Raw genomic sequence first — 144,179 nt, 5'->3', positions numbered from 1 at the left:
GTATATCATCTCCCAGAGATGTCTATCTAATCTTCTAGTTCAGACTCTTATCTTACCCTGGTGTTGTTCTACATCATCCTGTTACTTCTGGACTAAACTTTTGAACTGTGGTGTTGGATAAGACTCTTGAGAGTCCTTGGACTGCAAGGAAATCCAATCAGTCAATCCTAAAGGAAATCAGTCCTGAATATTCATTGGAAGGACTGATGCTGAAGCTGAAACTCCAATACTTTGGCCACTTGATGTGAAGAACCGACTCATTGGAAAAGACCCTGATGCTGGGAAAGATTGAAGGTGGGAGGAGAAGGGGACGGCAGAGGATGAGATGGTTAGATGGCATCCCTGATGCCATGGACATGAGTTGAGCAATCTCCGGGAGTTGGTGATGTACAGGGAAGCCTGGTGTGCTGCAGTCCATGGGGTTGCAAAGAATTGAACATGACTGAGCAACTGAACTGAACTGATGGACTAAACAGTAGATAGAGCCCCACCTATCTCACTTGTGCTTCCTTCACATGCATCAAAGTTGTCAGATGGTGCAAGGATAAGAACAGATTCATGAACACTTGGTTCATTTATGCAGGTGCAGGGCCAAGACCTTTTTTGAGCCCTAGGTTGATTGCATTCCATTTTGTCCATAATGTAGACCTTCAGTCTAAGGATCTCAATCATTATCTTTGCACAAAGTTCTTCCAATTTCCAGCCCAATGCTTCCCTCTCTCTTATGATTAAAAAAAAAGTCAAATGGTACAATCTACTTTTAAAATCAGTTTTGAATTTCCCAGCATTTTGCTGACCAAGACATGCTCATCTAACTTTATTTAATTTTTTTCTAACACAAACAATCCCTAAACATCTGCACTCATGTTGTTTTTGTTCAGTCACTCAGTCATGTCAGACTCTTTGTGACCCCGTGGACTGCAGCACGCCAGGCTTCCCTGTCCGTCACCATGTCCAAGAGTTTGCTCAAACTCATGTCCATTGAGTCGGTGATGTCATTCAATCATCTTAGGTTAGCATCAATTATAAGGTACATTTCCTTACATATTACTGACCATAATAAAATCCCAATCTTAGTTCTGATTAGTAGTATCTGCCAATAACCACTACTCATATGCAATAGTGGGAAAGAAAAAAAAAAAAGGTCGGTCACATTAGTTACTCTTAAGAAAAGGGTTTGGTGGTTCAGGACCTGTGCTGTACCTTGCTGGTCAGGTCTGTATAGGTAAGTGATGAAACAGCCAATCTCAGGGGCATTGTCATATAACTCACTTCCTGAGCAGTGGAGTGAGTTCGCCTCTCCCTGTGATCTACTTGCTTGGAAGACTTTCCTTATATAACCAGCATCCTTCAGGTCTGCATCAGAGAAGACCAGAGGGTAGGATCTTCTCTAGGGAGTCATTTGCTTCCTATTTTTGGTAACTTTTTTTTCGGCTGGTATCTTTGTTATGTGATTAAGGACTGAGTCTTCCTATAATATTGTTTTATGAAAATCTCAGGTCTATGTTTGCCAGCACCACTTTTTTTTTTTGTTTCTGGTGCTACAATTCCCATAAAATTTTGGTGACCTGGGCATTTCATTTGGGAAGTCTCTGCTAAAAAATCCAAACTAGAAATCTTGTCTTTCTTTGGTAATATCCAGACCTGATTAAGATGCAGAGCTAGACCTGCCTAGGGGGTCTGCTCAGCTATACCAGTTCTCCAATTAAGGCTTTAGCTTCAAGGTATGTATGGTGAATATTGGGGGTGGTGACTAACTTCCTCCTCTAATCTGCCTTGGAAGGTCATTTCTGCAACCTTGCATTCCACAACCATCAGGAAGTTCTTTTCTTAAAAATTAATTAATTTACTTTAATTGGAGGATAATTTCTTTACAATATTGTGGTGTTTTTTTGCCATACATCGACATGAATCACCCACAGGTACACACGTGTCTCCCCATCCTGAATTCCCCTGCCAATTCCCTCCCCTCCCCATCCCTCTGGGTTGTCTCAGAGCAGCAAGTTGGTCTTTTAAAGTGGGAGGCAATTTCACATTTGCCCAGCAGAGGGGGCTCAATAGGAGATAGTTTGGAGAAATCAGGTTTCTTTTTTTTTAAAAAAAACAAAGCTGTTTTCTCTTAGACCCTTCATTCAATCCCAGGAAGCCATGCTGGTTCTGCTTTCAAAATTCATGCAGGATATGACCATTTTAATCACATCTCCAGTGCTACCGCTCTAGCCTGAGTCTCCTTCATTCTCTCACCTGGGTTACTGCAGGGATCTCCTAACACTTGTCCTGCTTTTACTTGCTTCCTTGTCATCTATTCTCATCTGACCCAGCAGCCAGAGAGATTATTTCAAGATATAAGTATACTGTATTATTCCTCTGCTCAAAATCCTGCAATGGCTTCTCATTCCTCCCAGAGTCAAAGCCAAAGTCCTTACTTAAACTCCATCCCACTTAGTCCCCCATTACTTGTCTGACCTGTCCAGCAACCCTCCCCACCCATCCCCTGCTCCAGCCCCACTAGCCCTTTGGTTATTGCATGAACACCCAGGCACATTCTTGATCTTTCCCTTTTACGTTCATGTAAGTCACTTGGCTTGCAAGGTGGTGCAGTGGTAAAGAATCTGTCTGCCAATGGCAGGAGATGCAAGAGATGTGAATTTGAGCCCTGGGTTGGGAAGATCCCCTGGAGGAGGGCATGGCAACCCACTCCAGTATTCTTGCCTGGAGAATCTCATGGACAGAGGAGCCTGGCAGGCTACAGTCCACGGGTGGCAAAGAGTCAGACACGACTGAGTGGCTGAGCACAAAGCAAAAACAACTCCCTCCCTCATTTCTTCCATGTCTTCACTCAATTCTTGCCTTTCCAATGAGGTTCCCCCGACCACCCTATTTAAAATTGCAACCAATATGTCCCTACTCTATCCAATTTCTTACCCTGCTCCATTATTTTCTCCACAGTACTTAGCACGTTAAAAGAAATTATTTGGCTGCATTAGATCTTAGTTGCCTCATGTAGGATCTTTTGTTGCAGTGCACAGCCTCTCTGGTAGTGATGTACAGGCTTAGTTGCCCTGTGGCAAGTGGGTCTTAGTTCCCTAACCAGCAATCGAACCCAGGTCCCTTGTTGGAAGGTGGATTCTTAACCACTGACCCACCAATGAAATCCCCAACACCTTCTGTCATACTGTTCTATACTGAAAGTTACAAACAAATATAATTGCTTTGTTTACTATTTACCATCTTCCTGCTCTTCCTACAACACAAGAGATGATTCTACACATGTACATCACCAGATGGTCAACACTGAAATCAGATTGATTATATTTTTTGCAGCTAAAAAGAAGAGAAGCTCTATACAGTCAGCAAAAACAAGACTGGGAGCTGACTGTGGCTCAGATCATGAGCTCCTTATTGCAAAGTTCAGGCTTAAATTGAAGAAGGTAGGGAAAATCGCTAGACCATTCAAGTATGACCTAAATCAAATCCCTTATGATTATACAGTAGAGGTGACAAATAGATTCAAGAGAATCTATACTTGAATTTAGAATCAAGAATATTCTAAATCTAATCTAATATTCTGAATCTAAGATCAGAATAGATCTTAGATCTGGTAGACAGAGTGCCTAAAGAACTATGGATGGAGGTTCTCAAGATTGTATAGGAAGTGGTGACCAAAACCATCCCCAAGAAAAAGAAATGCAGGAAGGCAAAGTGGTTGTCTGAGGAGGCCTTACAGAAAGCTGAGAGAAGAAGAGAAGTGAAAGGCAAAGGAGAAAGGGAAAGACATACCCAACTGAATACAGAGTTCCAGGGAACAGCAAGGAGAGATAAGAAAGCCTTCTTAAGTGAACAATGCAAAAAAATAGAGGAAAACAATAGAATGGGAAAAGACTAGAGATCTCTTCAAGAAAATTGGAGATACCAAGGGAACATTTCATGCAAAGATGGGCTCAATAAAGGACAGAAACAGCAAGGACCTAATAGAAGCAGAAGAGATTAAGAAGAGGTGACAAGAATACACAGTAAAACTATACAAAAACCATCTTAATGACCCGGATAACCAAGATGGTGTGGTCACACCTAGAGCCAGACATCCTGGAGTGTGAAGTCAAGTGGGTCTTAGGAAGCATTACTACAAACAAAGCTAGTGGAGGTGATGGAATTCCAGCTGAGCTATTTCAAATCCTAAACGATGATGTTGTTAAAGTGTTGCACTTCATATGCCAGCAAATTTGGAAAACTCAGCAGTGGCCACAGGACTGGAAAAGGTCAGTTTCCATTCTAATCCCAAAGAAAGGCAATGCCAAAGAATGTTCAAACTACCCAGTTGCTCTTATTTCACATGCCAGCAAGGTTATACTCAAATCCTTCAAGCTAGGCTTTAGCAGTCTGTGAACCGAGAACTTCCAGATGTTCAAGCTGGATTTAAAAAAGGTAGAGGAATATTCCATTCTGTATATGTACCACAGCTTCCTTATCCATTCGTCTGCTGATGGACATCTAGGTTGCTTCCATGTCCTGGCTATTGTAAACAGTGTTGCGATGAACATTGTGGTACATGCATCTCTTTCAATTCTGGTTTCCTCAGTGTGCATCAGCAGATGAATGGATAAGGAAGCTGTGGTACATATACACAATGGAATATTACTAAGCCATTAAAAAGAATACATTTGAATCAGTTCTATTGAGATGGATGAAACTGGAGCCCATTATACAGAGTGAAGTAAGCCAGAAAGAAAAACACCAATACAGTATACTAGTGCATATATATGGAATTTGAAAGATGGTAACGATAACCCTATATGCGAGACAGAATAAGAGACACAGATGCATAGAACAGTCTTATGGACTCTGAGGGAGAAGGTGAGGGTGGGACGTTCTGGGAGAATAGCATTGAAACATGTATATTATCATATATGAAACAGAACATCATTCCAGGTTCAATGCATGAGACACATGCTCATGGCTGGGACAATGGGATGACCCAGAGGGGTGGGATGGGGAGGGAGGTGGGAGGGGGGTTCAGAATGGAGAACACATGTAAACCCATGGCTGATTCATGTCAATGTATGGCAAAAACCACTACAATATTGTAAAGTAATTAGCCCCCAACTAAAATAAATAAATTTATTAAAAAAAAAAAAGAAATTAAAAAAAAAAAAGGTAGAGGAACCAGAGATCAAATTGCCGATATCCACTGGATCATAGAAAAAGCAAGGGAATTAAAAAAAAATCTACTTACGCTTCACTGACTACACTAAAGCCTTTGACAGTGCAGATCACAGCAAACTGGAATTCTTTAAGAGATGGGACTATCAGACCACCTTACCTGTCTCTTGAGAAATCTGTATGCAGTCCAAGAAGCAACAGTTAAAACCGTACATGAAATAACAGACTGGTTCAGAATTGAGAAAGGGGTGCGTCAAGGCTGCTTATTTCATTTGTATGCAGAGTATATCATGCAAAATGCTGGGCTGGATGAAGCACAATCTGGAATTAAGATTACCGGGAGAAATATCAATAACCTCAGATATGCAGATGATATCACTCTAATGGCAGAAAGCAAAGAGGAACTAAAGAGCATCTTGATAAGGGTGAAAGAGGAGAGTGAAAAAGCTGGCTTAAAACTCAGCATTCAAAGAACTAAGATCTGGTCCCATCACTTCATGGCAAATAGAGGGAGAAAACTGGAAACAGTGACAAGTTTTATTTTCTTGGGCTCCAAAATCACTGTGGAGAGTGACTGCAGCCATGAAATTAAAAGATGCTCTCTCCTTGGAAGAAAAGCTACGACAAACCTAGGCAGCATACTAAAAAGCAGAGACATCTCTTTGCCAACAACATTAGTATAGTCAAAGCTATGGTTTTTCCACTAGGCACGTATGGATGTGAGAGTTGGAACATGAAGAAGGCTGAATGCTAAAGAATTACTTTCAAATTGTGGTGCTGGAGAAGACTCTTGAGCATTCCTTGGACAGCAAGGAGATCGAACCAATCAATCCTAAAGGAAATCAACCCTGAATATTCATTGGAAGGAGTGATACTGAAACTCCAATACTTTGACTACCTGATGAGAAGAGCTGATTCACTGAAAAAGACCCTGATGCTGGGGAAAATTGAGGGCAGAATGAGAAGGGGGCGAGAGAGGATGAGATGGTTGGATGGCATCATCAACTCAATGGACGTGAAAAAGTTTGAGCAAACTCTGGGAGATAGTGAAGGGCGGGGAAGCCTGGTGTGCTGCATTTCATGGGGTCACAAATAGTCAGACACGGCTTAGCAACAGCAGCAACAACAACCACAACAAATCTTTCTCTTTCCTGCATGAGTTCTTTGAGGGCAGGGATGTTCATTCACTGTGCTTAGAACAGTACCTGGCCAGAGTAGGTGCTCAAAAAGTATATATTGAATGAATGAATCAATACTTTCATTCCAACAGCTAAGATACAATTCTTCTAATCAGTGCTCTAACTTCATGCCTGGGTGTTGGGGAGGTATAGAGAATCAGAAAATCTGACACAACAATTCAGGAAGATTTGAGACTCTTAAAAAAAATTTTTTTTATTGAAGTATAGTTGATTTACAATGTTGTGTTAATTTCTTATGTACAGCAAAACAGCTCAGTTATACATATGTATGTATATTCTTTTTCATATTCTTTACCATTATGGTTTGTCATAAAATACTATATTAAATATATTTCCCAGTTCTGTATAATATGACCTTGTTTTTTCATCCTGTATGTCAGTGTATAATAGTTTGCTTCTGCTAGTCCCAAACTCCCAGTCCAAGGCTAGCATATTTTATCATGTGCCATTTGGCTTATGGGATCTTAGTTCCCCAACCAAGGATCAAGCCAGGGCCTTCATCAGTGAAACAGCAGAGTACTAACCACTGGGCCCCCAGAGAATCCCCCCAAGGCTAATTCTTGATCGTGACCACAACAACCTCAGGTCCCCCTGGATTTTACCATTTTTTGTCAATTGGACCATTGCTGGATAACAGCTTATCTCTGGCTGCACCTTGCCTGCGTGCTAAGTCACTTCAGTCGTGTCCGACTCTTTGCGATGCTATGGACCGGCTCCTCTGTCCAGGAAATTCGCAAGAATACTGGAGTGGGTTACCATGCCCTTCTCCAGGGGGTCTTCCCAACCCAGGGACTGAACCCTAGACTCTTAAGTCTCCGGCATTAGTAGGCAGGTTCTTTACCACTATCACCACCTGGGATGCCCACAAACAATGGCCACCACACTCTGTTTTGCTATAAGCTTATCTGAAGCCTTGGTCTCAGTTAACATTTGGATTGAGCACCAAAAGATACCAGGGAAGATGGGGGAGATAAATTAGGAGTTTGGGATTAATATATATAAAATAGGTAAACAACAAGGACCTACTGGATAGCACAGGGAATGATACTCAATATCTTGTGAGAAGTTATAATGGAAAAGAATCTGAAAAAGAATATATGAATCACTTAGCTATATACTTGAAACTAAAACAACATTGTAAATCAATTATGCTTTAATTAAAAAAAGAAACTACCAAAAAAAAGAAAAGAGACACCAGGGAAGAGTTTAACTAATCATTTTGTTACTGCATTGCAAAGGCCGTCAGCTTCCTTTGCTGTGGTCACATATCCTCCTTGCACCCCTCTGCCCAGCTCAGCCAAGTTTAGATTATCTCTCAAGGTCTGAGATCTGAACCCTACTCTGGATGCTCCTTTCTGTGTCATCTAGGACTCCGATTGCAAATAACAGAATACAAATCAAGTTAATTTTTAAAATCAGTTCAGTTCAGTTACTCAGTCGTTTCCAACTCTTTGCGACCCCATGGACTGTAGCATGCCAGGCCTCCCTGTCCATCACCAACTCCCTGAGCTTTCTCAAACTCATGCCCATTGAGTCGGTGATGCTATCCAACCATCTCATCCTCTGTTGTCCCCTTCTCCTCCTGCCTTCAATCTTTCACAGCATCAGGGTCTTTTCCAATGAGTCAGTTCTTCACATCAGGTGGCCAAAGTATTGGAGTTTCAGCTTCAGCATCAGTCCTTCCAATGAATATTCAAGACTGATTTCCTGTAGGATGGACTGGTTGGATCTCCTTGCAGTCCAAGGGATTCTCAAGAGTCTTCTCCAACACCACAGTTCAAAAGCATCAATTCTTCAGCGCTCAGCTTTCTTTATAGTCCAGCTCTCACATCCATACATGACTACTGGAAAAATCATATCTTTGACTAGATGGACCTTTGTTGGCAAAGTAATGTCTCTGCTTTTTAATATGCTATCTAGATTGGTCATAGCTTTTCTTCCAAGGAACAAGTGTCTTTTAATTTCATGGCTTCAGTCACCATCTGCAGTGATTTTGGAGCCCAGGTAAATAAAGTCTCTCACTATTCCCACTGTTTCCCCATCTATTTGCCACGAAGTGATGGGACCAGATGCCATGATCTTAGTTTTCTGAATGTTGAGTTTTAAGCCAACTTTTTCACTCTCCTCTTTCACTTTCACCAGCAGACTCTTTTGTTCTTCTTCACTTTCTGCCATAAGGGTGGTATCATCTGCATATCTGAGGTTGTTGATATTTCGTCAATCTTGATTTCAGCTTGTGCTTCATCCAGCCCAGTGTTTCCCACGATGTACTCTGCATATAAGTTAAATAAGCAGGGTGACAATACAAAGCCTTGACGTACTCCTTTTCCTATTTGGAACCAGTCTGTTGTTCCATGTCCAGTTCTAACTGTTGCTTCCTGACCTGCATATAGATTTCCCAAGAAGCAGGTCAGGTGGTCTGGTATTCCCATCTCTTTAAGAATTTTCCACAGTTTGCTGTGGTCCACACAATCAGAGGCTTTGGCATAGTCAATAAAGCAGAAGTAGATGTTTTTCTGGAACTCTCTTTCTTTTTCCATGATCCAACAGATGTTGGTAATTTGGTCTCTGGTTCCTCTGCCCTTTCTAAATCCAGCTTGAACATCTGGAAGTTCACAGTTCATGTATTATTGAAGCCTGACTTGGAGAATTTTGAGCATTACTTTACAAGTGTGTAAGATGAGTGCAATTGTGCAGCAGTTTGAGCATTCTTTGGCATTGTCTTTCTTTGGGATTGGAATGAAAACTGACCTTTTCCAGTCCTGTGGCCACTACTGAGTTTTCCAAATTTGCTGGCATATTGAGTGCAGCACTTTCACAGCATCATCTTTTAGGATTTGAAATAGCTCAACTGGAATTCCATCACCTCCACTAGCTTTGTGTGTAGTGATGCTTCCTAAGGCCCACTTGACTTCGCATTCCAGAATGTCTGGCTCTAGGTTGGTGATCACACCATCGTGATTATCTGGGTCATGAAGATCTTTTTTGTACAGTTCTTCAGTGTATTCTTGCCACCTCTTCTTAATATCTTCTGCTTCTGTTAGGTCCATACCATTTCTGTCCTTTATTGTGCCCATCTTTGCATGAAATGTTCCCTTGGTATCTCTAATTTTGCATTTGGAATGCAAAATAGGGAGTCAAGAAATACCTGGAGTAACAGGCAAATTTGGCCTTGGAGTACAGAATGAAGCAGGGCAAAGGCTAATAGAGTTTTGCCAAGAGAACGCACTGGTCATAGCAAACACCCTCTTCCAACAACATAAGAGAAGACTCTACACATGGACCTCACCAGATTTCAATACTGAAATCAGATTGATTATATTCTTTGCAACCAAAGATGGAGAAGCTCTATACAGTCAGCAAAAACAAGACCGGGAGCTGATTGTGGCTCAGATCATGAAATCCTTATTGCCAAATTCAGACTTAAATTGAAGAAAGTAGGGAAAACCACTAGACCATTCAGATATGACCTAAATTAAAGCCCTTACAATTATACAGTGGAAGTGACAAATAGATTCAAGGGATTAGATCTGACAGAGTGCCTGAAGAACTATGGATGGAGGTTCATGACATTATACAGGAGGCAGGGATCAAGACCATCCCCAAGAAAAAGAAATGCAAAAAGGCAGAATGGTTGTCTGAGGAGGCCTTACAAATAGCTGTGAATAGAAGAGATGTGAAAGGCAAAGGAAGAAAGGAAAGATATACCCATTTGAATGCAGAATTCCAAAGAACAGCAAGGAGAGATAAGAAAGCCTTCCTCAGCAATCAAAATTTTTAAAATAGGAGGACTTACTATAAAGATACAGAGGGGTTTCACAGGAAGTAAAATCTGAGGCTTATATTTCATAAAATTCCAAAGTTGCTCTTATGTTAATACAGTGTGTAGCCCAGTTCTACGGGGATTACTTCCTTTCTTCCCTCAACAGTTTTACTTGCTAGAGTCCCTCTGTTGGATTGATTGCCTAATAACCACGTCTTCATTTTCTTCCTTCTGAAGGGCAGTTTGGGCTGGTGTTTTCTCTCCATAGTGGTATATATGTCAGCAGAAAGGGACTCCATCCCAACTTGAGTGGCAGAACCTGAAGTGAATCAGGCCAGTTCCATTGCTTTTGTCGTTGACTGGTTTAGCACTAGTCATGGGTCTTCAGTTGGGTTTGCTAGAGTACAGTCTAAGACAGGGATGCTCACACAAGTGACTGATGAATGGACTGCCCTCAGGAGAAGGGAAATGAGGGAAGCAGGGAAAGGGAATCAAGGACACGGTCTCATTTGGAGATTAGCTTCAATGTGAGTCCATGCGGAGCTCTGGAGTGTAAATTGCACCACACATTTCCTTCCATCTTGGAACCAAGGGCTAACCTTTTGTACTTGCTTCTCTGTTAATCACTGGCTACAGGTTCCCCTGAGGAGAGGCTGTGATGATGATGATAGCAAGGTGATTCTGGTTCAGCTGAAGGCAATTCTTAGGAGTTGGAGACAAGCTGTGGGTCATCAGTGGTCAACCCTCAGGGGAACGCCCGGCTCAGTAGAGGGGATTTGTGCACGGGGCACCAAAACCATGTACTATAGCATGGAATTAGGTTGACTACTGTCCCAGTTTGTATGGGACTGACTTGGTTTTATCTATTTGTTTTTCGTTTTAAAAAAATATATAGCTGACATACAATATTATGCTAGTTTCAGGTGTACTACATAGTTATTTGATATTTGGATATGTTATGAAATGATCACTGTGGTTAGTCTAGTAACCATCTGTTCCCATACGAAGTTATTAGAATATTGTCGACTATATTCCTTATACTGCACATTACATTCTTGTGGCTTATTTATTTCATAACTGGGGGTTTGTACCTCTTAATCTCCAGTACTTATTTCACTCCACCTCACTCCTCCCCTCCAGCAACTACCCATTTGTTCTTTTTTATATATACGAAAATTCTTTTTAAACGTTATTTGTTTATTTTTGACCGCTGTGTTGGGTGCTTGTTGCTGCATACGGGCTTTCTCTAGTTCCGGAGAGCAGGGGCTACTCTCCGGTCGCAGTGCGCGGGCATCGTGCAGTGCACAGGCATTGCGGTGGTTTCTCTTGTTGTGGAAGACAGGCTCTAGGCACTTGGGCTGCAGTAATTTCAGCACGGGGCTCATCAGTTTTGACTCTTGGGGCTTAGAGCGTGCAGGCTTCTGTAGTCGTGGTGCATGGGCTTAGTTGCTCTGCCGTGTATGGACTCTTCCCAGACCAGGGATCCAACCGTCTCCCCCGCATTGGCAGGTGGATTCCTGTCCATTGTGCCACCAGGGAAGTCCTACCTGTTTGTTCTTTGTGTCTATGAGTCAGTTCTCATTTTGTTTTATTTTTAGTTTCCACATATAAGTGAGATCAAACATTATTTATCTTTGTCTGGTTTATTTCACTTAGCATAGTAGCCTCTAGATCCATCCATGTTGTCACAAACGGCAATATTTCATTTTTATGGCTGAGTAATATTCCATTATATATATGTATATATATCTTTTTTATCCATTCATTTATCAACGGACACTCAGGTTGAACATAGGTGTGCATATCTTTTTAAATTAGAGGTTTTGTTTTCTTCAGGTAAATGCCTGGAAGTGAAATTTCTGGGTCATATAGTGGTTTCTATTTTTAATTTTTTGAGGAATTGTCATACCTTTTTTCCATAATGGTTGCACCGATTTACATTCTCATTAATAGCACATGAGGGTTCCCTTTTCTCCACATCCTCGCCAACCCTTGTTATTTGATGGCTTTTTAATGATAGCAGGGGTGAGGTGATCTCTCATTGTGGTTTTAATTTTCATTTCCTTGATGGTTAGCGATGCTGAACATCTTTTCATGTATCTATCAGTAATCTGTATTATCTTTTTCTGAAAAATGTCTCTGTCCGTTAACAAAATTTTAATATATTTTAATTAATTAATGAATTAATTTTTGGCTGCACTAGGTCTTTGCTGTTGTGCTTGAGTTTTCTCTAGTTTCAGTGGGGTGTGCCCATTTTTAAATTGGACTATTTGTGTGTGTGTGTTAAGGGCACTCTCTTGGTTTTAGCATAAAAATCCCACATCCCAGAAAAACCTCAGTCCCAGGCAAACTAGGATGGTTGGCCCCTCTATATCAAACCCATTTGGCCAATGATATATGGAGGAAAGTCTGCCAGTGGATTCCTAAGAGAGAGACACAAGAAGGATGTGGGTGTGCCTGCTCAGTCACTCAGTTGTGTCCGACTTTTTGTGACCCCACAGACCCCACAGACCCCACAGACTGTAGCCCACCAGGCTCCTCTGTCCATGAGGTTCTCCAGGTCTAGAGCGGGTTGCCATCTCCTCCTCCAGGGGATTTTCCCCACCCTGGGATTGAAAGGATAAAGAATCCTTTTTCTTACTCTGGACGTTGTCATCTGGATTTATGCCTGGAACTGCTGTACTTGCCTGGCGGCCATGACAGAAGAGAGTCTTCAGGCAAAGCTAACACCATCAGGGGGTAACTAGCAGGTATTCCACCTAGAAATTTGGTTATCTCAATAGAAGTCCCCTTTTAAATGGTGGTCCTATCTTCCCTTCACGAAACACACACCAGGCAACAATGAAGGAGCTCGGAAGAGCAGCAGAGTGTGGGAAAAAACAAGCAGTAATTCTAGTGTGTTCCTTCGTACCACACAAGGGCAGGGTGTTCCCCTCCTAGGCCTTAGAAGGGAGGGTGTTTAATGTGGATGGTCCCTCTCACTCAGCTTCCTCTGTCCCCTCAATTCTCTCCCCTTTTCCCTCTTAGGGGACACACAGGTCAGGGCATCCCTGCCCCTTCTTGAGAAACTTCAGCCCTGGACAAAGGAAGAGCAGGTTCCGCTCCTTTCAGTCCTGAGGCAGACAGCGTCAGCACTCCCCCTGGACCCCCTACACATCCGCTCTGCCCTCATGGACCTTCCCTTCCACACCAACAGGTCTTTACCTCAAACACCTGCAACCTCCCACCTGAGACCCGCTCTGCTGGGGAAGCATGCTGGCCTCCTCGGGGCGGGCCACAAACGGGGCAGCGGTTGGGAATGAACAGCTCTGGGGGTGGCCCTCTGTTGATGGTGGGTAGGAGTTAGTGGATAAATACCCCAGCTTTCTCATCCGTGGTTAGGAGAACTCTGAGATGGGTTCTGTTCAGGCCTGAGCCCAACTGCCCACAGCAGCCCCATCGGCTCATAACTCACCCTTGTTGGCTTCCTCCCTTCACTCCTCCACCCCTGTCTGCCCGTGCTTCCTGGGATTGTCACCCAATAACACTCTTTGTCCTCAAAAATTGCTTGGGGTCTGCCTCCGGGCAAACCCAACTGAAGTCCTTTGTTCTGCTTTATTTATTTTTATTTTATTTTTAATATTTTTATTTATTTATTTGGCTGCGTGGAGTCTTAGTTGCCATATACAGGATATATTTTTTTCTTTTAGCTGTAGCATGTGGAATCTAGTTCCCTGACCAGGGATCAAACCCAGGCCCCCTTGCACTGAGAGTGAGGAGTCTTAGCCACTGGACCACCAGAGAAGTCCCTGTTCTGTTTTAAATACCCAAATATCTCAGGATTTGGTCCAATAATTGCAAGTAACATTCCCCTCTGTGCAGTCTTTGCTGAAATTAGGGGGATAGAATGTGGTTTGACAAAGTGAGAATGGAAGTGGGTTCCCCTACTTCTTTTCACACTCTACTAGCTTTTACTGCTAGTATGGAGTCTCCTGTTCTTAACTTTTCATTTATTTTTTTTTCAAAGTAAAAACCATTTTTTAAAAGTCAACATAATTGGTATATACTGTTTAAAGGCACATGACACTAAAAGACCTGACCCCCCTTCCTACTTCCCAGTCCTACTCCCCAGAGGCCACTATTCTCGTCTAATATTTCAAGCTGTTTCCTCTAGTGTTACCACCATATTTCTAAGTAATGTTTATACTGTTAACTCCTAATTTCTTAACATTAGACATTATCCGTTTTATTTCTTATTATGGTAGATGAACATTCAGCCCCCTTCAGTTCCTGATTTCTCCTTTGGTACACCTCCACACTCCACATATTATAATTTTTGGTTATGACTGAATAACTATGATTCCCAGCTAAGCCATATGGTATATTATAATTACATTTCCTTTCGTACACAATGTTTTGGTTTGCCTGGGATTAATTGTCTCGTTCTTTCATTTGTTTAGTTTTCTTTGTAGCTACTACTACAAATTCTTCCCTCCTCACTTCTCAATCCCATTTGTGGTTGAGAATATTTCCTTTATACAAAAGGTAGCCGTCTATATGGGTTTCCCTGGTGGCTCAGAAGTAAAGAATCTGCCTACAATGCAGGAGACTCGAGTTTGATTCCTGGGTCAGGAAGATCCCCTGGAGAAGGAAATGGCAGCCCACTCCAGTCTTCTTGCCTGGGAAATTCCATGGACAGGGGATCCTGGTGGGCTACAGTCCATCAGGTTGCAAAAGAGTCTGACATGACTTTGTGACTAAGCAACAACAGCCTTCTATGTATATGCAAGTTTCTCTTGCTGTCTGAAAGTAGAGAGTTCCTATGAAATTTTTAATAAAATGAAATGGTGTAAAAGAAAGAAGCAGTTACCTCCGGACACATCTGGCTAATGGAATGAACAAAATAAACTGAGATAAAGCACAGATGCTCACAGACACAATTCAAAGCTACAGTAGCTTGATGAGGTGCTGTGTGTAGTTTCCAGGCAAGGAGCCTGGTGGCGCCACTCTTATTGGGATGCATGCTGTCTCAGTAACAGCTAACTGCAAACTCTGAGCACTGTCATTACTATTATTATGATGCTGTGCTTGGTGGCTTGTGGTATTTGCCCCAACCAGGGATTGAACCTGGACCCTTGGCAGTGAGAGTGCTAACCACTGGACCTCCAGACAATTCCCTTTCACCTTTTTTTTTTTTTAATTTCACTTTTGGTTGTGCTGGGTCTTCATTGCTGCATGGGCTTATCTCTAGTTGTGGAGCACAGGCTTCTCATTGCGGTGGATTCTCTTGTTGAAGAGCATGGGCTCTAGGGAACGAGGGCTTCGCTAGTTGTGGCATGTGGGCTCAGTACTTGCAGTTCCCGGGCTCTAGAGCACAGGCTAAATTGTTGTAGCATACAGGCTTAGTTTCTTTGTGGATCAGGGATTAAACCCATGTCTCCTGCATTGGCAGGTAGATTCTTATTCACTGGACCACCAAGGAAGTCCCACCATTTTTCTTAAAGCAAAAATTCTCTTCAGATCTTTCAGTTAGCAAAAACAGGTACTAATGTAGGTCTTCTGTAAAAGCAAAGGGGCATAAAGTAAACTTTTGAGAAGTAGGGGATATCCGCACACTCTTCTGTATCTTGCTTTTTTCACTTAAGGATACATCCTGACTCTGTATCAGTTCAAAACAAACTTTCTTGCTCCTTTTTTTTGTAGCTGCATAGTACTCCACTGCATGGATGTACCAGGATTTCTTTAGCCAGTCTCCTATGTTTGGGCATCTGCTTCTCATACTTTGCTATTACAAATAATGCTGAAAAACCTTGCATGGATGTGTTTGAAATACATTTATTTATATATTTAAAATACACTTAGGATAAGTATAATATTATATAAATATATACTAATTATATAATAATATAATATATTTAGGATTATATCTAGGGTAAATTCTAGAAGTGTAATTGCCAGGTCAAAGGGTCAAAGCCTATTTTGTTGGGTATTGCCACATCCTCCTCCATAGGGGTTACACCACTTTACACTTCCAAAAGGAAAGCTAAAGGAAAACTCTTTCTTCTACTCATACCAACAATATTTCTGATATCAGTTCTCCAATTCCCTGCAGACACCAACAGGGTGTCCTACAATTCAGTTCAATTTAGGCATTAATTACCCAGAGTTAGAGCAGATTCCACAGGTTAGGGCTCAGGCACACCTCAGACACCAGTCATAGGTCCAGGCCTCACAGACTGCTGACTAACAAGCTGCAAATCAGGGCTTCCCACAGCTCAGCCCACAAGTTCAATAATTTCCTAGAATGGCTTGCAAAACAAAGGGAAACACTTTATATACTCTTACTGGCTTATTGTAAAGGATGTAACTCAGGAATATCTGGATGGAAGAGATTCACAAAGCAAAGTATGTGGGGAAGTATGTGCAGAGCTCCCCTGCCCTCTCCAGGTACACTACACACTCAACACCTGTGTGAGACACACCCTCAATCCATTCATTTGGGAGTTTAGTGGAGGTTCCATTACATAGGCCATTGGTAATTAATTTGATCCCCAGACCTTCTCCCCTCCCCAGAGGTGGGGCTGGGATGGAGCTGAAAGTTCTGACCCTCTGATCTTGTGGTTGATTCCTCTGGCAATCAGCCCGTGTCCTCCAAGAGTCACCTCTTTAGCATAAATTCAGGTAAGCTTGAAAGGAGCTTACCACTCCTACAGTCAAGGTTATAGGGGCTCAGTGTCAGGAACTGGTGGCAGAGACCAAATATACATTTCTTTTTTAAAAAATTAATTAATTGATTCATTATTGGGCTTTCTCTAGTTGTGGCGAGAGGGGGCTACTCTCCAGTTTTGGTGCTTGGGCTTCTCATTATGGTAGCCTCTCTTGTGAAGCTCAGGCCATAGGCGTGTGGGTTCAGTAGTTGTGGTGTGAAGGGTTAGTTACTCTGAGGCATGTGGAATCTTCCTGGACTAGGGATCGAACTCGTGTCCTCTCCATTGGCAAGTGGATTCTCAACCACTGGACCAAGGGAAGTTCCAGATATATATTTCTTATGTCATTGCAGCAAAGTATGAAAATGTGTGTTTCCCACACAGCCTCGCCAGCAGAGTGTGTGGCCAAGCTTTCGAATTTCTACCAATCTGATAAATAAGAAATAGGGTTATGGTGTACTTTTAACTTACACTTCTCTTCTTCATGAGCAAAATAAAGCGTATTTTCATATATTTAAAGGCCATTTTTAGATCTTCGTGTGTGTATGTAAGTAAATGATTTCCTCTTGTCCACTTTTCTAGCAGGGAAAGATTATTTTAGAGAAAGATACAGCATTCAATAAAGGTACACAGTAAACTGCTGTAACAAAGAGGCCCTGCAATGCCGTGGCTTGAGGAAGACAGGTGGTTGATGCTTTCTCATGTAGCAGTAAGAGGTGAGCAGCCTGGGGCTTTTGGAGTGCCTCTGCTATCCTCAACATGTGCTTCCTTCTCTGTCTAGACCACTTGCATCAGCAGGAAGGGGAGAAATGTGAAGGGCAAGCACCGGTTTTCCTTCTAAGGACTGGGATCCAGAAGTTGGGCACCTCCCTACTGCTCACCTCCTATTGGTCAGAACTCGGTCACGTGGCCACATGGCTGCAAGGAGGGTGATGAAATCTGGTCTCTGGCTGGACTACCACTTATCCTTGAGGGTGGGGCTTCCATTACTAACCGGAAGAAAGGGAGTATAGGCAGTGGAGAGTACTTCAAGGGGTAGTTGGTACTCTCTGCCCCAAGGCCTTCATGAATCAGAGCGTTTATTGATTGGTTTCTATGTGTACACTCTGTTTCAGACACGGGAGGTGTGTGAAACCTGTAACATGTACAAGAATGGATGGAATGCACCTAGTATAGGAAGGAAACTAGAGCAGTCGTTAATCTGCCCAGAATCTCATAGGCAATCAGTGACGCAGCCAGGACGGTCTGGTCCCAGGACCAATACTCTTCATCACTGTTTTATTCTGCTTCTGGGCCTTATTTAGTTTTTTTTTTTGAGCTATTTTTTGCTCTCTGGGGTCAGAACTTTCTTTCCTCTAACACATACCTCTATTGTTCGACTTTCAGGCATGTCACTCTCATACTCTTCTGTAGGAATGTGTCATGTCATGTTTGCCAGTAAAAGACTGCTTTCCCTACAGCTTCCCTTGCACTGCTGCCTTCAGGCCACTCAGTCACCTTCCAGTCACTGCACGGCCTGGCTGTCTGGTGGCTGAGACTCCTGTCCCCTGCTTTCCCTGTGTGGCCTCATGATAAACCCCCACTATATAAAGATCTTCTGTGTGACCGGGGTCTTTGCTACTTGAAACAGTCTGCAGTTCACCCCCTTATATGTGAGGCCTTTGCCTTGTGCATGTTAATGTACCAGTGGAGAGGTTTAAGCAGGTGGAATTCAGGAGCAGCCGTGCAATTAGAAGCATCCTTAAGTAGTGATGTGGGGATTGGGGGAGTAACAAGGAGGCCAGTGCAAGATCTTAACCAAACTGGGGGGAATGGAGAGAGACGTTCTTCTCTCTTGTTGGGCACAGGGTCCTGGCCAGGGCAGCATACAGCATGTCGCTGTTTTTCGAGTGGGAGCTTCCTCACCACCTGGCTGCACTGCCTTTCCAGGTGGATCCTGCAGCGTTCCAAGCTCTGCATACTCCAGCTGCACGGTACTCTTACTGTCCCACAAGAAGCCCGCACTTCTGCAGTACATCGCCTTTCTCACGCGGTTATGCCTTTCCTCTCTAGCACTGCCAGGAAAACGCTTACTCATCCTTCAGAGTCCAAGCTAAATGTCACCTCCCCTGTGGTGACACTTTCCCTACTGCCCAGACTTAGTCACATTCCCCCTGTGATCCCATGGAACTTGGTACACACATGTGTTACAGCAGTCATTGCACTTAACTGTAATTGTGTTTGTGTTTGTAGTTGCCACTACAAAAATGGTGACCTCTCAAACGGCAGGGATAAGCTTATTCCTCTCTATTACCCTTTGTTCTCAGGGAACCTACAGGAGGCCTGGTATAGGTGGGCGCTCAATAAATGTCAGTGAGTGAATGATGGGGTTGATTGCAGCCTGATAGAAGAGGAGCTCCCCACCTGCACCTTCCTGGAGCAACCTCTAGAGGGCAGTCGCACACCACATGCAGCTTCTCTAGCCTCTGCCCAGTTGCTTTTATTACCTTAGGCAGCTTGCATGATGATGGGCAGATAGATAGGTATGCCCATCATCATACAAGCTGTCTAAGGTAATAAAAGCAACTGGACAGAGGCTAGAGAAGCTGCCTAAGATAGGTGGGTGGATAGATATGGTGGCTCTGGACGAGCTCTGGAGTTGACAAGCCCTGGGATCTTAGACTCTAACCAGGCAGATTTAGGTACTGGAAGCACTGTTGGCTTATCCCTTAGATACGAGCTTAGGGCTGAGGAACTACGGTTGAAAGATGGCAAAAAGTTATTGGTTTTAAAATGAGCAAAGAAAATTGCAAAAATGAAAATTCACAAATATTAAATAAATGGCCACAAGATAAAAACATCACCCAGTTAACTGTAGCTCCACTTGTACATGATTTATGTATAAATTATATTTCATATGAGATGGGAGTGCATCTTCCTGTTTTTGTCAGGATGTGGCCAGTCCCAAAGCATCAAGGGCTCCTGATGCTCTTGAAAATACCCTGGGAAGGAGTAAGCAGAATGGAGTGTTATTGGAAGCCCAGACTCCCCACCAGAGGGCACAGGGCCCTGCTGCTGTTTAGCTCAGCTTCCCACTGAGTCTGAGGCTGGAGGTCTGCACACCCACCTGCCTTCCCCTTTCCTGCTGAGGGCTCTGGGGCCACGCCCACCAAGGTCTGGTCAGTAACAAAGGTTGACCTTGGCTACCGTCTTTCTTGATCTCAAGTTAAGATAACAAGGGGTTGGTTTGAGCTCTTCCACTGGAAAAATATCGAATAGGAAGAAGCTGTTTCCCCTGGGACTTCTAGATCAGCAACAGAATGGGCAGGAGATGAGCATGTGACCAAGTGACTCTGAATTCGAGTCAAAACTAGTCAAGGAAAAAAAAAAAAAAACTAGTCAAGGGCTCTAAAGCACTGGGTGGGGACCCAGGAAGGCTTCTGGGAAGAGGCAGCATTTTGAGTTGGCTTTGACAGGTGAGTGAGTGTCACACAGGCAGTAGGTGGAACATCCTAAAAGAGCAGGAGAGAGGGGAGGGGAAATTAAATGGCACAACCTTCAGGCTTCACAGATTTCCTGGGGCAGTGGTGTCTCCAATTCACACACGAAGGGGCTGAAGTTCAAGGAGTTAATTATAATAGTTTAAAAAAAGGGTCATTTATTGAGTGCTTATTCCAGTCAGATCCTGTGCTAAGTCCCTTACGTATACTGTCTCATTTAATCCTCTCAATAACCCTAATGATAAGTAGATGTTATTAGGTTCATTTTACAGTTAGGGAAACTGAAGTTCAGAGATGTTATATAAGTTATTGAAAGTCAGGATTCAAGGGCAAGGCTGTCTGACTTCAAAACCGCATGCTCTTAATCACTACATCATGCCCTCTTTCAAAGCGGCCTGCCCAGTTTCGCAGGGCTATGAATTAAGTGGTAGAGTGGAACATTTATTGAGTGCTTACAATCAGTGTGTCAGGCCTGTTCTAAAGGCTTTGCACATTTTAACTCATTTAGCTGAAGTAAAGGAGGTAATGGTCATTCACAAATGGGGAAAACCAAGGCCAAGAGAGGCTAATTAACTTGCTTAACTTGCCTACAGTTGCTTCCAAGCTGTCTGGTTCCCGAGTCTGGGCCCTTTACCACAAGCCTGCCTGTTCTATAAGGTCACAAGGTATGGGGCCGGGGCAGCGATAGGTCCAGTGGGGTAGAGAACATGAGGGTGGGGTGTAGTGGTCTGTGAGGTGTGTGAGGGAGAACCCAGCCACAGGAGCTGGTCGCAGTGTTTTTCTCTGCTGTTTCCTCAATAGGAATTCAATGCTGAGTTCCTATCAAAACTACAGAGAACATAATGCCTCCCCAGGTATCTTTCCCTTAAGGCAATTTGTTGAAGTGGTTTTTAATTAGCAAATACAGCTGCTTTGCAAATAGGGGTTCCTTTTTTCCTTGTGATCAGGGCCATTGGTCTGCTGAAGCTTTCCTGAATGGCTCACACAGTCTTCCAGTTAAGGTCAGGAGCCACTTGATTGAGGATATTAGCAAGACGGGTCTGCATGGGGGAAAGGCTGGTGTGAATGAGGTCAGAGATTGAATTAGGTGTTGGAAAAGGAAACGTCCATGGCTCTGGTCCCTAATATGACTCTATTCAGGGTCTCTGGGACCAGTTCTAGGTTTCATGACTCAAATGGAAATAATAAGCACAGGTTTATGTAGGTGGAAGGATCACATTTGGAGAAAGGGAAACTGTAGGGAGACGGACTATTACTATTTAAGCAAGTGGGCCCTGAAGTTGGACTAACTGAATTCAAATCCCTACTCTGTTACCGTATGATGTTGGGTAATTTTCTCAACCTAAGTCTTATTGTCCCATCTTTAAAATGGGTATTTTAATGATCAGTTCAGTTCAGTTGCTCAGTCGTGTCCGACTCTTTGCGACCCCAGGGACTGCAGCACACCAGGCCTCCCTGTCCATCACCAACTCCTGGAGTTTACTATTTTAATGATAACTTCACTCATTAACTGTTCATATAGTAATGATTAATGGCTTGTTGTGGGAATTAAACTGACCATGTAGAAAGTGCTTAACACAATGCTTAACATATTAATACAAACAATCAATGCCTACTATCTTATTCAAATTAAATGGGGAGACAACAACAAAAGCAATTCTATTGTTCAAGTTAGCTATAGAAAGAATTTCCTCACAACAAAAAGTGTGAAGCTTGAGCAAGTTGTAAAAGCTCCTCCTCGGTTTCTTTCCAAGAGTGGATTTCAACTCAGGGGTGGTCATTTCTGGACGTCGGGCCTGGGGATGCCCTGGTGATGGGTAGGTACGTGTGGCTTCCTGAATCTATGACAGTTGATAAACAGATACTCTCTATGGCATTGCCTGAAGTTTACAACCAGGAGATGGAGCACCTGCATTGCCAAGGTGCGCATTTATAACTATTTCCTGGACCTGAGTAAATTTCTGTTTTAAAAATACTTTCTGGATCCCTACCTAAGTCTCCTTACTGCTTGGCATTAGTATTTGCTGCTCTTTGGCTGAGTGAGAACTGAGCTGCAAAAACTTCCGGAACGAAGGAAAGATAGAAGGAAAGAAGAGGGGGATAAGATAAGTGGGTTGGATGGATTGGCAGGAATGGGTCCCCCCATAACGGGGGATGGGCTTGGATCCAGGTCTGGATATCACTGTGCTGTGCTTAGTCGCTCAGTCGTGTCCGACTCTTTGCGACCCCATGGACTGTAGCCCACCAGGCTCCTCAGTCCATGGGGATTCTCCAGGCAAGAATACTGGAGTGGGTTGCCATATCCTCCTCTAGGGGATCTACCCAACCCAGGGATTGAACCCAGGTCTCCTGCATTGCAGGCGGATTCTTCACTGTCTGAGCCACCAGGGAAGCCCCTGGATATCATTAGGGCCTCTTTAAGATTTCTCCTGACTTGAAGGCAGCCAGAAAGCCTCCTGGCTACTGGCAAAGAATGAGTTATCGAACATCAGTTGAAGGGGTGGCAAGTGGTGAGGGGGCCCTGGTCAAGTAGTGCTTATCTTTGGGGAAGTTTCAGAGTCATTGTCACTTGTAGGGAATTTCCTGAACTATGGACGTTATTGCAGACAGGATAGAATGGCTGGTGAGAGGAAGTTGGCCTCAGTCTTCCCCCACTCACCACCCCTGCAGCAGGATTCAGTATTACAAACCTAAACCCTGGTCCGGCTTGACCTCCTGTGACTGTGCCTCCCTTGTCAAGTCCTCACCCTCACTAAACCTTGGCTCCCTCCTCTGTAAAAGAGAATGGCAATAGCACTTACTGACAGTAAACCTTGTATGTTGGATATAAATAATATAATAAGTGATGACTCCTGAGGTCAGAGATTTGCACTGAGGGGAAGGAACAGAGAAGAGAGTCTGTCCCATTTCTTGGTATCTGATTAGAGGAACAAGCCAGGCATAAATCAAAAGAAAGGCAATTGGAAAATACCTTTTCCAGCCTGTGGTGGGGAGCAAAACACAAATATTGGAGAGAACTTCTAGTTGCTCTTTGCAGTAAATTGTGTCACAGTTTTGCATTGGTTTTCTCTTCCCTGTCTATGCTGAGATGCTATTCAAATAAAAGTGTGTCCCCAGGACTCCCATAGGCTGGCAGCAGGAAGCACAAGTGGGAAGCTGGACATTTGATCAGAATGTGTTCTGGGCCCCCTGGCAGATTCTGGGGAACTGACTTAGGGCATCGGCCATTCCACCACAAAAGCACTGAGGGCATTGGCAGGGGCTAGACGGTGCTGCCTGCAGACTAGGCAGGGACCCCTGAATTCAACCCAAGGTAACAAGCGTCTACCAGGCACCTGTGTGTTCAGTAATCGGGGAAGGTTTTCAGATTGAGGGGGCTTCTTCCTGTCATTTGCGGGAGATTATCGACTCAGGGAAAGGCTAGTGGATTAAAAAAGGTGAAAAAGATAAACAGCAAGAAGCAGTGAGGTGGAGAAAGCCCCTCTGCTGTTGGGGCTCATAGAGAGACCAGGAGGGGGTCAGAGGTGTGTGTGTGTGTGTGTGTGTGTGTGTATTGCGGGCAGGCAGAGAACAACATCCCAGGGAGCAGATGTTGAGGAGGGACTAGCCTCTGACAACGGATGTGAAATATTGACCCAGGGGAAAGTGCCTGGTGTTTTTCCAGGCCAAACCAGCGCATCAATTTCCATGGGAGGAGGTACAGGAAGATGCCCTGGGTCAGGAGGCCCACACTCTGTAGCTCACCCTGCGGAAACCTCACCAAGGTCCAGAACTCAGTCTCCCTACTTGGGGACAGATCCTCCAGGAGGATTTAGAAAAGGATGCCTATGTTTGAAATCAAGGCAGGCAGCTGTACACACACATGTGCACACAGATAAATAATTAAATGGTCTTTTTTTTTTAAAGCTCATTTATGCATAGAAAGAACTAGATGGAAATGTTAACAGTGATTGTTTGTTTTATGGAACTATAATTTTCTTTCTATTTTGTGTATTTCAAATGCTCTTTAATGAGAAAATATTGGTTTTTAAAAAGAGAGGAAAGACGCACATCTGCCTGTCAATGTTTAGTTCCTGAAGTCAAAGGTTTGTTTCTAGCCCAGCTGATGTAGCTAAAACTGACTACATTAGTTAGGCATTCTTCACCTTATACTTCACTTGTACATCTTTCCATATGTTCTTCTTTTCCTTTGCTAATGATTCTTTTGCACCTGATTTACCTGCTAGTATTTGACTCTATTGAACTCATTTTCTGAAGCTGTTTTCCTGCTTGGCTTTCAGGCAGCAGCTTTCCTTTCCTTCTTGGATGGCTGCCTAACTCCTAAAATTGATATTATTCAGGGTCTGTCTTCAACTGACCCTCCATGTTGGAGCACTCCCTCCCATGGCTGCAGTCACACCACCTTGTGTCAATAACAACTTGCAGCTCCAACCCATCTCCTTGCAGAAACATTTCTCCAAATGCCTACTGCCTATCCCTACAAGTCTCTCAGATTCAACATGCTTAAAACTTAAATTCCCTCCCTGAGGGCAACTCTTCCTTTTGTGTCATCTATATTGATGGCCTGGGTCAGAACCCTAATCATTGTCTATTCTTCCCTACCTCTCTGTAGCAGGTTGAAAAGAGAATGTCCATGGCTTATAGTCATTACCTTATATGGATAAAGAATATTGCCTTATAAAATGAAAGGTGTGATTAAGGATCTTGAGAGGAGCTTATCTTGGATTATCTAGGTGGGTCCTAAATCCAATGAGGAGTGTCCTTAAGAGGCACATGGAAGAGAAGACATACTGAGAAGAGGTGGCATTGTGACCGAGGAGGCAGAACGGCACGCTGCTGCAAGTCAAGGGATACCAACTCAAAGAACAGACTGTTCCCTACAGCCTTGGGAGGGAGTGTGATCCTGCCAACACCTTGGTTTTGAACTTCTAAGAGCTCCCAGAATCTGCCACTGTGAAGCAATAACCTTCTGTTGTTTTAAGGCAGCCAGTTAGTGTTAAGTTGTTATGGAAATTAATGTAACCTCACTCTTTGGCATCTAATTGATCACAAAAGTCCTGTTGATTTCCACTTCTAAGTAGTTCTAGTTTCTCTCCCTTGTGTATCTCCACTTTCTGGTGCATGTCCCTTTGTGCTCTCTTGAACCACTAAAATGGTCTTCTGTTTTCCCTTTCTCTAGGCTTCCCTTGATTACTATCCCTACACCCAATCCATTTTCCACAGTGGTTCCACTGCCTAGAACCACAGGGAGCATTCTAGAATATAAGTTTGACTATATCACTCTGCTGGAGAAGGCAATGGCAACCCACTCCAGTACTCTTGCCTGGAAAATACCATGGATGCAGGAGCCTGGTAGGCTACAGTCCATGGGGTCACTAAGAGTCGGACACAACTGAGCGACCTCACTTTCACTTTTCACTTTCATGCATTGGAGAAGGAAATGGCAACCCACTCCAGTGTTCTTGCCTGGAGAATCCCAGAGACGGGGGAGCCTGGTGGGCTGCTGTCTCTGGGGTTGCACAGAGTCGGACACGACTGAAGTGACTTAGCAGCAGCAGCAGCATATCACTCCCCTATTAAAAGATCTCAAAAGCTCTCTATTGCCTTTAATAGGACCAAGCTCAGATTATTCCTCAGGATAGTCTGCAAGGCCCTTCCCAGATGGGATGTAACCTTCTTTCCAGCCTCCTTTCTCACTCTGCCCTACTAGGAACACTGTGCTCTCATCACATGGATCATTGCAATTCCTTTTTCATAACCTGTTCTTTGAAGCTCCTGTTCTTTTTTTAGATAATAAATCTTGAATTTTGTGGTAATTGTAGATTCATATACAGTTTGTAAGAAATAATAGAGATCCCATGCAGTTTTCACTTCAATCCCAAAGAAGGGCAATGCCAAAGAATGTTCAAACTACTGTACAGTTGTGCTCATTTCATGTGCTAGTAAAGTTATGCTCAAAATCCTTCCAGCTGGGCTTCAGCAGTACCTGAACCATGAACTTACAGATATATAAGCTGGGTTAAACCAGAGGAACCAGAGATCAAATTGCCATCGTTTGATCATAGAGAAAGCAAGGGAATCCCAGAAAAACAACTACTTCTGCTTCCTTGACTATGCTAAAGCCTTTGACTGTGTGGATCGCAACAAACTGTGGAATTCTCAAAGAGATGGGAATACCAGACCACGTTACCTGTCTCCTGAGAAACCTGTATGCAGGTCAAGAAGCAACAGTTAGAATCTGACATGAAACAACTGACTGGTTGAAAATTGGGAAAGGAGTACATCAAGGCTGTATATTGTCACCCTGCTTATTTAACTCATATGCAGAGTACATCATGTGAAATCCCAGGCTGAATAAAACACAAGCTAGAATCAAGACTGCTGGGTGAAATATCAACAACCTCAGGTATACAGATGATACCACTCTAATGGCAGAAAGCAAAGAACTAAAGAGCCTCTTGGTGAAAGTGAAAGAGGAGAGTGAAAAAGTTGGCTTAAAACTCAACATTAAAAAAATCCTAAGATCATGGTATTCAGTCACATCACTTCAGGGCAAATAGAAAGAGATAAAGTGGAAGCAGGAACAGATTTTTACTTTCTTGGGCTCCAAAATCACTGTGGACGCTGACTGCAGCCATGAAATTAAAAGATGCTTGCTCCTTGGAAGGAAAGCTATGACAAATCTAGCAAGCATATTAAAAAGTAGATACATCAATTTGCTGATAAAGGCCCATATAGTCAAAACTGTGGTTTTTCCAGTAGTCATATATGGCTGTGAAAGTTGGACCATAAAGAAGGCTGAACAACAAAGAAATGATGCTTTCGAATTGTGGAGATGGAGAAGACTCTTGAGAGACCTTGCACTGTGAGGTCAAACCAGTCTATCCTAAAGGAAATCAACCCTGAATATTCATCAGAAGGACTGATGCTGAAGCTGAAGCTCCAATACTTTGGCCACCTGATCTTTTCATTGGAGAAGATCCTGATGCTGGGAAAGATTGAGGGCAAAAGAAGGGAGCGGCAGAGGAGGAGACGGTTTGATAGCATCACTGACTCAATGGATATGAATTTAAGCAAACTCCAGGAGATAGTCAAGGACAGGGGGCCTGGTGTGCTGCAGTCCATGGGGTCGCAAAGAGTTGGACATGACTTAGTGACTGAATGACAACTACAACGCACCTTCTAATGTTGCTTTCCTCAGTGGTAACATCCTGCAAAACTTTAGTAAAATAACACAAGTGGAGTGGGATATCGACACCATGAAATTTGCTATGCTTATTCAATTTTCTGGCTTTTTGGTGCTCATTATGTAGTTGGTTCAATGCATTTTTATCGCATGTAGGGTAGTGGATCCACCACAATAGTCAAGACACAGCACAAGGACCCCTTCCTTGTACAGCCCTCATACATATCCCTACCTTCCTTCTCCCTCCTCTTACCTCTACTTAACCCTTAGCATCACTAGTTTAGTCTTCATGTCTATAATTTTGAATTTTAAAGGCTTTTTTTTTGGCTGTGCAAGGTCTTTGTTGTGGCACATGGACTTTCTCTAGTTGCAGCCTATGGGTTTAGTTGGGATCTTAGTTCTCCAACAAGGAATCAAACCTATGTCCTCTGCATTGGAAGGCAGATTCTTCACCACCAGACCACCAGGGAAGTCCCTCAAGAGGTTAAATGAACAGAATATACAGTATGTAATTAAAATGCTTTCAAGTTTAGCATAATTCCCTGGTGATTTCTGTAAAATTATTACATGTGCCAGGTTCGTCCCTTTTTATTGCTGTAGCATTCCATCTTGTGCCTTTTTTACAGCATCCTCCACCGTTTTCTCCACCTAAGGGTCACTCATCTTTTAATGTCAGATTTGAATCCCATCCTTCCACCTGCTGCTGCTGCTGCTGCTAAGTCGCTTCAGTCGTGTCCGACTCTGTGCGACCCCATAGACGGCAGCCACCGGGCTCCGACGTCCCTGGGATTCTCCAGGCAAGAATACTGGAGTGGGTTGCCATTTCCTTCTCCAGTGCATGAAAGGGCTTTCACCTGCAGGACTTGTTAAATATTATCACAGTTACTTGTTGTACACTCAGCTCACATCATCTTCTCTGGTATCTTCCTCTCCCTATGCTCAGCCCTCCTTATCCTCCCAGTGACTTAGAGCAGACAGGTTGGTGCAGGGTGACTGCACCCTCTAGTCACAGTGAGCACTGGTTCACCCTAGCAGAGCAACAAATCCTCCCTCAGGGAATCTAGAATTGGACTGAGATTCCCATCCTTTCCTTTCAAATCTTTTTTTTTAGAGCAGAGTAGCTTAAAAACTCAGATAGGCGGCAACCATTTTATATCATGCAATCTGGGAGGCAGAGAGTGAGACTGGAGCAAAAGAGAAGCTTTGACTTAGAGGCAGAGAAACAAGCGAGGAGACAGCAGGATGATGTTCCTGTGTCACTGAGAGCTCCAGTCCCGAGGGCTGGGAGTCTTGCAGTCTGGGGCTCTGAAACATTCCTATACCCTTATACCCTCCCTCTCCTGTCCCTTCTGAGCTCAAATAAGCTTGTTGGATGAATTCAACTAGATTGTAGTCTTTCAGGACAGAAACTTGTTTCTTTTTATATGCTAGTACTTCTGCTTTAAAGTTCTTTGCATTCTGGGGCTGCTTCTCTCTGCCCCTTTATAGAAACCTTCAGGATACCCTCCCTGTTTTGGTCTGCCATTTTTGTCCCTCACCTCTTCCAAGGAACCCTCCTATAAGACATCATTAACTTGGGCTTTGCTCACATCTTAATTAACACTCAGGTCCCACAGCCCTTCTGTCTTCAGTTTGGAAGGTGATGTCCTTATATTTATGTCCTTACATTGGTTTTGGGAGTGTTTATCCCGTTTCCCCAACAGATTAGGAGACCCCTGCAACCAGAGGCTCTCTCCCCCAGCAGGGCAGAAGAAGGAATGTCTTCATTAATCTTGCAGATCCCTGAGGGAAGAACTTATCTTTTGTTTTTTAAAAGGAAATCCTGGCCCTATATTAGCTCTGCACACTGTGGGTGCTCAATAAATGTCGACTGACTGGGTAAATGATAGACTTAGTCCCCTGGAGTGTCATATTCTTTCTTTCCACAGGGAGAAAGTAATAACATTCAGCAGAACAGGCTGGATCCCTTAATATGATTACCTGGGATTTGTGGGCTAGTGACTCTTTCTCCCAACTTTATTGGGTACATTCATCTCCACAGACAGAGAAGGCAATGGCACCCCACTCCAGTACTCTCGCCTGGAAAATCCCATGGACGCAGGAGCCTGGTAGCCTGCAGTCCATGGGGTTGCTAGGAGTCGAACACGACTGAGCGACTTCACTTTTCACTTTCATGCACTGGAGAAGGAAATGGCAACCCACTCCAGTATTCTTGCCTGTAGAATCCCAGGGATGGGGGAGCCTGGTTGGCTGCCGTCTATGGGGTCGCACAAAGTCGGACACGACTGAAGCGACTTAGCAGCAGCATCTCCACAGAATAGACATTCCCGGAGACCACTAATGCTACTGGCCAAACAATGGGCTACCATTAATTGGTCTAACCCTGCTCATCACAGGCTTCCTCTGTGGCTTGGCGGTAAAGAATCTGGATGCAATGCAGGAGCCACAGGAGACTCAGGTTCAATCCCTGCGTCGGGAAGATCCCCTGGAAGAGGGCATGGTAACCCACTCTAGTATTCTTGCCTGGAGAATCCCCATGGACAGAGAAGCCTGGTGAGCTACAGCCCATAGTGGTTGCAAAGAGTCGGACATGACTGAAGCGTTTTAGCACACATGCACATACGCACTGCTCATCACATATGAGCCACTGCTTCCAGCCCAAAAGAACGGAACACTGCTGAAGCAGGGATTGTACTGACAAGTGTGCTTTAACCAAGGTCAACCGTTTTGAACTTGTTGTGTAACTGTATTTAAGACATCCTAGAGACTTCCCTGGCAGTCTAGTGGTTAAGACTGTGCTCCCAATGCAGGAGGCATGGGTTCTAGCTCTGGTCAGGGAACTAAGACCCTATATGCTACATGGTGTGGCAAAAAAAAAAAAAAGACATACTACTATGAACCTTATACGGTATATATGATCCTACCATTTCTTAACCTTTTAAAAACATACCAACTTGAGATATAAACAACATGGAATACGTATCACCTATTTTGAGTGTGTAATTCAGTGGTTTTAGTATATTCACAGAATTGTACAACCACCTCCATAATAAATTTTAGAACATTTTCTTTACTCTCAAGAGAAGCTCCATACCAATCAGCAGTCACTCTCCATTTCCCCCAACACCCAACCCTATGAAACTGGCTGTTGTTTTTGTTTTAGTTGCTGAGTCATGTTCTGTGACCCTGTGGACTGTAGCCTGCCAGCCTCCCTCTGTCCTTGGAATTCTCCAGGCAAGAACTCTAGAGTGGGTTGCCATTTCCTTCTCCAGGGGATCTTTCTGACCCAAGGATTGAACCTGTGTCTCCTGCATTAGCAGGGGGATTCTTGATCACAGAGCCACCAGGGAAGCTCTAGGAAAAGGGCTAATCTATTTTGTTTCCCTAGAATATTTTCCTATTTTGGATATTTCATATAAATGGAATCTTGCAATATGTGGTCTTTTGTGACTAGCTCCTTTCAATTAGCAAGTTTTCAAGATATTGTGACATATCAGTATTTCATTCCTATTTATGCCAAATAATACCCTGTTTTATGGCTATGCCATATTTACCCATTCATAAATTGATGGACATTTGGGTTGTTTTCACTTTTAGCAGGTTATTTCTCCACGTTTCATCTTATTAATCTATAAAAATGGGAGTTAACAGCTGTTTCAAAGGATTACTGAAAGTACACATGGAAAATATGAAATACATTCTAAACTATAAAGCACTACATACATGTAAATACATCATTTTAATATTTATATGAGATCAATTAAGGAGTGTTGGGGCAGTGTAATTTCCCTGAGCTTGTGGCCTATTGTTGGTTAACTCAGGGGAATTAGGTGCTATCTCTTCGGATTTGATGTCTATGTTATGTTGAGTCCATTTTGCTTTTTTCCCTAGGTAATGGACTGTTATCTTTTAGCCACAGCCTATCATCTCATTAGCATTTGTTGCTAGGAGACCAGGTTAGAGAATGCTTAGCTCAGTGCAATCCACAGCCAGTGTAGAAAATCACCCAAATCATAGGATGATATTTAAACATCAAGGCAGTTCCATTTCATCCCAATTTTTAGCAAGTCAAAGGAAAACGGCTGAAGCTACAGGTGTTCTTAGGGACCTTGTTTTACCAAATATTTTGCCAACTCCCCCTTCTCTGATTTTAGGTTTGCTTTCTTTTACTACTCACACTCATGTATGCCAGGGTGACTTTTTTTTTTTCCAACTGCTTAGCAAGTACATGTGCTAAGGTAATGCAAAAACATTTTAATATTAAAAAAGAGAAAATGAACTAAGAAAACTTGTTGCTATAAGTACAAAGATTCCAAAACCCAATTTAGATGTAGACACTATTTTACTCCTACCACCTGCTATTTTTCAGAGGCATTTTACAGCTTTAAAGTCTGTGGGTGCAAGAACTCTAGAGGGGAAAGGCTGGGGTGATCTTCTAGTTTTCATCTTCATTTTATCAAAGGAGTGATGACTGGATTATATAAGAATGACTGTTTCCTTTACCACTAGTAACTGCCTGGAGCATAATTTCCCCTTCAAAGCCTTGGTAAGAGCAGCTGGGGATAATGAACAGTGGTTAAAAGATGCTTTGTTTTACATCCAGCAAAAAGGATCATTAACACCTCAACTGTTTTTTTACCAAGCCTGTGGAAGGCTCCTGCTGCTGTTGATAATCACAGTAACCCTCAGGGTAGCAGGGGCAAAGGGGTGGGTAATTCACCAGAAAATGGTATTCACTGATTTGGATTATGTGCACCACTGCTCCTCTCCATTCATGTGCTTAATTAAGAGCTGACTAGTACAAAATAAATGAAACCGCAATTCTTCACTGGAACTATCTGGGGAGTAACAGAAATTTTGCAGGGAGGAGGGGTATACGCCAGAAAAACCGCATTACTCTCCATTTCTCCTCTAGACTTTGTCTAAATGTCACATCTGATTCTGAAGGGGCAAAGACTTATGAGTCCAAGAGACATCCTATTGAAATGGTGATACAGGAGAAGGAGGGGGGAGTATAGTTTCATCTTCTTTTTATCAAAGGAGAAATAAAGGCCAGGAGCTGTGACCAAGATAATACAGCTAGTCTAAGGTGCAACTCCAGTCATGCCAGGGAAAACCTCAGAAGGATTGCAGCTATATCTGGCTCAACCTGATTCACAACATTATTTCATATCATTCAAAAGTTCCTGTAAAAGTCTTTCTAGTGACCAGCTGGTTGATTGCCTGGGTGTTATCTCCATTTGTTCAGTCCCTCTGGTAGAGAAAATGGAATTGCTTTCTTTTGGTTCAAGTAGGCAGGTAGGTCTGGATGGAGGGAATTGAACTTAGTTCACAAAAGGTGCCAGAATCTACACTCTTTAAAACATACATATAAAGTTAGAGTAATGAGTCAAGGTTCCAGGTTTCTCAAGCTCATGCTTCCTCAACTCCGTCTCCACCTCAAGGTAATGGCCAGGATACTCTTGTTGACTAGTTAAGACAGGTGAAGAGAAATGCTTGGTGGGGTCTATAATTCCCACAATCCTTTTGATTACACCTTCCCCAAAAGCTTAAAAATAAAAAAACATGAACTCAAGGTTTAGTTTAAATTACCAAAGTCCCTGAAGTAGAGGACTAGTTTATTTTTAGTATTAAAGTGACTAACAATAGTTCTCCTTATTTTGACTTATCCTTTTTCAAACTCACCTGCTCAGAAAGTTGCAAACCCCTACAGTTTCTAACAAGTCCCACTAACCATTAAGAAAGGACTTATAAGAATAAAAGTTATGTGCACAAGAAAAACCAGAGTAGAAAAATGCCAGTCAGAGGTAAATACAAAGAGAAAGAAGACTTTCTGTGATTTAAATAATATTTCATGTCCATTATTCAGGAATGCTTCTGTTAGGAGCTGCAAAATCAAGGTGAGAAAACTCTGGTATCCAAATTGGGTGTTTGGTTTCTCTGCCATGCCATTTTGGGCTAGGCCTGAGGAGGAAGAAATTCTCAATTCCAGATGAGTCGCCAGTCCCAGGGTCAGGAGTGAGGACTAAGTACAAACATACTCAAGGTCTGACCTTGAACGGCAGCGGGACAACCTGGGAAACTACTCACTTGAGTCAAGCTGGCTGTGAAGAGCCAGGTCAGCTCTATCACAGTCAGGGCCTTTATGCTAGAGACCCTCAGAAGAATAGGCATTTTAAGTGAGAGGCTGACGTAGCTGGAGTTATGTGACTTAAAAGGCTGTAATCCACAAGGATGGAAGTAACAGCCCTTAACACTATGCTTCAGATAATTGACATGACTCCACCTATAGGGCAGCAGGACTAAGTAAATTCCTAATAACTGAGGTTAGGCAGGATCTTAGGTCGTAACTCATAGAAGAAGCTATAGGTTCTACTGTATAAAATCCATGTACAGTATAGATCCAAGGGGCTGGGACACTTAGAGAGTGTGGCAGAACACATGGTCTTCAAAGATCTGCTTCTCTTTTGCTGGGAAGGTCTTGTCACATATTGGACAATACAAACTAAGGGTCTGCAGGTGCTGCTCCAAGGCCAAGTTGTAATCAAAATCATCATCAGGAAAGCCTGATTTGCAGGTGGGGCATTTCTTGATGGAGAGCTGGGAGGAAGAACAAAGAGGTCAGTCTGAATGCCATGTATACATGGCAGAGACCATGCCTGACTTTCTACTGTATCCTTAGCACCTAGCATACTGCTCGGCAGATGGTAGATGATCAAGAAATAGAAGATGAACCAGCAAATTCACATTTGGAGATACTCACTAGGGCTTTCTCTAACCCCAGGATTGAAAGGAAGCACTGGATATACCTTGTTTGGCTACCTGCCTGGTTCATCTTTCCTCCCCAGTCCTGCTACCAGACTCAGCTCGCAGGTAGAGATTTTGAACAGAACAATGATGGATAAACTGTGCTTTTTTCTCTCCACCCAAACAGGCTCTCTTTAGCTCTTGGCACTGACCAAACTGATCTTGCTGACTTAGGAGTTATCACAATGAAACAGTCTCCCTATAGTTCTCCCCTAAACTGGATGGAGCAGGAAGGGAAATTTTCTCAAAGCTTTGATGTGGGCAAATTCATTAATCAAATACTTACCAGGCTTGGGGCAGAACTTTCTTGGATACCTGAGGGTAATAAAAAAGATTTCATTCAATGAAAAAGTATCTATGCCCTAGAATGCATTCTCCAGCTGTGTTCTAGCAGCTATTTTCTTTAACCCTCATCATTCCTCTTCTGATTCTTTAGCTCTCATATATGTCATCTATTTTGATAGAGGGGATTTTGGTCAATGAGGGAAAAGAGGAAAAAATAATGAATTGGCATTTTTGGTAGCCATTATATAATCAGAAAAAACAATAAGCCTATTTTCAGTGTGGAGAAAATGAGATTTTAATGAAAACAGTAACAATTTAACAAGAAAATAGTCTGAGAATAGATTTTAAGACCAAATGCACATGAAGTCATTTTTTAAATGAAATGCTTAAAAATAGTCTTAAGGAAAAATAAACTCATACCACTATCTACTGCAAAGATGTGATTGTAACTGTTAAAAAATATGAATGCTTTAAACTGTCCCTAAAAAGCAAATAAGGTCTCATGTTGCTTTTGGAGACAAAAAAGCAGGAAAGTTCCCTGTGTGGCAAGGACATCTGACCCCACGTCCATAAATGACAAGACTGGCTGTCACCCCCCCCATTTCCTGTCCTCCAAACCACCCAGGGGTCTCTGTGGAGCACACCCCTGCTACCCCTGGTCAGGCCATGGGGGTGGCTGCCTCACTGCCCATCCTGGGCAGCAGAGCCCGCCTCTCGTGCTTCCATTTCCAAATCTTAATTAGCTTCCTTGGCTCTGTGTATATCTTCTACACAGAGACATTTCTCTGATTTATATATTTGGAATATAGCCACGGGACTCAATTTGTGTCTGCTGCCTCTAGGCGAATGATCTGATTTGCGACTTCTAGATTCAGATTTATTTCTCAATTAACACTTCTTGCCTGGCAATCTTTCTGTTGGGTACTCAGCTTCTGCCCAGCAAGTCTTAACAATGTGGCTGGTCTTAATTAGCATCTCAGATAAAAAAAAATTTAGTAGGGGAACGGGATGCAGGCAGGGGCTTCCCAGCTCGAATGGCAAAGTTCTTACCAGAATATGGGTTTCCGAAGACAAGTCCTGGGTCTTGTCTTGTACCTCCTTGATTCGAAGTGGGCACTTGACACGACAAAGAGTCACAGTCCAGACCCATGTAACTCAGCAGTCTCTTGTTCTCTCTCTTCAAAAACTAAGGAGAGAGTATTCACAGAGACATGTTGAAAGACAACAACAAAGAATGGCCAAGAGGAACTGGCCACGGATGCTCATTACAGGTAGCTGTCAATTAACAATATGGCACCAGAGAAGTCCAAGAAGTGATAAACCGTTATTCTTCAAAAAGGGAAACAGCAGCCTCAATATTCCAAAGATCTGAGGTCTTTTTTTTTTGTAAGATTTTTTGATGTGGACAATTTTTTCAAAGTCTTTATTGAATTTGTTACAACACTGCTTCTGTTTTGTTTTTCTGGCCACGAGGCATGTAGGATCTTAGCTCCCCAACCAGGGATTGAACCCGAAACCCTTGCATTGGAAGGCAAGGTCTTAACCACTGGACCACCAGGGAAGTCCCAAAATCTAAGTGTTAATATCTGAATTTAAATATATACTAGATTTTGTTTAGAATCAATGCAAAAAGGAATTCACAATCTTTAAACACATACCAACTGAAGCAGGTATAGAAGCTGTGTGGATATGTGAGGGTGGCAGGAGCTATATTAAGACTGAAACTGTTGTACATTATTGAGAGCAGAATGCTTCTTTTAGTCTCTTTCCTAGAACAATTTTCTTACACATTGTGAATGTTCTTCTGATATAATTTTCCCCTCTTCATGTTTTATCCCATCAAATGGATATGCTAACAGAGTGAGAGGGAGGAAGGAAGAGAGGGAGGGAATGCAAGGAAGAATGTAAGAAATCAAGCTACAAGGGAGACATTTAAAGTTCTCAGAAGAAAGAAAATTAGTAAACTTCTTAACATCTTGAGGGGGCTTTACTATAGTTCTTAACAAAGCTTCCAAATATCAGATGTTTTTCTTGTTGTAAGTTGTGTGCATTCTTCCTTTCCCATCTTCTGCACACCCCTCCCAAAGGCCCACCCATGTTATCCACTATTTCCAAGTCAAGGTACTTAACTAAATTAAGAGGATGAGAATGACAGGACCAGAAATAGACGCCAAAGTCCTTACTTTGGCATAAATGATATAATCAAAGGTAGAAAGGATGACTGAAGGCACAGCCCAGAAGCGTTATGGAGAGGGAGGGAATGCGAGATGAAGAAAGGCTGGAGGTATAGATCAGAGGAGGAGCCAGAATGCATGGACACCTGCTTTTAGATGCTAGCATGTATGTGAGAATGACTTCAAGTTCAATCTTTTTATTTGTTGTCATCATCGTCAATCAATTAATAATAATGTGTTTAGCATAGAGCAGAAAATAAATACTGGTTGGATTAATGAATGAACTGATGAATGAATGAATGCACAGTATTTCGGGGGGGCCTACCATGGGTCCAGCACTGGTAGAGATCACCACTTCTGTTCCTAGTTTGGCAGCAGAGAAAAAGAAAAATGTTGTGTGGAAAGAAAGGGGTCCCTTGGCTAAATAGCATAAAAATGACGCAGGATATTATTCCCCAAATACAATACTTACAATAGCTGTGGTGTTAAAAGCAAAAACAGTAACTTAGATCTTCATCAAGGCTGTTCTTTTCAAGTTGGCTACTGCCATGCTAAACACGTTTCAGTTCAGAACAAAGAGTAGGTTTTACGGTAGATTAGGAAACCAGATGAAATGTACTCTTTGTTTAGGGAAACTGTTTCATCCAATGTCCCAGAAAGAGCTCTTGTAACTTTTTATGTTATCACCACATCTCTGGGTCATCCTGCTCCTTCCCTTTAAAACTCTTTTACACACTTACATCATTTTCTTTTTCCATTATCTGTTTCTCTCTCTGTAGAACATCATATATTATCTTGTTCTCACTCAGTCTTTTTGACAGGTCCATGTTCTGGTCCTATCAAAAAAAAAAATTAGGATTAGGATCACATATTGTAGACTGGATCTGAGGTGGGATACAACAAGGAGATAGTAGAGGAACTGGCTTCCAAAGTGGTGGGACTGAGGTGGCAGGGAAGGGACCAGGGATGGGGATGAGTGGTGCCATGGAGGGGATGCAGACTTACAGAAAAGTGACTTAACAAAATGCCTGAAGGCTTGGGCTGGCATCAAGATGCTAGTTTCTTTTGGTTTAGCTGGGAGTAAGTGACCAAAGAAAGAGTTATCTTGGGGGAAACCTCAAGCCTGACTTACCAGAATAAGGGATAGAAACCCCACCCAACTATGGAAACAATCATCTTTGTCTTGAATGAACACCTCACTGAATGCACAGTGAAGCACTGAGTTAGGCTGGTGTGACTCCCAGTGTGAGGACAGGCATGTGGACTCAAGTTACAAGGAGGAACAAGGAACCCTGGATGGCATTTATCCAAGGCTACAAGGAACCCAGACTGGGGTCTTGGGCTTTCCAGTACGATGGGTTCACCTGACTAGTTTCACGCACCCAAAAGTCATAGGCATGCTTCAGTGCTTCCTGTCTCCTACCTACATACGTACACATGCGCATACCTCACAGAAACACTTAAGCTAATCTTACTAGTTGTGGGGTTTTTTTTTTTTTTCAAGATGTTTTATTTGAATGCTGGTGCCCAAAATGCTGTGCGCTTCTAGCCGACCCTGAGGAAGTAATGCCAGAGGGGGCTACCCGATGACAGTGCTGACTGGAGGCTCCTGGCTCCCCATCCCCATTGGCTCCTGCTGGCTCTTCTGGTCCTGCTTCACTTCCTCAAAAGGCAGAAATAAGAAAGGACTATCTGAGTCCACACAGCAACCCACTCAATGGTTACAAAAAACTTCCCTGAGACCCATGGCTAAGCTGAGGCTTCTATTTCCAGGGATCCCCAGGCTGGTTTCTGGCCGCATACTCCATCCTTCCTCTTTTTAGCAGAAGGATAAATCTCTCTCCCTAACAAGGGTGTAAAATCCTAGTCCCGGAACCACAAACCTTCATACCCCTTCCTTCCTGGGCCCCACATCTCTGTCACCTACCCGTGTGGCAGCCCTGAGTTGCCTGATCTGTTTGTGGAGACGTTGACACTCTTTGTACTTCTCTAAGAAACAGGCTTTCCCGGCCTCTACTTTTGCCTTTAGGCGTTCCACCTCTTGTACTAACTGCTCCTCCATTGCTGTTTTCTTGTTCCTAGGCTCCTGAAGCATAAGATACGTAGTCCTCAGAGTTAGGGGCCTTTTGGATTCATGAGGAATAAAGAATGCTATCAGACAGCTGGGGAGCCCCTGGGTCTTGAAAAGTATTCCATGAAAACCAAGGAAACCCACATCTGCCACAAGGAGGTTCAAACCTTTGAATGGCTATAGATTATTTACAAACAACAGTAATTTCTTTGCCACATCAGAGGTCACAAACTCAAAAGTGCCAATAGGAGCCTGGCAAGTAATATAATTGAATGAAGGAGTGGGATGCCATGAAACAGTGAGACTGCAGCCACATGGGGCATGTAGGACTCATCAAAAGGATCAGCAGTTACTCAGCTCCAGACACCACTGCTGGATGGGAATGTTGGCTCAAATGTTGCCAGAGCCTCTGGTTTTTCAAGAAGCTGGAAATACCATTTTTTTAAAAATGGGAAATATTCCCATTTTTAAGTGTTGATAAGCAAATCAATTTTTTAAAAGACACTATTTAGAACAAGTAAAACATTCCTGCGGAATATACTTAATCTGTGAGTTGCTGATTTTCAAATTTTGTTGAATCTATTCTTCAGTACATCAAGCTAAAATACACAGTAACATATATAGTAGATAGTCAATCATTGATTGGATAATGACTGACTGAATGAATGATGTATGCATGATATGAGTTACATTCCCAATAGCTGGATATTCTCCACATATCAGGATTTCTCAGGTCCTTACAACAGTTCAGAAAATGCGATTTCTAGTACTTGTTATCACCACAAGGCCTCTTCTACAACAATATATTACAGGAAATTATTAGTCAATTAGGCTTTCACCACTGTGTTGCATAGCTCAGAATAATGTATAAGGATGACAACTGCTAACATTATATTAATATTAATTATAACAAAATTTGACTACTATAATATTTTCTAATTTAGAGCTCATTTTATAATCATTAATATGTCTGCCCCCACAGTAACTCTTTAAGAAGGGGGCAGAGGTTATTCTGTGTGATTCCTTACCCAAGGCTCTATTTACTACAACCTGTCATGAAGTTTAACTTATAATATTCCTCTGTCACTCATCACACATTAGAAATGCCCAGCTCTCCTAAATAGTTTGTAAAGGTCAGATTCTCTGTCCTTTTGGGTACAGAGAAAGAAGTCCAGAGGTAAATGCTATTCTGATCTGTCATTTACCCTGTCTATCACCTGAAAATAGGTCCTATCCTTTCCTTTCCTTAGGCGCCCTCCCACATAGCCATCCAAAGACAGACATGCCGTTAACTCCTGTTGTTTCTTCGCTGCAGTAGTTTCTTTCTGCTTCATCTCCTCCACTGTCTGCTCGAGCTTCTTCTGGTGCCCCCTCTGCAGAAAAACAGATTATGAGTACCACTGCTGGGAAAACACACACACACACGCATAAGCACAAGTGTGCATGCACTGGGGAAGGGCCTGCTAAGCTAATGAGCAAGAGAGGGAAAAGCAAATCTTCTCTTATTAGTTTCTGAAAAAGCCATGAGATGCCTCATTTCAGATGGCTTCCCCTGAGACCTTTCCCAGAGCCCGTGATACCCACATATACAATAAAGAAAGAACAATCCATATATTTTTTCAGAAAGGTCAAAAAATATTATTTTCTTTCATGACTCTACCTGTTCAGTTAAACTGAGAAAGAGCTGGCCATTTTCCTCTTTCAGGTGCTCCAGCTGCTCTGTCTTATCTTGAACTCCCTGAACAAGCTTCTCCATTTCTTTCCCTTGATTTGACAGCTGGGCCTAAAGCAAAAGTAGTGAATACAATCAAGATATAAAAGAAGGAAACCTCAACAGGAACAATGCTTTTACACGTACAGTAACATAAAGTGATGTGCTTTTCCCAGCAATTCCCAACTATCCCTATGAACCTCCGTGTTCTTCAGCTCTACCTTACACCTACTGGAGAAGGGAAAGACTATCCACTCCAGTATTCTTGCCTGGAGAATCCCCATGGACAGAGGAGCTTGGCGGACTTCAGTCCATCGGGTCACAAAGAGTCGAACATGACTGAGCGACTAAGCACAGCACCTTACACCTAAGAATCTAAGACTCAATTGAGTAAAACTTGACAAACTAACCTTTAAAGCCCCTCTCTAAGGCACAGACTCCTAAAAATAAGAGCAGTTCTGCTTCTACCCACTAATCCAGTCTTTTTAGTAAGATTTTGCTGGAGAAGATTTTGTAGCTAAAAGAACAAAATTAGAAAGGATGTTGGGGGTGGGTGGCGGTCAAGAATGGAAAATACACACTCCGAAACTTCACTCTGATGCTCTGAGAAGTCCACCATTAGGCACCCATTACAATGCACTGTATCGTCCTGGATCACCAGAGTGGAGTGGTGGTAAGGCTAAGAAAATCTACTTTGGCAAAGGTTTGGCATAACTTACCTCAAGCTGATCCACTCTGACTCCCATCTTCTCATTTTCTGAGGACATCTTCTGGTTTTGTTCCTTCAGCCTGTGGAGGTAAGAGATGACTAAATGAAAAATATGCTGATTCTAGTTGAGCTACCCCAGACCATAAATGATTTAAGGCTGCCTTGGCCCTAAGCCTGCAGAGTATTTTAAAATCCACTAGTCTCTTCTTCAGTCCCGTTCTGGCTTCCTGACCTCAAACTGCAAGTGTTCACTACTTAAACCTAATACCTGAATTCAGGTCATTTGTCTTCACCATTTTGATTCTAATTCTCTAACCTAGACTCAAAGAGCCATGAGTCAAAGAGGGAGAATCATACCTTTCATTGTCCTAATAGGAAGACTGCACTAACAAATCTAGAAATCTAATCTGACCTTGCCTAAGGGTGTTTATAATACAGCAGCTCCTCCCATTCAAGAGTCAGACTCACTGAAGCAGCTCTATCTCCCAACAGTCCTTCTGTTCTTTCATTGTCTGTTCCAACTTCTTATTGATGCTCTTCAGGGTTTCCAGCTCCTCCTGTAGATTGAAATGTCAAAGGGACTGACTGATTATTTCTAAGGCAGTGTTTAGTATCTTAGGCAGCCAACAAATATTTATTGAGCACTTATAATATGTCAAGCATATACACACAGCAGTGAATGAACTATCCAAGTAAAAGGACTTTCATATTAAAATGTTCTTAATATGTTCTTTCATATTAAAAATACATTTACCTTACGAGTTTGGGATTAACATATATAGACTACTATATATAAAATAGATAACCAATAAGGGCCTATGTATATAGCACAGGGAACTATACTCAATATTTGTAATAAACTATAAGCGAAAAGAATCTTAAAAACAGATATATATATGCATAATTAAATTACTTTGCTGTACATTTGAAACTAATACAACATTGTAAATCAACTATACTTCAAATTAAAAAAAAGAAAGGAAAAAATACATGTACCTTAATTTCTCTTCTAGTGGAGCTTGTATTTGTCCATTAACTCATTACACAAATATTTAACGAGTGCCTATACACACCAGACCCTGTTCTGGCACTGCAGACACAGCAGTGGACAAAATAAAATTTCTTTTTTTCTAGAAAAGTGCTGTCCAATAAATTCAGGAAAGTCACATGTATAATTTAAAAAATTTAGCAGTCACATTAAAAAAGCAAAAAGAGACGTGAAATTATTTTACTAAGAGTATATGTATTTAATCCAGTGTATCTAAAATATCATATCAATACATAAACAATAAAAAAGAAACATCCAATATACTAAAATCCGTGCCAGATACTAGTATAACAGAGTCAGATCACAAGAAAAAGTGGGTGCTGGGCAGAAGCCATCACCCCCATTCACATTTAACGAGCACACATACCTGCTTCTTTTGGAGCGTGGACTGCATGTCTGAGTTTTGCTTCTGGAGGCTGACACAGCTGTCCTTCAGCTCCCGGTTTTCCTTGCAAAGCTCCTTATTGTGCTGCTCAATTTCTTCCACCTCACCCTACAAAAGAATGTTCCATAAACACGTATTTGGCTCTTTACAGCTCAATGGATATTCAAGTCCCGCTAACAAGAAATTCTCATACGTTGGGATGGTGAGGGACTAGCTGATCCCCACTCACTGTCGTGACATCTGTGTATCCCAAGTGGAAGCAACCCCTCAGTAGGTAGGGAAGGGGGAAGAGAAATGTGTCTACCATAGGCACTGAGCCTGCCATTACCAAGAAAGAAAAGATAAACAAAATTAGGCCACAAAAATTTAAAAGGGGAAATGACAGAAGACTGTAATATTTTTTCGTGCAAATACTTTATTTCTCCTATCAGACTCAGTTCTGTAAGACTGGAATAGGGTTTTAACAGATTCTTCATTACATCCCTAGTGTCCACCAGAGTACTGGATGGAACTAGGTGTCCTGTTAAATAACTGAGTAAGTAAATGAATCTAACTGAAAGATATTATACAAACAAGAATATCTGCTGTGTCACTCCTCACAGGAGCTTGTAAAATTTACTGTAGTGATAAGATGTACACATGACAAAAATTAACTGGGAAAGTTAAGGGAATAACTGAATGCCAAGTGAGTTACAGAAGTTTTAGAGAAAGGAGAAATCCCTTATTGTTATGATTCTTTTTTTTAATATATATATTTATTGGTTGTGCCAGGTCTTAGTTGTGGCATGCAAACTCTTACTTGCAGCATGTGGGATTTACCCTGACCAGGAATCGAACCCATGTCCCCCTGCATTTGGAGCATGGAGTCTTAGCCACTGGACCACCAGGGAAGTCCCTGTTATGATTCTTATTAACGTTCGGAAGTCATTCCCTTCTGATGGGTTTCAATGGGACTGTGTAAAAATTTCACAACAGTATCTGTTAGACACTCAATAAAGGCTTACTGACTAAATTACCCTAGAATTGCTACTATTAATGGCAGGAAGGGACTGAGATGAGATGCTTACAGACCTGAGTGGTAACAACCAGGATGTCCTCTTCATTTTCTGGACGGAACTGGAAAGGGATACTTGCTCCCCGGACCACACCATCCTGATCCACATAGCAGAACTGGTAATACTCGTCATCCTTGGGCAGGTAATAAGCTGAAAATAGAACATGATTTTTTTAAAATTAATTATTTATTTTTTTACTTGACAATATTGTATTGGTTTTGCCATACATTGACATGAATCTGCCATGGGTGTACATGTGTTCCCCTTCCAGAACCCCCCTTCCACCTCCCTCCCCATCCCACCTCTCTGGGTCATCCCGGTGCACCAGCCCTGAGCACCCTGTATCATGCATTGAACCTGGACTAGCGATTTGTTTCACATATGATAATTTACATGCTTCAGTGCCATTCTCCCATATCATCCCACCCTCGCCCTCTCCCATAGAATCCAAAATACAGTTCTATACATCTGTGTCTCTTTTGCTGTCTTGCATTCAGGGTTATCTTTACCGATTTACTAAATTCCATATATATTCACTAGTATACTATATTGGTGTTTTTCTTTCTGGATTACTTCACTCTGTATAATAGGCTCCAGTTTCATTCACCTCATTAGAACTGATTCGAATGTATTCTTTTTAATGGCTGAGTAATATTCCATTGTGTATATGTACCACAGCTTCCTTATCCATTCGTCTGCTGATGGACATCTAGTTTGCTTCCATGTCCTGGCTGTTATAAACAGTGCTGCGATGAACATTGGGGTACACATTGTCTCTTTCAATTCTGGTTTCCTCGGTGTGTATGCCCAACAGTGGGACTGCTGGGTCATATGGCAGTTCTATTTCCAGTTTTTTGAGGAATCTCCACATTGTTCTCCATAGTGGCTGTACTAGTTTGCATTCCCAACAGTGTAATAGAGTTCCCTTTTCTCCATACCCTCTCCAGCATTTATTGCTTGTAGACTTTTGGATAGCCACCAATTCTGACTGGTGTGAAATGGTACCTCATTGTGGTTTTAATTTGCATTTCTCTGATAATGAGTGATGTTGAGCATCTTTTCATGTGTTTGTTAGCCATCTGTATGTCTTGTTTGGAGAAATGTCTGTTTAGTTCTTTGGCCCACTTTTTGATTGGGTTGTTTATTTTTCTGGAATTGAGCTGCAGGAGTTGCTTGTATATTTTTGAGATTAATTCTTTGTCCGTTGCTTCGTTTGCTATTATTTTCTCCATTCTGAAGGCTGTCTTTTCACCTTGCTTATAGTTTCCTTTGTTGTGCAGAAGCTTTTATTTTAATTAGGTCCCATGTGTTTATTTTTGCTTTTATTTCCAATATTCTGGGAGGTGGGTCATAGAGGATCCTGCTGTGGTTTATGTCAGAGTGTTTTGCCTATGTTTTCCTCTAGGAGTTTTATAGTTTCTGGTCTTACATTTAGATCTTTAATCCATTTTGAGTTTATTTTTGTGTATGGTGTTAGAAATTGTTCTAGTTTCATTCTTTTACAAGTGGTTGACCAGTTTTTCCAGCACCACTTGTTAAAGAGATTGTCTTTTCTCCATTGTATATTCTTGCCTCCTTTGTCAAAGATAAGGTGTCCATAGGTGTGTGGATTTATCTCTGGGCTTTCTATTTTGTTCCATTGATCTATATTTCTGTCTTTGTGCCAGTACCATACTGTCTTGATGACTCTGGCTTTGTAGTAGAGCCTGAAGTCAGGCAGGTTGATTCCTCCAGTTCCATTCTTCTTTCTCAAGATTGCTTTGGCTATTCGAGGTTTTTTGTATTTCCATACAAATTGTGAAATTATTTGTTCTAGTTCTCTGAGAAATACTGTTGGTAGCTTGATAGGGATTGCATTGAATCTATAGATTGCTTTGGGTAGTATACGCATTTTCACTATATTGATTCCTCCGATCCATGAACATGGTATATTTCTCCATCTATTTGTGTCCTCTTTGATTTCTTTCACCAGTGTTTTGTAGTTTTCTATATATAGGTCTTTTGTTTCTTTAGGTAGATATATTCCTAAGTATTTTATTCTTTTCATTGCAATGGTGAATGGAACTGTTTCTTTAATTTCTCTGTTTTCTCATTGTTAGTGTATAGGAATGCAAGGGATTTCTGTGTGTTGATTTTATATCCTGCAACTTTTTTTAACCGCGAATAAGGTCTATTCAGAAAACTAAAAATCTGTAAGTCTTTTATCTACCCCAGAAGGCTCTAGCTCAAGAGAATTAATGAGTCTTGGTTGCTGTTTTTAATACCTTTGATCTAGTATTTTTCTCACCTTTGAACTGGACTTCCTGCTGTTTGGCTGATTCACTGCTTAGGTCAACGGGCAAAGTAACCCACATGAAGGTGTAGTACTCGCGGGTTGTCTTCCATCCAACCTGCAATGACAAGAGGCTCTTGTTCAGCATCTCAAAGTGCTCAGATTTAGGCTTTGTCTTCTGAAAATGCATCTTTTGTTATTTTAAAATTATAGAGGAATAAGTTCATTATCATAAGATCTACCCACAATGGATCAAATCTTTTTGACTTGTGGTAACTACATATACAATTAAAAATTGGTATGCATGCACATATACCAGTTACTCATAAATTAACAAAAACTGGCCACTCAGTACCCAGGATAAGAGTGCCAAATATTGTATCTCCAAGTCAGATACAGTATTGAGAGTGACTGGGAAAAAAAGTTGTGGGATTGTGAGCTTTGATTCTGCTATCTTTTTACAATAGTGTACTTGGAACTTCTTAATCAAGAAGCACTTCTGATCTGCCCTCTCCATTGGTTTGTCCTCTCCTGTGTCCAATTCAGTCTTGTCACCTATACCAACCTAGTTACATCACTGCCTTTAAAAATGGCTTTTTAAAATAATGTATGTGTTGGGGCTGGATGGGCAAGAGAGTTCTTAGATTAGGAGGCACCAGATAACTAAGTCCAGTTTGTATCATTTTCTTGCTCCAGTGTTTTTCTTAATGTATGTTTATTGAAGATTGTTTGGTGATAAAGATAAAAAAAATAATATGGTAGTCATAAAGGCCTCTTCCAGGTATGAAATGTAGTAAGTCATAGGATATAAGGATACTGTAAAATATGCCTCAGAGGAGAAAGCTGGCTAAGTGGGAAATATTCTCACTAAGTGTGAAAAGGGGTAAAAGAAGTTCAAATCGTATCTGGAAGATAAGAGCATACTGGAGAACAGAGAGGGAGTCATCGTGTCTTCAAGGGGTGAACACTCAGCAAATAAGAAGCAAAATGACATTTATTGCCATATTTTGACTGCCTGAGCTCAGTGGGAAGAGAAGAAACTAAAAATAAATTCTATTTTTATAAAGTAAGGAATCAGGGCATGGTTGAAAAGGCTATAAGCTCTTCAGAACATACTGGGGCATGTTTTAGTGTCTCATTAATACACACCCCATTGCTGTGAACACCTCTGAGCCACTGCAGCCTGTGGAGGAACAGGAAGCAGGAATTTTATGGAGTCTTCATTCACATCCTGGAGCTTCTTAATGCACTGTGACTAAAATATCATCTGGGAAGGCCTGAGAATTACTACTGCCTTGGAACAAGGAAGCAACTTCCAGTCACCTGAGCTTTCTGTCCTTGGCTCCTCCATCTCAGGAATCCTCGTCCCAGCCTGCCTCTTGTGGCATGAACACTGAACATGGCATAAGAGCCCAGGTAAAGGAGAGTATGGAGCACTGGGCTCTATGTTGAAGGAAGAAAACCTGACTCCCAACCACTTTAGCTTTTATCACTGGCGGTAGCCTTCACTTTATGGAGAAGATGGAGCATACTGCACATGCAGAAACATTTTGTGAGGGCCCCGTGGGTGCCAGGATCCAGTGGTGTGAGGGCAGATGTGGAGCTGAGGAGCAGGATTAAGACTACACTGCAAGAACACCAGGAATATTTTAGAAGTGAGCTAGGAAGGACAAGCATTGAAAAGCAGAGATATTACTCTGCTGACAAAGGTTCACATAGTCAAGGCTATGGTCTTCTCAGTGGTCACGTATGGTTGTGAGAGCTAGATCATAAAGAAGGCAGAACATCAAAGAATTGATGCCTTCGAACTGTGGTGCCTGAGAAGACTCCTGAAAGTCCCTTGGACAGCAAGGAGATCAAATCAGTCAATCTTAAGGGAGATCAACCCTGCATATTCACTGGGAGGCCTGATGCTGAAGCTGAAGCTCCAGTATTTCGGTCATCTGATACGAACATATGACTCATTGGAAAAGTCCTTGATGTTGGGAAAGATTGAGGGCAGAAGGAGAAGAGGGCATCAGAGGATGAGATGGTTGGATGGCATCATTGATGTAATGAACATGAACTTGGGCAAACTCTGGCAGATAATGAGGGCAGGGAGCCCTGGTGTGCTGCAGTCCATGGGGTTGCAGAGCCAGACACGACTGGATGAGTGAACAACAAAGGAAGGATAAAACTTTACATTCAGCCCTTAATTCTCTAATTTACTATCCGTTGTTCAAAGGAATTCAACAGAATAGAGGAAGAAAAGCAGAGGCTTGGGAGTCAAACAAAGGTCTTCAAATGGGGAGACCTTGGGAAAATCACCATCTTGAGGATATTCATTTTATTCATCTGTGCACAAGTAATAAAACTGCTTACCTCAGGGGCTACTGTGCTGTAAGGATTGAATTAGAAAATACACACCCACACACACACACACCAAAAAAAAAAAGAAAGGAAAGAAAACCCCATCAAAGACCTAGCATATCATATGCTCTCAAAAAGTTTGTGTTCTCTCTTTATTAGTCTTAAAATTTTCTTTCAGGCTTTAGTGGTGGTGATTGGCAGTTTAGATGCTAAGTCGTGTCCGACTCTTGTGATCCTGTAGACTGTAGCCTGTTGGGTTCCTCTGTCCATGGGAGTCTCCAGGCAAGAATACTGGAGTGGGTTGCCATTTCCTTCTCCAGAGGATCTTCCCGACTCAGGAATTGAACCTGGGTCTCCTGCATTGCAAGCAGATGATTTACCAACTGAGCTATGAAGGAAGCCCTTCAGGCTTTAGTGTAGGTGTCAAATCGATAGCTTTTAGGGAATTCCCTGGTGGTCTGGTGGTTAGGACTTGGCACTTTCATTGTCAGGGCCTGGGTTCAATCCCTGGTCAGGGAACTAAGATCCCTGCAAGCTGAGTGGCACAGCCAAAAAAATGTGATCTAAAAAAAATATATAAACAATGCTTTTAATTAAACATTTGTTTTTAAAAAGTATAATCCTTTCATTTGGTTTAGAGTGACGTCCTTGCTGGAAGTTGCTAAGGCTTAGAATTATAAACAATCAGCCTGAGCAAAATGGAAAAAAAAAGTTAGATTACCTCTGAGAAGCTGTAATTTTTAATCATTCTTTTTTCAACTATATATACCTGTACTGTCCAATATGCTACCATTAGCTAGCATATTGAAGCTACTTAATTTAAAGGATATGAAGCTACTTAAATTAAAATTAAATAAAATTTAAAATTTAGTTACTCAGTCACACTAACTACATTTTAAGTGCCATTAGCCACATGTGGCAAGAGCTTACTATACTGGACAGCGAAGCAGCCAGTATAGCTCCTTCCTAGAAATTCTACTTGTCAGTGTTAATCATAGAAAGTTCTTCTGGACAGCTTAGATACATATGGGGGAGACAAAAACAGTAGCCATCTTCTTTCAAGACAGAAAACATCCTGCTGTATCAGGTTTCTGTTAGGACACCTTTAGTGTAATGAGTCAATGTCCTGTAGTCTCAGGAGCTGTCATGATATTCGCCAGTGTCCCTCTGCTTGTCCACTATCCCCACCTCTAAACACCAGCCTTGTTACCTCTAGCTTCCATCACTCTTTCACTTAGCTTGAAATTCCAAACAATTAAGAGAAGGAATTTGATGAGGGATGTGAATTAGCACCAGCTCCTACACACTGCACTCAAGAATGATGTTTGATTTCAGGATGAACAGTGTTGGCAAACAAGCACATTACATACTGAGGTGTCAAAACAAAGGTCACTGATGCTGGAACTATGCAGTGTAAATAATGTATGTTTGACCTTTATCTCTTGTCTCTGGAAACAGGACAATTTGTCGTTATGGTATGTGAGTAAATGAGTGAGTGTATGTGTCTGTGGCAGGGGGAATGTTAGAGATAGAGAGGGACATGGTGGGAAAGGGGAGGTAGAGAATAAATTGACTATAATAAAAAAGTACCATTTCTGTACTTGAACTAACATGGTGATTAGACACTGGAAGAGGAAACCAAAGGAGCTCATAAACTTTCTGTTCTTGGAAATCTTCACAAAGAAGCAAGACACACTTATTCAGGAACAAACTTCTTGGATGCAGGGTATTAACTTTTCAACATCCTTTCCAGATTGGTAATACTCATATTAAAAAAAATTAAACACTGTACTAAGTAAGCAAGTGACATTAATTCACAGAAATTATGTAACAGGCCATCCACCTCAGTCAGGTCATAGATGAATATTAATTTAAAACATATTTACATTTGGTCTTTGAAAGTGTAATAAAAATTGGGGACTGTATGATTTGCTATCTTATTTTAGCTTAAGACTGAAATTAAAATTTGAGTCCTATAGCACATGTTGATGTGTGAAAGGGGAAGTACTAGGGAGCTTAGTTTAGGATTTTAACACTGGTCACAGATATATGCAAAATGCTTATAATACAGAGACAGACACACACTCAGGTAACTAAGATTCACCTCTGGTTCCTAATCATTTGGTACTAAATTAACACTTACTCTAAAGATGCCAATCCAATCCTTTCGACGGGGAATGAAATGCTGGGTGAGGGTGTAATAGCACGTGATGTCCCCTCCAGGGATGTAGAACTTCTCCACACTGTTAAAGATGACCTGAGAGAAATGACAGTGGTCCAGCAAGACAGCTGATGTGGGGGGATCTTCTACTGTCTCTTCCATGGTAGGGGTCCTGTTAAGAGAGATGGGACAGAATAAGGCTCAAAAGACTTGTCTGAAATGCCAGAAATTTCTGGGCTCTCACCCAGGGAACATTCCGTTCAGGGCAAGTCAGGAAAAGCAAAAGCCTGACAAGTATTGATATCACACAACTTGCTTTCTGTTTCACTATGAGCCACTTAGCATTCACAACTTCCTATGCTCTAAGAATTTTCTGAGACTATCTTTCACCTCTTCACCACAGGCACCACCATCCTCATTATATCCTTATCCTCTGCTCATAGCTAATTTTCTCCCTTTCCTCTAAATGCCTTAAGTAAGGCAGCCTAGAAGTAAATGCCCTGAGCTGGGAACTGTTAAGACTTAAGATTCTAGATTTTTTATCCCAACAAGCCCTGTGACTTTTGGAATGTCAATTTCTCTAGATTTCAGCTTCTCTATTCAATTCCATTCATCCTGTAATTATCAGATCCTTCTTAATATTAAAGCACTCTGCTAGGGGCTGGGAATGAGTGCAGAAAGATAGGCATGAGAGAAGGAGATTATCTGACATGCAGTGGTGACAAGCACAGGTTCAGAAATCAAAATGCTGGAGTTCAAATTCCAGCTTCACCACCTATAAAATGCATGCCCTTGGGTAGTTTATTTAACTGGACTCTGTGCATGGTTCCTAATCTGTAAAATGGGGCTGATAACATCTACCTCATTCTTTGTGTATATGTGTGAGCATTAACTGAAATATAGGTATACCTTGAAGGTTCAGTTCCAGACCATCTCAATAAAGCACATACTGAATAAAAGTGAGTCACACAATTTTTTTGGTTTCCTGGTGCATATAAAAGTTCTGTTTACATTATAATCCATTAAGTGCTCAGTAGCATTATGTCTAAAAAAACAATGTACATACCTTAATTAAAAATATTTTATTGTTAAAAAGTGCCAAAAGCTCCAAAAGTAACATTAAAGATGACTGATCAAGATCACCCTAATAAATATAAAAATAATGAAAAAGTCTGAAACATTGTAAGAATTATCAAAATGAGACATGAGTGAGCAAATGCAGATAGAAAAATGGCACCAACAGACTCCCTTAAGATATGGTTGCCACAAACTTTCAATTTGGTAAAAAATGTCAAAAGTATCTGTGAAACACAATAAAACTAGGTATGCCTATAATAGATAGTACCTGCCATAGAGCAGGCAATTCACACAAAGTAAAGGCATGTTTAATTGCTAAGTTATGTCCAACTCTTTGTGATGCCATGAACTGTAGCCCGTCAAGCTTCTCTGTCCGTGGGATTTCCCAGGCAAGCATACTGGAGTGGGTTGCCACTTCCCTCTCCAGGGAATCGAACCTGTGTCTCCTGCTTGGCAGGCAGATTCTTTATCACTGAGCCAACTAGGAAGCTCCTAAAGTTATGCTGAGTGACAGAATCAAGTACTTGGACAAAGTCTGCATAAAGAGAGGGCTTAACAGATGTGATTATTACTTTTGTGGGTTTTTTTTTTTTTCTCTTTTCTGGCATACAGTCTTTGCCCTCAAAAGGGTCGCAATCTGATATGGAGGTTAGATGAGAATTTAAGTGACTGCCAAATGGATAAATACATGCAAAATGCTCCTGGGTTCAAAAGAGGGAGAGAGATGAAACTGGTTAGGAAAATAAAGAAAAGCTTTGAGCAGTGAGTGGAATCCTGGGTAAGTCCTCAAAGAAGATTAGGGTTTTGACAAAGATTAGGTGTTTGCGGGTGAGGAAACTTCAGATGAATATAACAGCATGCATAAAAGCAAAGAAACGGAAAAATGCAGTCCATGTTTGGAGGACAGCAAGCAAGTTTGGATCTCTACAAAATGGAGACAGTAAGCTGTATTTTACCTTTCGAGGTCATAGTACACATAAAATGTGATCAAGGGTGGGGAACTACTGAGGAGAAAAAAACAATACGTAAGAGAAACAAAGTCTTTAGAACTGTTAGGACCTGATACTTCCTGCCCTTCAAAAGTCACATGTCCTGTGTTCTAAATGCCTCCTTGGTCTAACATTTAGTGAGTCCATGTTACTCAACCCTCAGCTGTACTGGGAAATGAAAACAATACTGCAGCTCTACACAGCAGATGAAGAAAGAGCTGTACATATGCAAAAACGACATAATACTTTACAGATTCAGCTGCTAGACATGTTGGAAGATTGTATATACACACATGCAAACACAACTTAAAAAAAAAAAGTAATTACAATAACCAAAAAACACAGTAGCTCTCTGGCTCTGCCCCACCCACTTATTTCCTGGTTTTATTTCAAACTCTAAGCAAACAGGCCTCCTCTTCCAGCTCCCCCAGAAGTTAAGTTTTTTCACAGAGAAGGCAAGAGGACTTTGAGGTACTCAACTGTCTGTTCTAGGGACTGAACTGAGGAACTAAGAAATGTACTGGCTTTCTGGTTTGTGACACAGTTTGGCCACATGCTCAATGTCAAAACTCAGATCAGTTTTTCTAAGGAAAGGAGAGTCACATTCCAGTCTAGGCCAGTACTTGTTTCTCCTGATAAGCTATGGCCTGATGATCTGATGAATGCTGCGGAAGAATGGGTAGGGAGATTTTTCAGCTTGCAGACCCCCGTCTTTCCTAGTGGTCTTCAGTCCACTGAGGCCAGCATAGCCCCTGGGTCCTAAGCCTGGAGCACCATTTATCCGAGCATGTGACTTGCTCTATGCTTTACTATGGATAATGATAAATATCTCAGGTAAGAGTGACTTCAGGCCCTGTCTCAATTAACCTAAGTACCATCATACTCTCTGTTCTTTTCCTTCATAACACTATCATGACTGTATATACAACACTAATGCTAGCCCATAGTAATCACTAAGTACTCACAGAATAAATGAATGAATAAGATACACATGTAATTCATCAAAAAGTAAAAGGAAGGAGCTTTGTAGGTAAACAATGGTGTGTATGATGGTGGTGCTAATTCTTGTCTTTAGCCCTGCTCCTAATTTGTTCAGTATCTTTGGAGAAGCTGCTGTTTCTCAGTTTTCTCTTTTCTAAAATAGGGTGAGGAGCAAGTTGCTGGTGGCTAAGTGGTTAGGATTCTGGGCTTTCACTGCTATGGCCGGGATTCAGTCTCTGGTTGGGGAACTGAGACCCTACAAGCCACACAATGTGGCCAAAAAAATAAAAAATAAAGTAGGGTAAAGAGATGAAAATCTCCAAGTGTTATGTCAGTTCTTGGTATAGCTGGTTCAGCGGGCAGAGCTAGTTCAAGTGGCGTGGTGCCAAAAAAATAAAAGGCACAGATTTGATTTCCTTAAGGACCCATAAAATTCACACTCCATTACCTACCTTCCACACACTCAAACTCTGGCATGCTGTTTTGCAAATGTATGCTACTCTGAAAGGCAGGACCGGTCAAGGGTAGGGGAGTTTGGTACTGCCTCTCTTTCCTTACTAGAAAAACAATCAGTCTGTAAGTTAGCTCAGAACAGAACACTGAAGAAATGACAGCGTATGTATACAAAATGACATGACAGAGCTCATGCTCTGAGGCTTGAGTGTACAGCCAATGGAATCTTTGTTGTTGTTCAATCACTAAGTCGTGTCTGACTCTTTGTGACCCCATGGACTGCAGCACACCAGACTTCCCTGTCCTTCACTATCTCCTAGAGTTTGCTCAAACTCGTGTCCACTGAGTCAGTGATGGCATCCAACCAACTCATCCTCTGTCGCCCCCTTCTCCTCCTGCCCTCACTCCTTCCCAGCGTCATCTTTTCCAGTGAGTTGGTTGGCTCTTTGCATCAGGTGGCCAAAATATTGGAGCTTCAGCTTCAGTATCAGTCTCACCAGTGAATATTCAGCATTGATTTCCTTTAGGATTGACTGGTTTGATCTCCTTGAAGCCCAAGAGACTCAACTCTCAAGAGTCTTCTCCAGCACCACAATTTGAAAGTATCAATTTTTTGGCGCTAAGCCTTCTTTATGGTCCAACTCTCATATCCGTACATGACCACTGGAAAAATAGCTTTGACTATACGAACCTTTGCCAGCAAAGTACTGTCTCTGCTTTTTAATATGTTTTCTAGGTTTGTCATAGCTTTTATTCCAAGGAGCAAGCCTTTTGATTTCAAGGCCGATAGATGGGACTCTGACATAGTTACTTTTTTTTTTCAATCTCAGTTTCCGAAATGGTTAAGGTCCTCAGAGGAGGAAGGCGTGTATTTTAAAATGAGTCTCCTGAACTGGCTCCTAGCTTCTAAGAAAAGCTGACACATTTTCATCCAATGAGCGTCTCAAGACTAATATACCTCTCCTAGGACTGTTCCAAGAGGGCATAGATTCTCTTATATTCTCCTGAAGAAAAGGAACAAAAAACCAGTTCTACTCCTGCTCTTTCTGAATGAATCTGTAAACTACACTGATAACACTTTTTAGCAGAAAAATTAAAAAATGTTTTAACTTTCTGATTAGGTTCTAACAATGCAAATATTCAACCAAATCATCCTACCAATTTTCCTAAAGAATTTTCCTCATTATGCTAAATCAGGAAGAATAACGTTATTTAAAAAAAAACAAAACTAAAATTCTACCACACAAATGTCCAACATTTTTATGTTAGCCTTTTATACCAGTGGGCACATGTTTCATGAGAAATGAAGACTATAGATAAGTTTCCCTGGATTAGTTCACAAAAAGCAAATGCATCTGAAGCCCAGAGAGAAATGCTAATCAATTCTTCATTTGGGAACAGTTAAAAACAAAACACACATCCCACCCAATTCCTTCATCCTTCTGCTTACTTAACTTTCTAAACTACTAGCAATTAGCAAAATGGATGAACTGATTTGAATCCCATTCCCCCTGGCCCTGGAAGAGATGCTTCCACAAAACTACCCTTTAGAGAACACTGATAATAGCTATTACAGATGTGTAGATGGCCCTGAGATGGGGAGCAAAAGCAAAGATACATAGTCACTGGTCCTCAGATTATTACAGCCACTTGCTCTAATCCAAATTTTCCAAGTTCATTCTAGTTCCTTACCTAAAATCTTTGAGTGACTTAAGTAAATTCTATACCCCCAGGAGACTTTTAATGCCTAATTCACTAATAATTGTTTGGATTTGTTACCCAGCTTATTCTAAGCAGCCTTCATCCCATATACCACAACATCACTGTGCCAAAAGTACTAAGAAAAAACAGAGAAACCGTTCTGAGCAACCAGAAGAAAGTGCAAAAAGCTCAAAGCTGTGTACTCAATCTCCTTTTTCTTTCATTTTACTTCACTGAGATTTTATACTTTTTCTGTGAAGAGGGTGATTATGCTAACCCTTGAAGTGACAAGGGTAGTGACAGTGTTTGATGTATAGCAGAAAGGGAACTAAACTAGGAGCCAAGGGACCTAGGTCCATTAGTTCTGCCACTAACTAGCTCTGAGATCTTGGGCAAGTCACACTACCTTTTAAATCTCAGTTTCCTCATCTGTAAAAATGCACGGATCGGGTAAGAAAATCTCTAAGAAACTTTCCGGCTATAATGATGATCCCAAGTGAAGGAAAAAGGAAGTGAAGACAGAGTTTAACTGTCTTCATATAAGAAAATGAGGAAGCATGGTATTATATTAATAAGCACAGTCAAAAATTTTGAAGAGCCCTATTTGTATTCTGACTCCAAAGTCCACAGGATGTGTTAGTGTTGTGTAACTCTTACTACCCTTCTCAGAATCCTTTCCACTCCACAGATGTCATTTCTGCAAAAGGGTAGAGTTTCAGATAGAGGCCCTCTGAAAGCATCTGTGAAAGTGAGTCACCTGGATATTTCTTAATCATTAAGGATATTCCTTAATCATTCCTTAGTCATCCACATAATCTACAAAGGCCTACTGTATTAAAGTGTTTTGCTTTTAAAGGTTTTTGCAGTAGTGTAGTTGTTACATAGCTTTTATATTATCCTACTCGGCTCCAACCATGGCTACTTGTTGGCTTACATCAGAAGCAAAGAATCCGAGCGATAGAAACAAGTTTAAATGTCCAGGAGGGTTGAACTCAATAAATAAATAAAAGTGGGAACATTAGCCCCCGAACTAAATTGGGGGGAGTGTTGGGGGGGGGAAGGACTACAGGAGATCGATGCTAAAGAAGTAGGTCAACGCACTCCAGCTGCTCTCTCTTCTCAGCAGTCTAGAACATCTCCTCCAATTACAAACGGCAACTGAACGAAGGGGGCTTCAGTGATAACGAAGAGGAAACTGAGACCCAAAGAGAAAGTAACTTGCCTAGGGTCACTGGGCAGGGTCCCGCTTCTGCCACCAAGCCGACCGCGATGACGATGACGTCAAGCACGGGAATTAAGGAGCCAGCACGACCTCGGCCGGCGAGGCGGGGCATGACGCCGTGACTTCAAGACCCTCACTCGGGTCAGGGGATTCCTTCTGTCCCAGGGACCGCCCAGGCGGTCCCGGGCACTGAAGCCCTGCCCTCCTCGGCAGAAAACTGCCCTCAACCCTCCAAAGGCGCGGAGAGGCTCCAGGGGGCCCATGACGTCACTCCCACTTACGGTCACCCTAGAAAGAGGAAAGGAAGTGAAACCGAAACCAGCCGCACCTCCGCCCGCTCATGGCCCTTTCTCAGACTGAAAGTGTGAAGTCGGAGAACCTGAGGGCCCAACTGTCCCTAATTGCCCGCCTTCGCGCCAGAGACTCACCAGGGGCTGCAGCCAGCGGCGGCGCAACAGCAACAGGGCACGGAGGGGGACAGAGGCGGGGCTAAAAACCCGGGGAAGAGCCGTCCCGGTTGACCCCGTCCACACGTCATAACGGTCAGCAAGTCCCGCCCTCACCGCAGTGCTTTAGGGGACTTGTAGTGCTCAGGCGCATGGCTTCCAGGGTTTTCCGTCACCTCGTGTGTTCCGGAGCAGCAATCACATCCCAAGGAGCTTATTTCTTCCCCTAGAAGGAGACATTCACTTAAAAAAAAAAAAAAAAAAATTCTTTCAGTTTTGAATGAGAAAGCTCCATACATTTGAAGGGCCATTGAAAGATCATCTTCATTTTTCTCCTGCCTCCACAAAATACTTCACCAAGAGTCTTACAGATGAGAATGCCTTTGGCATTTAATCACGCCTCCCACCTGCCCAGGGAGACCCAGCCATCTCCCTGGGTGCCCTAGTTTGTGGTTCATCATTTCCCCTCTAGGAAGAAATTATTCTTTAATGTTAACTCTGTCAAAATAGTGCTCTTCCTAATTGGGTTAAGAATAAACTCAGCAAGAATTCCTGCTAAGTCAGTTTAGAGAAAATTCCCCCACCTTTTGATATCTGATGAAACCCTGGCCTGTCTGCAGCAAGAATCCTGTAAGTAGCTTTAGCAACAATCCCCCCACCTTGATGTCTTCTCTTAGTAATTTTCCATCCACTTGTCCTTATTGTATTTGGAGTCTAGTGCAATCTCTCTCCTTTAGTGTAATGTACCCATTGCAATAGTCCTGGATAAAGTCCCTCTTTTATCATGTCAGGATAATTATTTCTTAACATGGAACATGCTGACTATGGAAGATTAAATTCAGAAGTGCCCCTTCTCCAAGGTGCAGCATCTGTCTAAATCTGCAAGGTAACTTTTCTGTGTCATTTACAAGGGAACTTATGCCCCTGAAACCACTTGAGGTTTCAGGCAGGAGAATGAGCATTTCTAATTCTGCTTTCTCACACCATTGGTGGCACTCAACTGAGATGAAAGGATGGTGGGAAATGATGAGTAAATCCCGGAGTGCGGTTTGTGTTGAAAGTTCTAATTACCTTCTGAGTTACCAAAATAATACTCTTCTATCTAAACCTCTGTCTACTTCGGTGAGTGATCTCAGAATCCTGGATATATTCCCATTAATGTTACTTACTAGTCTTTTGAAAAGCACTAAGAGTTGACACCTCCTACACACACACAGCTTACTGTTGAGGTGGTAGTCTTCCTCACTGCCGTAAGAATAAATTCAGTTATGTCTTATCAATTGGTTGTTTTGTTGATAGTTTAGGGAGCTAAATTTGACAGCATAGAAGAAAAAGATCAGTCTGACATTTCCAATATAAGTGTCAAGGGAAGGCTGCAAGTACAATCCTTTATAACTGAATATTAAAGAAATGAGAATTTATGTTCTCATTAAATATAATTTATATTTATATAAATGAGAATTTATATTCTCATTCCCTACAAAGAAAATCTTCCACTTCTGTTTTCAACTGCTAGATATGGGGGCTAACTAAGACTGGAGATTAGGTTACTCTGTGCCTGACACAGTGGGTTATCTCATTTAATCCTTATAAGAGAAGCACTTTTACTATCCCCATTTTATAGGTGATAAAACTGAAGCTTAGAGAAATAAAGTTACCTGCCCCAAGGTCACACAGCTAGTTAGTGCCATTAGAAGGCTTTGAACCCAGCATTCTGACTCTAGTGTACTCAATCACTATACTCACTGTATTTTTCATGAGAGTTCAATAATCTGTAAGGGAAGACAAACAAACACATAAATGAGTTTAATATCATGATACTGGCTTGAGGAGAATTGTTATGGTGCTAAAACAAAATTGATTTTTCCTAGGGCCAAGAAGGAAGCTTTCAAAGAAGTGTTAAAGAAAAAGTTATTCTGAAGCCTGTTAAAATGATAACAAGACTTTATTCAGAGCTATTACAATAGAAAGATTACAAAAGGGGAGAGAGATTGTGCTCAACTCCAAATACAAATAAGGACACATAGGAATTCATAGCCATTAAGCAGAGTGAGGGGGTGAGTAGATGAAAAACTACTAAAAGGACTTGATACCAAGGGTAATGAGGCTTCTTGCACAACTGACTTAATAGGATTTTTGCTGAGGTCAGGCTAGGAACTGATTAGATATCATGGTGGAGGATTCTTTCTAAATCAACTTAGGGTTTTTGCTAAAACTGGACTTGGCAAGGATAGACACAGAAGCCCAAGTTTGAGGCCGAGTTGAGAAAAGGGCTCAGAGGAGCCTAAGCAGAGTTTGGTCAAAGAGAGAGTGTTTGTCAGATGCTTGATTGATGTGAATAACAAATGTGGCAGGGAGAAAGAGGGATGGGAGGGGAATTTGAGATGGAGGGAGGGAGTGGCCATCTGCAGTGGTGCCATTACCAGAATTCTCTGTAATGATGGAAATGTCCTCTATCTGCACTGTTGGGTCCAGGAGCCACTCACCACATGTATACCATATAGAACACTTGAAATATGGCTATTACAACTGGGAACTGGATTTTTATTTAATGTAAATTTAACTAGGTTTATGTGACCACTGTCCCAGCTAGTGCAGATCTGCTGGAACTGGATGACAGGGCTGTGGACTTTGGGAAGTAGAAGCAGGGGCAACCTCAGAGAAGGTGCCCAGCTAGCTACTGCTGCTTTCACCTTCACCCTCAGCTCTAGTCCTGCCCAGTCCTGCCCAGAAACCAGTGATTCCTCTGGCCTTTGGACTGTCAACTCCATGGAAAAGGAAGGTGAGAGGAATTTTATCCCTGAAGCTTGCTATCTCTGTAACCTTCTAGAGACTCTACAGTTTGATGACTTACAATGTAGAGATAGCTTGTATGCCCAGGTTTGAGAAAGAGGAGTAATCAATGGCAAGAAGGCAACTAAAAATTATGTCAAGTATGGTGTTTCATAAACTTCAAGAGAAACCAGAACCAGACATGCCTCACATTAATCAGGTGTTTCTAAAATGTGCTGGCAAACCAATCACCTACTTAGAACTTCAGGGAAAGTTAATATTTAAGGGTGCTTTGGAATGGCCTGTTAAAAATTCGGGAGGCATATATTTGTATTTAAAAAGTACATTAAGTAAACAAAAAAAATTTTTCTGTGATTCCACTCATGTTTTCAAGACTGCCATCTGTAGAGAACAATGTGTCTCTTGCACACTCTTCCTTTAATTAGCTGATTCAAATCGATTCAATAGGAATTATTTCGCAATTCTGTAAATTGTAAGTAATTTGTGGACAGGTAATTTTGACTTGTCTGATAGAGGTTTAATTGTTTTCCCTCCTTTTCTTGTGGGAAAAAAATCAGTTTTGCCTCTGCTTGCAACTCCTTTCAATATTCTAAAGGAAGAAATTTTCACATATTGAGGTATGGGGAGGTCATTCTGGCTTCTGGATGATTTAACTTGAATTTTATGCTGTTTGTGGCCTATCAAATGTATATTATATATCTGTTTTGCCATCAAAGAAAATGGTATAGTGACCAGAAGTTTAAAATGTCCATAAAAATTAAATCCCTCCCCCTTCCTAGGACACCAATGCTTGAACTCCTTCAATAAGACTGCCTTCCCAGGTGTCAAGACCATACCAACTTGCTGTGTATGTGCTGATCTGCTTTATTTTATTTTATTTTTTGAAAAGTTGAAGGAATGTATCCCTGATGATTTGTTTGATATTCTTTGTTCTGACAAGATATAAAACTGTATGGAAAACCATGCTGCTCCAGAGCAGTTCTTCAGAGTTATCTGAGTGGCTGTCCTGTGTTATAGTCCTCAGTCTGGCTAAACTACAACTGTTTTCTATTCCTATTACAGTTTGGTTATTAATTATTTACATTGACAATGCTTGGGGTAGTTGGCAGGATATCAGAAAAGCTGGCCTGAGGTCACCTGTATCCTACTTCGGGCTGGTGCTTGGTACCAAGCCCCTTGAGGACCCCCATCCCCACCCCACCTCTGCCTCACAGCACTCTTCAGATACTTTGGTGAATTTTCCCTGATATCTGGATATCCTTTTATTAAATGATAGTCCATGACTTTTATTTGAGCTGTTATCTTAAGATCTGTAGTCTTAAGGGGGTAACAGTTCATTTTCTACGTGAAAGGAACCTAGGGAGAATTCCTAGACAGAAGACATAGGGGGAAATTCCTAGGCAGGGACCAAGGGGGGATTTCTAGGCAGGAAAGACCTAGAAGAAACTTTGGAATGAACTAGGTTGGCTGACCTTTTTTTAAAAAAAGTGTGGCTTAAAATTGGAAAGATGTATATGTTATCGGAGAAGGCAATGGCACCCCACTCCAGTACTCTTGCCTGGAAAATCCCATGGATGGAGGAGCCTGGTAGGCTACAGTCCATGGGGTCGCTAAGAGTCGGACACGACTGAGCGACTTCACTTTCACTTTTCCCTTTCATGCACTGGAGAAAGAAATGGCAACCCACTCCAGTATTCTTGCCTGGAGAATCCTAGGGATGGCAGAGCCTGGTGAGCTGCCGTCTATGGGGTCGCACAGAGTCGGACACGACTGAAGCGACTTAGCATAGCATAGCGTAGCATATGTTATAGTAAAACTAAACTTTTTTAAAAAGTGAAAAACTATGCTTCTAAAGCTTATCAACTCATGGACAGACAGCCACACACTGAACTGTTGGCTTCATGTACAAGTGATGTGGAGCCAGTACTTGCAAGTACCTAAGTGTGTGTGTGAGTCACTCAGTTGTGTCCAACTCTTTGCGACCCCATGGACTGTATAGATTGTAGCCTGTCAGGCTCCTCTGTCCACAGAATTCTCCAGGCAAGAATACTGGAGTGGGAAGACATTCTCTTCTCCAAGGCATCTTCCCAACCCAGAGATCAAACCTGGGTCTCCTGTATTGAAGGCAGATTCTTTAACATCTGAGCCATCAGGAGAGCCTCCTTGGCTCAATTAGTAGAACCTGAAATTGAAAAAAGAAGGTGGGAGAGGGAAGAAGCCTTTTAAACTCAAGCAAGAACACTATGAGATCTTTCTGTGTGTCTATCTGGATGTATGTGTATCTCTGTGTGTGTTATAAATATAATATGTTTCTACCTCCAGACGATATTATCCAATTTATAAAAGAGCTCTGTTTACTTGACTTAAGCATAAGCACCTACAAATCAAATACTTCTAACTGTAACAAAAAACTAACCTCCAAGGTGGCAGAGTAGAAGGATATGCACCTTCTACTTTGGTGCCAGAGCACCAAAATCACAATTAGCTGTTGAACAACCATTGTCAGGAGGATGCTGGGACCTACCAAAAAATATACCCCCAATCCAAAGACAAAGCAGAAACCTCAACAGGATGGTAGGAGGGGCACAATCATGATAAAATCAAATCCCATATACCTGCCAGGTGGGTGACCCACAAACTGGAGAACAATAATACCAAAGAAGTTTTCCCATTGTTGTGAAGGTTCTGACCCCCACATCAGGCTTTCCAGCCTGGGGATCCAGCAAAGGGACTGGGAATCCCTAGGGAATCTGACTTTGAAGGACAGCAGGATTTAATTACAGGACTTCCACAGGACTAAGGGAAACAGACTTCACTTTTGGAAGGCACAGACAAAATCTTGAGCTCACCAAGACCCAGGAGAAATGAGCAGTGACCCCACAGGAGACTGAACCAGATATACTTCCCGGTGTTGGAGGGTCTTCTGTGGAGGTGTGGGTTGGCATTGAGTCTCCATGGGGATGGGGGCACTGGAGCAGTAGTCCTGGAAGGTGCCCCTTGGTCTAAGTCCTCTTGGAGGTCTCCATTAACTCTACCACAGAGCCTGTTAGACCCCAGGGCTGGGTCACCTAAGGCAAAACAAGTAACAGTGAGGGAGCACAACTCCACCCATCAGCAGATAAGAGCAAGACTCAGTTTTCCCCTCCGCCAGTCCCTCCCATCAGGAAGCTTACACAAGCCTCTTAGCCTCCTCCATCAGAGGGCAGACAAAAGAAGCAAAAAGAACCACAATCCCACAGCAACTAGAACAAAAACCACAACACAGAAAGTTAATCAGAATGAAAAAGCAGAAGGTTAGGTCCCAGATGAAGGGACAAGATAAAATCCAAAAAACAACTAAATGAAGTGGAAATAGGCAACCTGCCAGAAAAAGAATTCAGAATAATGATAGTGAAGATGATCTAGGATCTCAGAAAAAGAATGGAGAAGATGCAAGAAATGTTTGCCAAAGACCTAGAAGAACTAAAAAACAAACATATGGAGATGAACAATACACTAGAAGGAATCAATGGCAGAATAAGGCAGAAGATTGGAAAGGTAACCTGGAAGAGAGAATGGTGGAAATCACTGCTGCCAGACAGAATATAGAAAAAAGAATGAAAAAAAATGAAGACAACCTAAGAGACCTCTGGGACACGCCAACATTTGCATTACAGGGATCCTAGAAGGAGAAGAGAGAGGTTAAGACCTGAGAAAATATTTGAAGAGATAATAGCTGAAAACGTCCCTAACATAGGAAAGGAAGTAGTCAACCAAGTTCAGGAAGTACAGAGTCCCAGCAGGATAAACCCAAGGAGGACCACGCTGAGACACATGTAATCAAACTGACAAAAATCAAAGACAAAGATAAAATATTAAAAGCAACAAGGGAAAAATGACAAATAACATACAAGGGAACTCCCATGAGTTTATCAGCTGATTTCTCAGCAGAAACTCTACAAACCAGAAGGGAATGGCATGATACATTTAAAGTGATGAAAGAGAAGAAACTGCAACCGAGAATACTCTACCCAGCAAGGAGCTCATTCAGATTTGACAGTTAAATCAAAAGCTTTTTCAAATGCCATTTGTCATCAAAACTAAGGCTTGCACTAAAGGGACTAAACCCAAGTATTAGGGAAATGACTTTCACACAAAGGCGAAGACAACAGAATCTGTAAAGGTTATGGCACTATAGATAAAGTCCATTCTGCCTTCATAAAAATGAACCCTTCATTGTTGAACTTTTGCCATCCTGATGTCCTTGGAACATGATAACAGTCTGCTCCCAAATCAGAGAAATTAATATAGGTAAACAATAGCTATAAATTAAACAGTTGAGGCCAGGGGAAACCCGATACAGCTGCCTGACTCTTCCTGGTTCCCTGGCAAGCCCCATTTTTGCTTGATGGGTTAAACTCTTCCCTTGCTGCAAGGCTGACGTCCTCATAGTGACAAAGAAACTGTTAGAAAATGTATTTTCCATGTGGAGTATGCTTTATCCAGTGATCAAGGCACCTACTTCACTGGGAAAATCATAGTTGTCTTCTTTTTTATTCTATTTATTTATTTTTGACTGTGTCGCACAGCTTGCAAGATCTCCGTTCCCTGACCAGGGATCTAATCCATGCCCCTTGTAGTGGAAGCAAAGAGCCCTAACCACTGGACTGCCAGAGAATTTCCAACATAGAAGTCTTAAAAAAAACACCTCACAAACTTCTTAAAATTATTACTGTCACTATCATCCTCAATCACCAGGCACGTTCAACAAAACTAAAGGAAAAACTAAACTCAAGCAGGACAAAAATCAGCTACATGGGATTTGACTAATTGGTAAATATGATTATGATTTTTGTGACTTTTTGTCTGAAATACTGCTGACTTCTAATCTTTGTTTTCCAGATATAAGGGAACTTTTCTCCTTAAACTAATTATGGCTTATAGCAATTTGGTAAATTATACCTTTATAAGCAGAATTCATGTATGGATGTGAGAGTTGAACCATAAAGAAGGCTTAGCACTGAAGAATTGGTGCTTTTTAACTGTGATGTTGGAGAAGACTCTTGAGAGTCCCTTGGACTGCAAGGAGATCAAACCAGACCATCCTAAAGGAAGTCAGTCCTGAATATTCATTGGAAGAACTGATGCTGAAGCTGAAGCTCCAATACTTTGGCCACCTGATGCAAAGAACTGACTCATTGGTAAAGACCCTGATTCTGGGAAAGATTGAAGGCAGGAGGAGAAGGGGACGACAGAGGATGAGATGGTTGGATGGCATCACTGACTTGACGGACATAAGTTTGAGCAAGCTCTGGGAGTTGGTGATGGACAGGGAAGCCTGGTGTGCTGCAGTCCACAGGGTCGCAGAGAGACAGACATGACTGAGCGACTGAACTGAACTGAACCGAATTGAAGCAGAATTAAAGCACTTTTCTTTTTACCTGATCCCTCCAGAATTTAGAAACTCCTAGGTTCTCAGCAGTCTTTCCAAGGCCACATAATAAAGGCCACTTCCTGGAAGATGCAAGAACTTCAAGATATTTTGGACCCCCAGAAAGGAGAATCTACTTAGACTTGTAAGTACTGCAGGTAGAATCTGCTGGCCAAGTGCTTGTTATGACTTTCCTGGCCTTGAGAGGTCTTTAAAAAGTTCCCACAAAGCCAAATTTAGAACAGCCTATATGATCAATTCCCTGGAGAAGGAAATGGCACTCCACTCCAGTATTCTTGCCTGGAAAATGCCATGGACAGAGGAGACTGACGGACTAGTCCATGGGATTGCAAAGAGTTGGACACAACTGAGCATAAGCATCTCATATGATCAGTTACACTTATGTAAATAATCAGGCCAAGTTTATTGAAACCAGACTTATTTTGCAAACAAATTAATCTTAATTTGACTCTATTTGGTATGCTGTGTGATCAATCACTCAGTAGTGTCTGACTCTTTGTCACCCCATGGATGGTATCCCGCCAGGTGCCTCTGTCCATGGGATGTCCCAGGCAAGAATATTAGAGTGGGTTGCCATTTTCTCCTCCCAGGGGATCTTCCCAACCCAGGAACTGAACACGAGTCTCCTGTGTCTCCTGCATTGCAAGTGGACTCTTTACTGCCGAGCCATCAAGGAAGCCCTATATTTGGCACAAATGAGGATAATTTAGAAAGAAAATTTATGTTTCAATAATATACCTTTGTGGATATTGAGTTTTTGTATATAATTCCTACATCTAAGATAATCTCTTTGTTGCTATGTTACATTATTATAAAGTTTAATTAAATTATTTACTTATTTGGCTGGGTTGGGTCTTAGTTGCCACACACAGGATCTCGGATGTGTCATTGCAGGATCTTAGTTCCCTGACCAGGTATAGCATCTGCACCCCCTGCATTGCAAGGTGGATTCTTAACCACTAGACCACCAGGGAAGTCTCCCCTCCTTCTTTAAAATTAGTTTAATTAAGTTATTAAAAGGATATTTGAAGATCATTTCTGAAGCTGATTGTAGTAATCTATTTTTGGATGAAGATCAGATGCTCCATGTCCTATACAACCAGGGGATTATGCATACTGGAGAAGACATCATTTATATGGAATGACTTCCAACTTATATGGAAGGACCCTTATCAGGCATACTTAAGTAGCTCATGCACAATGAAACTGAAGATAACTTATTCTTAAATTCCTATTTCTCACTTAAGAAGTGCCTTTGCATTGGACTGGTCAATAGAAAGAATCGCTGACCTCAAATGACACCTAGGATGAGAATAAGACAACACTGGTGGTAGACTGCTGATTCAAGAATCCGAATCAGGCCTGTAAGACTCATCCTACTAATTCAATTGTACTGTTTACCAAATGTTTGTTCTTCTATCAAAATGGAAAATTATTACTTTACTTCTTTTATACTTTTTTTTTACTTCTTTTATACTTTTATATTTACTTTTGCTTCAATATTCAAGGTGGAAAGAAAATTCTTTAGTAAAATTGTCACAGAGTATAGCTACTATACTCTGGCAATCTAACCAATTGTTGGATATGTCATCAAATTCCCCAGTCAATACAAGATCTATTCAAGACCTTCATAATTCCTGTCACCAACTTTTAAGATGTTCCTAACATTACCACTTCCCTAGAGCTACCTCCCTCTGGCCTAACCTTTCAGGTTCAAATCCTTCAACATATTAACGTGTGCATCCTTTGTCTGATACCATCCTCAATCCATTGAGACTGGATACAACTTACCCTAGAACCCCTTCACTCCATCCCTTACTTAATAAACAAAAGTCTTAAAGAGAAAAAATAATTATGCCCACAACCCCCTTATGTCAAGTACCATATTGATGGCTTTTAGAAAGCCTACAAGAGAAATGACCCATGGTTTAATACCCTAACAAAACCTCCAATTAATGAGGCTATTAATGAGAGCACTCTGGGAAGGATCACTTGGGCCCCTCCAGGTTTTGTTTCATGTGTGATATTGGGATTGATCCATTTTCCCAAGGATGAGCACACAAATGTCAATAGCTGGCAGACAGGAGGTTTTTGCTTATTGGAACATTATGTTATCCCATTTTCTATGCTCAAGGAAACAGATGAACTTCCTTTCTCTTTCCATTACAGAGTCAAGAGATCCACATTAGCAGATACCAAGATACTATGTGCAAAATCTGGCAATCTTAATTCCTAGTGCAGATCTCCACATAATCAGACATCTATCAGCCACCATTGATCAAATAGCCAGAGACTGCAAAAACACTGCAGCACAAAAGGCATCCCTAAACTCCTTAGCCCAAGCAGTATTAGATAACAGAGTTGCTTTAGATTTTCTACTGGCTAACCAAGGAGGTATTTGTGTTATTGTTCATACCACTTGTTGCACTTATACTCATATCTCTGGAGAAGTTGAGACATACTTAGAAAAAAATTTCCTCAAAGGCAAAATGGTTATAAGATGCAAGAAAAACTGACTTTTTAAATGATCTGTCTAGTTGGCTCCCCCCAGGAATAGTCCATTTTTCCACTTTGCTTCATAGACAATTATCTGATTTATTGTCATAGTATGTATTATTATTCTTTTCCTAGAGGAGCCTGGTGGGCTACAGTCCATGAGGTCGCAAAGAGTCGGACACGACTGAGCGACTTCCAGGCAAGAGTATGGAGTGGGGTGCCATTGCCTTCTCCAGAGCGACTAAGCACAGCACTGCTAAAAGCACGTGTACAATGTTTGTGTGACAATTTGATATAACTGATAAACTGGGTAGTCTATAAAATGTTTCCCCATTAGCATTTACCTCTATGCTATTCACTATGTTTGTTTAGTTTCTCCCCACTGAGGATAACTAGGGAAATATCTATACATATATAAACAAACAAACAAAAAAAAATGAGGTCAAGCATCAAAGGAAACGATGGACCCAGAATAGGCAGCAACCACTCTGGAATTGAGAGACAAATATTCTGATCATCAGTGTTTTCTACCAAAAGATTTATGATCGAAAGGGGGAAATAATGGAAGAAATTTTCACATATATAGGTATGGGGAAGTCATTCTGGCTTATAGATGATTTAACTTGAATTTTATGCTAACTAAAACAGCCTGTTTGTGGCCTATCAAATATACATTATATATCTATTTTACTCATCAAAGAAAAGGGGACCTTGACCTTAACATGGATAAAGAATATCCATGTTAAAAGTAAAGTCCCTGGAACACCAATGCTGGTAATCCTTTGATGAGAAGATTCCCTTCCCAAGTGCCAAGGTCATACTGATTTGCTGTGTGCATGCTGATATTCGGGTTTTGTTTTTTTTTTTGAAACCTTGAAGGAGTGTATCCCTGATTTGTTTGAAGTTTTTTTTGATCTGACAAGATATAAAACTGTGTTTCTCCAGAGAAGTTCCTCAGAGTTATCTGAGAATTTTCTCAGAGTTATCTGTCTCCTGGTTGGCTCAAATATAACTCTTTTCTATTCCTATCATAGTTTGGTTATTGATTATTTGCACTGGCAATTCTTTTTATCGGACAAATTGTGCTGCTTTTTTTGAACTAGGAGAACCATCTATCTTCACTGAATGAGCTAAATAAAATCTTTAACATGAGTTCAAATTCACTTTTATACCTGTGTGAATCATGGTTTTACCTTTTCTGGTGAACATTTTCTTAATATTTTACATTTTTAATGCATAAAATACATATTTGACATAATTGTAGTCACAGTCTTTATAAATTTTTTGTCACTTACTATTGTCAGGGAAAAAACTTTTGTATACTGCTGTAAAACTTCATAATGATTGGGAGTTTTTTGGTTGTTGTTACATAAGTGATTCTACTACAGCTTTCTTCCCCATTCTCTAACCATTGAATATTTAAGTTATTCAACCTTTATTTATTATTGTTATTATTTGACCATGCTGTACAGCATACAGGATCTTAGTTTCTCAACCAAGGATTGAACCCAGCACCCCTGCAGTGGAAGCATGGTGTCCTAACCACTGGACTACCAGGGGATTCCCTAAACAACTTTTAAAAAGCAAACATTCTGTACTTGCTTAACTCCTTCTGAAATTCTTAAATTTGACTATCATTACTATTTTTTTAATAAATAAATAAATGTTTATTTATTTGGCTTTGTCAGGTCTTATTTACTGTATCCTGGATCTTCGTAGCCTCTTGTGGACTCTTTCATTGCAGTGTATGGACTCTAGTTGTGGTGAGCAGGCTCAGTAACCGTGTTGCAAGGGGTCCAGAGCACGTGAGCTTCAGTAGTTGCAGCATGTGGGTTCTCTAGTTGTGGCACAGAGGCTTAGTTGCTCTGTGGTATGTAGGATCTTACTTCCTTGACCAGGGATGGAACTTGTGTCCCCTGCAATTGCAAGGTGGATTCTTAACCACTGGACCACCAGGGAAGTCCCTCATTACTATTTTTACCATATAAAATGATACCAAAGTGTAGGTGAGAGGACTCCATACTATATACTCATTTCACACACATACATGGGTACATAGTATGGAGTCTATAAAAGAAGTATTAGTGGGAAATGAGTGTTCCAAACAATTTGAAAGAAAATAAAAAGGCAACTTTGACTACAGAGGATCGTTTTGCTACACGTAGTGCCTTCAGTGCGGGAGACCCGGGTTTGATCCCTGGGTCGGGAATATCCCCTGAAGAAGGAAATGGCAACCCACTCCAGAATCCTTGCCTGGAAAATTCCATGGATGGAGGAGCCTGGCAGGCTACAGTCCATGGAGTTGGACACGACTGAGTGACTTCACTTCACTTTAGTGTACTTATAAATGCGTGCATCTGGTGGCACCAAGCAGGCTGCCCTGCACACATAAAGTGTTCAAGTAATGTGCCTGTTATTTCCCCTGCAGTCAGGGCCACTTTCTATGGAATTTGTTTCTAAAAGCATCTGTACCAAAAAAAAAAAAGGGTGCCATAAAAACAATCATGAATAATAGCTCCTTTCAGGGAAAGCTGTTTCCCCCAGAAGACAGAGGGAAGATGAAAAAGGACAAAATACAAACAGAAGCTGGAAGCTCCATTGCTCCTGGGCAAGCAGCCCTATTCCCTGGGCCTCTCTGAGCCCTATCAGATACATACCAAAACAGGAGACATCAGAAGAGGTGCTGGACAGCAATTTCTGTTTCTGTTTCACCAATAACAGTACTGAGAAGTGTGTGAAGGAAGGAGCAGTTCTCTATGAAACCCTGCAAGGCCTTGGCCAAGGCATCATATTCTTCCAGGCCTCACTTTTCCTCATCTGCAAAAAGAGCAATACCGGGGGGGGGGGTCTTTAAGATCTCTTCTGATTTAACAAGACTTCCGATTCTGTGATTGGACATACCTCTATAATATTTCCTAATACGCTGCATCATTTCTGTTTCCTACTTCATCCCTGGTACATATACCAGTACTTTCTTTTGATTGGCACAAGAAGAAAGGGCTTCTAGGCTGGGTCTTGGGTCGGGGACCAAAAGCAGGATGGTCTATCTTTTTTCATTAATTACTTAAAAGAAGTGTCTCAAACTGGGAAACAGTGTGTGTGTCAACTGTAAATAAACTTCTGAGGGTTCTTTTATTGTCTTTTATTTATTTAGTCAGGTGGGTACCTTAGGAACAAAAAGACAGTGAAAACAACAGCTTCAGACCTGTATTTTTTCACACACTCTGGCTTCTTAGTTGGAGCTCAGAGGAGGGGACATAGTTTACATTTTTTGAGGACTTCAAGGATCCTCTAACACACTGCTTTAACCTTCACACCTAGGCTCAGAAAACCCCAGTGTTTGTCATGTGGGTTTTCCTGTTTCTGGTTTGTCTGCTACAAATCACTGATGCTCTCAGATTTACTGGCTGTCACTCTCTGGCCCTGGAGGGGATGCCTAAGGGGGTTGAACCCTGCTTTGCTCTACAGTGGGGGCAGCTCTACTGTTCACCCTGTGTTTGTTCCTGTCATTACCCCTGAAAGGACAGCAGTGCCAGGCTCTGCCCTATTAGCTCCCACTATGGCCAACCCTCTCATAAATAACCCGTTGTCAGGGATTTTAATGGAAGCCCTCTGGAAGCTGTAAATCTTTGTGGCTCCCTCTTGCATCCTCTCTCTCATTTCCATCACAATATTACTCCAGAGGGACCAGAGACCAAAGCGTGAGCTTGCCAGAGCAGATTGATAGGTCACTGGGGAAAGAAAGAGGTGGGATGGGGGAGGAGAACAGAGCTGGGACAGTTGGTCTTAGGGAAGCATCTGTTGGGTGGCCAGTTGATGATGGTCACCTGGATCCCCAAAGCGCTGGAGAGGGGGAAGGGCAAGATGGCCTAGGACCACCTGGTGGGAAGAGGGAAGAGAATAGGATGGCAGAGAGGTTTCTGGAAGGGTGTCCCTCGGGGCCTCCATTGTGAATTTAAGCACCAAGTAGCAGGATTTTAGTGTCGGCTCCAGGTTAAGCTATGCCTTTGCCTCTAGCCTCCTGCTTGAGCAGATCAGCAGGTAAAGGGGTGGTGTCCTGTGTTGGCAGGAAAATTTTTCCTCTACCAATTTAGGTCTGAAAGGTAACAAAGTTTTTATGTACAGGAGAGCATTCAGGAGTGAGTAACTACCCCAAATAGCTAGGGATTAAGGTTTATACATCAGTTTAATAAGAGTGGGGGTGATTAGGGATTCAAAGGATGGAAGCCTCTAATGAGACTTGTTTACACAATTTTTTGTAATGTCCAAGAAAATGGACATTCCAAATGGCTGGGTGGTGCCTGCCTGACTGGAGATCTTCTTGGATGGGTGGAGGGGGTTGCCAGGTTGTGACTACTGGTGTTTGGAAAACTTTGCTTTATTTATATCAAGGAAGTTCAAATAGGATTTCTTTCCGCATCGGCTGTAGCCCAAATACTTCCACCTTAAAGTAAAAACTCTCCTGAAGGGTTGTTTTTTTTTTTTTAGAAGTCCATTCACCTGCTGTTTCTCCAGTATTCTATCACAGCATGGCATGAAGTCTTAGGCACAAAGTTCCCAGTGAACCTGCTAAAACAGCTCCTGGGGACTTCCCTGGTGGCCCAGTGGCTAAGACTCCACACTCCCAAATGCAGGGGGCCAGGTTCAATCCCTGGTAGGGAACTAGATCCCACATGCGGCAAGGAAGACGGATGATCTCGAGTGGTGCAACTAAGACCTGGTGCAGCCAAAGAAAAATATAAATAAAAACAAATAAATGTAAAAAATTAAAACAAAAAAACCAAAAAACAGCTCCTGGACTAACTTCAGCATGCTTCACATCACAGATGTGGATTTTGTCTTTTCCCTTAGTTGTTTTGACTACAGGTTTTCTTAGAAGGCCTTGTTTCTCCTTCTTACATGTCTCCCCTCAATTGCTGGAAAAGAAAGTAATGATCCAAGTCTTGCATAAATCTTACTCCTTGGGGCTAAACGATCTTTTTTCACAGGAGCAGCTACATTTTAGTGGCATCAAGTCAAGCATCCAGAAAAATTTCAAGAACGAAGAGGGATGTATATCCCTCCTCGGTTCAGTCAGTAAAGGAGTTTTTCAAAATCGCTATGGTTCAAGACTTAAAATCAATCCTTTGTTCAATCTTTTACCAATCTGAATTAACCCAGGCAAAAACAGCTCTGTGCTGTGCTTAGTCGCTCAGTCGTGTCTGATTCTTTACTGGCTGCCAATCCTTTCCAGGCAGGACTAAGCGCAGACAGGTGGAAACTTTAGGAAACCACAATTATTTGAATCCAGTCACTACTCTAATTCTCCACCTGAGAACAGTCAAGGGGTTGTTTTGAGAAGTCAAAACCCCTGAGCCCTGGGCGGCTCTTTCCTATTGGCCAGTTCAGTGGCGGGGTCAGCACGCCCCCCACCCCCCACCCTCTGAGGTATCATGATTCAATAAGCCTGAGCGGTTCGTCACAGGCTTGCGATACCCACTTTACTGCTAAAGAAGCTAAGTCTCAGGTCACGTCAGCTGTCCGAGGTTACACAGGCAACCTGAGATCTTGACTTGCGTTTCAATCTACCCCTCTCCGCACGGTGTTCCCTGCTCCCGGTAGCGGATGTTTACTTTCTATAGAGTGCCTAAGGACCAAGGAGCCCTTCGCTCGGACCGACTAACGCCGCTGGAGCTCCAGAATCAGACGTTCTGATTCGCTCGGGCCCCAGACGTTCACGCCGCGCCTGCGCACGACGCCCGGACGGCGCGGGCCGGGTCCGCCGAGGATCCGGGGGCGGGGCGGACCGGGGAGGGCTGGGCGGATCCGGTAAGGCGGGGACCCGCGGAGAGCAAGCGGTAGTTGCGCCTCGCGCGCCGCGAGCGCGGCCCCGCGTCCCCGCGTCCCAGCGTCCTCGGCGTCTCCCGGGACGACCTCGGGCGCTTCTCTCTCCGAGCGGTTAACTGGATTCGGGAGGCAGGGGGCACGCCAACTACCGAAGGGGCCAATCGAAGGCCTGGAAAGCCCTATATGCAAATAGGGGGGCCGGGCGGGCCCCAAATTAGGAGCGGCTCGGGTTGGGGTTAGGGGTTGTCTGGCAGCCAGTGGGAGCGTGTCTCCTTCGAAGAGGGGACCCACGAGTGTGGTTGCGAGCGATACGGGCGGCAGAGCAGGGGCGAGACGGGGGAATAGGAATTGCGGGTAAGAGCGCTGCTGCCCCCAGGCCGCGGCCTCCTAGTGCCTCCCCACTGAAAACCGGGTTCTACATGCCCCGTTGGTCCCCCACGGTGCCCAGTTTCCCAAAGCTACCCCTCTGCCCTCCCCTGGTGGCATTCTGTGGCAAAAGCCTCCCGCACGCCCCTGCTTCCTCTCGGTTCTGTTGTAGCCCACCTCTTCTCAGCAGGTCTAGGTATCGCTCACCCTCTTCCACGCCCCATACTCAGTTCACTGCTAAAATATTCTCACTTCCTTTTCATCCTCAGGACCCCATGCCAGGACCTTTCTCACACACCAACCATTCTTTTCTCAGCTCCTCACTCTTTCCTAACCTACCTTTCCTCCCAAACCTGGGTCGCCCTCTGTGTGCCCTCACTTCCTGCCCTCCCTCGATTTCCCCAAACCTTTGCCCCCAGGGAGCTGTCCCTGAGATACCAGAGATCCCTGGGAATCGCACAACTCTCTTCCTTTCCTCCTTCCTCATCCTCGGGTCCTTCTCCTGATCACCTCTTACTTTGTCTGGAGAATCCTAACAGAAAGACACTTCTGTTTCTCGCGGCAGCGCAGCCCCCTGCAAATAACTTACTTCCTTTCCAGCCCTCTGCAAATAACCTATCTCCTTTTTCTTTCACTTCTAGGCGTTATTTCTCACCTTCCTGAAGGGAAAACTCTTCTAGGCTTGAGGAAAGTTCTTTGGGATTTGAACCCTAGGGAAAAATGTAACTTACGTTTATTAATAGGAATGAACGTGGGAAGGGAGCTAACAGTTTACTAGACCCTAGTATGTGCTAGGCACTTAAGTTGTTTATTGTGTACACCAGTGGCACAATTATATTTTCATTTTACAATAGCCCTTATTTTGAACCAAACATTGCTTTAAGAGCTTTAGAAATATTAACTCACTTAATCTTTAAAGCAACCCCATGAGGTGAATATTATTTTCATTTTACTTATGAGGGAACTGAGGTACAGAGAGACTCACTCACCCACAGTCAACCTTCTATTATAGTAAGTGGTAGAGGTGGGGTTTGGTTCCAGAACCAATCTGTCTTGGCTAGTTACGCATTGCGTATTGTGGAGAAAATGACTGGGTGTGAGCCTGCCTGAAAATTGCATGTTCCAGTCTTGCAGAATTCCTTGATTTCTAGCAGAATAAAAGATGGCATCTGAGTCAGCAAGTTTCTTGTTCACAGGGAACGTGGCCAGTTATTCTCAGCACTTATTGGCACAACCCTTAAATAGTTGAGTGCCTCCTGTGTTAGTCTGTGTTTTGCTAAGGGTCCCTTCAGGCCCTGTGCTGAAATTCAAAGGGTGGATAGAATGAAAAGCCAAAAGGCCATAGTGAAAGTGAAAGTCTCTCAGTCGTGTCCAACTCTTTGTGACCCCATGGACTATACAGTCTATGGAATTCTCCAGGCCAGAATACTGGAGTGGATAGCCGTTCCCTTCTCCAGGGGATCTTCCCAACCCAGGGGTTGAACCCAGGTCTGCCTACATTCCAGGCAGAGTCTTTACCAGTTGAGCCACCAGGGAAGCCCTTCCTTTCTGAAGTCATAGTTTTATGCTAAAATATATACCAAATAGTGCTCAAATTGACTCTGGTAACAGGGACAGAAAAAAAAACCTTGCTGGAGTAGGGGAGGGAGTGGAGGACCATAGTAGGCATTTTATTTTATCCTGCCTGCTTCAGAGTTCCAAGCACTTTCCTGGATATTAAGCTTTTATCTTCTTGGTGATTCTGTAATGATGGAAAAGATAGGAAATGAGGGAGAATATAAGCACTGGCTTCTAAATATATCCTATGTCAAAGAGGCAAAGCTAAAAGCAAGATCCAGAGATCTTACTCCACATCTTTTTTCCCCTATCTACTTATATCTTTTCTAAGAGCTAGCAGAGGCGTTCTATGCTTCTGGTAGGGAAATGAGGACCAAAAGATGAAAAGGGGAGTGGAGTGCAGGAAAACCTATTATTTGGAAGAAGAGAAGGAAATCACAGGCAGACATAGTAGGAAAACTCTTCAGTGCTGAATGAATTCCTACATTCCAAAAGAAAAGCCTAGGTTGTGAAGGTCAGGGTTAAAATAGGCTAACATTTGAAACACTTAACAACCTAATGATTCTTTCCTCCCTTTTACAGACCCCCATATTAATCCCTGGTAGCTCAGCTGGTAAAGAATCTGCCTGAAATGCAGGAGACCCCAGTTCGATTCCTGGGTTGGGAAGATTCCCTGCAGAAGGGATAGGCTACCCATTCCTGTATTCTCGGGCTTCCTTGGTGGCTCAGACGGTAAAGAATCTGCCTGCAATGCAGGAAAACTGAGTTCAATCCCTGGGTTGGGAAGATCCTCTGGAGGGAGGGCATGGCAACCCAGCCTAGTATTCTTGCCTGGAAAATCCCCATGGACAGAGGAGCCTTGCAGGTTGCAGTCCTTGGGTCGCAGAGTCGGACATGACTGAGCAACTAAACATATTAATTCAGGCTAGCAAAGGAAAGCATTGAACATTTCCCACCCTTCTGTAGCACCTCTCAGGCAAAGAGTAGTCAACATGTGTAGTCTTGGGAAGTGGAAATGAGTCCCTCCAAGAAACCTGCATTGTGTTTGCTTGCGTGGAGCTATCCCAGTGCTCATCCCCTCCCCCTGGTGGCCAATGGATATCATTTTCATGCTGTCACTAGGTTTTGGTTGGCAGCCTCTACTTGGAAGATTCCAAGATCAAATCCCATACCAAAATGCAAACAGGGTTTTTTTCACTGTCTTAACTATTTTACTTGGGAAGGGGAATTGACTGTGTCTTGTGTCATGAAGAAAAACTGAAGATGCTATTTGCTATGTTTGCTACGTATATTTGTGCAGCATAGTATGTATGTTGTTTTTGCTTTAACTCCGTAAGTCCCTTGGTCTATATTGCCTGCCCACTGACTGGTATAATGGAAAGCTATGTAGAAGGGCAGGAAGTTGGCGCTTTGATCCTGGCTCTGCTGACTTCTCTCCGGCTTTGTACAAGTTGTCCCTCTCCACTAGCTGGGAGGGGGATTTCAAAACCTCTAAGAAGCAAATAGACTGAACTGGACAATGTCCAAGGTCCCTCCCAGCTGTAATATTCAGGAATTCCACTGGAACATGCTCTAATTACACTCAAATAAGAGCCCTGGTACAGTGTGGACACCGGTGAAAAGAAGGGAAAGAAACAGAGTGAAAATACATATACAGTAGAAACAATAGAGCTGGTCTCAGATTATGTCAGATCTGGGGAGATCCAGGCCCCTTGTTGGAAGTGGGAATTTAGAAGCATTTGGCTTAAAGGAAAATGGTGTGGGACCAGCTGATTCTTAAGAGGCTAACGTCACCAAGACTGCTTCTGGGAGCTAGGAAATCAGTTGCTTCACTTTATGGTCACAGTTGTTTATGGGTGATTGGCAGAGTGGAAAAGGCAGTGGATGGAGTGTAGAGGAGAGACAGGCTGTGGGGTCAGATGAATGAATATAACTTCTAATCCCAGGTCTGCCTCTTACCCTCTCTGTGTTTCAGCCTTCTCATCTGTAATAGAAGTAAGAGAGTATCTATGGTATGATATTATGAGGATGAGATGAGACAGTATGTATGTAAAATGCTTTAGTATAATTAATACCTGTTATACTTGGTAAGTATAATTAATACCTGTTATACTTGGTAAGTGGGCTTCCCAGGTGGCGCTAGTGGTAAAGAATCTGCCTGCCAGTGCAGGAGACGTAAGAGACATGGGTTTGATCTCTGGGTTGGGAAGACCCCCCAGAGGAGGGCATGGCAACCCACTGCAGTATTCTTGCTTGGAGAATCCCATGAACAGAGGTGCTTGGTGGGCTACAGTCCATAGGGTCACACAGAGTCACACATGACTGAAGCGACTTAGCATGCATGCATGCATACTTGATAAATAGGTTGTAAATAGTATTTACTATTATAGTGAATGAAACTGTTTTAAATGCCTGCTAGATGAAAGGGTGCAAAGTCAATGCTTTAAAAAAGTTATTTTTTATGCTCACACAACATTTCTATTATATAGATGAGGAAAAGGAACCTTAGAAAGGTGAAACTAGTTCCTGCATTTATTCATCCTTCCAGTCCATTCATTCAAGAAGCATAGGGATCTCTGTTATGTGCCAGACACTGTGGCAAGAGTTGAGAATTCACAATAGCCTCTTCCATCAGAGAAGTCACAGTCCAGGGCCACACAGCTGAGAACGATAGCAAATAGGAGCACTCTCCTAAGCATACTGTATTAACTCAAATGAATTAGTGCATTTAATTCTCATGGCTGGGGTACACCATTTAACAGATGAGGAAACTAAGACAGAGAGCTGTTACGATAGGTAAATTGCCTGAGATCACACAACTAGGAAATGGCAAAGCAGGGACTTAAATCTAGGCAGATAGACTCCAGACTCTTGAGTTCTTAGCCACTTCATTACAGCTACCTCTTAGTAAGTGGTTTAAAGCCACATCCCTGACTGCACAGGCCCTATGTTGTTGTTATCAGTTACTCAGTGTGACCCCATGGACTGCAGCATGCCAGGCTTCCCTGTCTTTCACCATCTCCCGGAGCTTGCTCAAACTCATGTCCATTGAGTTGGTGATGCCATCCAGCCATCTCATCCTCTGTCATCCCCTTTTCCTCCTGCCTTCAATCTTTCCCAGCATCAGGGTCTTTTCTAATGAGTCAGTTCTTCTCATGTGGCCAAAGTATTGGAGCTTCAGCATCAGGCACAGTCTCTTCCACTGGGATATAAGTACCGTATCTCAGGATGCCAGCAGCAGCCCCCTTCCCTCTTTTGTATTCTCCTTAACCTTGTTCTTTGAATCTGTGGCCTCACCTCTTTTGATTCCTCGAGGCTACAAGATTGCTTTTGACCACATTTTAAGTCAGGAGAGTAGGTAGGAACCCCCAGGTTAACAGGGAGTAGTTGCTGAGACTGGGAAAGAAAAGTTGAGATCTGCTAGCAGAGTCTGAGTAAATTCAGATGTCTGTGGGGTCAGACGTGGAGCCTAAATGAAAGAGAAGTGATCTGGGACATACAAAAGTGTTTCCTCTCTTAATGTTGCTAAATGCAAAACAATAACATGAAGGTAACTGTCACTTGGCTCCTGAATCAGGGAGACAATAGGGAATGATAGGGACTGAGGCAGACTGGAAACTGTCTAGAGAGGGAGCCATTGCTCAGTTCTGGTTGGCTTCTGGCCTGAAGCAATGGGGACCTCCTTTTCCAAAAGGAATGGACATCTAGATTTTTATGACAGATCTACATTTCCTAGTTATTGGCAGCTACTTCTCTTTTACATCTCTAACAGTGATGACCACCACTGTGGGGCAAGTAAACATTTCTGTAGGCTAGATTCAGGAGGCAAACCCTGGTGGCAAATGTTGAATGAGCTGTTCTCTTTTAGGGGCTGGAGAGAAGCCAACAGGATTTAGCCTTGGGTATAAAACAGGAAGGAGAGGGCTGGGGGAAGAGAAAGCTCCCAAAGACAGAGGGAAAATAGTCACACGTGGCAATGACTGTTGTCTGCTGTCTTGCATCTGTCTCGGGTGCCTTCCAAGTGTCTCTCATGTAGTATAGTTTACAGAGGAGAGTGGGCAAGTCTGCCATGATGAACCCACAGAACTACACAAGCTCCATCCTTTCCTTGCTTTCTGTGCCCGAGGCTCTCATGCAAGAGTAAACAGAATTTGACTGGCTTTTGGGGGGGTGGGGGCGGGGATTCTTGTTCTCTTTGAGGCAGACAAATACAAGCAACCATGACTTGTTTTTACCACTTGGGCAAGGATTTGAAAAAGGGCAAAGACAACTTGCAACTCCAGAGGCCAGATTCAGGGTCAGTTTTCCCTCCTCAAGTTAACATTAACCTTTAGGTAAACGGAGCCACTCCTCCTAGAGGGCTTGGTAAACAGGAGCCATTGTGGAGGCCAGGGGAGGGGAGCCGGCCGTTTACCTGGCAGGAAGGGAGCAGTCCAAGGTCAAGATTTCATGTACTGCAGTCCTCTTGAACTTTTCCAAGAATATGCCTGTTCACTGAGTAAAACTGACGCACAACGCCCAGGTTTCATCTGTTAATTGCACTGAGTGCAACCTTTCTCCTCCTGCTCAGGGCAGGCGTCACCACAGATGGCTTGGCTGTGAGGAACAGCCCTCTTCAGCAAGAGAGAGAAACAAGTGGCAGTTCTTGGCCACTTAAGAGCTCTGCTGTTCCTCTCAGTGGTGGCTACGGGCATTCAGTGAGATGGTGTATGTGAAAATTCTTTGGAAAATCTAAGGAATTATGTCCATGTAGGGTTTTATTATTAAATTATTCATAGGTAGCCTCTGAATTAGAGCACCCTCCCTCATTTTGGTTTGAAAAAGAAGCGGAGAGGGGTGGCAGGGTATCGTAATGTTAAATAAAACACAGCTGTAAGGTATCGAAGTTGTCTGGAATTAGCAAGGTTGGGTATAGAGGGGAGGTGATTCCCAAGAGGTTGTGAGACTCTGGTGAGCCTGCTGTAATTGGATGTTGCTGGTGGTAGCTGAAATTGTTGGAATCCCTCTGGGAAATAACATGGTGATATAAATAAATAAATAAAATATCAGAGGCTACATAATTCCCATATTCATTAACTTAGTAATTCTGGTTCTGGATAAATATCTTAAGAATATAATCCTAAAGAAATAAAGGCTCTTCTGTACATGAAAGTGTGCATTTTAGAGCTATTTATATAATAGCAGAATTGAAGCAACTTTCATTGCCAATAACTGCATTTAATTGCAATGGCTGTTTAAATTCAGACACATTCCTTCAGTGGGATATTATTACACAATGATGAAAAGCTAGAACTGTGTAAACTTTGCCACAACCAAAAGGATGATTATGATATGATAGTAAGGGACAAAAAGCAGATCAGATGTTTATCTGTTATATAATTATAATATTATAATTATATAAGACATATAATTATATAAGACTTATATTACTATGTAAGACTAACGATAATTAGAATTTTAGAATAAAAAGGAATATACAAGGGACTTCCCTCTGGTCCAGTCGTTAAGACTTTGCCTTCCAATGCAGGAGACACAGGTTCAATCCCTGGGCCAGGAACTAAGATCTCACATGCCTTGCGGCCAAAAACCAAAACATAAAACAGAAGCAGTTTTGTAACAAATGCAATAAAGACTTCTTAAATTGTCCGCATTAAAAAAAAGTCTTAAAAAAAAAGAGAATCCATTAGAAGGCCAAAGTTGCGCTGTTAGTTACAGGTGGCTTCCCACCTTGCGCTTTTCTGAGCTTCCTTTAATGTTATAACATTAACAGTTTTTCAATGATAATAATAAATTAGAATAAATTGTAGTAAAGATATTAACCATTTTTTAAAAGCCAAGGAATTTTGAGGAAAGAATAGGGTAAGTAGCAAGAGGACTATTGGCATCAAATCAGAGGGATTAAAATAATGAAGAGGTTGGTGGGGTTTGGGGAGCTGAGAAGAGGAGGAGAAAGCACCAGAAATCTGGTTTTGTGGTCATAGAAGCCTCAGATGTGAAGGGGACATGAATCAGTTCATTGGGCCTGGGCAGTTCTGGGTACCCAAAGGCAGACTAGCACATTCTTAAGGATTAGTGAAGCAAGGACATTAAAAACCACATTGAAAAACTTGATATTTGAAATTTCAAGCAAGCATCAAGGCAGTCATCAAGGGAGTGGGGTTAGGGGATGAGAACTTTGCTGGACTTCCTTGTAGGTATTTTATGCTTTTGTCTTTTATTTTGAATTGGATGGTGAGGGAGACACTGTAGCCTCTTCTATGATTGAAGTCTCTGAAGGGTTGCATCTGACCCTGGGCTGGAGTCTTGCTCAGTCAGCTACAAGTCAGTCCTGCACTTGGGAATGCCAGTTGCGTTCATTTTCAGGCCAGCAAATTGCATGCGGGAGGTTTGGTGTAGTGCCTGAATAGTTAACAGACCTCCTCAAAGCACCCCATCTACAACCATGGGGACCAACTCCCTCAGCTAGGGAGGCTCAGGGCTCAGTTCTGAGGCTGTCTCCAGACACACTCAGTTTAATAATAAGACTGTTTACCTGGTGCCAGGCATAGCATCAGCTTGCTATGATGCTGAAAACCCCAGGAGGGAAAAACCAAGGCCAGAGTTGGCTGAGTGAGTCCCCGAGGTCATAGTCATGGCAAAAGGTAGAATCAGCTCCCTGCTGGAGCTTGCATGAACCGTGGAGGTGAGGTGGCATTTCATACACTGCAACCTGTTTGCTTCTGAGTGCTGGCCCACCGCCCACATGAGCAAGGGAGGGGGTCCCCCTGCAGGTGGATCTGAGTAACTGCCATTCTGTTTGCCCTCTCTCCAGGGCAGGGGGGGGCAGTATTTCCCCCGAGCTTCCTTGCAGGCAGGGGAGATGCTCCATTGCCTACCTTTGGAAGAAGAGGAAGGGACTGACTCAGAAGAGAGAGAGGATGGTTCTGTAGAAGATTCGAAAGAAATCATCACCATGGCTTTTGTGAGAGAGAACACTGGGGCGCAAAAGGGGCTTCAGAGTGCCCATCAGCAAGCCAAGAAGAAGAGGAAGAAAAAGAGGTTAGGATTGCAAGATGGGGAATGGGGATCCATGTTGGGAAAAGCAGGAGGGGCCTGGAGGGGAGGGGGCCTCAGCTGCTAAGGAGTAGGTAAAGGAGAAACTGTGTGGAGTAAGTCACACCATTTTTGGTTCAAATAAAAAGAACCTACTTTTGATTATCTGTTTTATAGAATCAAATAATGGTGTGTGTAATCTAAAACCACACCCATCCTAATCTTCATTCTGTTGTTAGAATGCCTTTTGAAAAATTGTGTGGGGAGAGACGATATCCTCATTTTAAGAAAGTACTTATTGTCTTGGGGATTTAGGATACTTTAAATGTAACAGAACCATGCTGATTTCTTAGGATCTGACTGTGGCTTCTGTATTCTAGTTCTTATTTAATATTTTGCCATACCCTACTCCATTCTTGGGCGAGGGGGAATGAATCAGTTCTCATACTGATTGGTATCTGACATCTTATCCGCTTTCTAACTCATAGCTTCCCTTAATGGGGAAGGGAGGACCATTAAATATTCTGGCCAAAGAGATGTTCGCTTCCTATTCCTGATGGGCCATTGGAATTAGAGGATTGAGGAGTGATGTTAATGTGAAGCTTCAAGCAAAATCAGCCATAATCACAATACAGAATTTCTAGCTCATAGGCAGAGCAACAGTACTCTGCACCCATGTTTTCTGTCACTCTGCAGCCACAGGGGTGTGTGTCCTCAGTAACAGGAATGGTCAAAGCAGGCCAGTGAGGCCACTGAGGTTTCACGCACCTCCCATGGGACTGGATGTTTCTGCCTGCAGTCACTTGTTCTGGCAAGTGTGTCTGTCTCTGTCTTGGTGCTTTCTCCTTTCTCTTTTCCAGATGATTGGTGATCAATCTATCCAGCTGCCGATATGAGAGTGGTGAGCATCTGCCTTCAATGCATCCACCATGGGGACCCCACTGAATTCCCCCAAAGAGTTGGGAAGGGTCACTCATATATTCCTGAGGACGGGAAAGTGGAGACCCCACCGGATTCCCCCAAAGAGTTGGGAAGGGTCACTCATATATTCCTGAGGATGGGAAGGGGGTGTCTTCTAATTGTGTTCTTTGCATCTCCCAGTCCAATTAACTATTTGAGAAAGTTGCGAATCTCATTCCAAGAAAATATGAGTTTTGATCTCAGTGGTGTGTACTTCCACTATCTATAGTTCCTGTGTATGGTTATTGGGGGATCTATTGAAGAGCTCTTATGATTATACAGTGGAAGTGAGAAATAGATTCAAGGGACTAGATCTGATAGACAGAGTGCCTGATGAACTATGGACTGAGGTTCGTGACATTGTACAGGAGACAGGGATCAAGAAAATCCCCATGGAAAAGAAATGCAAAAAAGCAAAATGGCTGTCTGAGGAGGCCTTACAAATAGCTGTGAAAAGAATAGAAGCCAAAAGCAAAGAAGAAAAGGAAAGATGTTCTCATTTGAATGCAGAGTTCGAAAGAATAGCAAGGAGAGATAAGAAGGCCTTCCTCAGCGATCAATGCAAAGAAATAGAGGAAAACAACAGAATGGGAAAGACTACAGATCTCTTCAAGAAAATTAGAGATACCAAGGGAACATTTCATGCAAAGATGGGCTCGATAAAGGACAGAAATGGTATGGACCTAACAGAAGCAGAAGATATTAAGAAGAGGTAGCAAGAATACACAGAAGAACTGTACAAAAAAGATCTTCACGACCCAGATGATCACGATGGTGTGATCATTCACCTAGAGCCAGACATCCTGGAATGTGAAGTCAAGTGGGCCTTAGAAAGCATCACTACAAACAAAGCTAGTGGAGGTGATGGAATTCCAATTGAGCTATTTCAAATCTTGAAAGATGATGCTGCGAAAGTGCTGCATTCGATATGCCAGCAAATTTGGAAAACTCAGCAGTGACCACAGGACTGGAAAAGGTCAGTTTTCATTCCAATCCCAAAGAAAGGCAATGCCAAAGAATGCTCAAACTACTGCACAATTGCACTCATCTCACACGCTAGTAAAGTAATGCTCAGAAGTCTCCAAGCCAGGCTTCAGCAATACGTGAACCGTGAACTTCCAGATGTTCAAGCTGGATTTAGAAAAGGCAGATGAACCAGAGATCAAATTGCAAACATCCGCTGGATCATCGAAAAAGCAAGAGAGTACCAGAAAAACATCTATTTCTGCTTTATTGACTATGCCAAAGCCTTTGACTGTGTGGATCACAATAAACTGTGGAAAATTCTGAAAGAAATGGGAATACCAGACCATCTGACCTGCCTCTTGAGAAACCTGTTGTTAACCTGCTTATTTAACTTATATGCAGAGTACATCATGAGAAACGCTGGGCTGGAAGAAGCACAAGCTGGAATCAAGATTGCAGGGAGAAATATCAATAACCTCAGATATGCAGATGACACCACCCTTATGGCAGAAAGTAAAGAACTAAAGAGCCTCTTGATGAAAGTGAGAGAGGGGAGTGAATAAGTTGGCTTAAAGCTCAACATTCAGAAAACTAAGATCATGGCATCTGGTCCCGTCACTTCATGGGAAATAGATGGGGAAGCAGTGGAAACAGTGTCAGACTTTATTTTTGGGGGCTCCAAAATCACTGAAGATGGTGATTGCAGCCATGAAATTAAAAGATGCTTAGTCTTTGGAAGGAAAGTTATGACCAACCTAGAGAGCATATTAAAAAGCAAAGACATTACTTTGCCAACAAAGGACCATCTAGTCAAGGCTATGGTTTTTCCAGTGGTCATGTATGGATGTGAGAGTTGGACGGTGAAGAAAGCTGAGCACAAAGGAACTGCTGCTTTGAACTGTGGTATTGGAGAAGACTCTTGAGAGTCCCCTGGACTGCAAGGAGATCCAACCAGTCCATCCTAAAAGAGATCAGCCCTGGGTGTTCATTGGAAGGACTGATGTTGAAGCTGAAACTCCAATACTTTGGCCACCTCATGCGAGGAGTTGACTCATTGGAAAAGACCCTACTGCTGGGAAGGATTGGGGGCAGGAGGAGAAGGGGATGACAGAGGATGAGATGGCTGGATGGCATTACCGACTCGATGGACGTGAGTTTGGGTAAACTTCGGGAGTTGGTGATGGACTGGGAGGCCTGGCATGCTGCAGTTCATGGGGTGGCAAAGAGTCGGACACGACTGAGCGACTGAACTAAACTGATTAAAGAGCTGGCAGCGATGACTGCACTCAATGGCTCTCTTTTGGAGCACAAGTTACAAACTGGCGGTCCATGGGCTAAAGATGACCTGCAGACCTACTTTGACTACAGAGTAGAGTGTTATTATTTTCACTTTGAATTTGGGTGCTTTAAGCTGGTCCTGACTCTTCTGGTCACTACAGGCACTTCTTCCTTTCCAGGTCCTTGAAGGTATTTGAATTTGTGTTGGAGTCAGCTCCCAGTTATTAATAGGGACCAGGAAAGAAGGATGTGTGTGGTTTTGAAATACACTGTGTAGTTTTCTTCTGTCAATTTACCTTACTAATTAAGCTTGGTTTTGGCTGACGTTAAGGATTAGTTTATATTCCCTGAACACTCAGTGCTAGTGTTTGGAGGAAAGCCAAAGGCCTGCTTCCTGGCAAGGGTGGGTGAAACACTGACCTCAGAAAACCTTCTGTGGTGATCACTGGGCACAGGCTGTGCTTTCCAATAGCTTTCGACTCTCTGTGTTGCTTTCTTGACAACAGCGTGTCCAGATGGGGCAAGATGGCTTCCGGTCCCAAGGAGCCCATTAGTCTGGCTTCCACGTACAGTCTGGGAGCAACTAGAAACGTAACCTCTCCTTCTCGTGCTCCTTCCCCACTTTCCCCTGATGGGTCTTTCTTTCTCCCCCTCCTGGCAGTGCGTAGGGCTGCCCAACAGTATGGCCTTCGAGAGGGAGGAGAAAATGACGACTGGACTCTCTACTGGACTGACTTCTCAGTGTCACTGGAACGGGTGATGGAAATGAAAAGTTACCAGGTATCTGGGTCAGAGCTGGTCCTCAGTGTAAGCGTGGCATTGACCCTGTGGGGCCCCACTCTTATGACTGACCCCAAAGAGAAGCTCAGGGTGCTCCTGTGGGCCCCTTTGTTCACGACTTCTGGCTTCCTTTGCAGAAAATCAATCACTTCCCAGGGATGAGTGAAATCTGCCGCAAGGACTTGCTGGCCAGGAATATGAGCCGCATGTTAAAGATGTTCCCAAAAGATTTCCACTTCTTCCCGAGGACCTGGTGTCTTCCTGCGGAGTGAGTGCCCCTTTCTCCACTCCCCACCCCCAGTTTACATTTTCCTCTTGCCCCTAACCCTGGTTACTACTTTCCCTTCCCATAGGATCTTCCATCTCTCTCTCTTCAGGAAGAGAAGGGATAAAGGGCGTGTCCAATGTTGAGAAAATACAAGGCTCTGCCTGTAAAATTAGATGACATTTAGAGGCTGGGTGCCTTGGAGCCTATGCCCGCAGTTGGGATGAGTTTGTTCTGACCTTGAAAACTGTTGATTTTGAACTTGTTCCAGTCTTTTCACTGTGCAGTTTCTGAATTTTTGAGGCCTTCGAGCACTTCTGGAGGGAGTGAGGTGATGGTTAGAGCCGTGTAACCATTAGGAGCAGGGAGGGATGCCTGACCTCTGACTCATGGCATGACATGGCAGTCAGCCTTTTCCCATCTTTGTCTCATTATATCCATCTGGAAACTGGACATCCATTCCTGGTACATAAAGTACTCTGGACCACACCACTGAGAAGCAGGAGAAATGTGAGGTGACATGAGCATGACCTGGGTACAGTCCGGTGTCTGGATGAGGTGGAGGCACAGAAGCATCGCCATCAGAATGATGCTCACAGGGCAGGGGCCCCACAGGAGTCCCACTGTCCCCTCTCCACTGAGTGCTTTCCCACACCAAGAGCGCCAGGGTGCCCAGCTTTTTCAGACTTCTCTAGAGCAATTGGCAGAGCTTAGCTGCAACTTAGAAGGAAATGTGTTTGTCATCAGGTCAGCAGGCTCCTCCAGATTTCATGGCCACTGAGAGACATTGTAGTTACATGACTTCTCCAGTGGCCACAAAGCTCCTTTGAGTTAAATGGAAGCAAGTAGTATTGTGAGGCTGAGATTTCGAATCCTTTAAGTTGGTTGCTTTCTTCTGAGTATACTTTCTTCAAAGTAAATTCAAAGATAGCATTTGCCAGACTACCCTGGTGGTCCAGCGATTAAGACTCCACCTTCCAATGCAGGGGGTGCAGGTTCAATCCTGGTTGGGGAACTAAGATCCCAAATGCCATGGGGTGAGGCCAAAAATTAAAATAAAAAGATAGCATTTGCCCTGTCACTCTAGCTAGAGGGGAGGTGTTACAGAGGAAAAGCTGAAGTCCAGAGCAGGGAAGGAGATCCAAAGTCACATCGTTTGTCAGGGCCTGAGTCAGATTCAGAACTCCACATCTCTTATCAGTAAACTCAAAGTCAAACTGTGTGGATCACAGTTACCTTTATGGGGTGTGAGGCATGTACCAACACCTTGCCTGCATTGTGTCATGTATGAGTTAACTGTCATTGTCCTCATTGTGTAGATGATGGAATTGAGGTTTAGTGAGGTCAAGTCCTTGCAAAGGGCCACAGTGCTGGTGAGTGATGTTGCCTGGGTTTAAATCCAGCTCTGATCTCCCTCCAGAGCCCATCCTCTCTCCACTATATGTGCTCCACTGTCTTTCCAGATCTCTGGGCATCTGTCTGTCAATTCCAGGGTTTTTGTCACTTTTTAAAAAAGAATAAAGAGCTAGCTTTCATTTTCACTGATCCCCAGCTAAAGTTGTCTCATTCCCTCTCTGCTCTGGCAGCTGGGGAGATTTGCAGAACTATAGCAGGTCAAGAAAAAATAAGACTTACATCTGTAAGCCAGATTCGGGCTGCCAAGGGAAAGGTATATTCATCACCCGAACAGTGAAAGAAATCAAACCAGGGGAGGATATGATCTGTCAGCTCTATATCGCAAAGGTACTTCCTCATCTTGACTATTTATTTATCATCCACAGCACCCTCGGGCTGTAGCTTCACTGTGAAACTAGGGAGGGGAGGGCGGGGAGGGAGTGATGCCAATTCCTGTCTTCTGCTTTGTACTTGGTCAGACCAAGCCTTCTGACTGGAGAGGTGACATGTGCCTAGGCCAGAGTGCCCTTGCACCTTTGGAGGTTGGTCTGGCCCGGCCAGGCTGGCCCCTTTCCTCTAACAGACAGCCACTGATCTCTGGAGATCCCACCTCCTTTGGGAGAGAGAAGTAGCTCTGGAGATATCAGGGCAACCAGCTTTACTCCATGGCTGGAGATAAAGCCCAATACAGAGAGGGAGCCTTCTAGAAGGTACATGGAAGGGAAGCCTGGCTGGCATTGCCATCAGCATTGCAACTGCAGGGAGAATTCTAGCAGAAGGGCAACAGTAGTGCATACAGTCCTGGGTGGTGACATGTCCTTCATCACAGGACTTCTTCAGGTTATTTTGTTTCGTTGCCAGGAGAGCTCTTCAAGGTAGTTACTTGTGCCATTCGACAGATCAGGAAACAAAGACCAGGTGTGGTTTAGTGACTTCCACCAGGTCACGTGATGGGTCACAGGGCCAGGCCCCACATCTCCCTCTCCAGTCCTGGCCCAGGCCACCCTTTTTTTAAACACAGGCAACAAGACAGGGCCCTAATGAGCTTCAACTCTGGGTTTCTCCTCTGATGCTGTGTGGCTTCTGTTCTCTCCTCCCAGCCCTTTATCATTGATGGGTTCAAGTTTGACTTACGGATTTATGTGCTCATGACATCCTGTGACCCCCTCAGGATTTTTGTGTACAATGAAGGACTGGCACGCTTTGCCACCACCTCTTACTCCCATCCCTGCACAGACAACCTGGTGAGCTCAGAGACAGGCTGCCTCTACTTCCTCTTTAAGCTGGTAAAAAACCCTAGTCACATCTGCATTCTCAAGGCATGGTAAATGTGACTGTCACTTGCTGGACTCTCATTTACTGTGTAACAGGGTGTATCTGTTCTTGGATTTAGCCTTCTCAAGAGCCCTCAGAAATAGGGATTATCATCTCCAATTTACAGATGAGGAAACTAAAATCCAGTTATAAGGACAGCAGGACTAGTAAAGTCCAGGACCTTGGGCCAGGGTCCAAGGTCACAGAACTAGGAAGAGGTGAGGATGGGACTCGTGGCCTGACTGCAAAACTACAGTTCCATGGTGCTCAAAAAGAGAAGGACATGGGCAAGCCCCCAGCCCTCCCCCCACATCCTTGGCCCCAGGGTTCCTCAGGTCTTCCTCAGCAGAGCGCCACTCATCCTCCGGAGGAGTGGGAGTATTATGCTCCAGGCTGTAGTGTACCCCTTCTTACTTCCTCCTTTTTGCCAGTATATGTAAGCCCTAAAACGTCCTCTTCCTTTTCCTTCTCTTTAAGCCCCAGGGTCCACGGGAGGGTGCAGAGAGGAAGTGGGAGGCTGCGCTTCCTTCTGACCCCACAGACTTGTGTCTCTTTCCCCAGGACAATATCTGCATGCACCTGACTAATTATTCCATTAATAAGCACAGTGCCAATTTCCTTCAAGATGCTCACTCTGGCAGCAAGAGGTAAGAAAGCGTTACTCCTTCTCTTTTCTTTCCCTGCCGGGCTCAGAGCTGCTCTCTGCGATTCTACTCAAACCCCATCAGTCCCCATCAGTGTTTCCATCTCAGATCACGTGGTCTCAGAAAATATTTCTTTTCCTCTAAACCCAGAACCGACTCCTTAGTCTCTGCCTTATGGCTGTTAATGATTAAAAGAAGGTCACATCATAAACCCTAGGGGGTTGGGAGGAGGAGAGATAAGCATGAACTGTTTCCCCAGCAGGATGCACACACACACCAAAACATACTCGTATTACAGTTGGCCCTTCTGACATTTCCAGACCAACAGCTATTTATCGATTGCTGGTCTGCCACCGGAGAAGGACCTGCCAGGCCTGGGGTTCCCTGGGGTGTTGCTCCAACAGAGATTCTCAAATGATGTGGCATGATGTCCTGGTGTGACATGACCTGTGGCTAGCTGACTGGAAGTTTCCCCAGAAGAATGGGGGAAAAATGGGAGGAATGCATGAGTCTTTTCCCCAGTGGCTTTTACATTTCTGTTATCATGAGATAACAGAAACAGTTCCTGTCTCATTGAGTTTTAAGATGACTAGGCTAAAGGGAGAGGGTAAGGAAGGCCTGTGTGTCGGGGCCTACGTTGGTGCTTTGCATGCATGTTTTTTTCATTGAATTTTCACAATACTATGGCAGAGGTCCATCACTTCCCCTCTGTAGGTGGACAACTATGAGTTAGGCACCACCTCCATTTTATAGATGAGGAGACTAGGCCTCTGAGAGGTTAAATAAGCTGCCGAAAATTACAGGCTATAAATGCTAGAGCTGGACAGAAATATCAGTCTGTCAGATTCCAAGGCACATGATCTTTCTCTTGTATCAGACTTAAAGGACTGATAAATAGAGTCTTTTTGGCTTCAGAGCATCAGAGAAGCACAGGAAATTTCACGACTCCCTCAGTAGCAGTTCCACAAAGCAAAAGGAAAATCAGTAGGTTAAGCCTGCTGGAAGGGGACGTGTCGGGTGGATAGGGGGTGATCTCCCCCTTGTCTGAGAGTGCCAAGCACCCATCTTGCCCCACAGCTCCCTGACCTCCTCTTTGCCCACCTGGTCCTTGGGGACCCACTGGCGTTCTGCACTGTTCCATGTTGAACATCGGGGCTTGGTGAGGCCCAGCTTCTAGTCCCTGCTCTGACTTGCGCTGGCTGAGTCATCTGGAGCAAGTCCCTTCACCTCTATGAGCTTCCATTTCTTGGTCTGTAGGATGAGAGCAGTGAGATGCCCTGCCCTGCCCACCTCGTAGGGTCACTCCAAGCCTCACGTGACCTGTGAGAGCGCCCAGACGGTGCTCTTAGTTACTGTGATTTCTCCTTAGTCGAAAGGCGTGTAGTTAAAGGACCATCATCCCCCTCCTCTTATGAGAACAAACACCCCACTAACAGACTTCGGGGCCTCAGGCTGTGATGGGCGATGTAAATGGTGCCAGGACCAAGGTGGGGGTGTAGAGTATTCTGCCTTCATTCTCCCTCCTTCCTTCCTCTTCTTTCTCTTCGCCTCTCTCACCCAGGCCTGGCCTCACCGCTCTGCTCTTCTCCACCCCCCTGCCTGCTGGAGCCCCCTCTCCTAACCCCCTTCAGTCCCCCCCCCCCACCCTTTCTCTAGGCCCATCTCTCCTCAGCTGCACCTGGATGTCTCAGTGTTGCTTTCTGCTCAGCATTTCCCAGCGTCTTATATCCTCTCCCCTCATGTCCACCCCAGCAGTCCAAGCTTCCCCCTCTCTACCTTCTGACTCGCAGGATTGGAGAGTTTGGTATCATCTCAGATGTTTCCTTTTTCAGCAAATCATTGAATTCTGAAGTTCCTTCCTTCAAATGTCCCCCAGTCCTTTCCTTTCCACCAGGCCCTGACCTTGGTTCAGCCTCTTCCTTGACTGTTGCATGACCTCATCACTCTTCTCCTTAGCTCCAGGCACCTCTGCTTAACCCTTCTGTACCTCTGATTTCTCATCTGTGAAATGACGAGATTGGGACATCCCTGGTGGTCCAGTGTCTAAAACTCTGCACTCCCATGCAGGGGGCCTGGGTTCAGTCCCTGGTCAGGGAACTAGATCCTAGATGCTGCAACTAAAAGATCCTGAATGCCGCATCAAAGGCTCGGTGTAGCCAAACAAATAAATAAAGTGACATGATAGGGAATTCCCTGGTGGTCCAGTGGTTGGGACTCCACATTTCCACTGCACGGGGCACATGGGTTCGATCCCTGATCAGTTCACTGATCAGATCCCACAAGCCATGCAGTGCAGCCCACAAAATAAATACAAATAGATAAATAAAATGATGCGATAAAAATGAATCCTAGCCAGCCAGCCTCAAACAGATTTACCGTAAGAACTTATTGAGATGATGTGTATGAATAGGCCTCAAAAATCATAACCCCCATGCAGGTGGCTCCTGTTATTATTATACACTCCATATACTCATTACTTCTGCACTCAGGTAACCAGTATGGTTCCCAGGTGCCTAGAGCACCAGTTCAAACTCCTCTGGTCGCTCTATGCTTTGACCAGACCCCATTTCCCACTATTATTATTACTGCACTAATAGTTACCATTTTATTTGTTGGGCACTTGCTGTCTGCCAGGCAGTGCTCTGAGAAATTTACACACCTCAATACATTTAATCCTCACAATGACGCTGTTAAATTGGCATGATTTACCAAGTTTGCATATTAGGAAACAGGTGTAAAAAGGTTAAGAAACTTGCCCAAGGTTACACAGCTAGAAAGTGGCAGGGCTGGAATTAACTCCTGAGTCTGGCCCGTGCCCTTAACTTCTAGTAACACCGCCTGCACCATCCACTCTGTGGTGTTCTCCCAGGATGTTCTTTGGCTCATTTTTTGATACACAGGGCTTGCTCATTCCCAATTCTCTGCCTTTGCTCAGCTCCAACTGAAAACATAGGGAAACATCCTCGAGGCCCTTCTGTCTAACTAAGCTCTGTGTTGCCTTCTTTGACCTGGTCCTAAATGCTGGTACAGCCACATAACCACTACAGTGTGGGGGAAACCCATCTTCTCCATGGGCCTCTGTTTCCTCACTTGTCAGATGGGAGGATTGTCTTCCATCTCTAAGGACAAGCCTGTGGAATCTGAGTCTAATCACCCCAGAAGCCTCTCCATCTCTGGACTCCCACCATCCTCCTGGTCAACATTAGCTGTAGCCTGTAACTACTCTTTGCTTGGAGCACATGTTTGTCTTATGTCCTCAGTTGTACTTAAGTTCCTTGAGGGTTCGTATGGCGCCCTGGCTTTAGAATCTAGGTGCTTTCCATGTTTTGGGGCAGAGTGTTTTCCTTCTCTCCCTCCAGTTTGCTTTTACCTCTCCTCATTCTCCCCTTCCTCACCTTTTGAAACCATCTGCTTCTCCTACTGACTGCCTTACCTGCCCTAAATTCCCCTCTTCCTAGTTTGACACCAGCCATACCCGCAGTAAATTCCCACCAGACTGCAAACTCAGTAGGAGCAGTGAAAAAGAAAAACGAAACTTGGCAGGCCTCTGGGACAGAGACCAGGCCTCCTTCCTCTTTCAGGGTGCCTGGCACATAGTTAGTGTGTTAAATAGAATGGACTAACCAGTGGGTGGGTGTTATGAAACTACACAGTAATGTATATTCATTGTGATGTGCCTGAGTCATCAAGAAGAGGTCATGTTGTGTTTCATAATGTCTGTTATAAGATGGTAGAGGAGTATCTAATCTATTTTGGGAATATTTATTTCCAAGTTAGGCAAATCAGACACTTTTTTTTTTTTTTTTGCACTTGAGAGGATTGGGTTCAAGTGAGCTGGAAAATTCATTTACAAGCAGCATTTCATCTGGGACAGTGGCAGGTAGAAAAGGCGTGCCTCTGTACTGAGTGTCTCTGTTTATCTATCATCCTATAAATGCATCTTTGGTTGTTTCATATGTGTGCTGGCACCTCAAATGGTCCTTAGGCCTCCCACAGGAGAGGTGCTGGTTTCTCAGGATCCCCTCATTGCATGAATTTTGCACACACAGCAGTGTGTTTGTCGCTCAGTTGTGTCCAACTCTTGGTGACCCCGTGGACTATAGGCCGCCAGGCTCCTCTGCCCATGGGATTCTCCAGGCAAGAATACTGGAGTGGGTTGCCATGCCCTCCTCCAGGGTATCTTCCCGACCCAGGGATCAAACCCATATCTCTTATGTCTCCCGCATTGGCAGGTGGGTTCTTTACCACTAGTGCCACTAGCAGGCCCTTAGTAAATGTGCATTGGCTCCACTGACTGGGGTCCAGCACTATGGACTGCCTGGTTGAGCTGTATTTCCTGTCTGCTCATTCTTCTCTTCGATTTTCATTCTCCTGCATCACCCATATTTCCTCCCCCAATGTTTTCACTTCCTACTTCGGCTCTCTGTGCACACATGTGTGTATGTGAGGGGGCAGGTGTCTGTCCCCACCGTTGCCTTTTGGACCTGTTGGATTTGTCCTGTCTCTGTACTGCCCAGCTCAGAGCTGACTGGAGCATTTCCTCACGAACTTCTCTGCAAGGGGTAGATATTCTCTGATATCTGTGACAGGGTGACCAGCCATCTTGGTTTGCCTGTGACTGAGGGGTTGGTGTTCATTGGGAGGACTGATGTTGAAGGTGAAACTCCGATATTTTGGCCACCTGATGCGAAGAGCTGACTCATTTGAAAAGACCCTGGTGTTGGGTAAGATTGAAGGCAAGAGGAGAAGGGGACGACAGAGGATGAGATGGTTGGATGGCATCACCGACTCAGTGGACATGAGTTTGGGTAAACTCCAGGAGTTGGTGATGGACAGGGAGGCCTGGCATGCTGTGGTTCTTGGGGTCGCAAAGAGTTGGACACAACTGAGCAACTGAACTGACTGACTGAGGGGTTTCCTGGGATGTGGGACTTTCAGTTATAAAGTCAAGACTATCTGGTTTGCCTGGGACAGTTGGTAACTCTGTCTGTGGAAATGCCCTGGGGTTGCCTTTTCCCTCTGGGCTTCCCTTTAGGGGGTTAACAGTGAACAAAATTAACAATATTTCTGTGTCTTTAGTGTCCCCAGAATCCCCTCAGATAGTAGAAGTGGAACCCAGATATCAGTGATCTTAAAACACTCCTTAAGTGCTTCTAATGAACACCAAAGGCTAAAAAACCATTGCTACCAAAGCAACATTGTGATGTGGGGTGTTGGTTTTTACAATTTTTTAAATTCATCCATTAAGCTTTCCACCGGGATACCCAATCCCTGCCCCAGCCCACAGGTGTTTTCTCCTGCGGGTCCTCCTGAGCTGACACAGCTATTACCCTGGCTTTCCTGGATGTCCCTCCCACTGGCTTTGGGGCTTTGTCTTCTCTAGAAGTTTCTAGTTTCCAGCATTCTACAGCCTTAGATGACCAGTGGTGGGCTGCCCTGCCTCACGGCCCATGGTTCCCTTCCAGGAAGCTCTCCACCTTCAACATGTACATGGAGAGCCATGGCTACAATTTGGCGCAGATCTGGAGAGACATTGAGGACGTTATTATCAAGACGATCATCTCAGCCTACCCCATCATCAAGCATAACTACTACACCTGCTTTCCCCACCACACACTCAACAGCGCCTGCTTTGAAATCCTGGGCTTTGACATTTTGTTAGATCACAGACTCAAGCCCTGGCTGCTGGAGGTAGGGAGGTTGGGGTAAGGGGTGAAGCTGGCACCTGTTACTGGGGTCAGTCCCATCCCTTCGCCCTCCTGGCTCAGCTAGGACGTTGTAATCTACTTGCCAAGCAATGGCCTCCCCAGCGCTTGCTGCCTGGGGCTTCTCCCTTTGCTGAAAAGCGGCCACCAGAGGGAGGTAGACGGCCGGGAATTAGAGAATTCCTTGTGCTTTCTTGAGGTCCACCCAGACTTAGAAGCTCTGATCTTGGGCACAGAGTGACTCTAAAGACAGCTCTACCTTTTCTAACAGAGTTGTCTCCCTCACAGAAAGAAGACTTTGTTCTTCACCAAAGCTGGGTGGAGGATATTTGAGATCAGGTGGAGCTACTGGGCCTGGCTATCTGGGGCCTGGATTCAGTTCCAAGCACCAGCAGAGAACAACCTAGGGTCTGTGGGCACGGAAAAGGGCGGGGAGCCACTCAGTGAATTTCCTGTCTCCTTCAGACCCATGGGGTGGTGGGAAGAGGAGGAAGAGAAGCTTCTGGGTGTCTGCGTCTCTTCCTGACCGGACCTGTGCAAGCAGGCCTCTCCCGCGGCCATTCAGTGTACACACCGGAAGCAGGGGTGGGGGCAGGGTTGTGGTACAAGTCAGAGGTGATGGTGACGGCTGCCAATGATACAGAGGCAGCCCTCAGAGGAGAAGACTGAGAATTACATATCAAATTCCTGGGGTCTTGCCTTTCCTCCATTCCTAGCCCTTGTTCCCAAGTGCGGATGGGAAGGAGAATATGGCCATTGAGAGCTCTTACCAAAGAACAGAATAAGGTACCAGGAGCAAGCCTTCAGAAACTGCTAGAAGTCTTCAAATGTCACATAGTGCCTCTGAACAATATGGACTCTTCTGTGAGCAGGAATGAGTCCTCTCAGTCCTCCCACCATCCTGACCCTTAACCCCCATCAGGATCCTGAATGCATCACTCCTTTCCCCTCCCCACCTCCCAGCCTGGCCCTCTGGACTCCCCTCTTCCAGCTGTTCTCTGGGGTGCACAGTGCACGGGAGGGGCCACGTGCACCCCAGATGGAGGGGAAACCAAAAACAGCCCCGTCACCCCCACCCCTTGCCATGCTCCTCAGGAATTCAGGACTGAAATAAAAGCTAGTTACACTGCAGGGGTTTCTGCTTCCTCCTTTTTTCACTGGCGCTCCAGTCCAGACCCTCTTTCCCTCTCTCTTCCACTCATTGTGGTAGCCAGGGCCCCTAGGTGGGCTCAGGTGGCTCCATGGAGGGAGCACTTAGCTTTACCCTCTGCTTGCATGCTGCCCAGCCTCCCCAGCTGCTGTCTTGTCCTCACAGGTCAACCACTCTCCGAGCTTCTCCACTGACTCCTGGTTGGATAAAGAGGTAAAGGATAGTCTGCTATACGACACTCTGGTCCTGATCAACCTGAGAAGCTGTGACAAAAAGAAGGTCTTGGAGGAGGAGAGACAGCGGGGGCGGTTCCTACAGCAGTGTCGTTCTCGGGAGACCAGGTACATTCATGGGTCAGTTCTAACAAATGATAATCCTGTTTGGAACATTAGTTTCTATTTGCAGGATGTGGCAGGTTAAACAGTTTTTCCTGTGGTTATTCCTTTGTTCCTAAAAATAGGAGATTAATTTATAGACATAAGTACCTGTGATGAATATACATTTGTTAATATCATATGAAGAGATCCAGGGATTACTAATAAAAAAAGTAAAACCATTTGTCTTTACAAAAGGGAACATTCATCTGTCCTCGCCTTGTCACTGTGTTGTGGGGAACACCTCATCCCTGCTGCATAGCATTTGGCTTATAACAGAGGCCTTCGTCTGCAGAGTGAGAAGGAAGTCTCAGAGCCTGTCAAGGACTTGGCTTTGCTGCTTTTCAGATCTCACAGTGGCCCCGACCTCCTCACAAGCCTGATCCTTCGGAACTGAACTTCTGGAACCAGGCCATGGCATCAGGCCATCTCTGTTTGGATGGCACTGTGTTTCTCAGAGCACGTTCATGTCCACTGACTTCCCTGTAAGGAGGGGGCGGGTAGGTGGTAGCATGGGGGATTGTATGTCCTGCTTTTGGAGCTAAGAAGACCAAGACTCTGGAAGGGGAGCTGCCTGTACAGGTCACCTCGCTGGCACATGTCAAGTCTGGACACAGGGCCTGGTAGGTGTGTGCTGCCTGGCATTCTAGGATGCCTTCCACTGAACTCTTGGAGAAGGAGGCAGCATCATCTAAGGAGCGTCCCCTGAATCAGCCTCCTCATCATGACTTGGCCCTGGATGGCTCAGGGGCTCCTGGTTTCCCTACTGTAAAAAGAGCTTATTGATCCTCTGCCCTGACCTCCACCTCCTGGGGGGCTGTGAGGGGGAATGAGATCATCAGCTCTCATAAAATCTCATCAGGCTTATCCACAAAGCCCTCAAGTTTAGCTGGCTCTCCAGAGGAGAGTAGCAGGGATTGTGATTGGAAAGGTGACAGTCTGCCTCCCGTCAGAAGCTAAGCCAAGAGGGAAATGGGCTTTGCTTGTAATGGGAGAGAATTTGGTGAGCTGTCAGGAAGACTGTTCTAACCAGCTCTTAGTGCATTATGATACCAGCTGCCCAGGAGGGCTAAAATATCCTTTCAGGAAACATTCATGTATTCATTTACTTAGGAAACCCTGGCTGAACACTCTTGTGTGCAAAGCCTCGGTCTCACTCTAGATGACATCCATGTCTTTGGAAAGGCCATGTTCTTTCCAAGCTTGGTCCCAAGAAAACCTAACCGCAGCCCTGTGTTCTGCTTCCCAACAGGAAGGAGGAAGTCAAGGGCTTTCAGGCCGTGCGTGTAGAGAAAACTGAGAAGTATGAAAAGGAAAACTGTGGAGGGTTCCGCCTGATTTATCCCAGTGTGAATTCAGAGAAATATGAGAAGTTTTTCCAGGACAACAACTCCCTCTTCCAGAATACAGTTACCTCCAGGGCTCGGGAGGTCTATGCCCGGTAGGAAGGCTCCTGGGGTGAGGGGGGCCAGGTGTTGGGGGAAGAGGAGATTGTGCTTGACCTATGGTGTAACCTTGGGGCAGCCATGAAGTTGCTTTAGTTTCGCAAGGACCAGGAATCATAAGGTTCCTTGGTGTGAGATGTTGGTAAGTGGATATGAAGCTGTTTCTACAAACTCATCCCTAAGACAGCCACCCCAACCCCACTCCCAGAAAGCCCAGCCCCTCAGAACTACCTCCTAGATTCATTCAGGTATCAGATCTAAGGACTGGAAGGGACTCATCCCATCTAGCCCATTGCCTACCCACCACCCATTTCATGGAGCAGAAAAAGAAAGGATCATCCATCAGATAATGACAGAAGAAGCTCTAGAAGCCCTGTCCCCTGAGTCCTGTGACTGAGTTATTTCCATCACATCATTGGCCAGAGAGGCCCAGCATATGAAGGGGTTCGATGTGGGAGCCCCTGATTTTATCCTCCTACCCAGACCCTCTCCCTAACACTTGTCAGTTGTGTGATCTGGCATACTGGGAAGGGAGGAGAGAGATGGGGTGATAGAGTGGAGTGCCGCCCCCCACCACATCTCTCCCTGGGCTAATCCCAGACGGGAAGTGGTATAGTTGGAGGAAGGACTATCTCCTCCATCTCTTGCTTTGGAACCCTCAATCATTTGGACACACTGGGGCAGGGAAGATGGAGCACTCCCCCTCCTTGCCCAGTCTTATCTGCCCCTCAAGAAGTATGTCCATAATATTCACAGCCCATCCCTAACCTGTGTGATACTCACTGTTCCTCACTGGACAGACAGCTGATCCAGGAGCTGAGACTGAAACAAGAGAAAAAATCCTTCCAAATGAAACAGAAGAGGGTAGAGATGCACGGGGAATCGGCAGGCGAGCAAGCGAGAGGCAAGAGCTGGAAGAGCTGGAGACAGAAACAACAGCATAAATGCAAGACTGCTGCCAGCCAGGCCTCCAAACAAGTAAATGTGGATGGGAGGGGAAGGCACATGCCCAGCACACTTCCCCGGCTGGGGCCAGTCCAGGGTGGGATGCTGAGAAGACCCCTACTGAGAGCTCAGAAACACTGAAGGAATGGGGGCTGCATGGAGGGCTGGGCCCCAGGAAGGGGGCCTGGAAGTCACAAGGAGCCCCGCGGCCTTCAGAGGATCCCTCCATCCAGGCAGAGAGGACTCGAGCTGTTCTGTCCTTCCCCCTCCAGTAGGAGTGAAAGCGGCTGGGAGGCTGAGGACCAGCCCCATGTGGGAGTGGGCTCTAGGACTACGTTACTCATGGTCCCCAACTCCCATTTGGGTTGGAATGCCCCCTTCCTGCAGGCCAGGGGCACAACTGAGAGAGGAGGCTACAGGGAAGAACTTCTGGGGGGCAGGACCTCAGAACACTACATGGAGGGGCAGAACACAGCTGGTTCTTCTGGCCTGCTCTCTGCTCCAAGTATGGACTAGCCTCCAGGCTGGGGCCGCGGTCCAGTTGTCCTGTGATCTCAGTCTCTGGAACCCCCTTCTCAGCCTAGCTCTCTCTTCTTGCTCAGTGGAAAGATTCAGTTGACTTTTCAGTCTCTCTCCTTCTTCTTAAAGACTTACCTGAAAGAAAAAAAAAAAAAAAGACTTACCTGAAGGGACAGGAGTAGAGGAGATTTTTTTTTCAGAATAATTTTGTTGGGGTCATAGACACTTTGAGAATCTGATACAAGCTATGAAATCTCTTGCCGTAAGTAACTGCAGTTTTGAGTGGTTCAAAGGCCCCGTGAAGCCATCCATGAACCCTCTAGGGGGTGTCCTTGAACCCTAGGGTAAGAGCCCCAGGTTAGAGAGACTGATTCAGATTGCTTTCCTCTCCTCCTGATCTCCTTTGCACCTACCCTTGGGTGCAGATGATCTGGAAGTGGACAGAGCTCAGTTCCCATGGGCTCTGTGTTTGGTTTCCTTCTTCCCAGTACCTCCAGCCATTGACATTGGTGTCCTGCACACCTGACTTGGTCTCGAGTGTCAGACACACAAAGAAAAATGAAGCAGATAGCAGCCTTGACCAGGAGGCCCCCAAAGAGGAAGCTGACCCAGCTCTCTGTAAGCCCTCATCTTCAAGGCCTTATGGCTCTGTACCCGACTTGAGGAATTCAAACCTTCTCAGCTGCTCCAGGCCAGAGCTCAGTAAACCCATCTCCAGAATGAAGGAAGCCAAGTCCACCTCTGCAGTGAACACGATTAGCAGCACTGTGGTAAGTAGAGCAGTCTGCCTCTGCTGAGGACCGAGCTGGGGTGGGGTGGGGTAGTGGCAGGAGTCTTGCCTCTGGTCCATTCTCAGCCTCTGACTTACTATGGCCCTTTGAGTAAGGTGCCTACTCTTCTCAGGTCTCAATTTCCCCACTTGTGAAGTCCAAGTTGTGGAATGACACTCCTGCTAGGAGTCTAGACCTATGGTATAGGGTTTTTAGGAAGGATGCATGCCCTCTTTTGGGCAGGTTACCACCTGTTGTATTAGTTTCTGTAGGGCTGCTGTAACAAATTACCATAAACTTAGTGGCTTGAAACACAAATCTCTTCTCTCACAAATCTATTCTTTAGATCAGAAACTAAAGATCTGAAAACAAGGTGTTGACAGGGTCATGCACCCCTCTCTAGGGAGGGTCCTTCCTTGCTTCTTGCTAGATTCTGGTGGTAGCTGTCCCATCTCTGCCTCTGTCATCACATGGACTTCTTCCTTGTACTTCTCTGTTTCTTCACATGGCTTTATAAGGATACCAGTCATTGGATTTACGGCTTACCCTTATCCACTATGAGCTTATTTTTAACTTGAGATCTGCAAAGATCCTATTCCAAGTAAGATCACATTCTGAGGTTGTGAGTGTACATAAGCTTTAGGGAGTTGTTGTTGAACCCAGTATACCACCTCAACAACATTTCCATTTGACACAATGGAGTTTCAAACTGCATTGATGTATGGACACCTTTTGATGGAAAGAAACCTCTTTCAGATTCCAATTGTAAACAAATTATTTTTTTAATATATACAAGCATAAAATCAGATATAAAGCCTTTATACCTATAGCTCTTGAAGTGAAATGAAAGTTGCTCAGTCGTGGCCAACTCTTTGCAACCCATGGACTATACAGTCCATGGAATTCTCTAGGCCAGGATACTGGAGTGGGTAGTCATTTCCTTCTTCAGGGGATCTTCCCAACCCAACCAGGGATCAAACCCACATCTCTTGCATTGCAGGTGGATTCTTTATCATCTGAGCCATCAGAGAAGCCTGCCTATAGCTCTTGCTCCATGCTAAGTTGTTGTAGTCATGTCCAAATCTTTTCGACCCCGTGGATTGTAGCCCACCAGGCTCCTCTATCCATGGGATTTCCCAGGCAAGAGTACTGGAGTGGGTTGCCATTTCCTCCTCCCGGAGATCTTCTGACCCAGGGAAGACCCAGTGTCTCCTGCATTGGCAGGCAGGTTCTTCACCATTGAGCCACCAGGGAAACCTATAGCTCTTACCCAGCTACAAAACAAAACCAAAGCACTTCCTGGTGGTCCAGTGGTTGAAGATCTGCCTGCCAAAGCAGGGGACATGGGTTCAATCCCTGCTCCAGGAAGATCCCACAGGCTTCGGGGCAACTAAGTCCGTGCAACACAGCTGTTGAGCTCATGCTCTAGAGCCTGTGAGCTGCAACTGCTGAAGCCCTCACACTCTAGGACCCATGCTTTGCAGCAAGAGAAGCCTACACACTAGAAAGAAGAGAAGCACCCATTCCTTGGAATTAGAGAAAGCTTGTGCTCAGCACCAAAGACCCAGTCTGGCCAAAAATTAATTAATTAAAAAACGAAACAAACAGCACCAATAAAATTAGCACAAAATATTAACTTCACATGACAGTTGATTTTCTATTTTTGTAGAAACCAAGTTGCCACATAAATGTGGTACTGACAGTCCTAACACAGGTTCTTTTGTATTCATTATACTCAGGCCAACCAAGAGCTAAGTGGTGACTCTACTGGAAAATCTTCAGCATTGTTGGGCCTTCACTTGGTCTAAGTGCAGTATAGAGTAGTGCAGTGTTTTTCAAATTTCTGACCAGAGCCCATAATAGAAATTCATTTTATTTCATAGTCCATCAAATATACATACATATAACTGGAGAAAAGTTTTTAAAACAGTGCTTAGCCATGCTGCATATAGTGAGTGACTCAATCTTTTCTTTTAAAAATACCAGTTACAACCCCCTAAATTAATTTCATGACCCTAGTGGTAGGTTTGCAACCCATAGTTTGATAAACATCTTTAAGAGAGTTTGCTTCAGAGCTTTATCACCTTGGATTTCACAATGATTTCTTGGATATGACACCAAAAGCACAAGCAGCAAATGCACAAATAGATACGTGGGATTACATCAGACTTAAATAATCAACAAAATAAAAAGACAACCTGTGGAAGGGGAGAAAATCTTTTCAGATTATATATCTGATAGAGATTAATATCCAGAATATATAAAGAACTCTTACAACACACAACAACATCAAAACCAAACAACCTGATTAAAAAATGGGCAAAGGCTGGGACGTCCCTAGTGGTCCAGTGGTTAGGACTCTATGCTTTCACTGCAGAGGGCACAGGTTCAGTCCCTGGTCAGGAATTAAGATCCTGCCAGCCATGTGATTCGGCCAAAGGAAAGAAAAAAAGTGGGGTGGGGAGGGAAAGGTTTAATAGACATTTCTCCAAAGTGAAATTAGCCAGCCACAAAAGAAAAAAAACAAAAAGCAAATACTGCCTGCTTCCACCTATATGAGGTATCTAGAGTAGTCAAATTCTTAGAAACAAAAAGTAGAGTGGTGGTTGCCAGTGGCTGGTGGGTGGGGCGAAAAAGAGATGTTTAATGGGTACAGAATTTCAGTTTTGCAAATTAAAAAGATTCTAGAGATCCCTTGCCCAACAATATGCATATAGTTAACACTACTGTACTTTGGTTAAGATGATAAATTTTATGTTATATGAGGTTTTTTTTTTTACTATAATAATTAAGAGTAAGGAGTACACTTTGGGAATCTGGATGACTCTGTTGGATTCTTGGGGTCTCATTTTATTATATACATGACTTCCATCTAGTCAGTCTAGTCTCCCTAAGCCTTAGTTTCCTCACCTAAAAAATGGAATTTTCATCATAGTACCTACCAGTGGATTACTATGAGGATTAAAAGAAAGGATCCACAAAAATGCTTCAAGTGGTATTCAGTACACAGGAGTCAGTAAGCATGAGCTATTATTTTAATGTTACTGCTACTTCTTAAGACCCCCCCCCCAACTTGTGTGTGTGTGTGTTTTGCATTAACTCAAGAATTAAAGCAGTACTTTAACCTAAGACTTAAAGCAGTACTACTTAACTCTGATGAAATTACAAAATAAGGCAGCTAGCAACAATTCTTTTTTTTTCTTTTTTCATTTTTGGATGGATTTCATGTTGATGTGATCAAAATCATTGGTTCAGGATGTTGTACTATACTTGGTTCATTCAAAACCTTTGCCTGTTTTGTTTACTTGTCACTTTATCCCTATGCTCATCTCCATTCACCTGGCCACCATCTTTTGTTCATATGTTTCCTTGTAAAGAAGAGAATTTTTAAAATGCAAGCATTTAAAATTTGTTTAAATGTGATTGGGTTATTTATCTCAGTCTGTGTCCTATTTTTATTCTTATTGCGCTCTACTTTTTCTTTTCTTTTTTAAGATTAATTTTACATGCATTAAAATGCTAAATTTTAGCTGAACAGTTCTGACAAATAAATACACCCATGTGATCCACATCCCTATCATGATATAGAACTTTCTGATATTTCCCAAAAGTTCTCTCTGGCCTTTCCCAGGTAATTGACCTTTGTTCCCTGCATCCCTCCCCAAGGCAGCCACTATCCTGACTCTTTTTTTCATCTTAGATTAGTTTTGCCCATTTTAGAATTTTGTGCAAGTGGAATAATATAGTATATATTATTTTGAGTGAGACTCCTTTAATTCAGTATTATATCTGTGAGATTCCTTCATGTTGTTGGATATGTCAGTATTTTGTTCTTCTTTATTGCTGAATTGTGTTCCATTGTACAAATACACTGCAGTGTGTTCGTCATTCTCCTGTTGATGGACATGTGGGTTGTTCCCAGTTTTTATTCTTTTATTGATATTGTGATTAAAGCTGTTATGAACATTCCTGTATAAGTCTTCTTGCGGACATAGTTTTCTTTTCTCTTGGATAACTACCTACGAGAAGGATTGTTAGGTCAAAGGGTAGATCTATGTATAACTTTATAAGAACACCAAAGCCTTTATTTAAAGTGATTATAATAGCTTTTGTCATTTCAGCCAACAATGGATGAAGGTAGATTGCTCCATGTTTGTTACCATTTGGTGCTGTCTTTTAAACTTTAGCCACTCTGATGGCTACGTTGTGATTTCTTATTTCGGTTTTAATTTAATGATTAAGCATGTCAAGCACTTCATCAAGTGTTTATTGGTTATTCATGTATGTTTCTTTATGAGGAGAGTTTGTTCAAGTTTTTGCCTTTCTCTTTAAGAAATAGGATTTTTTAAAAAGATATTTATTTATTTGTTGCATTCGGTCTTAGTTGTGGCACGGGGGATCCTCATTGCAGCATGTGGGGTCTTAGTTCCCTGACCAGGGATCAAACCCATGTCCTCTGCATTAAAGGTAGATTCTTGACCACCAGGGAAGTCCCAGATTTAAAAAAAAAAATTTTTTTTAACACCAAAAACATCTTGTATCGGAGTGTAGCCAGTTAACAATGTTGTAATAGTTTCAGGTGAACAAGTGAAAGGACTTAGCCATACACATACATGGTAGCCATTCTTCCTGCAAACCCCCTCCTATCCAGGCTGGCATATAGCATTGAGCACAGCTCCATGTGCTATACAACAAGTTTTTGTTGGTTATCCATTTTAAATACAGAAGTTTGTACATGACCTTCCCAAAATCCTTAACTATCCCTTCCCCTTGGCAACCATGAGTTCATTTTCTAAGTCTGTGAGTCTCTTTCTGTTTTGTAAGTAAGTTCATTTGTATCATTTCTTTTTTGATTCCACATATAAGGGATGTCATATGATATTTCTCCTCTCCTTCTTGTCTGACTTCCTTCACTCTGTATGACACTCTCTAGGTTCATCCATATTTTTGCAAATGGCCTTATTTCATTCTTTTTCATGGCTGGATAATATTCCATTATATAGATACGTATACACCACATCTTCTTTATCCATTCCTCTGTCGATGGACATTTAGGTTGTTTCCATGTCTTGGCCATTGTAAACACTGCAGTGCTACAGTGAACTCTGGGATACATGTATCTTTTCGGGCCATGCTTTTCTCTGGGCATATATCCAGAGAAATGGGATTTTTTTATGTTTTTGCTGTTGTGTTGTAGGAACTCTTTATATATTCTGGAAACCTACCTATTCTTTTTCTTAATAGTGTTTTTTGATTAGTGAAAAAGCAATTTCGATGAAGCTTATGAATTTTTCTTTTATGGTTATTGCTTTCTGTGTCCTGTTTAAGAAGTTTTCATGTACTCCCATGTCAGAGATATTTCCCTAGTTTTTTTCTAAAAGCTTTATGGTTTTAGCTTTGTGTATAGGTCCATGATCCAACTCAAATTAACTTTTGAGTGTGCTAGGTGATGGGCAGTAGGGTTTTATCCCCATAGGCACATCTAGTTACAAGACTATTTACTGAAGGACTTTCCTTTCTCATTGAATTGCTTAGGTGCCTTATAAGTTCTATTATGGTTTTGTTTTGTTGTTGTTGTTGATCCATAGGATTTTCATCAAACAATTATGTCATCTTCAAATAAAGACAGTTTTACTTCTTTATTTTCAATCTTCATGCCTTTTATTTCTTTTTCTTGCCTTATTGCCTGTCTGGGGTTTCTAGCACAATGTTGAACAGGAGAGGAGAGAGTAGACAACCTTGCCTTGTTTCCAATCTTAAAGGGGAAACATTCAGTCTTTCATCATTACGTATGACATTATTTGTAGTTTTTGACAATGTTCTTTACTAGCTTGAAGATGTTCACTTCCATTCCTAGTTTGCTAAGAGTTGTTTTAAATCATGAATGGATATAGAATTTTGTCAAGTGCTTTTTTGGTACCAGTTGATAGAATCATATAGTTTTTCTACTTACATTGTTACTATGGTATATTACATTGATTAATTTTTGATCTTGAGCCAGTCTTATATTCCTGGAATATAAGACCCTTTTGCCATGTTGTATTGTTCTTTTTACAGATTGCTGCATTCAATTTGCTAATGTTTTGTTGAGGATTTTTATTGTCTGTGTTCATCAGAGATGTTGGTCTATAGTTTTGTTTCTTTTTTGTCTGTTAGCTCCATAAAATAAATTGGGAAGTGTTTTCTCCTATTCTGTTTTCTGGAAGAGATTGTGTAGAATTGTCATTATTTCTTATTTAAATATTCAGTTAGAGTTCGCCAGTGAAATGATCTTAACCATGTGATTTCTTTTTTGGAATATTTTAAACTATAATTAAATTTCTTTAATAGTTATGTATTTTATTTTGAGTGAGTTTTAGTGGTTTGTGGTTTTTAAGATGTTGGTCCATTTTATCTAAGTTGTTGTATTTATATGTGAAGAGTTGTTTATAGTAGTTCCCTATTATCCTGTTAATGTCTGCAGAGTTTGCAGTGATACATTCTTTCATTCCTGATAGTGGTAATTTGTTTATTCTTTCACTTTTTTTCTTGATAAGTGTCACTAAGAGTTTATCAATTTATTCTTTTCAAAGAGCTGAGTTTTGTTTCCATGGGGTTTTTTATTTTCTATTATTTTCTGATTATTTTCTATTATTATTTCCTTTCCTATTATTTTCTGATTTTTTATTTCATTGATTTTTGTCACTAATACTTAGGTTCTGTTTTCTTTGGATTATTTTTGTTTTTTAATTTCTTAAGGGGGAGGTTTAGAATGTTGAATAAGACCTTCTTTCCTAATATAAACATTTCATGCTATAAATTTCTTTCTAAGAACAACTTTAACTAGATACCATGAATTTTGATCTATTTTCATTTTTGTTTAGTCCAAAATGTTTTCTAATTTCACTTGAGATTGTCTTTATGACCCTTGGGTTATTTAGAAATGTGGATTTTTTTAATTTTTAAAATTTTATTTATTTTTGTGTTTTTTTAATTGAACTATATTTGCTGTATAATATTGTATAAATTATAGATGTACAATATAGTGATTCATAATTTTTAAAGGTTACACTCCATTTATTGTTATTATAAAATATTGTCTCAATTCCCCATGTTGTACAATATATCCTTGTAGCTTATTTTGTACCTAATAGTTTATATGTCTGACTCCCCTATCCCTATATTACCCCTCTCCACTTCCTTCTCCCCACTGGTAACCACTACTTTATTTTCTATATGTGAGTCTGCTTCTTTATTCTTATATTTGCTAGTTTGTTGTATTTTTTAGATTCTACATGTAAGTGATATCATACAGTATTTGTCTTTCTCTGTCTGACTTATTTCATTTAGCATAATGTCCTCCAAGTCCACCCATGTTGCTGCAAATGGCAAAATTTGGTCCTTTTTATGGCTAAGTAACATTCTTTTGTGTGTGTGTGTGTGTGTGGTTATACCACATCTTTATCTATTTTTCTGTTGCTGGACACTTAAGTTACTTTCATATCTTGCCAATTGAGAAATGTGTTAACTTTCAGTTTTTGGGGGGTTTTCCTGTTATTGATTTCTAATTTAATTCCATATCAGCAGAGAACACCCTTTATTTGATTTCAGTTCTTCAAAATTTGTTAAAAGTTTGTATTATGACCCAGAACATGGTTTCTTTTGGAGAATGTTTCATGTGCACTTTAAAAGAATATGTTTTGCTGCTGTTGGGCAGTGGGTCAATTAGATTTATTTGGTTGCTGATGTTGTTCAGTTCTTCTATATTCTTATTAAATTTCTGTATACCAGTTCTATTAATCACTGAATTCTATTCATTACTGAAATCCACCTCAGGATTTTCATCATGGACATGGGGGCAAAGAGAGTAGAGAAAAGAAAAGAAGAGCCACAACTAAAAGGTTCTCTTAGAGCTTTCTTTGTCTAAGGAATTACTCAGCTGGCTAAGGAATGTTCCTTAGGCATAAATAGGACAAAATTTTGCCTTTTGCAGCAACATGGGTGGCCTTGGAGGACATTATGCTAAATGCAATAAGTCAGACAGAGAAAGACAAATACTGTATGATATCACTTATATGTAGAATCTAAAAAAATACAATAAACTAGTGAATATTCCCCAGTGTACCCACTTTTGAGTTTTGAGTTGCCTTGAGTTCAGGTCAGGGCATACTGAAGGAAAAAACAGTAAACCTCCCTGGTGGCTCAGATGGTAAAGAATCCACCTGCAATGTGGGAGACCTGGGTTTGATCTCTGGGTTGGGAAGATCCCATGAAAGAGGGCATGGGCATGGCCACCCACTCCAGTATTCTTGCCTGGAGAATCCCCATGGACAGAGGAGCCTGGCAGGCTACAGTCCACACAGTCTCAAAGAGTCGGACACGACTGAGTGACTAAGCACAGCACTGCTAACTTGCTGGTGCTTTGAATTCTCATCTTCCTCAAATCTTCCTCGGTCTGCTTGCTATTGTTTACTTTTCAGAATTGTCAGATAGCTATTCTATGCATGCGTTCTATGCAGGTTTTATAGGAATAGCCTATGGGAGAGGTAGATGCAATGTGCTTAATTCATCTTAGCTAGAATCAGAACCAAACTACTGTTCCTTCTGGTTGTTTAAAATTTTCTTATCCCTTTGATGTCTGCATGATACATCAAAATATCTCCTTTTTCATGGATGATAAAAGCATTTGTATTTCCTCTTTCTTTATTTTGATCTTTGTATGAGCTTATCCACTTTATTAATTAAAGAACCAGTTTTAGGCTTTGTTAACTTTCTCTACGGTTTGTTTTCTATTTATTTTCTATTGCAATTGCTTTTCCAGTGTTGTTGTTGTTTCATTGCTAAGTCGTGTCTGACTCTTTTGTGACTCCATGGACTGTAACTCACCAGGCTCCTCTGTCAATGAGATTTCCCAGGCAAAAAATTGGAGTGGGTTGCCATTTCCTTCTCCTGGGGATCTGTCTGCCCCAGGGATTAAACCTGCATCTTCTGCTTGACAGGAGGATTTCTTTACCACTGAGCCACCTGGGAAAACCAGGGTTTTCTTTATTATTTCCTTTTTTTTTCCTAGTGCTATCTTTATTATTTCCCTTTATTCTGTTAGCTTTAAGTTTAATTCGATCACCATTTTCTAGTTTCTTAAAGTGGAAAGTTAGATTATTTACTGTAAGCCTTTCTTCCTATCTAATATAAGTGTTTAGCACTATAAATTTCCCTGTAAATACCAGATTATCTTCATATCATAAATTTTGATATGTTGCATTTTTATCATTGTTTGAAATATTTTTTTGATTTCCTTGTGATTTTATTTTTGTTCCATGGGTGATCTAGAAGTATATTGTTTAATTTTCTAATATTTGAGTTTTCTAGATATCTTATTGCTATTCAGTCAGTTCAGTCACTTAGTCATGTCCGACTCTTTGCAACTCCATGAACTGCAGCATGCCAGGCTTCTGTGTCCATCACCAACTCCTGGAGTTTGCTCAAACTCATGTCTATTGAGTTGGTGATGCCACCCTTACCATCTTATCCTCCATCGTCCCCTTCTCCCACTCCTGCCTTCAATCTTTCCCAGCATCAGGGTCTTTTCCAGTGAGTCAGTTCTTCACATCAGGTTGCCAAAGAATTGGAGTTTCAGCTTCAGCATCAGTCCTTCCAATGAATATTCAGACTGATTTCCTTTAGGATTGACTGGTTGGATCTCCTTGCAGTCCAAGGAACTCTTAAGAGTCTTCTCCAACACCACAGTTCAAAAGCATCAATTCTTCAGTGCTCAGCTTTCTTTATAGTCCAACTCTCACATCCATGCATGACTACTGGAAAAACCATAGCTTTGACTAGACAGACCTTTGTTGGCAAAGTTATGTCTCTACATTTTAATATGCTGTCTAGTTTGGTCATAGCTTTTCTTCCAAGGAGCAAGTGTCTTTTAATTTCATGGCTGCAGTCACCATCTGCAGTGATTTTGGAGCCCAAGAAAATAAAGTCTGTCACTTTCCATTGTTTCCCCATCTATTTGCCATGAAGTGATGGGACCGGATGCCATGATCTTAGTTTTTTGAATGTTGAGTGTTTTTTTAATTAATTAATTTTTTATTGAAGGATAATTGCTTTACGAATGTTGTTTTAAGCCAACTTTTTCACTCTCCTCTTTCACTTTCATCAGGAGGCTCTTTAGTTCTTCTCTTTCTGCCATAAGGGTTGTATCATCTGCATATCTGAGGTTATTGATATTTCTCCTGGCAATCTTGATTCCAGCTTGTGCTTCATCCAGCCCGGCATTTTGTATGATGTACTCTGCATGTAAGTTAAATAAGCACGGTGACAATATACAACCTTCGTGTACTCCTTTCCCTATTTCGAACCAGTCCGTTGTTCCATGTCCGATTCTAACTATTGCTTCTTGACCTGCATACAGATTTCTCAGGAGGCAGGTCAGGTGGTCTGGTATTCCCATCTCTCCACACAGTCAAAGGCTTTGGAGTAGTCAATAAAGCAGAAGTAGATGTTTTTCTGGAATTCTCTTGCTTTTTCTATGATCCAACAGATGTTGGCAATTTGATTTCTGGTTCTTCTACCTTTTCTAAATCCAGCTTGAACATCTGGAAGTTCACGGTTCACATACTGTTAAAGCCTGGCTTGGAGAATTTTGAGCATTACTTTGCTAGCATGTGAGATGCGTGCAATTATGTGGTAGTTTGAACATTCTTTGGCATTGCGTTTCTTTGGGATTGGAATGAAAACCAACCTTTTCCAGTCCTATGGCTTATTGCTATTAGTTTCTAATTTGATTCCTTTGTGGTTAGTACGATGCTTTGATAAAATTTCAGTGTTTTAAAATTTATCGTCTTATTTTACAGCCCAGCAATACCTTGATGAATATTCCATGGGCAGTTGAAAAGAATGTGTATTCTACAGTTGCTGAGTGTAGTGTTATATATATCAATCCGATCACCCTGGTTGATAGGGTCACTCAGATTTTCCATATCCAGACTGATTTGATTTCTGCTTTTTATATCAACTGCTGAGAGATGGGTTTTAAAACATCAACCCCAATTAATGGACTTATTTCTAAATATTTATTTATACCTCATATAAAGAGAATCATACAATAATTGTACTTTTTGTCTGGTTTATTTCACTTTGGAGCTTCTCTGGTGGCTCAGACGGTAAAGAATCTGCCAGCAATGCAGAATATCCAGGTTCGAAGCCTGGGTCAGGAAGATCCCCTGGAGAAGGGAATGGCAACCCACTCCAGTATTCTTGCCTGGAGAATCCCGTGGACAGAGGAGCCAGGTGGGCTATTGTCCATGGGGTCGCAAGGAGTCAGACATGACTGAGCAACTAACACTTTAACTTTATTTCACTTAGCATAATCTGTTCAGAGTTCATTTATGTTATAGCATATATCAGAATTTCCTTCCTTTTGAGGATGGTAATAATATTCCACTGTGCCTACACCACATTTTGTTTACCCATTCATTTGTTGGTGGACGTTTGGGCTGTATCCACCTCTTGCCTATTGTGAATAATGTTGCTGGGAACATTGGTGTACATACTTTTTTAAAAGGAGCGATCTTATAACTTATTTAGCGTCTATGGCTAGGAGCTGAATTTCTGGGTCACAAGGTATTTGTAATCTTGTTTATTTATTTTTGACTGCACTGGGTCTTCGTTGCTGCATGCAGGCTTTCTCTAGTGGTGAGCAAGGGCTACTCTTCATTGCAGTGCGCGGGTTGTAATCTTATCTTACTTATCCTTCCAGATGGTTCACCAGAGTGTCTGGACCAACCTACATTCTCATCAGCAGTGCATGAGCGTCCCTGTAGCTCCCTTGCATTCCACCAACACTGATATCCAGCTTTCTATTTTTTGCCAGTTTAATAGTTGTGAAATAATACCTATCTCTCTGATTACCAGTCTCCAGTGTTTAAAGTCTCTCTCACATTTAAAGACCTCCAGAGGAAGCTCTGTGGACGTTCCCCCACCATCTTCCACCTTAGTGTTTAACCAATTCATGGTTAGAAACTGTTCTAACCAAACTCTTTCTTATTGCTCATGAATTCAGCTCTTCATCTGTTTGTTTTAATTTAAAAGGGCATAGGAAGGAGGCCTTTGCTTTTCATAATCTCATTTTGGACCATTTTCTCTTCCAGCCTCTAACTTCAGTAGAAGCCTTCCCAGAATCCGCTACCCAGGTCTCAGACACCCCTGAATCTCTGCTGAATGTGACTATGACAGCCAGCTCTGAGTGTAGCAGCCCAAAGATGGACAGGGTGGCCTCCTTTAAATACAAGCCACAGCAGGTGCCTTGGCACCTCATCCCAGAAAAAGTATCAAACAGTTTTCTGCCTACAAAATCCCAGAGCTTCTCATGGAATCCAAACCCAAGCTGGACTTTGCTAAAGAATAGCCTGAAGAAGCAGCATCCCATGTCAGAGCTGTTCACCAAGGTTCAACTGAGTGAGAAGCTGTCTTTGTTCCCAGCTCACTACAACCCAAAGCTGGTGCTGAGTGACCAGTCACGTGAGTGCCAGTGTGTTTGAAGGTGTGCCAAGAGCATAGGGGATGAAGAAACCAACAGAACCAGCCTAATCTTGGGGAGTGCCCCATCTGAGGGGGGCTGAAGCCCCTGCCTTCAGGGAGATCCCAGTCTGATAGTGGAGACATAGTCTGTGTACTTAGGGAGTCTCTAGCCCTAATGGGAAAGCAAAAAAAAAAAAAAAAAGTGATAAAAATAGAATGCTATGTCTAAGTACCCTTTTCAGTCTTTTCTGGTTCTTACTCAGATGAAGCCCATTGAGCTGAGCCTGTACAAGTTTGGGGTGTTAAGTCTGAAAAAAAAAGAGGGGAAGAGAAACTGTTTGGAAGAAAGGCGCAGTGGCTGATTCTGATTAAGGAGTTGCAGCCAGTTTTAAGCAGGAGACCCTAGTGGGAGGTGGCCTTCGCCAGGAATTTGTGCTGAGTCCAGCAGCACAGATTGATGATGCCGACTTTGCCTTTCCAGAAAACCCCTCCCTGCCCCGGGAGTCCTACTTTCGCAGCCGAAGCTCTGGCGAGAAGAGGCAGCTGGATGTGCCCTCCTTCCTCTTCTTACAGAATTCTCCCTGTGATGTCTCCCTGAAAGACCTACTGGTGGTTGCCACTCCAGCCCGACTGGACCCAAGGCCTGGCAGAAGCCATGCAGGTGCTTTGAAAAACCTGTGTATGCAGGATGAGGAAGCATACAGTCACTGCCTGATCTCTGGCCAAAGAGGATGTGAGAGGAACTAGGTAGGCCCACTTATATTCCCTTCATGTGTCTGGAGCATTGGCAGGCACTCAACATATGTTTCTGGAATGTGGGGTAGGTAGGTGGGCAGATAGATTCATAAAGACATGCAGGTAAGTAGACAGTTAAGACTCACCTCAGGGCTTCCCTACTGGCTCAGTGGTAAAGAATCCACCTACCAATGCAGGAGACATGGGTTCAGTCCCTGGTCCGGGAAGATCCACATGCCGTGGGGCAACTAAGCCCATCCACCACAGCTACTGAGCCTGTGCTCTGGAGCCTGGGCTCTGGACCCTGGGAGCCACAACTACTGAAGCCCCACGCCTACAGTCTGTGTTCTGCAAGAAGAGAACCCACCACAATAAGAAGCCTGCACACTGCAATGAAGAGTAGCCACTGCTTGCTGCAACTAAAGAAAGCCTGCACACAGCAACGAAAACTAGCACAGTCCAAAATAAATAAATACGTTTTAAAAAAAGACTCATCACAGTCAAAATGTGACCCCCTTGCAATGTATTGATATGTTTCTACTATGACTGATCCGGCCCCATTGCTTTAAGTACACTTTGCCTTGTCTTTCCACTTCTGGCTGAAATTGAGACAGTCACTAATGCCGGCCCTGGAAGTAGAACCATGTTAACCATGAAGAGGTTGATCTCCATACCTTTTGTGCTCTCAGCCTAGCCTACTTAGGCCCAGGTCACTTGACCTGAGAGCTGGCCCTGTAAGGAGTGTACTAAGGGGACAGAACAACAGGACGCTGGCGCCTGAGAAGATCTGGAAACAAAGATCCTTAAGCTTTTACTTATTTATTTATGGCTATGGTTTTCATTACTGTGCACAGGCTTTCTCTAGTTGCAGTAAGCAGGGGCTCCTTTCTTTGCAGTGCGAAGGCTTCTCATTGTGGTGGCTTCTCTTGTGGACCACCAGCTCTAGGCACAGGGACTCCAGTAGTTGCTGCACATGGACCCTAGAGCGCAGGCTAAGTAGCTGTGGTATGGCGCACATACATGTGGAATCTTGTCCTGGACCAGGGATTTAACCTGTGTCCCCTCTATTGGCAGGCAGATTCTTAACTACTGGACAATCAGGAAAGTTCAAAGACCCTTCAGCTTTAATTCCACTATCTAAAACCACCAAAGAGATGGCAAGGGGGCCCTCTGTTAGAGCATTAGTGCTTCTGAAGGAAGGTGACATGTAAAAATTTAGAGTTCTACAAGATAGCATTGCCTATGGTGGAGGGTTAGAACTGGACATGGAACAACAGACTGGTTCCAAATAGGAAAAGGAGTACGTCAAGGCTATATATTGTCACCACTGCTTATTTAACTTATATACAGAGTACATCTTGAGAAACGCTGGGCTGGATGAAGCACAAGCTGGAATCAAGATTGCCGGGAGAAATATCAATAACCTCAGATATGCAGATGACACCACCCTTATGGCAGAAAAAGAAGAACAACTAAAGAGCTTCTTGATGAAAGTGAAAGAGGAGAGTGAAAAAGTTGGCTTAAAACTCAACATTCAGAAAACTAAGATCGTGGCATCTGGTCCCATCACTTCCTGGCAAATAAATGGGGAAACAGTGACAGACTTTATTTTCTTGGGCTTCAAAATCACTGCAGATGGTGACTGCAGCCATGAAATTAAAAGACACTTGCTCCTTGGAAGAAAAGTTATGATCAACCTAGACAGCATATTAAAAAGCAAAGACATTACTTTGCCAACAAAGGTCCGTCTAGTCAAAGCTTTTTTTCCGGTAGTCATGTATGGATATGAGAGTTGGACTATAAAGAAAGCTGAGCGCCGAAGAATTGATGCTTTTGAACTGTGGTGTTGGAGAAGACTCTTGAGAGTTCCTTGGACTGCAAGGAGATCCAACCAGTCCATCCTAAAGGAAATCAGTCCTGAATATTCATTGAAAGGACTGATGCTGAAGCTGAAACACCAATATTTTGGCCACCTGATGCAAAGAACTGACTCATTGGAAAAGACCCTGATGCTGCGAAAGATTGAAGGCAGGAGGAGAAGGGGACAACAGAGGATGAGATGGTTGGATGGCATCACCAACTCAATGGACATGAGTTTGAGTAGACTCCAGGAGTTGGCAATGGACAGGGAGGCCTGGTGCTGCAGTCCATGGGGTTGCAAAGAGTCAGACACGACTGAGTGACTGAACTGAACCGAACTGAACTGATGGTGGAGGGATTTATACTGCTTGACTGCCTATAGAAGGAGATACATTTTAGTCATCTCATTCACGTCTGCCACCTAAAACAGACTGACCAGACAGTCTGACCTGGCCCACTTGTGACCTGTAGTTCACACTGCAGAAGGGCTGAGGAGTGAATATCAGCCCATAGGCATCACTTTGGGTGCTCGTAAAAATGCGTATTCCAAGGCCTGCTCCTGGAAATTCTGAATCAGTAGGTCTTACTGAGGGGTTCAGGAATCTGCATCTTAAGAAGCTCCACTAGGTGTTCTCTTGGTCCTCTCACCACCCTCCAAGGAAAAAATTGGCCTAGTGTTTCCCAAACTTCCCTGATGATATGAATTGTATGGGGGCCCTTGTTAAGCCTGTAGTTTCCAAGGCCACACCTCTGGAAATCCTGACATAAGATTTGGGACAGGCCACTGGGAATTTGCCTTTTGAAGACATCTCTCTAGTGTGGAAATGAAGACTCTGTGTAGACCCAGGTCTGGGCAGAGGAACCTGTGATGGCCACCCTGACCTGTGGACCTGTTACAGGAAAAAAACTCCTCAGTCCCGATGGGGCTCAAACCCACCCCCACTGTCTCTGGTTCATAATTTTCTAGAATTTTAAGTTAGTCATGCTCCTACTTTTAAAGGGAAGGATAGGGACTTCCCTGGTAATCCCTGGTTGTCCGGTGGTTAAGAATCCATCTTGTGATGCAGGGGACATGGGTAAATAAATAAATTTATTTATTTATTAATGCAGCCAAGTAAATAAATAAATATTTTTTAAAGGGAGGTGGATGATGTGTGGTGGTGGGGGTTTTGTCGCTAAGTTGTGTCTGACTCACTGTGACCCCATGGACTGTAGTCTGCAAGGCTCCTCTGTCCATGGGATTTCCCAGGCAAGAATACTAGAGTGGGTTGCCATTTACTTCTCCAGGGGATCTTCCTGACCCAGGGAAACCTGGGTTTCCTTGCATTGCAGTCAGATTCTTTACCAATGGAACCACCAGGAAGCCTGGGGCATGAAACCTTATATGCAATATGAGTGTTAAAATAAAGTTATAATGATCAGAAGCCACACTGAGAAAGGGAGAAGATAATTATATTGAAAGCATATGATTAAGTGCTTCCTAAAATGACAACTGAATTTGGCTTTGGACCTCTTAGCAGAAAAAATCAAACATTGAATCCTGTTTTGGACTTTTTTGTCTCCCCAAAATAATAAGAGACTCCGAAGGACATAGACTATGTCTGCACCATCACACTGGGGTGTCCCTGAAGGCAGGGTCTTCATCCTCCTACCCCAACCCCAGACAGGGCACTCTCCAAGATTCAGGGCTGGTTCTGTTGGTTTCTACACCCCCTAAGCTCTTGGCTACTTCTACATCTACTTCTGCTTCATTGACTATGCTAAAGTCTTTGACTGTGTGGATCACAACAAACTGTGGAAAATTCTTAAACAGATGGGAATGCCATGCCATCTTACCTGCCACCTGAAAAACCTGTATGCAGGTCAAGAAGCAACAATTAGAATTGACATGGAAAGGTAGACTGGTTCAAAATTGGGAAAGGAGTATGTCAAGGTTGTATATTGTCACTCTGCTTATTAACTTATATGCATAGTACATTATGCGATATGCTGGGCTGGATGAAGCACGAGTTGGAATCAAGTTTGCCAGGCGAAATATCAATAGCCTCAGATATGCAGATGATACCACTCTTATGGCAGAAAGTGAAGAGGAACTAAAGAGCCTCTTGATGAAGGTGAAAGAGGAGAGTGAAAAAGCTGGCTTAAAACTCAACATTCAGAAAACTAAGATCATGGCATCCGGTCCCATCACTCATGGCAAATAGATGGGGAAACAATGGAAACAGTGACAGACTCTATTTTCTTGGGCTCCAAAAATCACTGCAGATGGTGACTACAGCCATGAAATTAAAAGATGCTTGCTCCTTGGGAGAAAAGCTATGACCAACCTAGGGAAGTCGCTCAGTCGTGTCCGACTCTTTGCGACCCCATGGACTGTAGCCTACCAGGCTCCTCCGTCCATGGGATTCTCCAGGCAAGAATACTGGAGTGGTTTGCCATTTCCTTCTCCAGGGCATCTTCCCGACCCAGGGATCGAACCCAGGTCTCCCGCATTGGAGGCAGACGCTTTAACCTCTGAGCCACCAGGGAAGTCTAGACCAACCTAGACAGTGTATTAAAAAGCAGAGTCATTACTTTGCCGACAATGGTCGGTCTAGTCAAAGCTATGGTTTTTCCAGTAGTCATGTATGGATGTGAGAGTTGGACCATAAAGAAGGCTGAGCACTGAAAATTGATGCTTTTGAACTGTGGTGTTGGAGAAGACTCTTGAAAGTCCCTTGGACTGCAAGGCAATCAAACCAGTTAATCCTAAAGGAAATCAGTCCTGAATATTCATTGGAAGGATTGATGCTGAAGCTCCAATACTTTGCCCACCTGATGCAAAGAACTGACTCATTGGAAAAGACCCTGATGCTGCGAAAGATTGAAGGCAGGAGGAGAAGGGGACGACAGAGGATGAGATGGTTGGATAGCATCACCAACTCAATGGACATGAGTTTGAGCAAGCTCTTGGGAGATGGTGAGGACAGGGAAGGACATAGACTATGTCCTTTATGAACTGCACGCTGCAGTTCATCAGGTCACAAAGAGTGGGACATGACTGAGCAACTGAACAACAACAACAACCTCTTAGCACATCTCTGTACACACTGGCACTCATGTAACCAGTCTGGGAACAAAGACAGCTTCTCTCTCAGTTGAACCTTGGTGAACAGCTCTGACATTGGATGCTGCTGCTTCAGGCCATTCTTTAGCAAAGTCCAGCTTAGATTTGGACTCTATGAGAAGCTCTGGGATTTTGTAGGCAGAGAAGGTTTTGATATTTTCTCCTAAATGAGTAAAGATAAGTTTATCATCTAGTAAACAGGTCAGAGAAGGCAGTGGCACCCCACTCCAGTACTCTTGCCTGGAGAATCCCGTGGACAGAGGAGCCTGGTAGGCTGCAGTCCATGGGGTCGCGATGAGTCGGACACGACTGAGCGACTTCACTTTCACTTTTCACTTTCATGCATTGGAGAAGGAAGTGGCAACCCACTCCAGTGTTCTTGCCTGGAGAATCCCAGGGACGGCGGACCCTGGTGGGCTGCCGTCTATGGGGTCGCACAGAGTCGGACACGACTGAAGCGACTTAGCAGCAGCAGCAGCAGCAGCAAACAGGTGATTCTTTAGGGGTGATTGTTTTCACTGCCTCTGATTTCTAAGAGCAGTTTGTCATGTGGTCACTTGCTATTATGGACTTTTTCTACCATAGTAGATGATGGCTGAAGGTACTGGCATATTTTCTGATGAATATTAATGATGGTAAAATTTACTTTTTTTTTGGTAATGTACTCTATAGGCACTAGCACTCTTCTCTCTCTGTATATATATAATTTAATTTCAATCATAATTGTGAAGTTTAAATAAGAAAAAACTGAGGCTCAAAGAGCATAAGGTTTAACATTCAGGAGGTTCCACACCTTTCAGTGGTGAAGGGTTTGAGTCGGATGTTTCTGATTCCCAATCGTCAAGCTCTTACAGCCACTCTTTCTTTCAAGTGGTATTTTTAATATTAGCCTTCAGTTAGAGTTGAAGGAATGATAAATGGCTCTTTAATGAAGGTATTTCTGCAGGAAGCAGTGGTGGCCAAGGCCAAGCAGGGCTTCCCAGGGTATTGTGTGGAGTCACCAGATCTCAGAGCTTGTCCTCTGCTTTTAGGTCAAGTAATGGCTTCTCAAAATTCCTAGCTGACCAGACTGCAAGGAACTGACACATACAAGGCAAATAGGCAAAAGTCTAATTATATGCAGCAGAATACCTATCAACACGTTGATTTACAAATGGAGCAGGATGTGGTATGAGAATAGGGCTTCTGCAAAATAATGCTTGAATTAGAGAAGGAAAGAGCAGAGCAGATGTTCAAATTACAGATCATGGGCTTTCTCTGTAGGTATAATAACAATACCTTCCACACATCACGTTTACCTACTGTCTCTCATGTAATCCTCAGGTCAATGCTGTGAGGTTGGCAAGACAGAATTATTATTCCCTTATCCTAAATTTGCAGAGGAAGAGAATCAAGGTTTGGGGACATTAACTGATTTGCCCAACCTCACACAGTGGTGGGTTCCGATGTTTCTTCCTCTTTACCAATCTGCCATGAACTTAGATCCCATCCTGACTCATGTGAGGAAGGGAGCCCTGACAGATTCCCCCATTTTTCTGCTTAAATCTCTATTAACCTCATCATCCTTTCCTGGGATCCACTTTCGCAGTGAGGCCACTGAGGTCAGGGTTTCAGATCTGGTAACAGTTGAGTTTTAGGGGATAAATAGTCCCTTTTGTAGGACTTTAAGAGTGATTTAAAGCTTGCTAATGCACGGTGCTTGGCACCCTCCTCGATAAATGGTAGCTACAGTGATGATGGTGGTAATTGGTCTGTGCTGATGGTGTTGAGCCCAGCACAGACTGGACACTTGTTTGGGGTGTTACTAAAAGTTTTGCCTACAGTATCTCAATCCTCAAAGCAACTCTTTGTGGTTAAGTACCACTGTTATTCTCTTTTTTCAAATGAGGAAACCAAGGTTTAGAGAATTTAGGTAACTTGCCCAAGGGCACACAGATACCGAGAGCTAAGTTTGTGCTCTTAACAAGTACCACTTGTTGTCTCTGGACCAGCCAGTTTGGCATCTCTTAAATGATCCTTGTCAAATGTTTGGGGCCATTATAAGGATTCAGGAATATGAATGTTGTGTAGGTAAAATGAGTTTCTGGTTACTGAGGATGTGAATCACAAGATAGGAATGGTGATGATGGGTTAATTGACTTAAATATTCTAGAAGCCATTTTAAAGAAAAATCTAAGAGAAAAATCTTTTTTTTTTTTTTTCTTTCTAGAATCAGACTGGATTTCTGCCATTTCTTCCTCTTACTCCCAGGAAATGATTTGTCTCTTCCTACAGTGTCTACGATGCCTGCAGAAGCAACTGAAAGTTTTATTTCCTCATCTAGAGAGCCTGGTCTTATGACTACCTCCCATTATCACCACTGAGGCTAACAGCCTTGCCTTTTTCCCACCCCCCAGTTAGCGTACAGTACTGGAGGACCATGACTTCTGGGAGTTATGGGTGCCGCCCCAGGACACGTCCCAGTTGCCCCACCAGTGGCGTTCTTATGGGTCCCTCACACGGCACTGCCATCCAGAACATTCCCAAGGATAGAGCAACATGAAGGAAGGAGTGTTGCAAGGAAGGACTCCCAATTTCCAGAAGTCCAGAGCCCTCAGGGCACCAAGAGGCCAGTGTCAGTTGGTCTTCAATTCCAGAGAGAAAAGACAAAGAGCTAGGCTTGATGGAGAACTCTGAGCCCTGAGTAAAGGAATCAGGACAGTTGTAGCTTCATCAGGTAAAACCAGACCTCCTCCTACACCAGCAGCTCCATACCCAAGTATCTTCTGGCTGCCTTCCCTACCATCCTAACTCAAATTGCCTTTTCTGATGCCACTGTCACTATTAGGCTGCCGTAGGTCATAGTCTGGCCCAGATAAAAGGTGTAAAACTTGCTGAAATGGGGCTTCCCAGTAGCTCTGTATCTTTCCCTTTTTCTCCCTAGTCACCAACCCCAGCCAGTCAAGGTTCCTGAGCTGATAAAACGGAAGTCTCTTAAGGTGAAGTCAGAATGATTTGTCTTCCCAAGGGACAGTTTGGTGCCAGCACTTTTGAACCTAGCGACAGGGTCACCTTCATCGTCATGCAGTCTATGCAGTCACACACGGCTCCACACTAGGAAGGCCTTGCGTCTGGTTTAATGCTGTTTCCATCTTGAAATTCTGAATAACTTGTGAACAAGGAGTCTTGTATTTTCATTTTTGCACTGGGCCTACCAAATGAGGTAGCTGATCCTGCCTGGAGGCTGTAATGGCTCTGGGTTGTCCAAAGGCAAAATATTATTGATAGTAGGATCTTTCCTAGCCCCACCTGCCTCCTGCTTGTTCAGCCATGGAGCCATGCAGAGCAATTGTCTGCTGAATGCTTATGGGAGACAAAAAATGCTCGTGGCAGTCCTTGCCCCTGTGGAGTGTGTGGTGGGGTAAGACAGGTCCCCGGATAACTAGTCTGATTTAAGTTCCACTAAAAAAGAGCATCGGTGGAGAAGGAAATGCCCTCACAACAAGTTGTGAGGATTAAGTCTGCTTCATTAGAAGAGGTGATATTTGAGGTGACAGAAAAAGATAAATGGATTTTTTAATTAAAAATTTTAATGTAAAAAATTTCACATTGCAGTGATGATTTATTTGCCTTTGTATGAAATTTTGTATAAAAATTTAGGTTCAAAATGCCTTTCCTTCAAAAAAATTTTAATTGAAATACAATTGACATACAATATTATATCAGTTCCAGGTATACAACATAGTGGTTCAACGTTTACACACATTATGAATTGATCACCACCATAAATGTAGTAACCATCTGTTACCAAACAAAGTATTACGATATTACTGACTACATACCCTATGCTGTACATTATATCCCTGTGATTTATTTATTTTATAACTGGAAGTTTGTTTCTCTTAAATCCCCTTCACCTATTTAGCCAACCTTCCTTCCCTCTGGGGTTACCAGTTGTTCTTTGTATCTATTAGTCTGTTTCTGTTTTGTTTGTTCATTTGTTTTGTTTTTCAGTCCACATATAAGTGAAATAATACAGTATTTGTCTTTCAGTGTCTAACTTATTTCACTTAGCATAATACTCTCTAGAACTATCCATGTTGTCGCAAATGGCAAGATTTCATTCTTTTTATGGCTAAGGAATATTCCATTGTGTATGTAGACTACACCTTCTTCATCTATTTATCTATCAAAGGACACTTAGGTTACCTCCATAACTGGGCTATTGTAAATGATGTTGCAATGAACATAGGGGTGCATATATCTTTTCTAATTAGTGTTTTGATTTTCTTTGGATAAATACCCAAAAGTAGAATTTCTGGGTCATATGGTTGGTTCTATTTTTAATTTTTTGAGGAACTCTATACTGTTTTCCATAGTAGCTGCACCAATTTGCATTCCCACCAACAGTACATGAGGATTCCCCTTTCTCCACATCCTCACCAACACTTGTTGCCTGTTACTCCCTGATAATTAGTTATGTTGAGCATCTTTATGTCTATAAAGACATAAAGACCAGCTATATGTCTTTCTTTGGAAAAATGTCTGTTAGGCCTTCTGCTCATTTTTAATTGGATTGTTTGGCTTTTTAAAAAAGTTGCTATTGAGTTTTGTGAATTCTTTATGTATTTTAGATGTTAACCCGTTACTGGGTATGTCATTTACAAATATCTTCTCCATATAAACAGGGTTTTTAAAAGAGAGTATGAGGTGTGGGACTGAGGAATAAAGTTCTGGAAGAAAATAAAAACAACCTGGGACATGATCAAGAAGTAAAGTCTGGTCCAATTTGGCTGGATTAGGAAGAATAACTGGGAGATGACAATGGAAAGATAGTTTAAAAGAGGGCCTTGGAGACCCAGGTGTTCTTTATTTCATTATTGTACACGTCATGATGGTGAACTTGTTTGTGGCTGTCTCTACACTGGACTGTACCATGTCTCTACTTTGTATCCCCTGCTTTCAGCCTGGAGCTTAGGACCAAACTGTGATTCAGTAAATACTTGCCAAATGAATTGATGTAGTGGAGAGTCTAAAATGTTTTCCTGGGAAATGTTAACCTAATTTAATGGGCAGTAGGAAACCACTAAAGGTTTTTGAGTGGGATAGGTTTTATTTAGTGTTAGAAAGGTGAATTTCATAGTAGATGGTAGAATGGATGACTGGCAACGGGGAGAGAACGAAGCTGGGAGAGAGGTTAGGAGGCTCATACAATGATCCAGGTTTCAAGCCCTTGCAGCCCCTATCAGGATGGCTGACTATGGGAAAGAAAGGGAGACAGGGGAGACAAACATTGTAGAGCTGGGACACAGCAGCTGAATGAATGGAGAGGGAAAGAAAAGGGAACAAGGAAGATGGCCTCAAAAGTTACTGAGTCCCGTGAAAGAAAATAGGAACTTTGGAGCTTTGGGGGATGGAGATCAGGGTATTTGTTTCATAAAGCAGATGGATGAATTCCTGTCTCCGGATGGATTTAAAAGAGCAGCACTGAAGGACATGTTTCCAAAGACAAAAATGATTTCCTGAAGACAAAACTGTGAAATGCAGCCATGTTGGATCAGGCAGGTTCTCTAGGCTCAAAACTATCTGGGCAGCTTAAAAAAACTATCTGGTGCCTCCACTCCCTCAGACGAAATTAGTCAATCTGGCTGGTGTAGGGGGGTATTGACCTGGATTTAGAAATCTCTCTCAGAGGGTCCTGATACATAGTGGAGTTTGGGAGCCACTCATCTGACTCATCCCACTGACAGCCATGGCCACCTCAAGCAGGCAAGCTAGCTCTCCCTAGCCTTAAAAGGGCCATTTCAGAATCAGTCCAGTTTTCCCTCCACCCTGGCAGGGAGTGTGAGGAGGGCAGACTGGCAGCTGTTCCAAGTGTCCTCCCCCACCCATACTGGATGATTACATGAGCCAAATGTAATCATTCACAAGCCTTGTCTTTACAGCTGGCATGTCACTTAGCTTAATTACAGCACACAGTGGCATTTCAACTCAAGGAATCTAAAAAAGCAATAAAATGGGTTTTGTAAATTGTTAGGAAGGCAATGAAGACCTTGAAACTGCAATTTACTAAGCATTGCTTTCAATTATTTTCCATTCTCCAGGCATGACTCTTAAGTTATTAACCAGCAGCCTAGGAAAGCCAATTGGCAATGTGTCCTACGGAGGATATTTCACATCTCCTGAGAGCACACTATGTGCTGGGGAGGTGGTGAGAGGCTCCAGGAGCTGCCCTGATGTGGGAAGAGACGGTTCTGAGCATGCGTTTTTCCCACTATGCACCTCCTAATCATGCTTCTGCCATGGCTTTCCTGAACCATGGGCCATGACTGGTCTGGGGTGGCCTCAGCAAGTCCCCCTTCCTCTTGACTCCTGAACATTTACTGTCCCCAAAAAAATGAGGAAAAAAAGCAAAACCGAGGACTTAATTTTTAAAAAAATTTAGATTTGTTGTTTGGTGTCTTCAGCTCTGATTTCTTTTGCTATTTCCTGGTTCCTTTTAATTCTTGAGTATGTACTCTTTGGGCAGCTATTTTAAAGGGAAAAACTGTGGTATCTCTCTACCACTCTGCTTTCCTGAGCCTAGGAGTCTTAGGAATGATAATAAAAAGAGACTCCACCCATCTGCGAAGGGGGTGGAAGCAGCAGGGAGTCACGGCATCCCCTTGCTGTGAGCAACATTGGTCAGCATGACAATCAGGAGCAGAGTGCCAGCTGCCTCTGCAGTCATGCCAGGCAGGAGAGCAAACACCCAAATCCTGTTGGCAAACCCAGCAGGGCCATCACAACGTGGCCAAAGCAAACAGGGGCTGGGGCAGCCTGCTGAGATGGACTCTCACTTTCCTTTGGATCTGGTAGAGGGTGAGACCGAGTCAGCTGAGCCCAGGTGTCAGGGCATCAAGTAGCCACAGGGACATTCATACCCATCCCTGGGTTGGGGCAAAACCTGGACCCTTGCTCTCCTTGCCATGATCCCCTTTGAATTAGGCAGAGGCCAAGGAACATATGACGATGATCAAGCATGTTCACATGTATTACTTTGTTTATTCTTCACAGCAGGCTTATAGATCAGTATTATCCCCATCTTGCAGATGAGAAAACTGAGGCAAGGAGACATTAAAGACACAGAGCCAGGACTTTGTCTCAGGGCCTCTGACTCAGTGTCTACTGCACTTCTCACCCCTCTGCCCTTCCACTCTCCACTCCAAGCTCTCCCCTGTCAGTTCCCACAGTCCTTCCACTGGCAGAGCTCTCACACTCTAAAGCGGAGTTGAGTTCTTTCTGTTTCTGAGAAAATGAGGGGCCACTCAAAGGAGCATGCGTGTGTGCTAAGTCACATCAGTCGCGTCTGACTCTTTGCGACTCTATGGACTACAGCCGGCCGGGCTTCTCTGTCCATGGGATTCTCTAGGCAAGAATATTGGGGTGGGTTGCCATGCTTTCCTCCAGAGGATCTTCCCAACCCAGGTCTCTTATGTCTTCAGCATTGGTAGGTGGGTTCTTTACCACTAGTGCCATCTGAGAAGCTCAAAGGTGGGGGAGGGGTTATTAGGAAACAGCTAGTGGACCCCTGATTCTGCGTGCCACACCTACCAATACCAACAGAGGCCTAGTGAGAAGAATTTGTTTACAAATATTTTCAGTATTTGGATATTTCAACAGTGCTTCTTACCCTCACCCCTTATTTAAACAAGAAAGATCTAAATCAAGAGCTCTGCTTTTCATGTTATAATTTCATTGTGTTTGGACACCTTCTGAATAGACCTTCTGACCTTCGGCCTCTTGTTGTCCCTAGGGCCCAGTGAAAATTCATATCCCTTGCCTCCTGGTTGGGAAATATATGTTTCACGGACAGCCACACAGAAGCTATATTCATATTTAACAGAGGGACTGGGCTCCTATTGAGAAAAGAAAAACCAGTTTTTGAGTTGGCTGTTCCCTTCTGGGTCCCCATTTCTCAACAGATTTCCTGGTTATTTGAAATTTTCTGATTATTTTTCCAACATGACTGTTTGAGGAGAAGGAGGGACAGAACCAGCACTTTTCCTCTAACATTTTCATTTGCTCTGCTTCTGGGGACCTTGCAGGGAAAAGCCATTGTCAGAAGGAGCCTGGGAAAGAGGAGCTGAAGGGCTCGCTTGAAGCAAGTCCTCCAGTCCCTGTCTCTGGAGAGAGGATTTAGAAGGCAGGGTGGACTGCGGGTCCCCGGGAGAGAGCGAGGCCTGTGCGGAGCTGGTTTGGAACTTCTGTTGGAGAAGATGCCGCCGGGCAAAAGCACGTGGGGGGAATTTGCCTGTTGTTGGAGATTAGGACGCGAGCAGTAAAAACCTCGCTCCCCACCACCCAGACCCGAAGTGCGGTTCCAAGAGACCCAGGGAGTAGACTGACTCGGGGCGCTGAGTCCAGGGGAGAAAAATTCCTGGTGGACCGTTCCTCGCTGCCTGCTTCCCAGACACCGTGCCTCACACGCGCTGTCCCGCCCAGCGCATCCCGCCAGAACCACGACCGGCGCCGCGGCCGCAGGCGAAAGGGCTCCCCGTAGAGAGGCCAGGCTTTCGCCCCAGCGGGGTCGGGGGACGATGGGTCCGAGTTGGAAGTAAGACAGAGGTTGGCTGGGCTGCGCCTGAGATTCCGCTAAGAATGCTCAGGCCAGGGCCAGAGAGCCAGTTACCAAGCGCTTCCCCCTTGCTCCTCTCTCGGCTTCGCCCCACAAAGCATCTGAGGTAACGTCAGGGCGTGAAATTGGCTTCCTCCGATATGGACTAGAGAATCCGTAGGCATCGCTGCTGTTTATTCAGCAGTTATCATGTTCCAGGTACTGGGGCAAAGCGCATAACGAGCTTTATTATCCCCCAAACCACCTGATGAGGGCGCTACGATAAACAGACGAAGGCTGAGCCTGAGAAGCGGAGTAAACCAATGGGTGTCAGTTCAAGACTGAACAGTCCATGTCTCCAAACCCAGGGGAGACCTGGGACGCCTGGACCTCAGTTGCTTGAACTTACACTTCATGCTTGGAGTTAGTTTTTAGTGTTTAGGTCAGTGTAAGGCTGATCAGGGAGCAGAGCTGTGCGTTTCAGCGTGGTCACCTCTGGTCCTTGGCTGCTTCTGTAAGGACTCCCGTGAAGACAAGGTGAGAATGGCGGCCAACTCCAGTCTTACAGCACTGAACTCCGCGACGAACGTCCAAGTCGTAGACAGTTTAGAGCAGTTTCAAGGAAGGTCTTCTGATGTCCAAGAAGAGTTTTCAGCCTGGCTGTTACTCTTGAATTATTTTCATCTTTGGAGTAAAACACCGGCTGTTAAGGATGTCTCTACATATGGTAGCTTTGAGTTAATAGCATCTGCCTCTTCCCAGAGCTATTGATTCTCTTGGTGTGGTGGTGGGCTACAGCCTGGACACCTGAAGAAAGGGAACTGAGCTCTCTCCCTTTCCCTCCCTCCCTCGTATCCTTCTTTCCTCCCTTCTGCCTACATTTTCTCTTCCTTCTTTCCTTCTTCTCTGGAGCCTGTGGAGAAGAGTGGAATTTGGTGTTACTTTATCTTTAATTCACTTCTGAGTCACTTGGCTGTAACTGGGTGGAGGCAAGTGGCTGAGGGTTTTTCTGGGACATGTGTCATTGGGGCCTTAAGAAGGTCTGAGAGGAAGCTGAGGCTGGTGGGACATTTTTGCTGACACGAAGTCCTGGGCTATACTGTGTTGATATGAGTCTAGCATCAATGCAGTAACTGTTAGTATTATCCCCCTTTTACAGGCAAGGAGGCTATGCTCAGGGAGATGAAGCTGGTGAAGCTGGTGAGGAGAGGGATCCAGGTCTATGTGGGGTCTGTTTGACCTCACAGCTTCTTTGTACTCCACCCAAGGCCCCAAAATGACTTTGAATTGAGAGTCAAAACAGGCTCCTTTTACATCATCTTCAACATTGAAAATGATAGCCATAGTAAGTATGTTCTTAAGGTTTAGTAACCAAGTCCATCCCCAAGAAATGAGAATTTCCTCTTGTCCTGGCTGTGCCCCTAACCCTTCACAGATGCCCGGTGTCCTTCCAGAGGGATGTCCTTTAGCTGATTCTGAGGGAATGGGAATCTGAGACCTGACTGTCCTTTCCCCCATCCCCCAACGCTGGGGTCATTTTCAAAGTCTCATTTCTGAAGCTCCAGAAAACTGATTTTTTTATCTAGCTAGACAGAAACATCGACAGCGGGATGTTCCTTCTTTGTCCTCCAGGCTGCCCTCGAATATTCATGGCAGGAAAGAGAGAAAGAGGATTTCAGAACCTCCTCTTCTCTCAGCCTCTCTCCTTTCCTCCCTCCCTCTCCCAGCCACCCCCTTGCTTTCTTGTCCCACCAGTTTTCAAAGTGTAGAGGATGTTTACCCTCCGGAGCAAGGCCGGGATGGCGCTTAGGTCAGAAGCCTGATTCACCACTGGGAGGCACCAGAACCCAGACCCTGCCCAACGGCCTCGAATGCAGAAGTGATCCAGCCTTGGAAACCCCACGCTGCCTTGCCAGTAATCGCCGTCAGAATTGAGGGGTGTGGAAAAGGGTTTTCATATCCTGCCCTGCCTGACCCTGTTCACTTTAAGACCATCCTGGCTTGTCTGATGCATCTTTGACTAACGGCTAGAGATTTCTGCTCACCCTCTCCCTGCTCCCACCCCAGCACCAGGCCAAGAGACTCTTTGCCCTTGGGGAGGAGGAGCAAGGAGGTAGAGGAAAGTCGAGAACTTGCACCTTCCCAGAGGCCACGGGTTGAGAACTGAAAGGGTTTGGCTCTTAGGTGCAGAGAGGAAGGGGTAGCAGCCTCCCAGCTCTTCTAGTCCATGACCTCTGAGGAGTGGTTCCCCCTTCAGAACCTGGGCGGGGGGATGGTTAATATTTCACCAGCTACCCCCTTCCTTCCTCCCAGAAGCTCCTAAGTGGACTGTCCCCAGTCCAGCTGCCACGTGGTCCCGTGTTGAGTCAGGGCAGCCCCGACCCGGGCCCTGTCTGCCGGAGCTTGTTGCCTCGGCCCCCGCCTGACCCCGACACACCGATAAGCCCCCAGACGGCCAAACATCGTTAACTTCTTTGCGTTTCTAGACTTCTCTGCCTGTCCTTTCCATGACCCCGGCTGAGGGGTCGGCTGGTGTGAGTCTGCACTTCCCCCAGGGGCTGGACTCCGGTGGGACGAGCAAGCTTGGCTCGTCCCCATCCCCTCCCCCATTCTCATGCTTCAGCACGGAGTATGAAAAGGACTGGATTGTCCACTGGGTCTAGTAACCACCATATAATGTTCTTGCTTTCTTAGTTCCCTTTGCTTTTTGAAGTGCTGCTCACACACACCCTAAAAGGCGATCACACTAAATAGAACTGTCTACCTCAAAAACAACCAGTTGCTGGGAAACAGGATGCTGGTGGTTTTCCCCAAAGTCCATGGGGATCATAGCCCCAGGTTCACAGACCATCTGTCCAGGGTGGAGGGAACCACTGTTAGAAAGCTGGTTCTTCTCACCCCAGTCACTTGCTTCAAGCACCCCCACTGCCACCAGGGGTGCTGGTTCTGCCCTCAAATCCTTGTCTCTCCATTCCTCCTGAGAAAGAGAAGGCTTCTGGAAAAAAACACCCCAGGAAGACAGGCTCTAGCCAAAGAGGGAGCTGGGGGTATGAAGACATCCACAGGGGAGGACGGAGGGTCTCTGGAGTAGGGATGGGGAGCTCCTCTTCCTGGAGGAGCCCCCTCCCTTTCTGGACAGGAGCTGAGCTCTTCAACCCAGGTATGTGGTCTACACTCATTCAAGCAATTGTTTGGATAAATTGGAAAATTTTCTCACCTGAAATAATGCAATAATGGGACCAAGAAGTTAAAAGTCCTCTGATAAGAAATCAAATAAGAAAGCCCCCCCCAAAAGAGAAGAAAGCCCCTCAGACCTCTCCTGGGAAAGAGGTCTTTTGACTAAGAAATAGATAATGTTATTATATAATTTTTAAAAGCCTTTAAAATTCAATTTACCAAATCCATACCTCAATTTCAAAACTTCTGAGGGGATAAAACTCTATAACCAAATCTTGGGGAAAGTATATCTTGTTTTCAAATCTGGAACACTACCCCGAGGCATTTGACTGGCTTGAAATTCCCCCCAATTCCAAGTTTAGTCAGTTTCGGGCACACAGTAAGTGCTCAGTAAGTGTTGGCAGGCACATCCCCTCCTCCTTGTGTATATCCGGCTCCTGACGCTGGAACCCTGCAGGGCTCTAATTCTCTCTCGATCTTTTCTCTAACGATCGGCCTAATGTTTTGGGGGCCCAATTTCTTTTTATGGCGCCCAGGTAGGATCAAGGCACAAACCATTCTGCCTTCCAAAGAATTTCTGAAAGTGGTGGGAATGAGCGGAATGAGGATTACTTACTTCCCAGAAAAGCGCTGCAAAGGCTACTTCTGAGCCCGGGAAATATCCAGTGCTTTAGAAAGAGACTGTGTTTGCGACCTGAGACAGAGGAACCCGCCCGGAGTTTTGCGAGGCAGGATGCGGGGCGGGATCGTTGCGAGGATCGCGCCGCTGATGGGGGCCTCTGGAGAGAGCGGGGCGGGCGGCCTGTGCTGCTCCTCCGTTCCCTAATACCTCCTACTCCTTGCTGGCCTCCCTCGTCCCCCAACCTCAGCCCCGCCGCCTCTCCCCAGCCGCCGTCAGTCCCTGCCGGTCCAGGTGTCCTCTGGGGATAAATAAGTGCGTGGAGATCACTAGGTCCCGAGAGGGAGCGGCTTTCTCTCAGTATCCCGAGAACCGAGGCCAAGTCGACAGACTGTCCTCCCCGGTCCAGAAGGGCCGAATCTCCAAAGGCCCATCTGCCAGGTATTTGGAGCAGCCGTATCTTAGACTCTACCTCAAGTTTTTAGTGTTTTGTAAGTTCCTTTTTTTGTTTTTTGCCCTCTTGGGTGTGGTTTTCAACGTCTGGGTATCTGTAAGTTCTTAAACCAGAGTCTGCTGACCTGTGGAGGGGTTTTCCTCGTGCTGGGGGCTTTGGGGGAAGGAAACAGAATGAGTCAGGCCTGAAGTTTCAGCTCTGCAGTGGCAGCGCTGCAGTGTCCATCAGAGTCCAACATGGGACTTTTCTGTGTCCTCTAATCTTAAGAAGAGTCGAAGAAGAAAAGGAAATGATTAAGAAAAGCCAAATCTATCCAATAAAAATGCAACTCTGCAAGAGAAAATCGAAATGAGCAATAGTCTGAAATCTACACTCCATTCCTTCCGGAAAAGAAAAAATTGTTGGGAAAACTCTAATACATATAAACTTCAAATCCTCAGTCACAAGTATAATTCTATTGACAAAAAAAAAAAAAAGAAACCACGACCTCACATTTTAATAAAATATAAAAAACAAATTAGTTAGAAATTAGAATAACAAAAAACAATAGAAAAATAGGAGGACAAGAAAAGACAGTTCTCTGAGAAAGGACATACAAATTGCTTTAACACTGTGAGAAAGGTTCAGCTTCCAGGAATATAAAAAATGCACAAAACCTTTGATACAACCCATTTCTAAGAACATATCATACACATATAATTGCATAAATACACAGAGTAGTGTATTTTGGTATAATAGGAAAAAAAGGAAGAGAAAATTGGAAACATTTTATCAATAGTCACCTGGTTGAATAAATTGTGGCACATTCATACAATAAAATGGAACCATTAAAAAGACATTAGTAAAGATACAAAACCATCATTAACACTTTTTAAAAAAAATAAAAGACAAAATGCAAACCTATATATATATAGTGTGCTGCCACTTTTGTTAAAGGTACTTGTAAGGATACCAAGGACTCTGGGAACAGTGCTTCTGGTCAAATGTGATCAAAGAACTACTTTTCTGGTATTTATTATTATTATAAATCTGGTATTTGTTATTTTAATAGTGTACATTATAAATGTTATAGATGATTAAATTTATTATGAAAAAATTGAAAACAGAAAAATTAAAAATGAATTACATTTCTGCTTATAAGATCTAATTAATGCAATCTTTGTAACAACTAAAATGTAGACTTTTCTCAGACACTTAGAACTGGTAAAAACCAGACCGTTAACTTACTCGTTTAAAAAAATATAAGCAAAGGTTTTTGGTTTTTTTTTTCTGTAACGAATTTGCAGAGAACGATACTAAAGCAGGCACTTAGCTGGTAGTCTGAGTAAAAATATTTATTTGGGGATGGGGGGAGTAGGAACTAACTTTTAGCCCCCAGACTAGGTCTATACCTCCGAGATCTCCGACAGAAGAGTGAAAAAGAGACATTATTTGCACCATTCAGAGCAAAAATCAAACCAAACTCGAGCTGTTCAATTTGAAGTTGAAACATGTACTGTTGCGGGACTTTCCACCTTCTCTGGGTCGGCTTGGCTCTGTCTTAAATCTTTGGACCTTATCGCCCTGAGACCCGCCGGGCTGCTCTAGGAGATGTTTCGGTGGCCTTTCGGCTGGGAGTTGGCGGGCGAGGCTAGCTGGGGCTGCCTGGGTGAATCTGGGGATGCAGACCGGGCAGAGCCAGGGGGCACCCTCCTCTGACACGAGTAAACGCCCTGGGAGGGAAATGCCTTGCTCTGCTGCGCTCGCGGCCTCCCCCACCAGCCCAGGCAGATGTGAGGGCCAGGGCCCAGGAGCCCCTAGTTTCCCAACCAACTCTGACCGCCTGCTTCCAGCAATCTCCTTATGCTGGACTGGCTCCCGCGCCTTGTTCAAAAGGAGGCTGGCCCTTCGGGCAGGTTGTTGGAAGATAAGCCAGTGGGCCTGAGGTTCTCCCAATTCTTGCACTGATCTGAGGGCCGGGAGTGGGGTGGGAGATGTGGGGCGAGAGCCTGGAGGCTTCTGGGGCACCTATGGGACCGTGTTTCTGAAGCAACCAGCGACTGACTCCAATCCACGCAGGAGAAACATGCCCCCTTGCCTAGACCAGCGCCTCAGCTCTCTTCCTGACCTTCCTTGCTAAAACATATGGACACTGAGGCCCAGAAAGATTAAGAGACATTTGCTGGAGGTGGGTCAAGGAGAAGATACTGGGGATGGCTTCTTGGTCAGCAGGATCCTTGGCAAACCCAGAGAATGAATTGTGTGAGGGGGAACGGACCAGTAAGGGGGGTGGGAGTGGGAGGTGGGGACCATCTGGGTCAGAAGGGCGGTTGCTGAAGGAGGATGAGATCCCACCCTCCTGGAGACCCCACCGGGATTTTGACTTAAAAGACAGCAAGCCAATTCCACCCCACCACCACCCCCAGCCATGTCTCCTCAAAGAGCAGCTGTGCAGAGGCTGAAATGGTCCAAACATGGGAATTATAAACTGATTGGATTTAGCCCCAAACCATTAATTTCCTCTATTTTCTCCATTTTCTCCCTTCCTGGGGATTCTGCTACCCATTCTCAGTCTTCTCCGAAGGTGCTTCTAAATGAAGGAAAGATCAGAGCTGGCCAGGCAGGGCCCTTGGAATCTTGTTTATCTGTCACACCCTCCCCCATTTGACTGGCCTGGCTAAAACGGGATGGGGGCTTGGAATCTGAATATTTGCCTAAATGCTCCAGCTTTCGTTGTGTCAATGTGGCTGTGACTCTGTCACACCAGGCAAGAGATGACCACGAATAAGACTAAAACTAAAAATAAAGTAAAAACTAACTGGCTTTGGGGGACTTGAAAATCATTGGTGGGTCTTTGGTCCTGTTTGGTCCTGCTTCTGACTTATAACCTGATCAAGGAAATAAATACAATTGGAATTGATACAACTTCAGGACCACTCGAGGTTGTTTTGTTTATACACAACCAAAGCATGTCCTTTCCAATACTGAACTGGGAGAGGTGACAAGTTTTCCCCCTGGGGAGTGGGGGAGTCTGCTCTTAGATTAGAGCAGAAGGGGCCTGATCACCTCCCTTCAGGAGTTTAACAGCTCAGGGGAAGTGAAAAGTCCAGTCAATCAACTATTGTTTGGTTGGAGAAAAGCCAAACAATGGCTCTGGCTGATTTCTCCAGGAATTGTCTGAGCTGCCTGGTCATTAGAAAGCCAGCCTAGGGGGTGCTGAACTGGGAGATCAGTATCTGTGTCAGTACAGGTTCTGGAAGATCCCAGCCCCCGCTGCTCTCCTATCCAACTGTCTAGGACCTCTCCTCTGCTCTGATGCACTGAAATGTCCTAATTTGGCTCCAGTTACTATTCCTATTCTTGTCTCTATATATGCTCCCATCTGGCCCTCTGTCCATCTCTCTGTCATAGACTACATTCATTTCTCTAGGGGGCTTTTGCTTAATTCAGTCATTCATGCCTGGTGAAAAAATTAACAGGTCACTGGTTAATTGGCTCAAATGTTGGGTCAGAGCATTTGAGTGATGGCACAACTGCTGTCTGTGGTTTTGTCACTCTGGCTTTTCGCAGGCAGAGCTTGTGGGTTGCTTGCTTCGTGGACTGGACACATTGTCTTTATGGGAAGGGTGACTCACCTACCTATGTTTATTATAATCCCACATACTTCAACATGATATCAAAACTTTTTTCCTCCTGAAACCAACAATTTGACTAAGGCAGAGGGGGAAGACAATTTTGTTTCAGTTTGGAGTCTCCTTCTCTTGGTCATGTGTGGAAAAAAATTCCAGGCCAAGATTCCAGCTGAAAAAGATTTTCCTCACTATTTGAAAGGACCCCACTTAAGGGGTCAGCCAGGACAGCTTTCTGGGATCCAGAGGGAACTGAGCGGTGTTTGAAGCCCAGCCTCCTTTTTCCTAAAAAAATAAATTCTGGCATCCAAATCAAGGAAGAAAATTAAAGGAGACAAAAAGGAAAAGAAAACCAGAAAGAAAACAAACTGGAGGAGGCCTCTCTTGACTCAGGTCTGGCTCAGTCCAGGTCCCCTGGCAGAGCCTCCACACCCAACTCAGGGGCCAGACCAAGACTAAGAGAAAACACTTCATCCTGCTCTTCTTTTAAAAGTCTCCCCACCCTTTTCTAGGGCAGGAATCCAGACACAATGCCAGAATTTCCCACCTCTTCTCTGTAGTGGGGATGCTTAAAGTCACCTTGGACTCCTGCCCCTCTACCCTTCTCCCCGCCTCCCACTAGTACTGCCTTGATCTGGGGAAAGTGTTAAAGTGTTAGTTTCTCAGGCCTGTCCCACTCTTTGTGACCCCATGGACTGTAGCCCTCCAGGCTCCTCTGTCCATGGCATTTTCCAGGCAAGTATACTGGAGTGAGGTGCCGTTCCCTCCTCTGGGGGCTCTTCCTAACCTAGGGATCTAACCCCAGGTCTCCCGCTTTGCAGGCAAATTCTTTACTGTCTGCACCACCAGGGGGAGGAGCCTAGCCATCGGGTATCACTGCTCAGAGTAGCCAGACTGCTCCCCAATCCACTGTACCTCCAGACTCTCTTCAAATGAACACATTCAACTCAATCCCTCAAAAAGGTCTAAACAATGTAGACTCCCTGATGGTATAGACCTGCCCTGCAGTGCTAATGGCTCTACAGAGATTCCACACTCCTTCTTGGAAGGAGCCTGCTTTGTAGGTGTGGGGCTTGGAGTTAAACACTTTTAAGTTAAACAGAAAGGAGAGTAAATCCTAGACAGGAGCAATTCCGTGCTTGCACAGCGGAGATCTTGTGATGTGCAGCAAACATGAATCTTGGAAGATAAACATCGAATTTCAGAGGCCCCAGCAGTGGGAAGACCTGCAGCTGCAAGATTGGCTGAAGCAAAATTCAGCATGCATTTCTAGTCTGCAATGAGCTGGCTTCCCATATCCTTTGCAGACATTGCACAACAAGTGATTAATATAAATAAATGTACATGCATGCACAAAACACCAGATTTTCTAAGGAAAAAAACCGGTCAAATAAGCAGTTGGGAGAACAAGACTCAATCTCTCAGTACTAGTGGCTGGCTGAAGAAGCTTTCTTTAAGCCAAAGTCACACCTTAATTTCACCCCAAGACCTTCAAAGGATAAATATGAGTTTTGTGTAAATCTCTGGAGAGGATCACAAGCTGCTTGTTACTCAGAATGGATTATGTGAGATTCAGTTTACGAGGGCAAACTGTATTTCACACATGAGTCACCTTGAACAACCCAATAATTAATTAAAACCATGTTCTGCAGTGGAGAATTTATTACATTAGCTGGCTTTTTATGAGCTAGGTGTAGTTTGGAAACGAAAAATGTGAGGACTCTTCAGCATGTCTGTGCTGCATTCTGCACCGGCTCACGGTGACCCCCTCTCTCCGGGTCCCAGAGAGCAGGGTCAGTCAGGGGTGTGGGACCTCAGTTGGGAAAGGTAGAGCCCAATTACTGCAGCTGAGTTGGACTCTCTTCAGTTTTTGTAACCAGGGCCTGGGCCAGTGTTTCCTGGACTTCCTCTTGGAGATGAGTTGGGGCTTTGGAGTGATTGAGGGATCCCTGGAAAGAGGAAAGTGGTGTGGCCAATAGAGAAGGGGCAATGGGGAGAGGGACGAGACAAAATCCTGACTTGTGCCAGGCTGCTTGGCAATTCCTGGGGAACAGGAGTGGGCATTGTGGTACTCTTCTCCATGCGAAGGAGGTCATAGCTTCTTTGGCTGGGTACCACCAAGTCCAGATCTCTTCTTAGTTTGGGGGGAGGTGCTTTTGGTGTACCCAGCCAAAGAAGCTAAGTGTGGAGGTGCTTTTCCATAGATATAGGACCAGAACAAGCTTGTAGGTTGGTTTCTCTTCCCCTAGTAGAAATCCCACATTCATCTCAGGCACTGCCAACTCAGAGCTACAACTGGTTGGTTATACGTATGCTGTAATCTTTATACAACAGCTCCTCTTCCCTCATCTTTATTGTCTCCAAGCAGCCCTGTGCGGAAGGCTGGGCAGAGACATTCACTCCCACTTTACAGATGGCGAGACAGAGGGCTGGAGAGAGATGGCCAGCTCAAGGACATACAGCTAGCAACATGTGTCAGAGCAGGGAGAGAAATTCCAGCTCCCCGTGTCAAGAATGCCTGAGAGGCAGGAAGGAATAAGAGATGGCAAAGCTAGTCTGGCCACTGCACCTTGGAAATAGATGATGCTCTTTAGTTCTCTTGGGAAGCATGGTGGCCTCTGGGGGCACCTCCAAGGAAGGGACTGGACAGTCCTGCCCCAGTGGCAGTAATCTTGCCTCTAGATCTGAAGCTGAGTATCAGTCTTTGAAACCTGGATAATTCAAAGACTCATCAGAGGGCCCCATTCTTGACTGCCTGGGAGGGGAAGAGAGAGGGAGGTCCAGGGGCAATAAGGGAACCAAAGGGAGGCAGAATGTGGTCTGTGGGGGGAAGGGGCATTGCCTGGCTCAGCTCCACTTTCTTTGGGAGAAGACATAGGAAACCGTGCAGCTTTCCTGTCCATGGCCAGCTGCCCTGGACAGTGGAGCAGAAACCTGTAAAAATAAGTTTTTTTGTCTAACATAGAACAGTAATCTTTCTTGAAGATGACCAATAGCTTTGGGGCTTCCCCGGTGGCTCAAAGGTAAAGAATCCGCCTGCCAGTGCACAAGATCCCCTGGAGAAGGAAATGGTAACTCACTCCAGTGTTTTTGCCTGGGAAATTCCATGCACGGAGGTGACTGGTGGGCTACAATCTGTGGGGCCGCAGAGTCTGACAGGACTTAGTGACTAAACAACAAAATATCTCTGGGAATTGGGTTGACCCAGGTTTTTAAATAAACAAATGGTATGAAAAAAAGGAAACAAGGAAACTGCTATAAGAAACTAAACATATCAACTAAATGTAATGTGTGACTTTATTTCGGTTATGATTTGAGCAAACTAATTGTAAAAAGACAATTTTGAGACAACTGAGGAAATTGAAACACGGATAGTATTAAAAGATTATTGTTAATTTTGTTACGTGTGATAATCACATGAAGGAACTGTTAAAAAGAAAAGAAAAAGGAGTCCTTATCTGTTAAGAATTCAAACAAAGTATTTTTGGATGAAATGCTGCCTGTGACTTGCTTTAAAATACTCCAGGAAAAAAAAAGCTGAAATATGATTAGTTTCGAGTTGACACTGAGTGATGAGTTTAAGGAGTTGTTATACTCTTCTGTATGTGTGAAATTTCATTTTTACTGTTTTCTGCATGTGTGAAATTTGCTACTAGAAAACAAATCAGTAAGGCTGTGGATCCACATCCCCAGAATCCACACACACACTCAATATCAAGGAGTGTGCCTTTGAGAACTCTCATGGAATCAAGTTCAGAATGTTTAGGCTCATCAAACTCCCATTTTTCCCCAGGGAGACAGCAGGATTGGAAAGTATTTTACCACCAGACTGACCCCATCCTTTTCTTTCTCTGCAGTGCTATGGGGCCATGAGACACTGAGTCTCAGAGGATTCAGCTACAGGTGAGTATTTCCAGGCATAGCTCCCTCCTTGCTCTAACGGATAAAGCTCCAAAATGAAACAGGGTGGCAGGGGTATGGATAAGTGAGCTGAGTTCAGTCCATACCTTTATGGTTTTATATCAACTATGCCTCGATTTTTAAAAATGCTATGTGTTAAAGGATTCCTTTTATTTTGGAGTCAATCTTTTATTTTTCCCACATCCCTTTGTTTCCTCCTTTTCTTAGTAACTTCCCAAATATCTCAAGTCTATTTGTATCAGGTAGTATTTTTAAATGGGATTTATTTCCATTTTAAAAGTTGGAAACGACTTGGTGTTTGAATAGGAAGAGAAAGTGAAATGGTCAGAGACTGGATTTGGTGCCCTAAAGACCAGTGTTAGAGTTCGGACCTCACTATTCATCAGTCTCTAGAAGTTGAACAAATTAATCTCCTAAACCTCAGTTTTCTTATCTACAAAACGGGAGTAACAGTTGCCCTACACGCAGTTCTGCTGTTGTGAGGATTAAACGAAAGGCACATGCGGGGCGCTTACAGTCCCTGGCACATCCACGCACGGGTTACTGACGACGTTGTCTCAAGGGCTGCCCCAAGAAGCCAGAGGAGCAGCGCGCAGGGACGTAGGCGCGTGAGAAGCTGGCCAAAGCGGTGTCCGGGAGGCTGCGAAGCAAACCCGCGAGGGCTGACGCCACCGCTCCTCCCTGCGATGCTCTAAGCGGGTTTTGGTCCAGTGGGAACTTCCGCCCTGAGGTCAACCTCTGCCGGAGGATGAGGGATCCCTGGAGGGCAAGGTGCACCTAGCGAGGCAGAGGAGGTCTCCGGTGGGTGGGAGAAAGATAGGGCTTCCATGCTCTCCAGCTGTGCCTTTGAGGTTAGACACCTCACCCGCCAGCGGGGCCGCTTTGCCACACGCCAGCGGGCTTACAAACCTCGCTGGGTGCGGTGTCTTCCGTTGCATTACTGAAAAATCTGCCCTACCCGGTGTTTACAAAAGGGGAAGGAAGGGAATTAAGGCTCTTGGACAAAAGCAGGGAAGTCCTTAGGCCCTCCTCGTCTTGATTGGGTTCTTTGGGAGCCTCCTAGCCTGCCTAACATGCACTGATCTCGGGCCACGAAGGGCCCCTCAGGACAAGGTCCGCGGTTCATTTGCTCCTTCCCTGGTTCAAGGCTTGACCTGCATCTCTGGGACAGACGATTCCTGAGGCTAGAAAAACCATGTCGATGGGGGCAAGCAGGGGGTAAATGAACCCAAAGGTAGGCTAATGTGAGGGATTCCAATCCAAGGACAGAAAGCACCCGCAATCTGTCTGCATCACCCCTAAATACACACCACATACACACACACACACACACACACACGCACACACACACACACATACACAACTACAGAGCTGGGTTGGGCCTGCAGTAGATCCTGGAGAATATTGGGGGACTGGAGGGGATGGAAATATTCGGTCTGCTTCCCTTGACTCTTCCTCAGGCCTCCATCTGGGCCCCTGGGGCTAAGCTCTATTCATATGAAAGTTTCCAGAATGATCTCAGGAATAAGTAACTGGAATCCTGGTCTTGTCTAGAGTAGCTGGAACAGCCAGACCAGCAGTGCTTCAGCTTGGGAGGGGGTGCCCTTGTGACCAAGCTTTGACCCCATAGGACCTGGTAGATAAGGAGCTGAGACTTGAAAACCACTCTGAACTTGTGAAGCTTCCACATAGTCACTCAAAAGTCCCTGTCTGACTTTGGGACTCCCTGGGAGAGGCATGGAGATGGATAGTCAGGTATCACTGGAAGTTCCAACGTTACATCCAGCCACCATAACTGACTACTGAAGGTAGACATCTGCTTCCTGCTCCCACTATGGCAGCACAGAGCTGCCTGGAGTCACAGAATTGGCTGTGGATTTCCTGAGGTCAAGTCATTTTGACTTGGGCAAGACAGCTTCTATTCCTCAGCATCTGCCACCCAGCCACTCAAGCACATAGCTGACTAGAGCTGAATGATCTCCAAGGATCCTCCCAATTCCAAATGCCAACTTACTAGTTTGGGTAAGTAGGGAATTTGAGGCTTCCTATTCTAACCTTCTAGATCTTAGCTCCTGATTTAGCTTCTATACCTAGAGCTTCTAAGATTAGAATCTCCTTCCAAGCCCTACCTTGGCCACATAAGCAATGTGAGGGAAAAGTAAAGATCTTCATGTCTCTAGGGAAAAGATTTTTGGCTTCTGGGTACAATAACAGCCACAATCCTTTCAAATCATGGATAAATCTGTGGACTCAATGGAGACCAAATATTTAAAAAAAATTTTTTCCTAGTGGGTGATTTTCTCACTTAAAGTGAAAGGCATTTCATCTAGCCTCCCAGAACTCTTAGAAAATCTCTGGAGGAGGCTAGAGAGGAAGAAGTCCTAGTTTAAGCCCAAGCGATCAAGAGGTGAGCAGACTATGAGCCCAGAGCTCTGCACCAATCCCTAAACCTCACTTTGATGGAGTTTCTTATGTGTGGCCAAATATCAGCTCTGGACATCTAGGGTCACATTGTAGACAATTGGACAGATTCCTCCAGCCTCATAAGGTAGCAGGGTCTGAGGTAAATGGCCAGATCAGAACCTTGGGGACCTGGCTGAGATGTGAGTCCTTAGGTGGTAACCAGGGCAGAGTCCTTAGGTAGTAACCAGGAACGACCCCATATTCATCTCAGGCTGGGATTCAGAAAGGCAGATGGGGTGTGTGTGTGTGTGTAGCCAGACACTCTGGGATGCAGGAGGGTTATTTTCTAGCCTTAAATGAATTATAAGAAGGTAATCTTTTGTGGCATTTTCCCTTCCCATCTTGGTTGTGCTTCTTCAAAGACAGGAACCCATGAGCAACGTGGACAGGACAGCTGTTAGAAAAATGGTCATTTTCTTTGGTCCGTGTGTGTGAGTGTGTGTGTGTGAAATGCTTGCCTTTCTCCTCTCGCAACTTTGTTTCTTGGAACAGATAATTCAGAGGAAAAGGGAAAAGCTCTTCCTGTGGTAGTGGATGGAAGAGGATGACAAGATGATCTGGTTCTGGGCCATTGAAGGGTCTCAGATCTCTCAGCCAGGGGAATGGGGGAATCAGAGCAAGAAATCAAATCTATCAAACTGTACTTTCCCCTAAACTTCAAACCTACAGCTGCACTTCAGGCCAAATAGGTGGGTTTGGGACTGGAGGGGCCAGGGCCTCCATGTTGACATTCCTCTTGATTTCAAGAGTGAAAACTTAGTGTTTGTCTCTAGCAGAGTCTATACATGGGTAGCCAGAATTTATCCTAATAATTATCACTTATATCCAACATTCCCTGAGGGGAAAAAAACAAGGTGGAGATGGGTATAGGGGAGTTATGAGAGATTCAGATTGCTTTCTTGAATTTGCAGGTAGGTTTCTTGATATATTCCCCATTCCTGAGCCCATCCAGAATCCCAGGGGCTGAAACAGAGGAAGCTGAGTCTCTGAGGGCCCTGGAAGCATCTACAAACCCTAAAGGCATTGGCTGTGGGCTCCCATTTGAGGAACCCACCCTTGTGAGTGTGTGTAGGGGGTGGGGAGGCTGGAGGGCTCCAGGCTGGAGGGGTGGAGGAGGTGATCTCCAGCACCAGTTTTGTCCCATTTAATGGGCTACTGGGGAGCTTACACCCTGGGGCTGAGTGTCCCAGTTGAGTCAGTACATGTCAGTTGCCTCACAGAGGCCAGGTTGCAGGGTTGGGGCTCCCTCAAGGACCTAATAACTGTGCCCTACCCTAGACCCGTGCAGAATAATCAGTGGTGAGCCTAGAAGCCTCTTGCTGACTCCCTCCACGGACTTTCCTCCTCACTAATGCCCTCAACCTCCAGTAATCATCCCTTCCCTGCTCCTGCCTGAGCACCACTCTTGTGTCCAAAGTGAACAGTGACGCAGACTTAAAGGGAAGCTGATCCAGCCCTTCCCTCCCTACACAGGGCAGATAGAAAAATGGAGGCACAGAGAGGGGAGATGACATTGCCCACCACGCAGAGCTAGATCAGACCCTTGCCTGAGCCTTGTGCTCCCCATTCCTAATGGTTGGGGCCGGATGCCACTGGGCTTCTCTGGACTGCGGTTGAGGGCAGGTGACCTGGTCGGCCTCCCAGCAAAGTACTTCCTGGACCCTTTCAACCTGGCACGCACACATATGGCTGGCTTGCCCCCGAGAGCCGCTCTGTTCAGCGCCCAGCAGCTTTACTCCCATCCCTTCTCGCTCTTCGCCTCCCTCCCTTGGCTCTG

General features: G+C 43.7%; 2 protein-coding genes and 1 long non-coding RNA gene across 66 annotated transcripts; 2 read left to right on the top strand and 1 right to left on the bottom strand.

The window, feature by feature from the left end:
- Positions 1-33,050: 33,050 nt before the first annotated feature.
- Positions 33,051-73,772, bottom strand: CALCOCO2 (calcium binding and coiled-coil domain 2). Of its 43 annotated transcripts, none has more exons than XR_014080179.1 (16): positions 73,569-73,772; positions 70,747-70,906; positions 50,483-50,672; positions 46,006-46,108; positions 43,735-43,868; positions 42,646-42,771; positions 41,699-41,787; positions 41,241-41,310; positions 40,471-40,593; positions 40,097-40,183; positions 38,667-38,825; positions 38,323-38,402; positions 37,480-37,575; positions 35,616-35,751; positions 34,567-34,595; positions 33,051-34,073 (listed from the first exon to the last, which is right to left on the bottom strand). XR_014080179.1 is itself a non-coding variant. In XM_081582478.1 (16 exons), the coding sequence occupies exons 4-16, from the start codon at positions 50,660-50,662 to the stop codon at positions 33,894-33,896; spliced, it is 1,512 nt and encodes a 503-aa protein (XP_081438604.1). In that variant the 5' UTR covers positions 50,663-50,672; positions 70,747-70,906; positions 72,590-72,806; positions 73,569-73,772; the 3' UTR covers positions 33,051-33,893. The 43 variants fall into 43 exon arrangements, 34 of the variants coding, with proteins under 34 accessions (XP_081438604.1, XP_081438615.1, XP_081438603.1 ...); XM_081582478.1 differs by lacking the exon at positions 38,323-38,402 and adding an exon at positions 72,590-72,806; XR_014080178.1 differs by lacking the exons at positions 70,747-70,906; positions 73,569-73,772 and adding an exon at positions 56,924-57,390.
- On the top strand, positions 57,524-61,125 carry LOC145542831 (uncharacterized). Its single transcript, XR_014080182.1, has 4 exons — positions 57,524-57,999; positions 59,241-59,426; positions 60,075-60,151; positions 60,942-61,125. It is a non-coding gene; the product is annotated as an uncharacterized LOC145542831 (long non-coding RNA).
- On the top strand, positions 73,614-124,579 carry TTLL6 (tubulin tyrosine ligase like 6). 22 transcript variants are annotated; one of them, XM_081582458.1, is made up of 19 exons: positions 74,174-74,269; positions 74,923-74,972; positions 76,421-76,570; positions 77,814-80,135; positions 82,650-82,876; positions 83,731-83,771; positions 86,736-86,854; positions 86,992-87,122; positions 88,706-88,862; positions 89,615-89,758; positions 90,390-90,475; positions 95,938-96,163; positions 97,493-97,668; positions 98,954-99,142; positions 99,947-100,124; positions 101,099-101,380; positions 113,515-113,884; positions 114,366-114,631; positions 121,795-124,579. In XM_081582458.1, exons 7-18 carry the CDS (start codon positions 86,834-86,836, stop codon positions 114,629-114,631), a joined length of 2,226 nt encoding a protein of 741 aa, XP_081438584.1. In that variant the 5' UTR covers positions 74,174-74,269; positions 74,923-74,972; positions 76,421-76,570; positions 77,814-80,135; positions 82,650-82,876; positions 83,731-83,771; positions 86,736-86,833; the 3' UTR covers positions 121,795-124,579. The 22 variants fall into 22 exon arrangements, 16 of the variants coding, with proteins under 16 accessions (XP_081438592.1, XP_081438593.1, XP_081438582.1 ...); XM_081582459.1 differs by lacking the exon at positions 76,421-76,570 and having other exon boundaries at positions 74,219-74,269; positions 77,814-77,833; XM_081582455.1 differs by lacking the exons at positions 74,923-74,972; positions 76,421-76,570 and having other exon boundaries at positions 74,026-74,269; positions 77,814-77,833.
- The last annotated feature ends 19,600 nt before the right edge of the window (positions 124,580-144,179 follow it).

The sequence above is a fragment of the Giraffa tippelskirchi genome, chromosome 3, assembly GCF_054371585.1.
Source record: "Giraffa tippelskirchi isolate mGirTip1 chromosome 3, T2T-mGirTip1v1.2.pri, whole genome shotgun sequence".
NCBI lineage: Eukaryota > Metazoa > Chordata > Mammalia > Artiodactyla > Giraffidae > Giraffa > Giraffa tippelskirchi.
Note: the sequence above shows the minus strand (reverse complement) of the source record. Positions and strands in the feature narration are given on the sequence as shown.

Coding starts and splice junctions, on each gene's coding strand:
- CALCOCO2 (XM_081582474.1), bottom strand. CDS start 50,662: ATGGAAGAGACAGTAGAAGATCCCCCCACATCAGCTGTCTTGCTGGAC. Junction 46,109..50,482: donor ATTGGATTGGCATCTTTAGA/GTAAGTGTTAAT, acceptor TTGTCATTGCAG/GTTGGATGGAAGACAACCCG. Junction 35,752..37,479: donor TAATGGAAAAAGAAAATGAT/GTAAGTGTGTAA, acceptor CTCTCTCCTTAG/TTTTTGAAGAGAGAGAACAA.
- TTLL6 (XM_081582450.1), top strand. Junction 96,164..97,492: donor TCAAGCCCTGGCTGCTGGAG/GTAGGGAGGTTG, acceptor TTGTCCTCACAG/GTCAACCACTCTCCGAGCTT. Junction 100,125..101,098: donor CCAGCCAGGCCTCCAAACAA/GTAAATGTGGAT, acceptor CCTTCTTCCCAG/TACCTCCAGCCATTGACATT.